Source organism: Pangasianodon hypophthalmus, chromosome 4, assembly GCF_027358585.1.
Source record: "Pangasianodon hypophthalmus isolate fPanHyp1 chromosome 4, fPanHyp1.pri, whole genome shotgun sequence".
NCBI lineage: Eukaryota > Metazoa > Chordata > Actinopteri > Siluriformes > Pangasiidae > Pangasianodon > Pangasianodon hypophthalmus.
Window position 1 is genome coordinate 23,386,622 of NC_069713.1, and position 112,924 is coordinate 23,499,545.

General features: G+C 38.6%; 6 protein-coding genes across 9 annotated transcripts; 5 read left to right on the forward strand and 1 right to left on the reverse strand.

Moving 5' to 3' along the window:
- The first annotated feature begins 5,073 nt into the window (after window positions 1–5,073).
- Window positions 5,074–12,618, forward strand: oprk1 (opioid receptor, kappa 1). The gene is made up of 4 exons (XM_034303351.2): window positions 5,074–5,357; window positions 5,587–5,827; window positions 8,087–8,439; window positions 9,891–12,618. The coding sequence occupies exons 2-4, from the start codon at window positions 5,592–5,594 to the stop codon at window positions 10,424–10,426; spliced, it is 1,125 nt and encodes a 374-aa protein (XP_034159242.1). The 5' UTR covers window positions 5,074–5,357; window positions 5,587–5,591; the 3' UTR covers window positions 10,427–12,618.
- Window positions 12,619–21,033: 8,415 nt separating this feature from the next.
- On the forward strand, window positions 21,034–23,844 carry chmp5a (charged multivesicular body protein 5a). Its single transcript, XM_026936922.3, has 8 exons — window positions 21,034–21,182; window positions 21,290–21,394; window positions 21,524–21,570; window positions 22,328–22,421; window positions 22,597–22,668; window positions 22,891–22,999; window positions 23,080–23,195; window positions 23,420–23,844. The coding sequence occupies exons 1-8, from the start codon at window positions 21,117–21,119 to the stop codon at window positions 23,468–23,470; spliced, it is 660 nt and encodes a 219-aa protein (XP_026792723.2). The 5' UTR covers window positions 21,034–21,116; the 3' UTR covers window positions 23,471–23,844.
- A 1,923-nt stretch (window positions 23,845–25,767) lies between these two features.
- Window positions 25,768–29,596, forward strand: bag1 (BCL2 associated athanogene 1). The gene is made up of 7 exons (XM_026936082.3): window positions 25,768–25,903; window positions 26,167–26,292; window positions 26,445–26,527; window positions 26,620–26,733; window positions 26,846–26,953; window positions 28,501–28,563; window positions 28,706–29,596. Exons 1-7 carry the CDS (start codon window positions 25,867–25,869, stop codon window positions 28,793–28,795), a joined length of 621 nt encoding a protein of 206 aa, XP_026791883.1. The 5' UTR covers window positions 25,768–25,866; the 3' UTR covers window positions 28,796–29,596.
- Window positions 29,597–31,462: 1,866 nt separating this feature from the next.
- myom1a (myomesin 1a (skelemin)) lies at window positions 31,463–60,680 on the forward strand. Of its 2 annotated transcripts, XM_026936914.3 has the most exons (40): window positions 31,463–31,627; window positions 32,393–32,622; window positions 36,226–36,276; window positions 36,405–36,455; window positions 36,585–36,713; window positions 37,101–37,278; window positions 38,190–38,347; window positions 38,997–39,089; window positions 39,268–39,356; window positions 40,457–40,489; window positions 40,648–40,809; window positions 41,706–41,867; window positions 43,081–43,222; window positions 44,229–44,428; window positions 44,525–44,581; window positions 44,759–44,883; window positions 46,204–46,387; window positions 46,984–47,158; window positions 47,263–47,384; window positions 48,955–49,151; window positions 50,199–50,325; window positions 50,831–51,006; window positions 52,055–52,169; window positions 52,278–52,434; window positions 52,942–53,048; window positions 53,340–53,384; window positions 53,515–53,651; window positions 53,739–53,883; window positions 54,847–54,906; window positions 54,993–55,060; window positions 55,169–55,294; window positions 55,725–55,793; window positions 56,053–56,140; window positions 56,255–56,293; window positions 56,825–56,930; window positions 57,923–58,086; window positions 58,255–58,291; window positions 58,590–58,612; window positions 58,920–58,975; window positions 59,563–60,680. In XM_026936914.3, the coding sequence occupies exons 2-40, from the start codon at window positions 32,489–32,491 to the stop codon at window positions 59,821–59,823; spliced, it is 4,548 nt and encodes a 1,515-aa protein (XP_026792715.3). In that variant the 5' UTR covers window positions 31,463–31,627; window positions 32,393–32,488; the 3' UTR covers window positions 59,824–60,680. The 2 variants fall into 2 exon arrangements, with proteins under 2 accessions (XP_026792715.3, XP_026792717.3); XM_026936916.3 differs by lacking the exon at window positions 55,725–55,793.
- Window positions 60,681–63,638: 2,958 nt separating this feature from the next.
- lpin2 (lipin 2) lies at window positions 63,639–93,060 on the forward strand. 3 transcript variants are annotated; one of them, XM_053233638.1, is made up of 20 exons: window positions 63,639–63,952; window positions 73,930–74,130; window positions 77,263–77,358; window positions 77,617–77,921; window positions 78,063–78,170; window positions 78,289–78,415; window positions 79,937–80,252; window positions 80,604–80,703; window positions 80,984–81,165; window positions 81,255–81,348; window positions 81,460–81,622; window positions 83,416–83,495; window positions 83,912–84,068; window positions 85,822–85,970; window positions 86,959–87,045; window positions 87,155–87,307; window positions 87,778–87,892; window positions 88,689–88,792; window positions 88,906–89,025; window positions 89,591–93,060. In XM_053233638.1, exons 2-20 carry the CDS (start codon window positions 73,939–73,941, stop codon window positions 89,736–89,738), a joined length of 2,796 nt encoding a protein of 931 aa, XP_053089613.1. In that variant the 5' UTR covers window positions 63,639–63,952; window positions 73,930–73,938; the 3' UTR covers window positions 89,739–93,060. The 3 variants fall into 3 exon arrangements, with proteins under 3 accessions (XP_053089613.1, XP_053089612.1, XP_026791907.3); XM_053233637.1 differs by lacking the exon at window positions 63,639–63,952 and adding an exon at window positions 66,151–67,560; XM_026936106.3 differs by lacking the exons at window positions 63,639–63,952; window positions 88,906–89,025 and adding an exon at window positions 66,219–67,560.
- emilin2a (elastin microfibril interfacer 2a) lies at window positions 92,831–106,128 on the reverse strand. Its single transcript, XM_026936105.3, has 9 exons — window positions 105,733–106,128; window positions 105,026–105,151; window positions 101,789–101,982; window positions 99,691–101,595; window positions 94,735–95,079; window positions 94,597–94,644; window positions 94,454–94,501; window positions 94,192–94,332; window positions 92,831–93,981 (listed from the first exon to the last, which is right to left on the reverse strand). The coding sequence occupies exons 1-9, from the start codon at window positions 105,831–105,833 to the stop codon at window positions 93,653–93,655; spliced, it is 3,237 nt and encodes a 1,078-aa protein (XP_026791906.3). The 5' UTR covers window positions 105,834–106,128; the 3' UTR covers window positions 92,831–93,652.
- Window positions 106,129–112,924: the final 6,796 nt, after the last annotated feature.

A 112,924-nucleotide genomic window follows, 5' to 3' on the forward strand; every position in this document is an offset into this window, starting at 1 on the left:
AACATATTGTGTTCAAGGACATGTTGAAAGAAATATATAATTTAAAGTGCTTATCAATAGAACAGAACATAATAAGTAAGGAATAAAACACGACAGGGTGTGCTGTTATAAGAAAATAAACAAATGATGGGATGCTCTATTGGTGTCACCACCCCAAAGTTGATTATTTTCAAATAACAGCAGTGTTTTATTCCACTTATTGCACAAAATTTTGCCAACAATTTACAGTTTTTAACTTTTTTAAAAAAGACGTACTTTTAACTGTTTATAGTTACATGTAAAGTCATGGATGGTCCATGAGACAAATTAGTTCCTGTTATCACTTAAGCAGCTATAAACAGTCATTCCTTCACCAGCCTCTCTTTCTTTTTTCTCTCTCTTGAAGTTAATAAGACAAAAAAAATGCAGTTTCCTAGAAACTGTAAAGCTTCAGTCCTCTGTCCAGAAGACTGTTACAAAGTGTTGACATGTGAGAATCCTTCCATAAATGTTAAAAAAATAAATAAATCCTTAAAGAAAGCTTCAACATATCAATGATTATGCATCTTTGTTATTCTTGGTTTATTCTGCTCATCCGATCCCACTTGCAATTGTTATAAAAATGAAGCTTTGCTTTCATGTGGTTGCAAATCTCATTGCTTTCAAACATGACCTCATTTGGTAGTCTGATAAATTTTGGTATCTTCCTAATATCCTGTAATAAAATTGGACGTTATGAAACCAACGGTTTCTGAGTAGTAAACATCATTTAGAAAAATAAGGAGATACAGTACCTTTCATCAACCACTGGAACTGTCCTTTCCTTCACCATGATGAAAGTGTGCAGGCTAACAATTAAAAATAACAATCCCACTCGTAATTACTCCTTGAATAGTTATTCAGAGCTATTTTTAGGTCAGGAAATGGTATTTACCACATTTTCATTAGCACATCTAGACAGACTGGCACTTCCTAATTGGCACCTGGTAGAAGGAAGTGGCTGCTACACCACTGCTGAAGTGACATGTAGTGTCCTGCCTGACACAGGTGGCCTTTACCTACCACAACTCCTGTGGTAACCAGTGGCATTTTTGACACTAGCTAGCCAGAGGCATATCATAACATGATCATCAAAGCTGTCAAAAGTGGCAGAGGCATGTTAATGTTAAAATTTTGTACGTAGTTTATAATGTATGCAGTTTGGAGGGTTAATTGGTTGTACAGTTTGATGGACAGGTCTAAGCTGAGAATTAGTAGTACCTTTAACAGAAGTCTATGCAACAGTAACAGTAATATGTAGCCTTCAAACTGTAAGCTTTTTTTCTAGAATATAGTGGCACAGATAATTTGTACTAATTAATGAAACCTTAATCACAAACTAATATATGTCTTTTCTGATGTTCTGTTGAGTTTGAACTAATAATGTCTCAGCACAAGACAGCAGTGATTCATCACCATTTGTACGAGTAGGCCTGCTGTTTCTTCATGTGACTTCAGAATCCTATTTAGCATTGTATTTGGAATTACATTGTGACTATGCAGTCATATATATTAAAATAAATATATCTTAAATAAGACTTCTGTATTAGATAGATCAGTTAGAAATGATATAATTTTGTATTTGTATTTGACCTTTTTTCATAGACCTACAATAAATAAGGCTACTTTTGACATTCATTTGACCTCAACTTGTTTTCCAGCGTATTGAACCACACAGAATATTCACCAACAAAAAATATAACCAGCTAAAATTCAAACAGAATTTTAAAATTTTAAATGAATTCGGACAGAATTAATGTTGCTTTGCCTCTTGCATGTTATATCATGAACAGCCCACAAAACCCACAAAGGATACTTCAGATTGTGCACTTAGACAAGATCTATTGAATACAGAAAGTGCTAATATGAAAGTTGACTATATAGAGGTCACTTTGTCATCATACTGTAGGTAGACTTTCATTATAGTAATTGGACATAGGATCACTTTTAACAAGATAAAATATTACAGGATATTGAGGAGAACCTGAAAACACAGGATTTATAAAGTGTTTTCAATTTAGCACCCATCTAAGTAAAAGCAAATCAACAGTCTCATATTTGCAAGTTAATAATTATTTGCATAACTCAGTTCATTTGATATGTTATCAAGGTTATATTTGGGATAAGGCTACATTTGTACAGAGTGTAAGAACAAATAGCCAGTGGATGAATTTACTCTATGATGCTTGCATCTAGCTAGATTATGGTCGTTGGGTTTAGCTTATAGGGCTTACTGGGTAGTTAATTTAATGACATCATAAAAAATAACTGCCACTGATTTAGCGGGTAGCAGCTGGGTGTGGCTGCTTTTTGGACCCACTGGCAGCAGCCATAAGCTGTGGTCTAGTGGCAGCTGCTTCAAAATGTGCCAAGTTTAATGCAGGCCAAGTGACAGATGACACCTGTCAAAAGATCCACCATTTTCACCCAAGAATCAACCCTATCTCCTACTAAGGGGCAGACACGCTTAGTATTAAAAACATATTAAAATAGAACACAATAAGAGTCACTTATTAAACACCCCTGAGAGGCAAGTGCTGATGGATGTCATTTCTGGAGTGAAGTAGCTGCCACTTCCTGTGCAATTAGTAACTCAGTGCTTACAGTGTGTATCAGGAAAGACAAGAAGTGCTCTGCAGTTTCCCTTTCATGGAATTCTGTAAGGTCAGTTGACTGATTCACAAAGTCAGGTCATATGACCATGGGCAGAAATCCTGGTCTGAAATCTTGGTCTGAATTCACCCCAGAGTTGTCTGGCCACCAAGACACGCAAGGCAATTATTGACAGAGCAGGCAGTTCTTCCACTGTTTTTAGAGATGCCCATTTCAAATTAATATCTTGCATAGGATTGTAAGAAGAGGCCTTAAGGGAAATCAGCACGAAGGGGAAATCCCACACTGGGCTCTTAGAGAATCACAACACAGCTAAGGGCATACAAGACCCATGTACTGGGCTTCTGGCATTCAAAAGAGTTTCCTGGACTGCTGGGCTAGGAGTCCTCAGTTGGTGATTCATTCCAATGGGTCAAACCCAGCCAGGTGACCTGGCTGAGTATGCCCAAAATCTCTGTCCACTAGGAACAGCAGATCTGCTCAAAGTGGAATCTTAAAGGGTGTTCCGACAGTGATTGAAAGCTGTAGTGGAATCCAAGGTCTTACCAGCCATCTTGGGGCCACCAGAAACCAGAAAATAGGTGGTGAAGCCAGTCATGGGCCACTGCATCCTCTACAAATGGCCTGTCTGGCTCTGCCAGGGAGAAGGTCCACCTGTGCCTGGCCAGTTTTTCACTCCTGGGCTACCCCTCTGTGAGGATAACCATGAATGAGAGATCATTGACCTTGTGATTGTTGATGGCTGATAACTCAACACTGTCTGAATGAACGAGCATATGCTAACATCTTAGAATGAGTAAGAAGAATCTGAGGACCAGACAGACCACCTTGAATTCCAGCTGGTTAATGTGTTCTGATCTTACACTCAGGGGCCATATGTCCTCATGCTCCTGTGGCACCGCAGTACTCCCCAGCCTATAAGGAAATTAATGGAAAGCTTTGATTTAGAAGTTGAGTCAAATACTTAGAGAGAGAAACTGACCTGCAGGGGGAAAGAAAGTGCAGCTTACCAAGTGGAGAGGAAAAACTACAGTGCATGTTCATAGAGAATGTAGCAAACAGTGATGTGAGGGACAAGGCAATGCTACTGATGTTAGATAGACTCAAAGCTAATGGGCATCATAGAGTTCTATGGTATTTTATACATAGAAATGTATAAAAATTACACTCAGTGAAGCAGAAGAAATGAGAGTAGCCTATCCTCTGCCTTGGAAGGAGAGTAAGCCAGTAGCTCCAACTGTAAACTCAAAAAGCACACAAAGCTGCGAAGCAGATAGCTCCATATGGTGTACATATGGTCTGAGGTGTAAGAGGTGAGAAAAAGAAAAGGAAAGATGGAATTCTCCATTTTTAAGAGGGGTGAAATACTGACTCATTCAATTACAGTACCCTCTTTATCCTGGTCAGTGTTATGGTGGATCAGGAGCCTATCCTGGGAATACTGGGCATGAGGCAGAAATATACCCTTGATGGGATGCCAACGTATGGACTCTTTTACAAACTCATTCACACCTGAGGCAATTAAGCATATTCAATCCACCTGCCAGCATTTTTTTGGGAAGTGGAAGGACACTAAAGAACATAGAAGAAACCTATATGTGGGCATGAGGAGAACATTCACAGAAACTCCACACTGGGCAAAAGTCTTATGCACACGCAAAGAAATGCCATAGAGCAAAGATGCTTTCAAAAGTAATGAAATTAAATGTTTCTACATTTAAAAAACACTATAAAGTGCAGTAAACAGTAATAAATGAAACAAAGTCAATATTTGGTGTGACGATCCTTCGCTTTAAAAAAAAATAATAGTCTCAGGTACAATGTGTGCAGCTTTATAAGGAAATGAGCTGTAAGTGTTACTGAGCATCTTGCAGAACCAGCCACAGTTCTTCTGGAGACTTTGTCACGCTTGCTTCTTACTTTTGCAGCAAAACCCAGCAGCCTTCATTATGTATTTTGTCTGAAAAGTGTCTCTTATGTAATCTGCTGCTTTATTTAGTGACATACAAATATGTTTCTATAACATTTAATTTTGTGCTGGAAAACTAATGTTTGGAAATCTAAAATGTTTTTTTTAATGTGTTGTACTGACTCAATATATAAAGTTTATATATACACACACTCACCACCTGCACATTCATGCAGTTATCTAATAGGCTACTCATGCAGTTATCTAATAGCTAATTAAAGTAAAAAACAATTGTCCTTAAGATGCAGCTATGTATTTACTTTTTAGAGGTACACTACATTCATATTACCATGTGAACACACTACATGTACAAAAGATGTGACTCCCTAGTGACAACTAAAGGTACAGGCAGAGTACTCTTTGTTCTGAAGAGTATAACAGGTTCACATAAATGTGGCTGGATATCAGACAGGAAATAGTGAGAAGACTGTTTTCAACATTTCATGTGTTCCTTTTTTTTTTTTTTTTTTTTTTTTTTTTTGACAGCAGAGGGATGAAATCGAACAAACCCACGCTGCAAACACTTCCTGTCGATTCAGTCCAAACTTCATTGAGAGTCGGTGTGTGTCTCTGCGGGCGGTTCAGGCAGTTCAGTGCGCTCTGATGTCATCAGGCGGCCACAGCTGGAGCGCCTCTATAGCGCCAGTGCGCGTGAAAAACGCATCCTGTGCGGGAACAAACACGCATCCTACTGCTTTTACCGCGTCGGAGAGTTTCTCTAAGGCTTTTTTTATTTAAACGAACTAACGACAGCACGGTAAGCTTATGGTTTCTTATGTATGGTTGCACTGTTGCTCTGATCAGAGCCCAGAGCATAAATATAATCTTAATCACCTGTACAGACAGGCTGCTGATTTTCATAATCAATCTTTTGATTTTCTACATTTTCATGCTTAAGGTGACTGGTGTGTAGACTATAAAAATATTAGGGAAAAACTGACCTAATGTGACAGATTTTTTTTTTTTTTTTGCCATTGTGTGTGTAGAGGAGATGGATGTCAGCGTGATGCAGATTTTTAAAGAGGATCAGTGCACATCTGGTGTTGAGGAGTGTTTGGTGAACTTGGACTCGCTTTCGGAAGCGCCTCTGAACTCCTCAGGGAATGAGAGCTGGCCGAGTGAGGTCGAGACCCTGTCCCCCATCGTGCCTGTCATCACAGCTGTCTACTCCGTGGTGTTCGTCGTCGGCCTGGTGGGAAACTGCCTGGTGATGTATGTCATTATAAGGTAAGTAAGAAAAAAAAAGTCCTGACCTGATGTCAGTCAGCCTGTAGCCACTGTTCCTACAGAAGGTGACTGTGGATGGCAGAGTGGTTTTGCTTGTATGGACTGTAACTGGAATGTAGAAGTTGTATAGACTATAGGGTTGATAGACTCTTCATGAATTTTTCATTCTTGGAAATATTTGGTGGGGAAAAAGTCTGACTGAAGATCAATATTTGCAGATAGGTAGTCTGGCACCCCCAAGTGGATATCGAAACTCATTGAGAAAACAAATCCTCCCTAAGAGTGTTTGGCTGATGTTGTTACAGTGCACTCTGAGAAATAATGGTACCAATCTGTCTTTTACCTTTGGGCTTGCACCATCAAGGATGCATGTTTTGTACATTTAGTATGTGTGTATGTATGTATGTATGTATGTATGTATGTATATATATATATATATATATATATATATATATATATACACACACACACACACATATATATATATATATATTTTTACCTGGGAAAGTGTATGTAGTGTATCTTGAATTAGCTGTTACAATAGTGATCCTTAAGGTATAATTCATTTATTCATTCAGTAACCGGTTCTTCAGTAATCACTTTGGAGGATCCAGAGCCTATCCGGGGAACAGTGGGTGTGAAGTGAGAATACATCCCGAATGAGAGGCTTGTCCATTGTAGAGCATGCACAAACCGTCACAACAAGGGCAGTTTAGCATAGCCAATCCACATACCTGCATGTTTTTTAGAAATGGGAGGAAAACCACGTGAATGCCAAGAGAACATACACGGAAACGCCACACAGACACAGAGAGCTGTGACAATTAAAACCACTAGAATGTTGGTTTCCTATCCATTTTAGAAGGAAGAAGTGAAAACAGTTAACTTGTGGAAGTGAAAAATGAATCATGTGGAAGGAAATCACATATGAAGATAAATGAAAATGGTCAAATCACAAAAATCAATTTTTAAATCAAATCAAAATTAACATGTGAAAAATCACTTGTGAAAATAAACGAATCATTTGTAAAATCATGTGGAAAAAATCACGTGAAAATAAATAACATGATAAATTATTGATGTAATATAATGTGAAAATAATTTAATTGTGTAAAATCACTTGTGAAAAATGAATCATGTTTAAAAATAAATCATGCTCAAATAAGTGAATCAAAAAAATCACATGAAAATAAATGAATAATTTGCAACATCTCGTGGAAAAAATCACATGAAAATAAAGGAATCATTTGTAAATTCAAATAAAATGAATCATGAAAATGTAATGTGATAATATTAATCATGTAATGTCATGCAAAAAATGAATTGTGTGTAAAATACATTAATCATGTCAAAAAATTGAAAATAAATGAATTGTATAAGATAACATGAAAATAATGAACTGTGTAAAAAATTTGAAATAAGTGAATCATGTGTTAAAATAAATCACATGCAAATGAATAAAAAAATCACATACAAATGAATAAACATTAAAAAATCACATCTGGAAATAAAGCAATCATGTAAAATCACATGTGATAAATAAACCATGTAGGGGGGAAAATCACATGAAAAAATCACGTGAAAAAATTGTGTAAAATCACATGAAAATGAATTAATCATGTGAAAAAATGTAAAATCACATGTGAAAATAAAAAAACACATTAAATCCAGGGAAAATATGTGAAACATAACATGTGAAGTGTCGAAAAATTATGTGTGAATCATATGATTATTGACGTGAAGTTCACGTGACTGTTCTGTAAAGTTAAACTTCCAGGCATGAGGTAGCTTACTGTACTGTAACTTGTGAATGTCTGAACTCTGGTTTCTTATTTGTTTAACTGAGCGAGACTGACGCACTCAATGACCAGAACTGGACTGTTCGTTAGAGACGTCTGAAAATTAGCACAGCAGCCCTAAGGAAATTACCAATTTATGAGATATTTCTGTTTTTTGTGGCAGATGACAAATTTACTGTCATACAAAAGTATGTTTTCCACACTGTTGACAAGATGTTGCTTTTATTTAACAGGCAAATATTCCTTTAGAGATGCCTAATTAGTTATGATTTTATAAAGAATTTAGAGCTTGTGTGATTACCCCGCTCCAAACAAATCTGAACAAACTGAGTAATTGAATCAAATGGATTAAAAAAGGAGAATCGCCAAACAATGCTGGTCTCTACACTGGGTCCTACTTTTGTACTTTACTTAAAACTCTGCATTTTGTTCTATTGGCTCTTTTTCAATTTTCTGGTAGATACACTAAGATGAAAACAGCCACCAATATCTACATCTTCAACCTGGCAGTTGCTGACGCCCTTGTGACCACCACCATGCCCTTTCAGAGCACAGACTACCTGCTCAACTCATGGCCCTTTGGAGAGGTGGTCTGCAAGGTCTTCATCTCCATTGACTACTACAACATGTTCACCAGCATCTTCACTCTCACCATGATGAGCGTTGACCGCTACGTGGCCGTGTGTCACCCAGTCAAGGCCCTGGATTTCCGCACACCCGTCAAGGCCAAGATCATTAACATCCTCATCTGGGTTTTGTCCTCGGCTGTTGGCATCCCGGCTATGGTCCTTGGAAGTACGCAGACCAACAATGGTACTCAATACATCTCACATACTAGCAATGAGAATCCTAAAGAGTAACTTCATCCTCGTATTCACTGCTAAGCCACACATTGCCAATTGATCCATGTCAGCTCCTTTAGTTTGATGATAATAAAATTGTTGCGTTTACTTTAAGATAACTAATATAACTTATCTTCATATAAATTATTAGCAATATAAACAATATTTACATACATACACGTACACAGCCTCTGGCTGGTTTGGGATTGGCAGGTGTATGTCCAAATAATCAACAGATGGAATGTAACAGGGATTAAAGTCACTTTTTAAATTTATATTTACAAAGACCAGTAATTTTTACTACTTTTACGTCTCTGTGTTACCATGTGCTGAACTGGCATGCATCTATATTTTTTTGCCTCATTTACTACCATATTAATAATTGAGAATCATTGAATTCCCAGACACTAGCTAGTTCTACCCTATCACATAACAGCTATCAGCCAATGAGTGTAATCGAACAATCTGCAAACCTACGTCACAGGGCTGGATGCATTGAATAGGAACATCAACAGCCAATTCTGTATACTTGATTCAACAAATGCATGTGATTGTCTAGTGTCACTCTGATTGATATCCTTGAGAAGGAAATGACATCCTTCAGACCCAAAAAGCTTGGACTCCCATCAGTGTATATGTATGGATTCAAACTCTTGACCTGCCTGAACCTTGGGCTATGTTCACATTCAAGCTTCTTTGCACAATTCTGTTTTTTTTTTGTTTTGTTTTTTGCTTAGATCTAATGTTGTAACCGTCAGTGCATTTGTAACCTCAACTGACCCATGTTTAATGAGATCGCACCTGTCCCGTGAAACTCCCTGCATGTGAACACTGATTTCTAGGGCAACTGTTTTGAACGCTACTTGGTTTTATTAGGTTCCTTGCAGTTTTGCTCCTCAAATATCAAGTAGCTCACCAATTTCTCCATCCTTCCACTGAATACAGTCACTGCTGTTGCTGTCGTCCGTTGTTGTTTTGCCACACTGCCAACACTGGATGAAGAGACATGTGAATTCCGATTTGACCGTTCTCATTCATGTCACATGGCCACATATCATATATGTACCGGCTTTAGGACCACATATGAAAGTGGCTCAAGTCTTATTTGAAAAAAATCAGAATTTTATGTCCACATGGTCCTGAAAAAAATCAGATTTGTGTCACATTAATATGAAGTAGACGGGGGAGGGGGAGCTGGGGAGCTAAGTAGTCTTAGACTGGGGAGCTTCTAAAGTGGGTCCTTTTGACCTGAACATAATATAAGGGTTAAGAGTAATAAAGAAATTATATTTTTTATAATTTAGTTAGATTGTTCTATCTTCCAAAGATGATTGTGGTGTTTTTTTTTGGTTTTTTTTGCAGTAATGGTTTACACAGAATTCTCCCAGATGAGATGACTTTTTGTTCCCTCATTTTTCTTAGGCACTACAGAGTGTGCTCTGCAGTTCCCTGATCCCTATGTCTACTGGGACACACTGATGAAGATCTGTGTATTTGTCTTTGCTTTCGTGGCACCTCTACTCATCATTAGTGTGTGTTACACACTGATGGTGTTGCGATTGAAGAGTGTTCGTCTGCTATCAGGCTCACGTGAGAAGGACCGTAATCTGCGGCGTATCACGCGTCTCGTTCTAGTGGTGGTGGCTGTGTTCGTCGTGTGCTGGACGCCCATTCATATCTTCATCCTGGTGAAGGCTCTGGCGCCTGACGTGCCTGAGACCACAGCCGTCATGGGCGCCTACTTCTTCTGCGTGGCACTCGGCTACACTAACAGCAGCCTCAACCCCATTCTCTATGCCTTTCTGGATGAGAACTTCAAGCGCTGCTTCCGCGATTTCTGCTGCCTGACTCGAAGCAAGGCAGACAATGTGGGAGTGACACGGGTCAGGAGCACCCTCCGCGAGCACACATGCCAGGCAGAGGGCAGAGGTGAGGAAGGCCATGGCAGATCAGTATGACTAGCTGTGGAGCTCTCCTCCTTCCAAGGCCTGGAAATCTCCAGTGACCTGGGATTGACACAGATCACCACCACCTTCTGAGGAGAAGACAGATGAAGATGGGCCTTTTAGGTGCGAGAGCTGTATCCTTAGGGAGTTCATATAAGGAATTGTTCCATAATATAGTGTATAAAATCAGCGTTTCATTCTACTTATGGTTAGCCATGTTCATTTTCCTAGATTCACTTCAGTAGTCTTATTAATAAATACTAAAAGCTTATCTCAACAGTTTAACTAAACATAGTCTTATTACCCAGAACGTCTGAAGGGTTCAGAAGAGCTTTAGATTCTGATGGAGTTTCTGGTAAGGTGCTGGTGCTGTTAAGGGATAAAACAGACACCAGTTCCAGTGATTAGCCAAATCAGCTGATTTGCCTGCAATGTAACTTTTTGAAACTTCTACACCATGTACATATTCTGAAGAGGCTTTAATTCTCCCTGTTCATGAACTCGGCTGAAACAGAGGCCAAAGACACCGTCTGATAAATTACGAATGACAGTTGTAGGTGATGCTCCATATCTGAGCATTATGCAGTTGAATTCTCCATTTACGTGAATTATGAAAGAAAATGGAGCTTGATGCAAAGGGAGTTGGATGCAATGGGTTTTACTTCATATGTGGGAATGAAAAAAGAACTATGTGGACATATGAATGGGGATAACTTTTTTGAAGACTGTGAATTAATCATTTTATACAAACATGGCATAATTTCCCCAGTGAAACATCAGTGTCTGATTTTATTTTTGGAATTGTCTTCAGCAACATTTATCTTTGTCTGCAGGAAAATAACTGTTATATATATACTAGACATTAAGAACTGCTGGTTTTCACTGCATTTTGTAAATGATCATGTGTAAAAAAAAAAGAAAGTACTTGCTTCTTAGGGATTTATGCTAAAAAATCAGAATCAAATTTGATATTTAGTCATAGCTAAAAATATTTGATATCAAAAGAGGTATCAAGAAAATAATTCATATACCTCTTGCTGCAAATCTTAGATGTAATTTTTTGGACAGAGGGCTATACAAAAACTAAAAAACTTGAATCTGTTGTTAAGTTGTTTGTGTTAGATTCCATTTGGTGTCTTACTCGAAAGAGTAAGAAAATATTCACATAGATCTTGGTGACATTTGAACAGAATATCATTGTCAGTAAAGTTGTGATTTCATCTAAACATATTAAATAATCATGTGATAAATTATGCTATGGTACTTTTCGATATTGTCTAAAGCAGCACACTGTAATTCATTAGGGAAAGGAGGTCTTTTCAAATATTTCCATGTTTATGTGTTTGGTCATCTTTGGTCATGCAGTATTGTATATTAATGTAAGTGTTGACTATGTAAATGGGCTTGCCTATAAATAATGATTAGTGACAACATCTGTGGCTCTGCAAAACAACATGATCTTAAGGTACTCATAAAGTATGTTCTCATTACAGCATAGTGCATTTTATTTTCCAAAACACTTTCGGGAGAGAGGAGTTTGGATTATATTTAAAAAAAAAATAATTGTCTTGTCACCTTTTTTTTGGAGCAGTACCTTTTCCATTGTACTTATTGTAATGTGGTTGTACAGTATGAGATATTGCATTATTACTTACTTGCTGTTTTGTTTGTTTATTGCTTTTGATTGATGCACTTTCTTCACTTTCTAAAAAGTAAATACAGTAACCAACTATTTGATGATAGGGAGCAATGTCTGGGGCCAGCACGGTGGTGCAGGGGCCACCTCACAGCTCTAGGGTCCCCAGTTTGATCCTGAACTTGAGTTTTGCCTGCTGTCCCCATGTCTGTGTAGTTTTCTTTCAGATTCCCTGGTTACCTCCCACCTGCCAAAAACATTATGGTAGATGATTTGGTCACGCCAAATTGCACCTAGGTGTGATTGTGTGAATGTATGTGTGTGTGTGTGTGTGTGTGTGTGTGTGTGTGTGTGTGTGCATGCATAGTGCCCTGTGATGGATTGACATCACACAGGGTGTTCCCAGCATTCCCAGGTTTGGCTCACCTTAACCCTGACCAGGATAAAGTGGTTCCTGAAGATGAATGAATGAGTCTTGTTTGTGCCAGTAGCTACAGTGTTATGTGGCTTGTATGTAACTTGTGAAAACTATTACTAAATTAAACAGTGTAATAAAATAATAAAATAATTTCTGTTTTGAATCTGTTTTAATATATAGGAAATACCACAATTACACCTGGTAACTAGTTAGTATTTGGACAATGACAGAGTTTTTGTGATTTTGCCTTTATACACCACTACAATGGAGTTGAAATAAAACAATCTTTATTTTAAGAGGTTCCACAAAAATATAGCATTTACCATTTAGGAATTACAGCCATTTTAAACAAAGTACCTCCATTTTCAGGGGCTCAAAGGTATTTGGACAAAGTGACATAATTGTAAATACAACCATAATTTTAATACTTGGATGAAAATCCTTTGCGGTCAATGACTGCCTGAAGTCTGGAGCCCATGTTCTCAAACCTCAAATTCTGAGTTTCCTCCCTGGAGATGCTTTGCCAGACCTTCACTGCAGCCACCTTCAGTTGCTGCTTGTTTGTGGGTCTTTCTGCCTTCAGTCTTGTCTTCAGTAAGTGAAAAGCATGCTCTGTTGGGTTGAGATCAGACGACTGACTTGGCCATTGAAGAATATTCCATTTCTTTGCCTTCAAAAAGTCTTGAGTTGCTTTCGCAGTATGTTTAGGGTCATTATCCACCTGCACTGTGAAGCAGCGTCCTATCAGTTTTGTAGCATTTGGCTGAATGTGAGCAGAGAGTATAGCCCTATACACCACAGAATTCATCTTGCCACTTCTGTCAGCAGTCACATCATCAATAAACACCAGTGAACCCGTTCCATTGGCAGCCGTACATGCCCATGCCATAACACTGCCTCCACCATGTTTGATATATGATGTGGTATACTTTGGATCATGAGCTGTTCCTTTCTTTCGCCATACTTTTCTCTTCCCATCATTCTGGTATAATCTTGGATTCATCAGTCCAAAGAATCTTATTCCAGAACATGGGGAGCTTTTTTAGATGTTTTCTGGCAAAGTCTAATCTGGCTTTCCTGTTCTTGAATGTTACCAGTGGTTTGCACCTTGTTGCAAACCCTCTGTATTTACATTCATGAAGGCGTCTCTTGATTGTAGATTTTGACAATGAAAAACCTACCTTCTCCAGAGTATTCTTGACTTCTGTTGATGTTGTGAAGGGGTTTTTCTTCACCATGGAAAGGATTCTGCGATCATCCACTTTAGTTCTCTTCCATGGTCTTCTAGGCCTTTCGATGTTGTTGAGCTCACCAGTGCTTTCTTTCTTTTTAAGAATGTACCCAACTGTTGATTTGGCCACACCTAAGGTTTTTGCTATCTCTCTTATAGATTTATGTTGTTTTTTCAGCCTAATGATGGCCTCCTTCACTTGCATTGAGATCTCCTTGGACTTCATATTGATAGTTCCAGTCGAACAGGTGCCAAATGCCAACTCAATACCTGATATCAACTCCAGACCTTTTATCTGCTTCATTTGTCTTGAAGTAATGAGGGAATGGACCGCACCTGGTCAATTAACTTCTTGTCAGTCAATTGTCCAAATACCTTTGAGCCCCTGAAAATGGAGGTACTTTGCTTAAAATGGCTGTAATTCCTAAATGGTAAATGCCATATTTTTGTGGAACCTCTTAAAATAAAGCTGAAAGTCTACACTTCGATCACATCTTGATTGTTTTATTTCAATTTTTTTTAATTTCATTGTGGTGGTGTATAGTGGTTAGCACTAGATTAGAGCCAAGAATCTTGGAACAGTATCGATTAATTTATGTTATTATTTTTTAAATAATTAAATGTTTTTAATATAGATTTATCTGTCATGCTCCAAATTTAATTTAGAAATTTAACTTCTTACAATTGGGTGGCCTTGTTTATCAGTTATGGAATCTAAATAATAGCGAAATATCTTCTGATTCTCTTACTGCAAGGATATATGATATAGTTAAGCTGGCAATATGCACATACATACACAGCAGATAGCAACTGCCAATATAAAAAAAAAAGAAATTTTGAAAAAAAAGGAATATAAAAAAAAGAAACTGAAAGTAGTTCAAGTTCAAGCGGAGTTTATTGTCATTTCAGTTAAGTTGTGTGTTCAGTTTCTTTATGACACATAAAGAAATTGCATTAAATTATTATTTTCACTACTATGCCATGCTATTTCCTTTAAATTATAGTATCAGCACAGCGTACAGTTCATGTGAACCAAAGGTGCAGGTGCTCCAGGTGCAATCTCAATAATGATGCTTTGAAGTAGAAGGCTTGCTTTACATGGTAACATGAGTAGAGGCAAATGTACCTTCCAATGTGTGTTAATTGAAGTGTGATTGAAGTAATCAGCAGTGGAGCTTCATTCCCTGCATTCCTAGAGCTCATCTGTAATGATGTGAAGTGCACTATAGTGCAGAGCATGAATAGCTTTGGCAGCTTTGTGGACAGTATACATACAGTGGGACCCAAAAGTTCCTGTGCGTCAGTTCTCAAACCTTATGCAGGTTTGTCAAATTGCACTTTTCAAACATGATTGTTTTTTACTAATGTAGGTCAAAATGCGATATGCGTAAATGTGATAACAATAAACTCTGGCTTGCGAACATACACATATTATGAATTTGTCACATGCATCTTTAGCCAGTTCTCATATATATCCTCATATCCTCACATGGGTTTTCATACAACTGCCATGCTGATGACACTCAACTCATCCTCTCCTTTCCTCTCAGACACTCATGTTTCAGGTCAGATCTTAGCATATCTGGCAGACATTTTTGTGATGGATGGCAGCTCACCAACTGAAAACTAATCCCAGCAAGACTGACTTGCTGTACATCCCCCTAGATGCATCCCCATATCAAGAGCTTGTGCTCTCCCTTGACAACATTCAGACAACAATAATAATCTAATAATGTTGGGGTAGTTCTGGACAACCATCTATCTTTCTTGCCTCACATTGCTATCCTGACATCTTCATGCAGGTTTCTACTTTACAACACCAGGAGGATCAGGCTTTCCTGATCCACAGAGGCCACTCAGGTTCTTGCCTACAAAGCCAAAAATGGACCAGCACCCACCTATCTTAAAGCACTTACCACACCTTGGACTGCATTGTGCTCCCTCCGGGCATCTAACATTGCTCTACTGGACCCACCATCCTGCAAGATACAAGGAAGATATGCTTCAAAATTCTGTCCTGACACCCAGGTGGTGGAATGAGCTTCTCCTGGCTGAGTCACTGGTGGTCTTCCAACTAAAACTAAAGACCTAACTCATCTCCAAGCAGTTGAATTAACATTTCTGTTTTAAAAAAAAAAATCCCTTGTCTTGTGTGTTTTCTTTCAAGTTTGTTCTAATCTCCTCCAATAGCTTGATGGTATTCTTAGACCCTGACCTAATGAACTAGCATGAGGATATGTTTTCATAGAACCTACAAAGCACTTCTGTAAGTCACTCTGGATAAGAGCATCTGTTAAATACTGTAAATGTAAATGTAATTCCTAAAACCATTAGTGCATCAGATTCTGGTAAGAACAATAATTAAAAGCTTGTCATCAACCTGAAGTATTTCCTGTGACTGACATATATGGTTCTATTCAGAATACCAATCTCCTATAATTCTTTCATACATCTTCAGTGACTTCTTTATCTTGATCAGGGTCACTGTGGATCTAGAGCCTAACCAGGGAACACTGGGTATGAAGTGGGGCGCACTCCTAATGGCATGCCAGTCCATCAAAGGGCACCATTCACACACTCCTTCACACCTAGGGGCCATTTAGAATAGCCAGTCCACTTACTGGTATGTTTTGGGGGGTGGGAGGAAACTGGAGAATCAAGAGGACATGGGGAGAACATGCACAGAAACTCCACACAGAAAGTTACCTGAGCTCAGAATCGAACCAGGGACCCTACAGCTGTCGATCCTACATGCTACCAATCTCCTGTAATAGACAGAAAAATCAATATGTTTAAGTCCCCAGCATTGTCATGGTAACTAACTATACATCTCAAGCATTAATTTAGCTCAGCACAACAAACTACAGGCATGAATCATTGAGTTTTCCCACAACCACACTCTCTCCAGCAGAAGTGCTCTTCTTTCTGTCTTCACAGCCATATGTGTATGACTTGTATTTATATCCAATCCTTCAAAATCAGAAGACTTTTAGTCCTTAGATTGGATGTCAGAAAATGAATCCATATCTGCTAAAAAGCAACAGGAAAAAAAATTGCATTTAAAATTGCACAAACCTTGCTACTGAGTACTTTCAGCCATTCTGCCAGGGAAATGATGATGCAGGAGACAAGAGCAGCTCAAATTGAGCTTTAGTCATCCTTCTTTTGTGTGTCTGTGTGCACAGTAATATTTTAAACCAGTGTTCAGTCTTGAGGTTTCAGCCCTAATGCTGGCGTTGCCATGGCATGCTATGATGGCTGGAAGCAGCAGTTCACGGTCACTTGGAACAGTTATAAAACATTGATTCATCAACATGGCCTTGAAAAATAAATTTGCTTATTGTTTTAAATCTCTTCACTTTGAAAATGCATTATTCCTCACATGACTCATAAAACAGCATTCAGATTTCTGTTATTAGTTACCTGCTGTACTCTTTTTACAGGGTGAATTTTGTGGTTGTTGTTTTTTTTGTTTATGTATTCTGCTGTCAAGCAGCAGTATAAGGCACGATATTGCATCTAGCATAGATCTTTAAAAGAAATTAAAGCATACTGTCTGCTCTGGTAGCCTGCAGCTTTTACATTTTAAATATGGACTTTAAAATAAATAGGGCAAGTGTGTGATTATTTCAGTATAATGTTAGTATGATACTATGGCTAGACATAAGCATCAATATCTTGTTACCAATGCTAGCCCAGTAGCAAAACAGAGGCAAAACATATGTAAGCACTTATCACACCCACTATTATCTCCCACCATCTTTCAGGGTACAAGGAAGGCATGCAACCAGGTTTTTCTCTGTTCTGGCACCTAGGTGGTGAAATGACCTTCTCCTAAATGTCCAAACAGCAGAGTCACTGGCTGTCTTTAAACGACGACTAAAGACCTACCTCTTCATGGAGTTCTTAAATTGGCACATTGTTTTAAAAAATCTTGTTTTTACACTATATTACCTCCCCAACAGAATTTTTAGACTGATAGTACTCTTAGTCTGTGACTTAGTGAACCAGTATCAGGATGCATTTATTAATAGAGACTTTAAAGCACTTCTGTAACTCGCTCAGGATAAGGGCATCTGTCAAATGCCATAAATGTAAATGTAAAAATGTAACCATGGGTGTTCTTCAGGCTGGTATTCTTTTGTAACTAGTGGAATATTCCTTTATGCTTGTTTCCTTGCGGAAAACAAATGACAGTTAGTACGTTGTGACCGTGACCTTGACTTTACAAGGGTAGAGTATAGGAGGTCCTCTTTATGTCAGGTTCATCTTATGGCCATTCTTGACAACCTGAGTGACTCAGGTGACCTGGCCATCCTTCACTTATTTGTAGAACCATGGTTACATATGTATCCTTCTTCTCTATTTCCTTACATTCGAGTCTGCCATAACGTTTCTTTCTGAACTAGTGCTGACTACAGCCTGGCCTCTCACCATGAGCTATATCGGACAGTGAGTTCTTAAAGACAGAATGTGTGCACCTGCCCACTTCCAGAGCTTGCTGGCCCACCTCATCTTCACTTGCAATTTTGTGGCTCATTGCTGGTTGGTACAAAACACTAATGTTGGTCTGCACTAGTATGTATGACTCTCTTAGGAGTTTCTGAAAATTTGCAGAACTAGATGCACAGCTTTCCTTGTGATGGTGTTGATATGCCAATGTCAAGAATCTGAAGGGTTCTTTCAAATAAGAGAGTATGCACACACCCTGGCACTTCAGATGATATAATGCAGCCTACACACAATTTGTGAACATGCTGGGGGCTACAAAGGGAACGACCTTTAACTGGTATGGAATTTCAATGTGGAAATATGTGTTTGTGCTCTATGGTCCCAAGCCAATTGTGTTTGTTCACCATTTGCATTGTGTGCATAGCATACAAAATGGCAGTTGTTTAAAAAAGACGTGAATGAAAAATGTGTGAATGTGGGTGTGCATTTTGATATGCAATGAATTCTCCTACTTTGCACCCAGTGTTCCTTGGATAATGCCTCCTGGATCAGTGCTCCAAAACCTGTCTAAGCACTAGAGGTAGATGATGCAGAAGGTTTTAACCAGGCTCAAGCAGCAACATTTGCGCAGGCAAACGTTTTCTTGTTAGTGTGAACAAGCCCAGTGATTTGTGACATTCCACTGCTTCGGCTCCTTTTGCTGTGGGAGTGCTTCTAGTAGAATTTCTGTACCCAATGTCTATCCAGTTATGGAGATTATTTAATTAAGAGCCTATATCAACTGTGCCACTGTGCCCTACTCACCAGCATTGTACACCTTGTTAACCAGCTCAGTGGCTCCTTTATGTTTGAGCTATACGCAGTTCTGGTTTACGCACAAAGCTTCATTAGTCTGTAACACTACTGTGGCCACCTGCGTCTCTACCAGAGCCACTGATCTCAACCTTAGTGCTTCCGCATCTAATTTGCTGTTACAGCTCTCTTCTTCTACTCTGCAATGCAGCTGACCCTTCTCTTTCTCAGCATCCAAGTTCTCTGTCTAAAGACAGAGGTTCTGATGTTTCTTAACTTCCTGTCTCTAATGGCTAAAAACCGCATCAAGAACATGGGAATCTTTTTTGACAGTCTTTGTAAATTATATTAGTAATGTCTCTAAAGCACCATACTATCATATCTGTAATATCTCAAAGGTCCAGAACACTCATTACACCACCCAAAATGAGAAACGTATACATGGCTTTGTGACAAATACTGTATACTGGGCTATTATAATGCCCTCATATTTAGCCTAAGAGCTAAATATGTTTATTTAGTTTCACTGACTTTCACTGAGTTCAGATCCAGAATCCAGACTTGCACCAGAATAAGGGACTACATCAATCCTGTCCTTAAATCCCTTAACTGGTCAGACTTCCTGTGTCTTACCCATCCTATCTCAGTGAAATGTTTACCTCAGTTTGTTTTTGTTAGATTACTTGATCAGAGGTCACACATGAAATCTCCTGGTTATCCCAAATCAATCAATCAATCAATCAATCAATCTACCAGAATGGGAGCAGAATAAGCTTTTAGTTTTTTAGTTCTCTATCTGAAAATCCTCAGCAGCCTTTAAAAATCTGAAAATGTATTCAGTTGCATTAGATTATACTTTTTGCCATTTCTCTCTATGCATTTAATTTTTGATCACATTCCTTTTGTTCAAATAATAGTTCACTTTCAACTATTTAACTATTTTAACTAGAGTGTTATTACTATGGCGTTTGACATAGTGACATATTATTATTATTATTATTATTATTATTATTAAACTGTTGGCCAGTGTTTTTGTAAAATAATGCAAAAATACAGAGTGATATAATGGTCTATCTGTACTATTCATTCATCATCATACTGTGAGTTTATTGTGCATTTTAGTTGCTGTTGTAACACCAAATTTCCCCTTGGGGATCAATAAAGTACTATCTATCTATCTATCTATCTATCTATCTTCAGTAACTGCTTTTTCCTGGTCAGGGGTGTGGTGGATTTGAAGCCTATCCTGGGAACACTGGGCATGCGGTGGGAATACAACCTGGATGAGATGCAGGGAACCATGCACACACATGCACACACACACACACACACACACACACACACACACAAAGACTCACATGTAATAATTAAAAATGAAATCCACTGAGTACATTCCCTGTGCTTTTGTTCTATCACAGACTATGTGGCCCACTGGAAGTGATGAACCAGCTTGTGATAGGCATTGAGATTGGCATTGTGATGGACATTGAGCTGGGCATTGTAATGGGCATTGAGATGGGCATTGAGGTCGACATTGAGATGGGCAATGTGATGAGTATTGAGATGGGCATTGAGATTGGCATTGTGATGAGCATTGAGATGGGCATTGTGATTGGCATTGTGATGAGCATTGTGATGAGCATTGAGATGGGCATTGAGATTGGCATTGTGATGAGCATTGAGATGGGCATTGAGATTGGCATTGTGATTGGCATTGTGATGAACATTGTAATGGGCATTGAGATGGGCATTGTGATGAGCATTGAGATGGGCATTGAGATTGGCATTGTGATGAGCATTGTAATGGGCATTGTGATGAGCATTGAGATGGGCATTGAGATTGGCATTGTGATGAGCATTGTAATGGGCATTGTGATGAGCATTGAGATGGGCATTGAGATTGGCATTGTGATGAGCATTGTAATGGGCATTAAGATGAGCACTGAGATGGGCATTGTGATGAACATTGTAATGGGTATTGTGATGGGCACTGAGAATGACATCATTAATTCGATTCTTCTGAACTATTTGATTAGGCTGTTCTTGATTCTGTTTGCCCTGATACTTCTGACTCACTCAGAAGAGTCATTCAAAGGAATCGGTTCCCTCGCGAGTCTCCCGGGCAGCTTTCAGCTTTGGCCTGCAGCAGGATCAGGGTGTCGCTAACAGAAAAATGAACCGGCTTTTCGGTAGAAGCAGGAACCAGGCGCCTCCCGGCCTTTCGGATTGTATCGGAAATGTGAGCCGTTTCTTAAATTGCTGTGTGTCTTGTCGTCTAGTGCGGTGTTGTCATGCATCGGGAAAGCCCGGGCACTGACGCTTCACTCATGATGGCCGCCGTTTCAGATCGATGCACGAGCCGAGGTGATGGAGAAGAAGATAGCGAGGATCGACGCCGAGCTCATCAAGTACAAGGACCAGATGAAAAAGATGAGGGACGGCCCGGCTAAGGTACATAAACACCAGCTGTGCTCAGTTCCCATGCAGGATGAACAGTGTTAATGCATGCATCCACTGCACTAAAGCATGCCTTTGGCCTGTACGTCTGGAATAAAGGCATTAATGAACTCTGTTTTGCAGAATGCAGTGAAACAGAAGGCAATCAGAGTGCTCAAGCAGAAGAGGCTGTGAGTGTTGTGTCATAATGAAGCATACTGGGTTAATACTGTTTACTGACACAGTAACTACATGTAAGGTTTCAGGGAGCCTAGCTGACCAATATGGAAAATAATATATAATATATTTGAAATTTTATAGAAAACATACGCCTAGATTTGACCTAGATTTGAGAATATATTGCATGATAAGTAATTAGGTTATGATAGTGAATATTATGCCATGCATGTCAACATACGGTCTATTGACATAATCATAACCAAATCAATAATCAGCATACTGACATAATCATAACTAAATATGTATTTTATATTGCAGTATATTCTAAATATAGGTCAAAATGTATGTTTTCTAAAAAAAAAAAAAAAAAAAAAAAACAGGCCAATTTAAATATTTGCATATGTTCTAAAAATATACTTTTAAATGTATTGCTTTTCTACATGGTGTAGTCTTCAAAGAAACATGACATAAATTGCTGTATTAAAAATGTATTAGCCACTAATTTACTAAGGAGGACAGCTGCTGTCTTGTATGGCTGAAGTCCAATACAGTGTGCTGATTTCCTCATTTTAACACACCAAATGACAGTGATTGCTTGATTACATTGATTAGCTGCTAAACTTCACAGTGAGCTATTGAGCTGGCGTGTTAGAGCAGGAAAAATCATCTGTGATGGACTGTGGCTGAGTAAGACACACAGCTGGACACCTGTATAGAGACTGTGGTGTATCTGAGATGAATATCCTTCTGTGTTTTGTTATGTTGAAGATATGAAAGCCAAAGAGATCAGCTTGCCCAGCAGTCCTTTAACATGGAACAGGCCAACTACACCATTCAGTCATTAAAGGACACCAAAACAACAGTAAGTCTGTTTCCTTCAATACCATTGACTCTCCTTCAATCACCGCCAAGCCCCCTCCCCTTCTCCGAGATCTTGTTGGAGTCGAGTATGATTGAATTTCTCTAATTTATCTGTTTAAAGCTGTTGTGATATAAAAAGAGCATGCATGATGAGCTTTGTAATTGTTCTTTTTTAGGTTGAAGCTATGAAGATTGGAGCAAAAGAAATGAAAAAAGCCTATAAGCAAGTGAAGATGGATCAGATTGAAGTATAACAGTCTACACTATTAAGCATCTATAAAAATAAATTATAGCTTTTCCATAATGCTGCATATATTTATCTTGCAGAAACAGTTGTTCTAGAAGAGGAAACTGTAGATTGTATAATTTCAGCAAAGATTATAGCATAATTATGACTGTGTGTGCATTCTAAGTCTAAGTCTACAGTAAATGAATTAAGCTCATCATTATACTTAACGCTTGGCTATTAGGACTTACAGGACCAGCTTGAGGACATGATGGAGGAAGCCAGTGAAGTGCAGGAGGCCCTGAGTCGCAGCTACGGTACACCAGACATTGACGAGGATGAACTAGAAGCAGGTAGGTGGTGTATATGGATATCTGCGAATCTGAAGGTGATGATCTTGAGTACAGCTCACTGCATTTGCTTTTCACTTCAGAGCTGGATGCCCTTGGAGATGAGTTACTGCTGGACGATGACAGCTCTTATCTGGACGAAGCCTCGTCTGCACCCTCCATCCCAGAGGGCATGCCCAGTGACAGCAAAACAAATAAGGTTACACTCATATCAATCAAGTCTGGATTTATTTCTTCACTCCCTTTGTATCCTTTCAGTTTACAACTTTACACATTCATGTAGTTACAGAATCACTGAAGAGTTCCTGTCATAACTATCTGTTTTGAAATACTTCTAATCAGAAATGGTCAAAAACAGCTTTAATACACTGTATACTCTACATATTCAGGTTTACGTGCTTAATGGGTTTGTCTGTTTCTCAGGATGGTGTTCTGGTTGACGAGTTTGGGTTGCCGCAGATTCCAGCTACATAGACCGGGATGAACACTGCAGGATCTGTTTCATGACTGAAGATTATTTCAGTATTTTTGTACATGTGGCATTCAAGGGTAGTGTACCAAGGAAAGCTTACCTAATGAGTTAATGAAGCTTTTACTAAGCAAGCATGTGGCCTTGTAATTCTTTAGTTCCATTAATATATTATTTAAGAGTGTATATTTTTCACACATTGACAAATATAGAAAATAGTTTTGCCATTATATTATAATTATTATTATTATTATTACAATTATTATTTAATCATCATCATCATTATCATCTTCAGTAGCGGCAACAGCAGCAGCCGCATCCATATATATATTGTGACATTAGATCATTAATGAATAAAGCACAAAAATGTACAAATGAACATACAAGATTACTTGATTGCTTATTCATGATAGCAATGTTCAGTCATGGGTATTGGACAAATTTCTGGTGGACACTTTTTTTTTAATCTCTTACATATGCATACTTTCTAGTCCAAGACTCATGAGGGTCCCTTATCTAGGGGTCTTTGGTAGTCAGTTCCACTATATTGCTCAGCTGTCACAAACTTCAGATGTTGATTTCTTTACTGGTTTAGAGAAATATCCCTGTACTCAAATACATGTTATTATATACACTCACCACTCACTCCACTTTATTAGGAACTTCACCTGTACAGCTGTACATTCATGCAGTTATCTAATAAGCCAATCATGTGGCAGCAGCGCAATGCAAAAATCATGCAGATACAGGTCAAGAGGTTCAGTTTTCACATCACACATCAGAACAGGGATAAAGTGTGATCTCTGTGACTTTAACTGTGGCATGGTTGTTGGTGCCAGATGGGCTGGATTAAGTATTTCACAAACTGCTGATCTCCTGAGATTTTTCACGCACAGCAGTCTCTAGAGTTTATGCAGAATGGTGCGGAAACAAAAAAAATCGAGTGAGTGACAGTTCTGTGGGTGGAAACACCTTGTTGATAAGAGAGGTCAGAGGAAAATGGCCAGATTGGTTCCAGCTACCAGGAAGGATATGGGATATAACTCAAATAATCACTCTTTACAACTAGTCAGCAGAAAAACATCTCAGCATGCACAAAACATTGAACCTTGAGGTGGATGGGCTACAACAGGAGAAGACCGCATCAGGTCCTACTCCTGTCAGCCAAGAACAGGAATGTGAGGCTGTCATGGGCACAGACTCACTGAAACTGAACAGTTCAAGGCTGGATAAAGACCAGATTTTTTCCCCTAATCTTTAACTGTCCAGTTTTAGTGTGTCTGTGCCCATGACAGCCTCAGATTCCTGTTCTTGGCTGACAGGAGTAGGACCTGATGTCGTCTTCTGCTATTGAAGCCTATCCACCTCAAGGTTCAATGTTTTGTGCATGCTGAGATGCTTTTCTGCTCACCACAGTTGTAAAGAGTGCTTATTTGAGTTACTATAGACTTCCTGTCAGCTCAAACATATCTGGTCATTCTCCTCTGTTCTCTCTCATTAACAAGGTGTTTCAGTCTGCAGAAAATATCTGCACACAGGATTTTTTAAAAATGTTTTTCGAGGAGATCACCAGTTTCTAAAAGACACAAACCAGCCCTCCTGGTACCAACAACCATGCAATGATCAAAGTCACAGAGATCACACTTTTTCTTCATTCTGATGTCTGATTAACTGAAGCTCTTGACCTGTATCTGCCTGATTTATTTTGCATTGCACTGCTGCCGCATGATTGGCTGATTAGATAACTGCATGAATGTCCAGGTGTACAGGTATTCCTAATAAAGTAGACAATGAGTGTATATTATGTATAGTTTTGAAGGGCGGCATAGTGATGCTGCGGGTAGTGTTGCCACCTCAAGGCTCAAGGGTTCCTGGTTCGATCCTGAGTTGATTGTTCTCCACATGATTGCGTGGGTTTCCTCCAGGTTTCTCCAGTTTCGCTCCACCTCCCAGTAACATGCTGGTAGGTGGATTGGCTACTCTAAATTGTCCCTAGGTGTGAATGTGTGTGCATGGTGCCCTGTGGTGGACTGGCATCCCATCCAGGGTGTATTCATCATGCCCACTGTTGCTGGGATAGGCTCTGGATCCACCGTTACCCTGCCCAGGATAAAGCGGTTACTGAAGATGAGTGAAAAAGTATAGATTCAGAATGAATATGGGCAGCATGGTGGACTGGCATCTCATCCAGGGTGTGTTCATCATGCCCAGTGATAAGCTGGGACCCTGACCAGGAGAAAGCAATAAACATGTATAGATTTGAGGACGTAAAACATACACACATTTCAGTGAAGGAGTTTTCAGAGTTGTCCACTTGGTGGCAGTGTGAGACAAACTATGACAAGTCGTGCGTCCTACGTCACATCCGGCGTCCTTGCCGGTTCACTGCTAGTGTGTGGAGATGGCGGACAGCACAATTACAGTGACAGTTGCTCATGGTAAACACTGCTAACTAACGGGTTATAGATTTCACTTATTTAAATCTCTCCACTGACTTAATGGTTAACTAGTGAAAACCGGAAGTTAGCTAATTACCATGTAATCTCTCTCTTAACTGGAGTAGCCTGCTAGTTAATGACGAGTATCTGTTCTGTGTTTATATTTTTGCTAGCAAGCTAGCTGAGTGTTTTCATCATAGACACTATGTGTATGCTAGTTGCATGATAAAGATATAACCATGACGTCCGTGTTTGTTTCTCAGGAAGCTCCAAACACAACATCACAATAACAGGACAGGATGGAAATGAGCCTACACTTAAAGATCTGTCAGAAGCTCTGGCACAAGCCACTGGGGTACCACAAGCTTCCCAGAAAATAATATTTAAAGGTAATAACAATAATAATCAATCATAAAAATAACAATCCTTGCTTCTGCATTGTAGGATCTTACTATCAGAGGATAAGTTTAACAAACTTTTTACAGAAAGACTTCTTAAAGACTAAATGTGAGGTCTTGAATCATGCTGTCTTTCGCTGTAGGGAAATCCTTGAAGGAAATGGAGGAAAGTCTGTCCAGCCTTGGAGTAAAGCAAGGATGTAAACTTATGATGATCGGGAAAAGGGTAAAAATATAACCTGAAGTAGAAAGAGGTGTTTTTTGAGAGATTTATTGATGTAAATGGAGATGTGTATGTTTTACACTTTCACTTGCTAGAATAGTCCAGAGGAGGAGGCTGAACTGAAAAAGCTGAAAGACATTGAGAAGTCTGTGGAGCAAACAGCCAAGAAGTTGGAGAAGGTTAATGGCGAACTGACAGGACTGAAAAATGCACGTATTCATTCTCTCAGGGTTTTTTGTGTTGATGTGTGTGTGGATTCTTTGTGTTATATTCTGTGTGTATTCATTTTGCTGTGCTGCTCTTTTTTTTTTTTTTTTTTAGGGCTTCTTAGCAAAAGATCTACAAGCTGAAGCTCTTAATAAACTGGACCACAGAGTAAAAGTGGCTGCTGAGCAGTTTATGAAGATCCTTGAGGAGATTGATGCCATGGTTGGTAATTATTTTTATTTAGCTTACTTATTTTTCATCTAGTATACTTAAAGGGATGGTTTGTCACACTGAATTGCAGTTCTGATATATTTGAAAAGAGAACTGTTGCAAATTGATTTTGTCATGATGAAGGTAGAAATTTTTCTCACCTGAAAATTTGTTCTGCTCCCAGCCAAACTAGAGCTGCTCAGAAATCCCCCCTTTTGCTTAAAATGCAACTCACAGCACATACTTTTTAACAGAAGGTGCATGGTTTGGCATATCACCCTAAACACGCTGCAGTGGTCCACCAAATATCTGGGTTACAAATGGTATTAAAGCAAATTATTTTTAATCAGTTTTATAATTATTTGCTACTAATGATATAACTACAGGTTTGTTTCTAATTTGGAGTCATCCTGGTTATCATAGTAAAAAAAAAAATAAACAGAGAAATCTAATTTTACAAGCTGAGGAATCAAAAATAGGTGCAATAAGGTGATACAGGGACACACTGAATGGCCTGGGTTTCAGCAAAAAGATAGTTTTAAGTCCTATGATGGTTCTCAGAATGGGGACCACACAAAACTGTCGGTGGTATGTAGTTAAAAATTAGTAGATGTTATTAAACATTAAAATTAAATTTGTGCCAACCGGTCACAATTCAGTCATCCTGCGCCCACTTAATGACATTGCTGTAATGTTTTTAGAAGTTGCTGGCCAACACTAACTATAGAGAAGTTGGGGGAACAGAGACATTTAATATCCATAATGTGGGAGAAAAAAATTGAGAACTGCTGTAATCGTTCAATTAAGTGACAGATTTTTTAAAAAGGCTTTAAAAATAATCGTTTGAGCCACAAACAAAACAGATCATTAGAAGAAAGGAAGAGAAGGAAGCGCCCATGTGTGTGTGTGTGTGTGTGCAGCATTAGTACACTCACTGTAAATTTGTAGTGATTTACAGCTTTTCTCAAACTTTGAGGCCAATTTTATTTTTTTAAATGTTGTATTTTTGCGTTCTTGTAAATGTTTATCCATATATAGTTCTTTATGTTTAAAGCTCTCCCTAAGCATATAATGCATTTGTAACTAGGGAGTACATGCTCTTTTACTCATACTCATGCTTACCTACACTTACCATACTGTGTGATGCAATAGATCAAGAGAAGCTACTACAACATTTTTCTACAGTATAAGTAACCTGATAAAACATCCTAAACATAAAACTCAGCCTGAGGAGTTCATTTCTAGCAGCACACAACAGCAACCAATATAACTAGAGCTAAATATAATGTTCCCATAAAGATCCCTTGTTTGCTTAATAGTAAGAAGCTTAGTTATTTCTGTATCAGTATCAGTACTGACACTTACCAGAAAGCAGTACTAATACTTATACTCTGGGGGGGAAAGTATTGATGCATCCCTAGGAATATCCAAAACAAAATACACTGTTTACATCCAATACTTCCAGGCACATAACATGAACACAACCTGCTCCTTCAGATAGTTAATGTGTACTCATTACAGCTAACAGTTCTAATACTAGTTTCTGATTTTATTTGCAGACTGTGCCTGAGAATTTTAGCGACTGTAGGGTGAAGAAAAAAGGACTTGTAAAAGCTGTACAGGTACAGGTGTATTTTTTTTATTTTTATTTTTTTTTTAAATTTTTTTTTTAAACATACATTTTAAAGTGATTATACTGTAGATCAGTATATCAAATCTAATTTGTAATTATTGGGTTTTTTTTTTCCCCCTCTCCCCTTACAGGGCTTCCTTGCTCAGTGCGACAAGATTGAAGCCGGCATATCAGATCATCTGGCAAAGATTCAGAACAAAAATTTAGCCCTGACTGAATAGCGGGAAGTTAACATCAGCGATTGCATTAATATTTGCTCTGTGAGCGACTGAGGAAAAATCACACTGAGCTTCAGTACTGGAGCAGGTTCAACAGTGTTTATTTATGTATTCGTCCTTTAAAGGGCAGCTTAAAACCTGTCGCAGTGATCTGGAGGTTAAAAGGTAAAATAGTGGAAATGCTTGCAGCAGCCTCATGCTGAAATTCCAATTGGTCTAATGTTTGACATTGTTTCTTTAAGATCTGTGGGTAAGAACATGTACACTGCGTAGGTAGTGTATCTCAAAGTACTTTAAAATTTTTAATGACAAGGTGTATAAAATATTTTGTGTGCATAGGAATTAGGAATTTAATTTGGTCAAAAGCATGGTGCAATATACGGTGCTTTAAGTCTCTTAACTCCTCAGCAGTGTTTTGATTGACTCTGTGCTGGAAACCAATTTTAAAAAAAAAAAATTTTTTTTCAGTATCAAATCAAATATGGAGTTATGTTTAGTGACCTAAAATTCTCTGTACCCCAGAAAACATGGAGCACAACAATTACAGTTGCTATTGTAATGGATCCTGAGCAAGGGATAATTGTTGTTGTGGTTTTATTATGATAAAAATCTTTACGCTTTAAGCCATTTTTATGTGGTGTGTGTACACAGCTTGTACTGTGTTGTATTTGCTGTTGTAAATTGAGAAATTCAATCAGGTAATGTACTACAAATTGTAACAGATAGTAGTCATGCCAAATCACATCATCATGTGTTTGTGTGAATTATTTTGCTGTGGGCAATAAAATTTTGTGTGTTATTTTATGATGCTTTCAAAATTAATTAACCACTACTCACATTTTCAGTAGAGGATTTCTAAAACATATTTAAATCCCCAAAATAATGCATTTGTTCTTTAAGTGGTTTGACAACTTTTGGTATATTGTAGTAATAATCTCTACCCTTAGAGGAAAAACCTCCCAAACTTGAATAAATACAGGATTCATATGTAAATTTTACAGTCTGTGTGGAGTTGAGTGTGTTCTCTTGGTGTCAGTGTGGTTTTCCTCTGGGTTCTCCAGTTTCTTCACACCTCCAAAAAACATGCAGGTAGGTGGATTGGCTACACTAAATTGCCTCTAGGTGTGAAATGTGTGTGTGCATGGTGCCCTGCGATGGACTGGTGTCCATGTTCAAGGTGTATTCCTTGCTTGTACCCCGTGTTCTCGGGAATGGCTCAGTATCCACCGTGACCACGACCTGGATAAACGGGTTCCAGAAAATGAATTAATAAATTAATTTTTCACATCTTTCACATATTACTTACATAATCACATGCCAAAAAATGTGAAATGTATGATTTTTCAGAAACATTTCATATCTATTACTGAAAATGGTGATAAATACATTTATTGACTGTATGGAAGGAATGTATTAATGAAAAGGATCTTAACTGAGCATTGATCATTATTTGAATGTCGGATAAAACAGACAGGCTGTGTCCATTTGAGGAAAAGATTGTTATGTCTTGTGTGATGTTCAGGTTTTAGCCTAATAAACTTGGTAATAAAGGGTTCTAGACCCTAGAAGCAAAGTTTACTTGTCTAACAAAGGCGTAGACCTTCTTTAGTCCTAATCTTACCCTGCTGAAGAAAACAACAGAACCAATCACAGAAATTCTAACGGCTTCCACTACAAATACCATTACAAACCATCAGCTATTAACCATTAAAACCATTACCATTACTGGTCCTTAATGGTATCCACTAGACATAATATGCCTCCAACTGAAGGCAACAAATTACCAGTAGAGACCCACAGGGACCAGTAGAGTTTCCATTAAAACCAATACAATCTCCATTATAACCATTAAAACCATTACAAATTCTATGAGGGTTTCTGTTGTGTTTTTCAGCAGGGTGCTTAGTCAGCTGTTTGACTTCTGTGATGAATGATAATGAATGGACAGACTGGAAACAGAGATCATCACTGATACACAAGTTTCTAACTGTTTCTAGATGAATAATCATTTAAAAAATGTTTCTTGTGTTAAGGAGGAGTGATATAAAAAAGTGGACACGTTATTTCATTTCAAATAAAGACAAAATACTCGACTAGGCCTACTCTTTTCATTAGAGTATCTTATCCATATTTTATTTCATTGTTAATTTAACAATAGCCTACAATAAGAGCTGTATTTCTGTTGAAATAAAACATAAAAAGAAAAGTGCTAGCAAAAGGGCTGATGTTTGTAGGCCATCCTTGTAGCCTACACTCCGTTTGGTACCTAGATATTGGATGGGTTTTCTAGGCTTGTACAAATAAAGTAAAGTAAAGTAATGTGTAAGGTGATTAAAGAAGACTATGAGAGAAGGAATTATTTATAATGAATTATTTTTAGTGACTGTTTAATCGTCTCCTCAGACATGTTGAATTTGACGCGTGGCACCTTTCTTGTTGTTAGCATGTTAGCTGAGCTGACTTTATGAGCTGACTTTTCCTCGCAAACACACTGAGCTGGAATAAAGGGCTTGTGTTTACAGTTTGGCCTGCTTTATGGTTAATCACATGGGGTTTAAACTGTCTACAAGGCCCCATACAGTGGACTCAATCTGGCAACCCTGTATGCGGCTGTTCCCTGCGGGCTAAATTTAACGCTCCGCTCGCCATACAAGGTCGCGCTGCTCTCCTCCGCGCGCTCACTCCAGCATTATTTTTGGCCTCTGCGCTCCCGCACTCCGCTCCGCCGCCCCGCACCGCACCGCACCGCACCGCTGCTGTGCCCGGATTCTGCCCACTTTAGGAGTAGAGTCGCTTCTGTCTCACTTTTTTTCCCCCTGCAAAATTTGGAGTTTGGTAAGAAACTGCATATTATTTCCTTGGAATGACTGACTTAGTGTGTTTTGAGTAGCTTAAATGACAGAAATCTTTAGCTGGGATTAACGTTGTGTAAATTGTATATACTTTTTTTTTCTCCTGATTTTTATGATTTTAAAAAGTTGGTATTTGGTACAAAAGCCTCGCTTTCATATTCATCTGTAATCCAGTTTGCGTTGCACTAAATTAAGAAATTGTTATAATATTGTAAGTACCACTATAATAAGTGAAATAATTACTATATGTTATATATATATATATATATATATATATATATATATATATATGTGTGTGTGTGTGTGTGTGTGTACATATATATATATATATATATATATATATATATGTATGTATGTATGTATGTATGTATGTGTGTGTGTGTGTGTGTGTGTGTGTGTATGTGTGTGTATGTATATACCACTATAATAAGTGTTGTGGCAGTTTATGATACTGTCCTAAAGCTCCCTCATGTATAAATGAAATATGATGAACCTTTCTTTAACAGCGATTAAGTCTACTTCTTTTCAAAACTTCAAGCTGATTAGTTTACCATTGTTAATCTTTGTGAATTAGTTTAGCAGTAGCAAGGAACCTTTCTGTGCATATTTGATTAAAATATTAATAATGTTAAATTAAGTACAATATAATGCATCAGTCTGAAGTGCAAAACTGGAACTAGCCTAACATTTGAACAGCTTTTGAATTGAAAATGTTTATTGACCCAAATGCGATGGAATTGACCCTTAGTTAAACTGTGAGTGCACCTAAAGCAGCAAATCGAGAGGGAACAGGCCTACGGGACTTTCAGAAATCGAGTGCAAGTCAATCCAAGATCCACTCAGGATGTCAGGATCCATACAAGTGCAACAGGAGCAGCAGCAGCGGAATCTGGAGACTCGTTATGAAAGCAGCTACCACCAAAGCTCCCTGTCGTCCTTTAGACACCACTCTTATGCAGCTCATATGAGCAGCATGGGGTAAGAGGAGCCAGCGATGACATGTCACTGTGCTCTTCCCTGATGTGTGCTGACTGGTAGACTAGCACCTGGAAAGCTACCTCACACTGCTGCTGCTTTTTAATCTCATCCTAGAGGCTCACATGCTCACGTAATAAATAACACCTCATCTTCCTAACTTATCCTCACACGTTGCTCAGATGAGATCAGTCTTCTAAACAGTATATAAAGACAAGAGACAAAGTTGTTTCTTGTGTGATGCTTGGCTTTTAGCCTAATAAACATGGCAAGAAACAGCGTTAGACCCTAGAAGCAAAGATTTCTTGGCTAACTACGTAACCAAGAATGGCTACTGAATGGCTAGACTGGGGGAAAATGTTAAGTGCAAAGATTGGACCACTTAGTTTTGTGAATAATTACATCATTTTATTTCAGGTATACGTATATTGATTAGCATTATGACTCCTAATGCAAGTTTAAGCCCAGTTTGAGACTGCATTGGTTAAGTTCAAATCACTTCAACTCAATTTTATTTCTATATAGCTTTTAGTACTTACCATTGTCTCAAAGCAGCTTTCCGAAAATCCAGATGTAGATTTATATTTAGTCTCCTAATGAATAGAGGTGACAGTGGCAAGGAAAAATGTCCCGAGACGACGGGAGGAAGAAACCTTGAGAGGGACCAGACTCAAAAGTGAACCCATTCTCATTTGGGTGGCACTGGATAGTGGGATTATAAATCATTACCCTTATTCAACTGTATGCTATAAAGTTAACCGGTACTAAGTGTGTTGAAAGGATGTTTAGTATGAGCTGCGTGTTTTTTATGATTACAGCAGAAGTTCTTAGGTATAATAGTACACTATCTAGGTGAGATTATCCACTGAAGAAATGGTGTGAGTTGGATATAAACTGTACTTGGAAAGTGTAATCATTAGGGTATCCAGGTCGGACCATCCACAGCAAAAGTTTCGGTATCCATACAGTCATACTTATAGTTTTCTAAAAGTTGTAGGGTTGTGTTGGTGTAGAGCTTTTGCACTGATAAAGAATTTTGAAAAATATTACATTCCTTGCTATACTTTGGTTTTGTAGACAAATATATTACGGTCCATGTGGATCTCGACACTGTGATACACTGATATCTTTATTTTGTGTTGTGAGTTTGTGAGTTTCTGAGAGTACATTCAGCATTAACACATTTCTGAGCTTACTGCTTAATGTTTATCAGGAAACCAGTGCTCTTATAGTTGTATTATAGTGTAGTGTACAGAATTTATAAGCATTATGTACATCATTGGCTGAATATGCAATAATGGTGTTATTAGCAAAATGTTGAGACTATACCACTGTCAAATCAGGCTATTTTAGCAGTATTATAATTGGATTTAATTTGGTTTTTTTTTCTCACTTGTTAGTAGCTTTGGTTAAAATTGTCTGCCAGATGGCTTTCTTTAATAAATAATCTGATTTTGTTCTACATGCTGATCATGGTTCTTCATGACCCAGCTAGAGGAGGAAATTGAACCTCTCTGCTGTTAAAAAGCCAAGGTTATTAATGTGTCTCAGGGCTATTTGTGGCTCATGAGACAGGGAAATGTAGAGGCTCAAGATCCCTGTTACTGTAATGCAACTGTACAGCCACTTTCCCAGTTGAATTCTGGAAATGTGCAATAATGAGGAGAACATTTAGAAGCTTTATTCTGCAAAGTGATATCACCTTGCTTTATTAAAGTGTTTTGCACTTACTATGAATCAGATGCTATTTGACTGAATGTGGAAGAGAGAAATAGTGCAAAGGGTAAGGGTACTGTACTTTCTTGGAACACATAGCATTTTCTTTTTATATCAAACATGGCTGTTTTTTTTATAGATGCACATTTACTTCTGCACGTATGCACGTATACTTTAGTTTATTTTGTCTTCATTACAAGATTGCGTAAATCTTCTCCATATAAATCCCGTCACCTGCTGTGATAAAACCTGCAATTGCAGGGTTTAGTAGCAGATGCAGCGATGCTGAGAATAAATACAATATGAATTGCTGTGATCCTTCTCAGTAATAAGGTTAATGCTGAAAGCCGTTGTAGTCCAGAGATAAATTATGATACTGCAAGGGATGAAGAATGAATCTCCCCAGATAGCAGAGCTTTGTGCACTGCAGGCCCTGTTTATCAAGCATGTCAACAACAGGAAGCCCATAATACCCCTGGCAGGTGGAAATACGTGACAGGACTATTTACATGCCTCCAGGTTTATCTCCTGCTGCCGTCCAATACAGACAGTTATTTGTTCTTAAAACAACAACCCTTTATGTCTAGAACATGTCTGAAGTGCTTAAAGAAGACAACTGAACAATCTTTTGAAATGTTAATGTTTTTTTTAAATGAGTAGCAACATTATATTTAATAGAAAATGTGTAGATTGTTTAGAGTTGTCTGTATCAGCAAAGAAAAAAATCGATTTTTATCCCCAAATATGGAATTGTTAGAATAGTTGGAGATATTTAGCAAAAGCTGATTCTGTGTTGAATTAGACTAAAAGCCTTGGATTAAAGCTTGTGGGAAAAAGGACAATGGGCCTCATTTAACAAACTGGATACAAGCAAATTTATTTGTAAATTTATGTGTAATTCCCCCGAGTTTGTGAAATTTACTTGAGGAGACTCACTAATGTGAACCTTCAAATCATATAAATGATTTGAATCAGTTATTGCTCTTTTATATAAGGATTGCATTGTCAAGTTTAAATAGTTTATTTATTTCAATTGCATGCACAAATTGAATGAAAATTCTTTGGAATATATTAATGACTTGAAAGAAAGCAATCCAAAACAAATCCATAATGTAAGACAAATAAGTCTTGCTTATGGTAGCTGAAGAGCTGCAGTGGCTGAGCTGCATTACTGGAAGATTTAGCACATAATACATGTTTAGTCATCATTTTGTTGTTTTCAGCTCACTGTGAGCTTTGCCTTTAATGGAGTTTTGTGGACATCACTAAATGTAAATCAGCTGTCCTGTGAACACAGTAATTTGTGGTTGGTTGGCATTTATCAGCATACACACGTAAGTGCAGCATTACCGATAATAATCTGGTGGGAACTTTTAGCTCAGTTTGGCCTATGAAAATATTTATATACATCTTTACTAAAAGATAAGTCATGCCCAATAATAGCAACAGCAATTTTTGCATACTGCAATGTAATTGTTAGTCTTAATAACAGCAGGATACAGCTACAGTGTTATACAGAATATACTGTTATATAATGTTAAATCAGTTGAACAGATGAAGATTCTGTCCCTGCACATCACATAGTTCAATATTTTTAACTGCTTTTTTAGTTTTGCTTTTTTTTTCAACACGTTAACAGTTTTGCTTTTGTATAACTACAGGTCAGTGTCTAATCACAGTTTAATCTTTCACTAACGCACTAAACAAAATCATCATGTAACATAATAACATTTCCATTCCATCAAAACTGCAGGAACTGTGACATTATTGAGTTTTTTTATTGAAACGAGCAGCAGTTTTAGCTTTAACAGTAAAAACTGCTGCTGTTTTAATCCCACTGCTTGACCCCGCTGTGGGTTTGTGGCATGACTGCTGTTGGTTCTTCTTTAGGGTGCAGGCTTCAGGTGAAAAGCAGGAGAAGAAACTGAGCTCCATCTCCAGGTTAGCAACTGAGACTTTATGGATTTCTTAATGAAACAAGGGCAAGAATAATACTTGGATAGTAAATAGTACTGCCCTTGTTTTTTTCTCCACTGCTTGTGGTGTGATTGCTGTTGGCTTTTCTTTAGGCTGCATACTTCAAGGAAGAAGCAGGAGAAGAAACTGAGTTCCACCTCCAGGTTAGCAACTGAGACATTATGCTGTTCTTTATCAAAGCAAGGACAGGAATATTACCTTTGATTGTAAATAACACTGTTTTTTTTTTTCTGCACTGCTTGTGGTGTGCCTGCTGTTGGATTTTTATTTAGGGTGAAGTCTTCAAGTAAGAAGCAAGAGGAAAAAAAGACTTCCTACGCCAGGGAACACAAGTGCGCCTGCCTGGCACTGGACAAAGAGGAGAGTGTCGTTGGATACGTGGTGCCTGTTTGTAGAAGCAGGTGGCTGGCTTTAATATACTTTCCTACGTTTTCCAAACACAGAATACTGGATGAAACGTATACTAAAAAATGTATTTTACCAGAAGGGTTGATATTTTTAAATCTACCAGGTCACCACTTGGTTCACAGTGTCTTTTATAAAGGGTAATTCAGTAGTTAACAGTAGTTTTGTGATCTCTTATACTTTCACAAATATAAAGAAATGTAAACAGAGCTATATCTGTTAAAATGATGATGTGTATAAAATACACTTTCTCTGTAAAGATTCTATATGAGTGTAAATACATGACTCTTTTACTTCCACTTGCATTATCTGTTCCTACTGTTAAAATGAAATTATTTGAGGTTGCATTGGCCACCTATAAGCCAATCCATCTCTTTGATCAGTTATTTAGCCACACAGGATCTGATGGAGAGCCAGGAGGAGGTGAAGGAGGAGGGTCTGGGCTACGTGGTCATGAGGAACCTCTTCTCAAGAGACACTGAGTACCAGCTGAAACTGGTGAAGAAGAGCCGCAGCACGACTGTGAGGGAGTCTGCAGAAAAACTGGCCCTTAGCAAGAAGGTCATACTTCTATACCTCTTCTGTACCTGAGTAGTTTTACCTGACAGTCTGTTCACATCCTGTATTGAAAATTTACAGTCATCTGGAGAACTGTTGCATTGTGCTTTTACCTTATGAAAGACTTTTATCCTATATGTGTGTGGTAGTTTGGGAAAACCCATTGAATATTGCTGTGAGCGAATTCAGCCAAATAAGAGAAAAAAATTTGGCTAAAGTTGGGTTTTTCTGCTAATAATGTGCTTTGGCATCTCAACCAAAATTATGTGGAAAAGTTTATTTTATAACCTTGCTTATGCAATCTGCCTGCAAAGATCATGTTATATAAGCTGTCAGTTTAACAAACACAGCGGCAAAAGCAGTCAGTCTGCCTAAAGATGTCTATAACGTTGATAGCTAAGTGTCATTTCTTCACACAATGAATGTCAGGCTTCGGTTAGGTTGTTGGACAGCTATGTGCCATAGCAAAATGCACATTAGCCTAATTAATTCAGCTAGAAATCAGATACCAGTTGTCAAAATGTCCACGGTGCTCCTGCGCCACAGTCAGAATAAAATTGTAAATGCAATTTTCTCTTTTTTCACTTTTGGAGATAACCAGATCTTAAAATGTTAGAACATTTCAGTACAGGCCCGTATTTTTCAGAAGTATGTATAGTATAAAATGTCAAAATATCACCATATGAGGGGTTTCACCAGGCTACCATGTGAATACACACATATTAACTGTAACTAGCTGGTTTTAATTCAGTTAGTAGAGTCATCCATTACGCAAATCATTCCAACTGCTGTAATTTCTAGAAAAAAAAAACTGCTCATAACTCTACTCTAGTATTGTGTTTGCAATTTACTTGTAATGGTACATTTTAAATTTAGTGGAGATGCTCATACTGTTTAAATGGCTCTCATTACAGATTGAAGAAAAGCATGAGTTCCAGAGGAAGCTGAACGCGGACAGTCTGACTCATCCTCCCGAGTTCATTGTGAAGCCGCGTGGTCAGACCGTGTGGGAGGGCAAGAGTGTGACACTACACTGCACTGTGGCTGGCTGGCCCAAGCCCCGCGTGGCCTGGTGAGGCCTTATGTTCTCTGTTTACCATTTACCATGCTTGTTTCTTTCTGCTTGTGGTGTAACTATTGATTTAACTATTGATATAAACAACATTTATGGCCATAAACATGAAATGAGATAGGGATATGACTCTAATAGATTTTTTTTTAAATGTTTCATTGAGAAATTGAGCCAGGAACTTCAAGATACAATCTTAAGATGATATCTTAGCAAGGGAAGAATTTTGGGTAAAGGAAACATTATCAAATATTTCTTATAGTGAGATTATTATCTAACCAAAATAAGACCATTAAGCCAATTTGTAGACATATTTACTAATTTCAAGCTTAAATAAGCTTGTCATATTCTGTTGGCAGATAATTTTGTTCTTTCTCCAAATAAAAACTTGAAAAAAAGCAAAAGTATCTGCCAACAGAATAAGACCATTTAACCTTGAAATTATTAACAATATTTGTTTTTAAAAAATCCACTGAAGAGAAATGCTTGTTGAATTTGCCAATATTCAAGATATTTTTACTTGCAAAGATATATTTTTTGACCTGAGGATTAACATGCACAAAACTGATTAGAACTGAACAACTCAATGAAAGTGAATAACTAATTTTTAAACATGTTTCTTTGCTGTCTGGTTTACCTCCTCTGTGATCAGGTACAAAAATAATGTGCTGATCGATGCAAAGGCTCACTCTGAGAAGTACACTACAGAAAGCAATTACAACATGCACTCTCTGGAGATTAAAAAGTAAGATTTTTGACATGGAATTGGTGCTAAAACTTTCGTTCTGTTGCTTGTCTCTTGTGTATAAACCTTATGACTTTTCAGTTACTTTTGACTTTGGTGTGGAATGAATACGTGTGTTTTGATGGATCATATGGACGTGTTTATTCTGAATAATATTGGTCTTATTGTTGCATTACAGCTGTGATTTCAGTGACACGGCTGAATATCGCATCTCGGCTCTCAATGTGAAAGGCGAGAGCTCTGCCTTTGCCTCGGTCATCATTAAAAGTAGGTGACACATCTTCTAGAAGATTAGTTTTTTTTTTTGTTATGTTATATGGTTTTATTGCAGTTGTCCCCAAAACAAAGATGAGATGAGCACTTCTGGAAAATCAAATGCTCTGTATTATTATCATGAATGACCTACATATTGGCAATAAAGCATGTTGACATGAATTTGTTTTGGTAAACAATGCTTGTATCATTTATATATCATATTTTGTAGGTTGTGGTATGTGAATTGTTTATGTCATAAGTTTTGAAAAACTAATCTAGTTTTGTCAAATCACATTCCTCAAAATTTGCATTACTCTTCAGAGAACTAAGATTACATAAAGGATCACAATAATTAACAGTCTATATTAGGAAAAGAATGAAGTAGTTACTTAAGATTAATGAATGAATGAGCTACTAATAGTGCCACAATGCTTAAAAACTGAATATAATATTGAGATATATTTTATTCATCAATTTCACATTGAAGTTTTCTCAAACAACGGTTTATATTTAGACCTGATTGTACACTTGTATTTTGAGAGAGCTGTGAATGTACTTTATGGTGGATCATGACCATAGACTAATGCATTATTTCCCATAGTGTAACCAAGTTTTTTTCTCCAACGTGCTAAATGGAGTTAGTGTGAAGCAGGCAGGCATTTGAGTGAAGTATATTCTGAGTGGAACAGCCAGCTGACACATTCTGAGACTATTTTAGGCCTTTAGGGCCCTGCTTTCAGAGGTCACTAGAGTCTCTTTACAGAATAATTCAGTGAAATGCGTTGTCATCTTAAGGCTGAAATACAGTGTTTGAAAAACTTTGGAAGTGCTGTGCATTTTTATTAGATCTGATCATTCTCTTCTGTAGAATTTTTAGCAACCCAGTTGTGACTGTTATGGTAAAAATTAAAGACAAACGCCTTGGCTATATTCTTTATATTAAAGCTGATTGTGGTCTCAATGCTATGAGGGATGTAGAGCTGAGTGGAAATAAAGAGGCCTTAAAACAGGAAATGATTAATGTCTAGCATATTCCAGTGAATGTGAGTGGATTCAGTTGATTAGATTTGTTCATTGCAGAACTGATGTCTCATTGCATTTGTCTTTTAAAGGATTTAAAGATGAAGAAGTGACTGAAAGACCCCGTAAGTTTCTAGATTTTCTTTTCAAATCTACAATTTATACATTTATGCAAACTGTGAATGTTTCATTACAGTACATGGTATAGTTCTTAAACTAAAAAAAATACACCAAACATCTTCCACTTTAAAGGTCTAATTCTTAGCTGTCTTCCTCTGCTAAGATGGATTCAGTCCTGAACATGGCGTCACCTTCAGGACCACCATTATTGATAAGTTTGGAGTGGCCTTCGGCCGTGAAGGAGAGACCATGAGTTTGGGCTGCACTGTCATCGTCTATCCCACTGTGAAACGCTATCAGCCTGAGGTGCTCTGGTACAGGAATGGTGGGTAGGCGCTTGGCTTAAGAAAATATTAATCATATGTGTGTTGAATATTTGTAGTTAAAAAGTTACTATATATGTGGAATGTTTATATATCACATTCCTGTGTCTTCTGTTCTGACGTATGCAAAACGTTCTTTGTTATTCTGTGACAGTGAAAACAGTGGATTTGTAAGATAGTAATATTGGGCCTCCTGTATCAATCTTTTATTAAAGTTATGTATAAATGTTTTTCATAAGACAAACCAATCTAAAAATTCCTGCCAGATTTGATCAATTTTAATCAGCTGTAACTTGCCATGCATGTTCACGGCACATTGAGTAACCCTCACAAAACTGCATTAAAGGTCACAGAGATGAAAATGACAAAGTGATGGTGAAAGTGTGCCTCCTGAGCATGGTGTGTACTAATCCTTCCAGTAATGCAGCTCAGCCACTGCAGCAGACAGCTAACACAGACACAGACCAAGTCTTCCTCCTTTAATGAGTGGCATTTCTTTTGTCTTAATTTATGATTTTCTTTTAGATTGCTCAGTCATTAATATGCAATGACAGTGTTTCACAAAATTTCCACTAAATTTATGTGTGTAATTGAAATAAATAAGTGATTTAAACATGTCAGTGTAATCCGTGTATAAATTTGCAGTAACTCATGCCAATTATATGATTTGAACCTTGAACAAGGTTCACATTAGTGAGTCTCTTTATAAATACATTTACACAAATGTAGGAACTCTTGTACGATATGAACATTTTTCTGATCTAACATGATTGTCCTGAATACCACATTTCTTGTATAAATGTTCCTATGAACAATTTACTAAAAATACATATCCAGCTTGATAAATGGCTGTTCCATAATTATCATTCAAATCATTTTAATGTATGTGTTTGACTAGGTGTGGTTCTGGAACCATCCAAATGGGTGCAGATGCACTGGAGCGGCCAGAGAGCCACACTCACTCTCATCCACCTCAACAAAGAGGATGAGGGACTTTACACTCTGCGCGTCAACACCAAGTCAGGCTTCGACTCTCACTCCGCCTTTGTGTTTGTCCGAGGTGAAGTTTACCGCAACTCAGCATTAACCACAACACTTTATAGGGCTCCAGTTATACCATTAAAGGTGTTTTATCCACATGCAGGTGTAACGTTGAATACAGTGAATGGTTTCAGCCTACAGTAACATAGTCTTATTTGAATATTTTATTTCGATAATTAAAATACAAGAATCAGTGTTACTAACACATAGCACACATAGGATCATGCTAACTGAGTCAGTATCAAGCAATATCACATGACATGACACAACAATAGTTAACACTTTGTATTGGGGCACCGATGTGTTATTGTAAAAATGAAATGTATTGCATCATAACTATTTCAAAACATGAAGCAAATGCAGTGTTAATTGGGTATCTAGATGTATGTGTGGTGGCCTGGTGAAATATTAACATTTTCTACTATATAAAGTTTTGAAAACTAAAGTTTTATAAAGTTTTCCTGAACTGAAATATCTCAATCACAAGTTAAGTTATAGCTTTTAAAATTTGACTACCTTCAAAAGTGAACAGGAAGAAAATAGCATTTAAAGATTTCATTCTAACTTAACCGCAAACGTGTGGCTCCTCGTCTACCTAAAGTGATCTTTGCAGATATCCTAGTCACTTATAGAAAGTTTTTAAAAAAAAGATTTCTACGTTGTTTTAGGGAAACGTGTATGTTTCCTTATAGTAGAGTTGTCAAAATATTTTCAAAGGATTTTGTTCCCCAGACTCCCACACACTTTCAATTTTAACCAAACAAATAAAAACATTTTGAATAATAATTATCAACTGAAATGTTGTGTTCGATTTTGATAAATTAGGAGCAAATTAAGTGGGTGTTAGTTCTTTGGGAAGTTTCTTGTCTCTTTTTAATTGCACTGTGCCTTTAAGCAGCAGACTGCTCCCTGTATTAGGTTTCTCTTAGGCAGTGCTGCTTCTATATCAGGCTGAAGTCACCAAAAGGATGCCAGTAAAAGAGTGTGCGTGCCAATTTTAATCCATCAAACATTTTCATTGTTTAGATCTAAGAGCTGTCTCGTGCTTCAGTGATAATGAATTTTATATTAGGTGGTTTTGTAGTTTGATGAAATTGGTGAAACGAAGAAATGCTGGTTAGTGACTCTTACACTGGCTGTTACAGGGGCTTTTCATATCACATACAGTGCCATAATTAGACACCAACGAACTAGCTAGTGAATGTGTGTGTGTGTGTGTGTTTGTGTGTCAGATGCTGACGTGGAGGTTGAAGGCGTCCCTGTTGCCCCTCTGGATGTGAGGTGTCATGATGCTAATAAGGATTACGTGGTGGTGACCTGGAAACAGCCTGCGGTTGAGGGCAGCAGCTCCATCCTGGGCTACTTTATAGACAGGTCAGTGTATGTGCGAGTCCATCTACGTGAAATGAGTCAGACTCAGAGGCTGCTGAAGTACACCCTTGCCCAGAGGTTATAGTGGGAGGAGGTGGGGGAACACGACTTCTTTTGTACTTTGAATATATATTTTTCAAATGGAAATGGGCATATAGTGTACCTTTAAAAATGATTTAAGTTACATGAATGGATGGCTTTTAGAGTGAAACTTTAAATGTACATTATATGTACCTTTCCTAAGTAAACTATCCATAAGGGTAAATAATATGTACCCTTCAGGGTAACACCCCATCGACAAGGACAAATATAGAGTACTACTGAGAATGTAAGGAGTTCTCAGAGTTTATATATATATGTGTATATGTATATATATGTGTGTTTACAGTTGGGTGTTAGACCTTATTATTTTCATTATTACTTGTTGGTTTTGATTTCAAAATAATATAAAAAAGATCTTATGGTTCTTTCCTGGCAGATACATTGCACATTTTCCTTTAAACTATCAAAATAAATGAACACATTGTAATTTGCCCAACAGGACATTTTACAGTTTTGAAGTGGAAACATTTACATCATTATTATCACCAGTATGCAGTATTTTGACATTAAAAGGATTGACATCCCATCAAATTATAGTACAGAAACTCTGGTTTATTTGCTTTTCACGTAAACCAAAGACATAGGAGCTCGGGTCCCCTGCAGTCCTCCCCAATTAAACCTCTGCTCCTGTCTCTTTCCACTGTTACAAAACACTCTTTAATTAACTCGCATTACTGAGGAGGAGGAGGTGTGTTCCAGGGACTCATTTTTAGTTGAACAGTTTTTCTTGATCAATAATTCATCATATAAAGTATAACGGATTATATAATTTTTAAAATGAAGGGAGTTGAATGTCGACGCTGTGAAATTTGGAGGCAGGGTTTCAGTATCAAATGCCAATTTTTCATAATATGTTTTTAATGTCATATGTTGTAAATGTACAAAACGATTCATGTGCTGTTTGCAGGTGTGAGGTTGGCACTCAGCACTGGATCCAGTGTAATGACACACCAGTAAAATATGCCCGTTTTCCAGTCACCGGGCTCATAGAGGGGCGCACTTACATTTTCCGGGTTAGTGCTCTGAACATTGCCGGGGTGAGTCACCCTTCTCGTGTCTCTGACCCTGTAGTTGCCATGGACCCATCTGACCGGGCCCGTCTTAGAGGTGAGAGATGTTTCTGTACGGTATTGTTTCTTTTTGTTCTGCGCTGTATAAATTGATATACGGCATTGTCTTCCTTTCTTATTACTCTTATATTAGCTGGTATTTCCGCTCCATGGACTGGTATGATTAAATTCACTGAGGAAGATTCCACAGGTAAGCTCTAATCTAATTACTTGTAATACGTGTATACTATATACATTTTCTTTCTTGCGTTTGTTGGAGTCGGAGAGATCTACAGTACACATAAAAACAATTTCAGCACGAATAGATGTTATTAAGGACATTACTCCTCCCCCCCCCCCTCTCTCTCTTCCTCTCTCTCTCTCTCAGTTGGTGTAATCCCTGGGTCTCCTACTGATCTGGCTGTGACTGAGGCCACTAAGAGCTACGTGGTGCTCAGCTGGAAGCCTCCTGTGCAAAGAGGACATGAAGGAGTTATGTATTATGTGGAGAAGGTGAGTAAATGTATGAAAGGACATAACCTGCACTCTCACTTCCTGATCATAATGACCGATATAAATTCCCTGCATTAACACTGTATAATATGAATCAGTTAATTAGTTAATCAGAGTAATTGTGCCATTTTTTTTAAACCTGTATAAGGTTGACATAAAAAAAAGTGTTACCCAACTGAAGTAAAATCCCTAAGTGCCTCGAAACGGAAAGAGCATCTCAGACAAAATGCATTTTCAATATTCATGGCATTATTGTTCAAATATTATACAGTTTTATGTAACATATAATGGTAACATGAATCATCACCATTCTATAAAACAAGAGTTCTCAGACTTTTTGCAACCACTTTATCTGTGAAGAAAAATCCACAGATCCTCGTGACACTCATTTATTTTATGAACATAATCTAACCATTTAAATATTAGGCTTATTATTTAAGCGCGTACAATATTATTTTGCCTATGTATTGGACCCATATAGAACTTTTTAAATGTATGATCTTTATACTCATAGAACAATTTAAAAAAAAAAAAACATATTCATTAGAGGGTGACACGGTGGCTTAGGGTTAGCAGGTTTACCTCGCACCTCCAGGGTTGAGGGTTTGATTCCCGCCTCGCCCTGTGTGTGCAGAGTTTGCATGTTTTCCCCATGCATCAGAGATTTCCTCCAGGTACTTCCCCCAGTCCACAGACATGCATTGTTGGCTGATTGGCATCTCTACATTGTGTGTAGTGTGTGAATGGGTGTGCGATTGTGCCCTGTGATGGGTTGGCACCTTGTCCAGTGTTCCCTACCTTGTGTCTTGAGTCCACTGGGATAGGCTCCCCCCCGCAACCCTGTGTAGGATAAGCAGTACAGAAAATGGATGAATTTTCACTAGATTTGAATTGGCATTATTTATAGGCCTAATTGTTATTGAGTTATTGAGGTGGTTTATGATATCCTCCACTGTAACAAAATACAGAAATCAAAGACCCACTGTCTATGCTTCACAGACCCCAGTTTAAGAATCATGACCATAAACAACATAAAACTGTATTTTTTTTCCTCCAAACAAAGCCAAGTAGCTAACATGGGAATGATGTTGGTTTCAAATATCTTTCAAATCCATTTTCCTCAGTATCTTTTACTTACGCTCTGTGATATCCCTTGAAATTCACCCCGACAGGAAACACACTCCCAGAAACCTAATAACTACTTTGTGACTATTTGAAAATTCTATCCTTCTTCTCCTGTGAGCTTTAACTTTATAGGTGCAGCACAACCTTGACCCAGTTGTAAAGCTGTGGCTGGATGTACTGTTTGTTCGTTCGCAGTGTATGGTTGGCACAGACACCTGGCAGAGAGTGAACACTGGGATGCCAGTGAAGTCTCCTCGCTTTGCCCTTTTTGACTTGGCCGAGGGCAAATCCTACACCTTCCGTGTGCGCTGCTGCAACTCCGCAGGTGTTAGCGAGTCGTCTGAGGAAACCGGAGCCACGACTGTCGGGGACAGACTGGGTAAGAGATTCAACCTTAATGTCACGAACCAAATGTTACAACCCTGGGTGCTGATATCCACAGTTTATTATTTATTTATGGTGTTGTTTTATATGTTTGCGACAACTGTGTTTGTACTGATCCAAAAGTCTGAGTTCACTAACATGAATGGGTTTATTTAATCAGTTATCAAAAGCTAATACAAAATTTTACTCAGTTGATGCTTTTTATGTATACATTATTTTAAAATCTTTAATCCTTAAATAGAATTTGAATATATCTAAATATCTTGTTCGTACCCCATTTGCTTTATTTGTATAAATTGATTGGCAGCAAATACTTCATTCAAGTTATAACATGTATATGCTGCTTATACTTATTATACTTATTGTTATTGTCTCTCGTCTAGTAGTGTCTTAATTAGTACGATCTGATTTTTTTTTAATTGAAACAAACTAATTTCTTGATTATATAGTTGTGTTTGAGGTGTTTGTTTTTGTTGAATAAAAACAGTTATTGGTAGTGGACTAAGATGGTGGACTTTTAATGGACTTTTGGACCCAAATGTTGTTTGGCTCGTCTCCAGCTGTCCTCACTCTCCAGTCCAACTCTTTCAGACCTGCCCTCAGCACCAGGGCCTGTCGTGCCCATCAGGAACACAGCCTCCTCTGTTGTGGTGACCTGGGGGGCTTCTAAAGAGGCCAGAGAGCTTGTGCGCTACTACGTGGAAGTCAGCGTCGTGGGCAGCAATGTGTGGGTGCCATGCAACAACAAGCCGGTCAAAGACAACAGGTAGATCTGCTCTTTTAAGTATCTTCTCGCATATTTAATAAAATTGAATCCAGGAAACTAGTGTGAATCTTTGAGTTGATCTGGGTTGGAACTTTGATTTGTAGGTTCGTGTGTCACGGTCTGAACACGGGAGACACCTGTGTGTTCAGAGTGAAGGCTGTGAATGCTGCTGGCTACAGCACTTATTCCAGCGAGTCCGAATCCTGCCTTGTAAAAGCAGCCATTGGTGAGTCCCATCTTAGTCTAAGTAGAACAGCAAAGGAGGGGAAAACAAGACTTTAAAAGTTAACGTAGGTGTCCACTTGCACATTTTTCCACCATATGCTCTCTTTCTGCTTTCTATGATGTCAACTTGGATTCGGTTATGGTGAATCAAACCCAATATGATTGATTAAACACAGCCTGGCAGCTGCACTCATTTGTATAAAGTTCGGCTTTGAGAATATAGCAGAGCTCTCCATTCAAATAAATAGATTGAGGTATGTGAAGTTGCAAGTGGACATGTACTATAAGAACAAAAGCAATGGATCACCTAAATTAATGGACTTTTGTCCTTACATTTTTCACAACTGCAGTTTTGGTTTTGACTATTTGCACACAGCAGTACTTTCCCTGTACATAATGCAACACAGCCTGTCTTTGAGCTTTCATTTCCAGTTTTCACCATCCCTGCACTTTTCATCTCCTCATTCATCACAAGAACCTGCAGAACCCCTGTCAATACAGAATAACTAGTTAAACCCACAGTGGCCTGTTGAAGACATATTTCGACACAGCCAGATGATGCTGTTCTCACTCTGAAGTGGACTTGCTGCATGGAGACAGTGCTGCATGTGCAATGCTCTCTAATAACATCTGACCATATTGTTCACCACTAAAAGCTAACCTCGTTGAGCGCTATGATCAAAGCAGCCATGTAGTTTCCTTGTGTGTTTTACTATTAACCTGCCTTGAATTCAGAGTGTGGAGTGTGCTCGATTCTTGGAGAGCGTGACACTGTGTCACTCTGCAGTGCAGTATGTCCATGCTGTGTGTCTCTTGCTGTGTTTTATAAATGACTTTAGGGCATGCGGTGTGTAGAACATGAGGAAGAGGGTCCAGATCCATCCCAGAGTCATGGCGGGGGAGAGCACAGTGAGTAGAAGCATGAAATATGTGAATGCTTGACAGGAGAGCTGATTTGTACTGAATGTATGATCAGAAAGTGTTCTCTCCTATTAACTTTTAATCCAACATATTAAAATGCACAACAGGTGGCGTGTGGCTTTTTAACAACGATTCTTAATAAAATATTATCTGCACAGAATGTTCAAATTTCATAAGATGGCTTTAGGTGTAACAAGGTATTATCAGTACACTTTAGGAAATCACTGTTATACTTGGACTTTCATACTAGTTACCTGTCCAAAGCAGTGCTAGACAGTTCAGGTCATGTATCCCAGCTGAACAAATTAAGCATGGGCAATAGATATATGCGTAGTGGCATCAACTTTGTTAACTGTGTAATAATGTACTGATTTTACCTTTGTAAATGTATTGTTTAGGAGCGACAGCATCATTTTGGTTTTGCCTATTTAATATACAAAATGTATTTCAAGCACACATTTTCACATATTGACAACAGGATGAATAATATTGTGAATTTAGCCAGCATACTGACAAGACAGCAATACATCTGGGATATCTTCCCAAAAGAGATGCTTCAAGACAGCGTACACGTGGGATATTTATCTAAAAGGGATGCTTAATTCTGGTCATTTAGTGTAGAGGATTAACCTGAGCTGTTCCCTGTGCAGAGGTGTCTTCTCCTCCCTCTGCTCTCACTGTGGTGGAGCATGTTCGTGACTACATGGTGTTGAGCTGGCAGGCTCCTGCCAAAACTGGAGGAGCTGATATCAGGGGCTACTACCTGGACTACAGGAGCGTTAAGGGCAACGTCGTAAGCAAGTGGCACGAGATCAACACCAAGGCTGTCACTGGAACTACCTATAAGGTAAATTGAACAGCAACCCAGGAGATTTCACTAGGGATTAATACATATGAATGACGACACCCTTATTTAATCTAAAATAAATTAAGTACATATTCAAATCATTCATTCAGTCACAGTTTTTCAAGTTCATTAATCAAAAAAGAAGATTCAATCAGCACACACTTCCTTTTTGTGCAGGTGTGGATTTCCCAGCAGCCTTTCTAAGATATTAAGAGTTATTGAATGTTTAAAAGAAAATAAGTGAATTGCAGTGTTCAGTACCACAAAGTGGCCGTTAATAAACATTCACATTACATTTCTAATATGTACTTCTGAGAAGAAAAGTCCTACTTAGCCTCAGTGTGATTATTAGTGTAAATATAGGGTTGAGTTTTCCAGGTTTACGTTCACTTGGGCTCTTTCAGCCTCATAGCTGTAGAACAGTGTAAGTACATTACTCCTGCAAAACTCATTCTATGATGGAGCCAGATTATTTTGTGTGTGTGTGTGTGTGTGTGTGTCTGTGCCTTTGTTGGCCTGCAGGGGGTCCCAAAGGTTTGCCTATGGAATAGAGCTGTAATGCATTAACTATATTGCCAGACGAATTATATCAATATTAAATAATATTGACATTTTAAATAAATACAATACTTTGTATTTTAAATACAATGCATTTTTTAAAAATAAGTCTATTTAGGAGATCATTACACATGCTTTCCTTAGCCATTTTTGGTTAGATTTAAAACTGTTTAAACATTAATCATAATGAAGTAAATTAGTAGTATAATAATAATAAGTATAATAATGCTTGTAATAATGTTGCAAAAAATGTTATGAGTAGATCCACTGAATTATTTTTACCGTGTAAATGTTCTCCTCCCTAACAAATTTAATCATCACTCTAGACAATCAACTAATATAGATAAATAATAAATACAGTTGGAGCCTATGATTCAATACAGTATGATTTCGAGCTGTTTAAAATGATGTGATAGAATATGATTCAGTAATGCTTTGAGGAGTGGGAGGCTCTCTTTTAAATGACGTTCCTTCTCTCCCTGTGTTCAGGTGGAGAACCTGAAGGAGAATGTATTGTACCAGTTCCAGGTTCGTGCAGTTAACCAGGCTGGTATTAGCGAGTCCTGCATCACCAGTGTTGCCTTTGAGTGTAAGGAGTGGACTGTTGCATTGCCAGGTAAATTAGTCAGCTGAAGCAGACTCATACAGCTCTACTGTGCAGTGATGCTTGATGAATCATTTAATCAACACCTAGTTGTATAGGTCATTTCCTCACTCCTATAAGGCTGGGTGTTAATCAAATGATTCACTAACTGCCTTCAGTGAGCTCATGATGATTTATAGCTAGTAGGGGTCAATTAGCATCAATGGCATGATTTTTTCTTGATTGCAGTGCATATAGTTATAAAAACATTTCTATGCAATAATTGGAATTAGTCACTGTATGAGTGCGGGCTGTGATAATTGAACCGAATTGCACTGTGTAATGTCTTCACTGGCCTTCAGGTGTCTCCCTTTACAAACATATAATAAAAAGGGCTATTAGATGATATGACAAGATCCTAACTATTCTTTATTCATTGTTATCCATTGTTCCCTTCCTTTTAATTATCAATCTAGACATTTTTACATGCTTTAAACCATCCTTATTATGTTTCTGTGTTTTTTTCTGGGTAACACAGGCCCTCCTCATGGGCTTCACATGCTGGAGGTAAGAAAGGATTCACTGGTACTGCTTTGGGAGCCACCCACGTTCAGCGGCCGCAGCCCCATCACCGGCTACTATGTGGACATCAAGGAGGGCAGTGGCAGATGGAGAGGAGTTCAGGATAGGTCCACAAAGAATACATTCTTGCAGGTTAGTTTGCATCATGTAAAGAAACTGACAGGCAAGATGAAAATTCCATATGTGTGCTGGCCTGGGAAAGCCGTTCACATGGTCATATTTTGACACTGTCTACTGTATGTAGGTCTGAAAACTACAGGATTTTCCTGAACTGAACTATGTTTCTCTTTAGCATGTATCTCAATCAGATGTATTCATTCCAATTCCACTGAAAGCTGTCTAGCTACCACTACATTTATACCCTAATGTACTTATGGGAAAACAAAACTACTACTAAATCTTAAATGTGAAATGAGTCCTCACTTTGATTATCAGCATCATCCACATCAGTCTCTGTCTCATCACCTGAGGTAAAGGTCACTCAAGGCATTTCATATTCACAAGCCTCGACAGTGTCTCTTCGCTCGACTGATCTCTGTTTGGTAGGGAAATATTCACTGATTAATTCAGTGAGTGTTGTTCTGTTGCCTAAATTTCTAAATTAATGTCTTTTTATTGAGCCATTTAAACATTTTAGAACTTTGTGCTAGTGCTCTTCTCTGTTTTGACCATGTGATGGCGCAACAACATCACGGACAATCGGAGAGTCGGTATCTGAATACAAACTGATTATGCTCATGTCCGTTCTGCTATGGTATGTGGCGTTCCAGAAACTTAAAAATATTCTTTGTGTGAGGAAATCACACTGAACGAGCACAGTTGTGGAACTCTTTAAGTAGACTGACTGTTTTTACTGCTGCCTTCGTTAGACTGGCTCATGATCTGTGCAGGTAGGCAGACACGGTTAGAAATTAGCCTGAATAAAATCATCCCTGTCATTTTGGTAAAATATATTTATGCTTTCTTATGTCTGAGTTTTCCTGACCAACACACATGTAACTAATGAGTGTTGTTTGAATCTGTACTGCTTTGAATCTGTACAGTTTCTTCAGACCACCTCAGCTCCAGTATATCACTGTCATTTCCCATAAGGAATATTACATAAGTGGGATTCTGTTGCATGGACATGAATGCTGTTATGAAGTGTGTCACTGATACTATAAACCTTTCTGTGACCCAGATATCTGGCTTAAAGGAAGGTGCCTCCTACATACTGCGTGTCACTGCTAAGAATATTGCAGGTGTTGGTGAACCCTCCAAAGCTACAGACCCCATCGTCGCTCAGACTCGCCCAGGTAAATAAAGCAGGCACAGACACAATTGAATAAACCAATCTATCTTTTCCATCACATTTCCCTGGATTGATTTTTAAATGCCGTTTTCATGGCGTGGTCTTTCCTCAGGCACTAATGAGATTGTGGTCGATGTGGATGACGATGGCGTGATCTCGCTGATCTTTGAGTGCTCTGAGATGACCGAAAGTTCTCAGTTTGTGTGGTCAAAGAACTACGAGGCTCTCACTGATACCTCCCGTCTCACTATCGAAACAGTCAAGGGAAAGTGAGTTTCTGCCTTACCTACTAAAACTACTTATCTTTTTCACACCTTGTGTTGTTTATCCGGATGCTTTTTGTCAGTAAGATGTATAGTCGCTTTGTTCTCTGGAGAAAGGTTTGGTCACATGGCAGTGGTAGACATTTAGCAGTTAGTTTCAGCCGTTGGACAATGCTGCGTGGGTGCTAGTGTGAGGATGAATAGTGGCAGGCTGTCTAGAAGCCAGAGGAGACGTGTGTCACCTTTGCTTTGCCAGATGTGCTGCGAAAAGCCGAGACAGGATGAAAGTGGGAGGCAAAGTGGTTAAAAAAAAAGAAGAAAAGGTGGAGAAATGGAGATAAACGAAAAAACTAATTGGTGTCACTTAACCTTTGAAGAAAAGAGAAATGCTAATTAGTGTTACTGGAATTTAAAAAGATTTCAGGCTCTTTGGAAAGCATCTTGTACAATTAAAACATTACACACACTGTGTCTGTGTCTTTCTCATACTCACACCAGTTGATGTGTCCTCAGATCCAGAGCCATCTTTAATGATCCTTCACTGGAGGACCTGGGCATCTACTCCTGTGTTGTCACCAACACTGATGGAGTTTCTGCCAGCTACACACTGACAGAGGAGGGTGAGTCACTTTCCCCAACTCTCTGGCTAATGATGGTGATATTCTATCTTCTGTCTTTGGACAGAAAGACTCGTAATCTTTTCCAGAAGCTGGTGCGTCATGTCTTCTTTTTAAATCTTAACAAGTCAAGGACATGCATGCACATATCAGAGGCTTGTATGTAACTGCTTGATAATGTAATGCAGTTTAATTTAAAAGAAGATTAATTCCAAGAATTCTTTATCCAGTTTTGTCAGAACTACAGTATGCAGTATATATGCTAATGGAAGCCATTTGTAAAATATTTTATAGGTCTGAGGCGCTTGTTGGAAATCAGCCATGACCACAAGTTCCCCAGTAAGTACAGAACAACAACAGCAGCAATAAAGTTGAGGTTTATCTCAATGCTCTTCCGCTGTGATTATTCGACTATTATGCTTTTCTGTGTTATATTACAGCAATACTTATCACAGTATTTTCTTCTCAGTAATTCCTTTCAAGACTGAAATGGCTGTTGAGCTACAGGAGAAAGGACGTGTACGTTTCTGGGCGCAGCTTGCTAAGTTTACCTCCAATTGCCAAGTGGAGTATGTTTTCAATGATAACATCATTACCCAAGGAAAGGTATAATAACTAGGCACTCTTTTGCACATGAATTCTACTTGTTTTTTTCTCTGTTACACACACTGATAAATGTTCCTAAATCCTCAGAAATACACCATGAATTTTGACAAGAACACTGGCATTATTGAGTTGTTCATGGACTCTTTGGAAATCACTGATGAAGGAACCTTCACGTTTAACCTTGTTGATGGCAAAGCTACCGGTCGTACCAGTTTGGTGCTTATTGGAAAAGGTAAAATAAAACTGTCCCTGTAATTTTACATTGTGTTACAACCTCTTCCATCACTATGTGTTCATGCTGCTGTATTCGGGTATGTCCTGTAGAGGGCAGGAGAAGATCATAAGAAATCGAGCAGCCCTCACAGGAGCATTATTAGGGCTTTGTGCAGGATATCCATTAGCATACACAGCATTCCCTTAACTGCTGATTGAACTTTATCAGGCTTTACTGATTGATCATGTTACTCCATTATTAAACACTATTATTGGGTGCTACTGTATCAGGTTTAGCTCCGAGTCCATTATCGGCTAAAGAGACAAACATTAATGACTGTTCTTATATAGTCCACATTATACAACAATGCAGCAGCTTTTTGTGATCTCTGCCATGTTCCTTAGTAATATTTGAAGGAATTATAGATCAGAAGTAGTGCATTTGATCCCAAGTTCAACTCCAGGTTCTTCCTGCAATAAGGTCTGAATAATAATTGTGTGACAGCCTGTGAAAAGCCCTCACAAGGTGAAATTGTGATATTTTCCAATATATAGTTTCTGAGTTCTGAAGACTATAGTCTTTCCTGAAGTTATCTCAACCACCAGACAAGATATAGCATTTTAAAATTACCCCCAAAAGTGAAAAAGGGAGAAAATTGTATTTCACTCTTCAGATCGTGAGTTCGAAATCTCGACTATGCCACAACAATCCACAGCCGGGAGTCCAAGACAGCAAAACTGGCCTTGCTCTCTGAATGGGAGAGATTGGATTCTCTGCCTTTCCTGTCAATCACAGCACCACTAGCCAGTCGTGAGCGTGTGTCAGCTCACGTATGTGGAAGAGGGCAGATAGCACTCTCCTCAGAGAGTGTTATGCTGCCCTGTGACACAGCTCAGGTCAATTCATGTATTGAATTCTACCTCACTTGTAGAATGGACATGCCAAATGATTAAATTCAGATATTTTGTTTTTACAAAACAGAGTTTGCTGAGCTTCAGAAGAAGTCTGAATTTGAGAGAGCAGAGTGGGTCAGGAGGCAAGGTATGCCACGTAGCATTTGAATGCTGAATAAATTAATGTACATTTTTAAACATCAACTTTTTCACCCTTTCGATCCTCACATCCAGGTCCTCACTTTGTGGAATACCTCAGTTTCGAGGTCACCCAAGAATGTAATGTGTACCTAAAATGCAAGGTAAGGTTGTGCAAGATATAGAATTTTTCTCACTCCCCCAGGTCAGTCGGATTAATATTTCATCTCTGCCTCTTCCACTCAACCCCCCTCTTACTCTCATCTTTTCAGGTAGGAAATATCAAAGCTGACACCGAGATAACCTGGTTTAAGGATGGAATTGAGATTGCGGAGGATGACGAAGATGCTCAGAAAATTGGCATTGCAGATGGCGTGCTATCCTTCAACATTGGCAAGGTCAGGCATCTGCAGGGCATTGTGGGAAAAGTGTAGGGCGAGCTTTGCTGAGCAGCTACGCCAGAGGCATCAGCTTGCTAAAGCCTACTCACTTTACAGCACAAATTCATAAATAATGGGAGGTTGTTGTTTTTTAATTTAATGAACCATTTTATATTCAACTCTATACAACATATTTATTAAAATTTAGGGCCATATCCTATAAATATATGGCCTTATGAAATTCCTGAAATTAGTTTCTGATGGTGTCACATAACAATTTCTCATACAATAGAGAGAATTGTCAATTAGGCTACGTTCATTTCTTGTAAACAGTAAATGATGCTAGAAACGATTAGCATTAATGCATGCAGCTCCATGGAGGTGAGCCTCCCACGCCACCCTTGCAGGCTGCTATTGGCAATAACTGCAATATCTGTCTAATTTCCAGCTTGTTAAAAAGAACGAAAAAGAAGTGAAAAAGAAACCTGCTGCTGAAGGAAGCCCAACGAAGCCCAAAGTCTGCAGCTTTTTCCTTTATAAGTTATCGCCGAGTTTCATGTGTTGTTATGTGGTTTTATCTTTGTCGCTGTCGTTTTCTATTTCTATGGTGTCCCTGTTTGCCTGCAGCATCCATCGCAGGAGAAAAGCTTGCCTTTTCGGATTTCTGTGCCTGTTTATTTTTGTTTTCTTATTTGAAATGATTTCATATCTGCTCTGTGATGCAGCTCTAGCAAGGGTCTTTCTTTCTCTCACTTCTTTTATAATTCTGTAAACAGCTTTCAAAGAAAGATGCAGGTGTTTATGAGGTGACACTGTGGGATGAGAGAGGAAAGGATAAGACTTTGCTGGATCTGACAGAAGCAGGTAAGAGCCTTTTTTTATAGCCACCTTTATTCTGATAATGTATGAAACGGAGTTTCTGAAATACTGTATCAAGTCTAATATTCTAAAATATGATGATCTGCCTCCTCCCTAAAGGTTATAAGGCCGTTTTGAAAGAAATGTTCAGAGTTATAGGTGAGTTGTTTTTTTTCTATTTTTAAATCCTTCCACGCCATTATGGCAATGGTTCTTTAATGTCACCTTTACATCATGGAACAAATGAAAGAAAAAACGTGATTAAAAGAGTATATTATGGGGTACGGCATGATACAACAGAGAAAGTAATGTAGCACGTATAAAAATGCTGAGCAGGCCTAGCTGATGTCGATGTTGGATCAAGATGGCAAAAGGAAAAGATCTAAGTGACTTTGAAGCAGGGTTCGTTATTGGGGCTCAATAATAGGGCTCAAAGACTGCTGAACTGTCTGGATTTCAGTAAGAACAGAGGCTAAATTGATGTCTGCATTTAGGTCTGTGGGAAAGGCATCGGTAAATAGGGTTCGAAATTGTAGTTGAAAGTGCATGTTAAATGACTGTGATGCTCAGGCCATATGTAAGGACAAACACAAGCAACTATTCTTCAGGTGACTGAGCACTTCACGTTGGGTTTTCCTTCAATTTGTCACCCATCTGTATGTGATACTGATACTCTTCTTTTCATCACAGCCCACTCGTCTACCGAATTGAAAGTTCAGAGCACCGAGCATGGAATCATCCTCTACACGTTTGTCGTGCATCACACAGAGGAGCTCCCTGTTGGCTGGTTTCACAAGTAGGTTTTTTCATTCTCGCTCTTCCCCTCTCTGTACTTTTTTTCCTGTGTCTTTTGTATATGTTGAACATTGAAATGTTGCAGTCAGTCTTAGATTGCAGACAGACTGCATTTAAATAATCCCAAAACATCTGCTTGCAGACATTGCTTGCGTTTTTCCCTGATGTTCCAAAATAGAGATAAGAGACATAAGAGAATTCACATCACTGCAGTTTGTCTCAAGATCACAGATGTGTTAAAATGGAAATTCATTCATCTTTAGTAACCACATGATTTTTTTTTAAGTGATCAAGGTCGTAATGTATCTGCATCCTTATCCTGGGAAAACTGAAAATGAGGCAGGAATATGCCCTAAATGGGATGCCAGTCTATCCCAGAGCACAGTGCACACACATTCACACACTCATTCACACCTAGGGAGGGAATTTAGTATCACCAGTCGGAGGAAACCCATGTGAACGGGGAGAACATGCACAGAAACTCCAAACAGCTCAGGATCAAATCACATGCTGCACCACCATACCACCCATAAAATGGAAATATTAAATAAATGCCCAGAATATGAAATGTGATCTCTCATATGAAATATTTTATAAAGTAGTACCGGAGTCACGAACAACCAACAAAAGTGAATTTTGCCTTTGGCCAGCTTTTATCTCCACTGCATTAGATCCACAAATGTGCAGTCAGGAGTGTCTTTTGAGAGCACAGCTCTCTGAATGAACAAAAGGCCAGAGAGAGTCTAGCTCTCAGAGAGTGAAGTCGCTAATGCATTTTGTGTCGTGCATGACAATCCACTAAATGAAATGTGAAGCACACATGGTAGTTTCTGCAATGCAGTTTATATCCCTAACTGTACTAATGCTGGTATCTGCAAATGTTCTCAGGGTTTTTTTTTCTGTATATCAGCATGTAGTTTGGAGCTGTAGCAGTTTTTCGTTGTATGAGTTTGAACAGTGTCCTCTGACTTATACTCATTTGTGGCCATTCAGAGATGGCAAGATTTCATACTCAGACAGAGTGCAGTGTGGAGTCACAGGAGAGCAGCTGTGGCTGAAAATCAACGAGCCCACAGACAAGGACAAGGGCAAGTATGCCATCGACATCTTCGACGGTGAAGGCAGCGTCAGGAGAGTTCTTGACCTCACCGGCCAAGGTAAATGCCTCAGGTGTTTCAAGCATTCTTTAACTACATTGCTTTTGTCTCAGTGTGATTGAACTGTCAATTTTAGACTGGAGTTTATTATTAGTCTACTTTTTTTTAACCTTTCTCATTCAACACTTTCTATTCTATTCTATTCTATTCTATTCTATTCTATTAAAGCATGGGAAGAGGCCTATGCAGAGTTCCAGAGGCTGAAGTAAGTACTTAATTATGATATAATAAATTATCTGTATCCTACTTTTGTATTTTATTAAAGATATCATTCACAAATAATGTATACTTTTACAAACTGTTGTATGCAAACAAACGACAAGAAAAAAAAAACTCCTACTAAAGTCCTAAAATAGAAAATAACATCTGAGTACATCCTTATGACGTTATTGGCTCTGGCTTTTTCTGACACTGCTGTGTGGAAGTAGACCATATCACCTTAACAGGCTGTGATGCTATTTAAAACCTTCACTAACAGTGTGCTTATCCATTTCCTTCCTCAGGGCTGCCGCTATTGCAGAGAGAAGTAAGTGATTGTCTCTGCTGTCATTGTTGTGCTCTTTCCTGAAGACAGCTTGTTCTGAAAGCATGCGGATGCTATTTCAAGCTATCTTCCTTACCAACTTGCGTAGGATGCATATAGAGTAGTGATGCAGTAAGGGATGCATCTCCTGTCTAAATGTCTTGGGAATGTTTAGACCCTACAGTCTGTGCTGTAACCTCACTTCTTGTTTTTGAAAATATAAAGACATGTAGGGTCAGGAGTAAGAAATTCCTTCGGAGTACACATTGATTTACCAAGAGGCTTACTGACTGCTTCATTTTTCTCATAGACCGAGCACGTGTGATTGGAGGCCTGCCAGATGTGGTCACTATCCAGGAGGGCAAGGTAATACATAACCAACTACCCAGGATGCCAAAAAACCCCATTATCAAATTAGATCTCATTATCACATTGTACCTCATCCTTAATTGGTGCACCAGTTTCTCATTTCAGACTAATACAGAAGCAAAGTAGTTTTCTGAATGATAATGGCATTCATACCACAGCGGTGTTGAAATCTGATTAGTCAGTAGGTGTTGATTAGTTTTCTAGAAAAGCAGCTCTGACAATAGTGCAAGCTATAATTCAAATCACAGGTTTATATTAAAGCACTCGGTCTAATACATTGTTGTTTCTATAGTAACAGCTTACTTGCTGGATGCACCACATAACATAAGACTAATCATAAGTGGAATAAATGTGTTGCTGTTTAACAAAAGAGCATATAATCATTTATAAGGTGTATTGGCAAACTGCTGTGATATAAGAGAAATGAAACACTTTAAAATACACTTTTATTGGAAAATAATCAATGTCAGCGTGGTAATGTGATCACACCAACCTGCTACTGATTATTTTTCCAATATATAATTTTGATATGTGCTATTGGCATTCTGGATTCTCATATTCTTTTCCCTGTTGTTCCTGTTCAGTCTTTGAACCTTACCGGCAATGTGTGGGGCGACCCTGTGCCTGAAGTCAGCTGGCTGAAGAATGACAAAGAGCTGCTACCTGATGATCACATCATGCTCAAGTTTGAGCACGGCAAGTTTGCCAGCATCACCATCGCGGCAGTCAGTTCGACTGACTCAGGCAAGTACGCCCTGCTGGTGAAGAACAAGTACGGCACAGAGGCTGGCGAGTTCACCGTCAGCGTCTACATACCAGAGGACGATGCTGAGAAGAAAGAGTAGAAGAGAAATACGGGAGCTGCAGGAGAACACAGGGGCCGTGATATGACCAGTGTGCATCCTACAGCATTTTACTCCAAAGCGTGTGCAACCTCCGTACGTCATAAACACACAGACACATTAAAGCTCCTGGCCAATTAGTAGTAATAATTAACACCTCATTAACAATTAACATTAATAATGAACAACTGTTTGTGAAAGGCAAACATATCAATCATGCTCAGTGTGGTAATCTAGATTAGCACCAGATCTAAAACACTTACATGGCACATTCAGTACTCAGCTTTAATCAGCCGCTTACCCTGGATTCCTGAGAAAACCGTTTGAAAAGGTGAACATAGTTGGAAATGAAATGCTTTAAACGTTGCCATATTCATACATAAATCTAGCACGTGCCTTTACTGTTTTAATATTTTATTTCTGTTTGTATTATTTGTGTCCATATTATTTCCTGTTTTAACTGAAATGTTACCTACAGGTCATCCATTTATGATTGAAGATACAGTAATCTTGAGAAACAGCTCAGCTAGGAGAATTAACTCTTTTTGCTTAAATGTATTCATCATAATAGTACTAAAAGGGAAACTCTTGGAAATTATTAAATAAGAAAGCCAGCACATTGTCGTAGTGTAATATCTTGTAGCTCTGTAGCTGGATTTTACGTTACACTAGTACTATATGGATGTGCTTCAATTCTATGGCAGTCTGTGTGAAGCAAAAGGCTTTCAAGGTTATAGTCTGTCTGTTTATATCTGTCTGACATATTGATGGTCTAATGTCACCATGCATATGTCTTAATGATAGAAACCAAAAGACTGTTATGTGACGACCACAAATAAAGCCTTGCAATGCAAAAAAAAGTCTTTTGTTCAGAAAACCTGTTTGCTTATTGCTCATTAACACTTACGACTTGCAATCTTACTATACAGAATGCACATTTCACCAAAAAACGTCATCTTTCATGTTAGCAAACATAAGCTGAGAAAGTTATGTGTAGTTGAATTCCACTGTATTGGCAGTGGATGTGAGTTTATTAAAAAGAAATACATCTAACATGTAAATCATCCTTATTCCTGTGAGTTCATTTTACTTGACTCAGGATGCATTAACAGTTATCTCAAATTTAAAATGACAAAATACTACAGTCAATATGTAGTATAAACCAACTAAAAGCTTAATATCAATCAATTAACTAAATCAAAACCCTGTCTAAATGTAATATAGAAATTCTGTAATAATAGAATAACACACTTTGTAACAGAATAACCCTCTGTTGTAAGAGAATAACACTATTGTGACAGAATAACGCTCTATATTAACTCTATAGTTACGACAAAAAAACCCTTTTGTGACTAAACAACAAACTCTGCTGTAACAAAAATAACACGTTGTAACAAAATAATACTCTGTTGTAACAGAATAACACTTATTTGACATAACACAATGTTGTAACAACACACTCTGTTGTAACAGAATAACATTGTTGTAATAGATTAACACTCTGTTGTAACAGATTAACACTCTGTTGTAACAGAATAACAGTGTTCTACCAGAATGACACTGTCGTAACAAAATAAGACACTAACACACTCTGTTTTAACAGAACAACACTCTTGTAACAGAATAACACACTCTGTTGTAACAGAATAATAGTCTGTTGTGACAGAATAACACTCTGTTCTAACAGAATAACTCTGTTGTAACAAAATAACACACTCTGTAACACAATAACACTCTGATGTAACAGAACACACTATTGTAACAGAATAACACATTCTGTTTTAACAGAACAACAACTGTTTGTAACAGAAAATTTTACAACACTTTTGTAACAGAATAGCGCTGTTGCAACAGAACACACTCTGTTGTAACGAAATACTTGAAAGAGTACAAAACACACTGACTCGCTTACTGCTACTGTAGTAACAACTTAGTTGCATAAAAGTAAAAGTAGTGATGAAGACCATTACTCAAGTAAGAATAAATATCCCACCGAGAGAGATTATACCTTCCATTCACAAGTTCACAATGTATACACACGCATTGATTATTTCTTGATAGAAAAAAAGTAAAAATAAATATATCCAATGAAAAATTACCTGAGTAATTACTTTACAAATCACTTTTTTTCCACGTCTACAATTGACACAACTAATCTTACAATGTTCTATATCTGAAGAACACAAGTTTCAACAACTAACCATGTGAGCTATGCTAACATAAGCTGTTGATTATCAACAGTATATATAGTAAAGTAACATCAGCTGCTAAGCTAACTTAGGAGTTTCAGTATCTTCCTAGCTAATGTTTCCAGCTATGTAATTAGCTATCTAGCAAAGATGCCTCTTAGGCTCTAACAGCGCTTAGATATACTTAACACAACAGGTAATTAATACTGAACATCAAAGTGACATCTTAAGTTTAATACAGAGCATTCATACTGTAAAATATCAAAATATCTGGCTAGCTAGTCTAGCTCACTCAGCTAGCTAATGGTTTTACATGTTCCCACAGGTTGGATATTGAGCTGTGAAATGGCAGTATCTCCACAGGTTTTCGCTTGCATCATTTGCAGATCATTACAAGGAAGCAGGAATTGACTTTCAGGATACTTTTAACTGCAACAGCTAAAATAATAATAATAATAGTAATAATAATAACAAATTATAAATAGATATAGCACATCACATGTATGCTGCTTAAAATTCCAGCACCCCTCAATGTTAAACACCATCCCACATGCCTGGACCATTATCACGCTGTATCCTTTGAAGCATTTAAACCTGAAGATACCTGATAAATTGGAGCAGGGATGCTCATCTGTCTCCACTGTCTCAGACATTGCTGCTGCTGACTAAACACTTGGTGCCTGAAGTGACTTTTGGCAGGAAAATCGAAATTGATTTATTTAAACTTTACACATGCTGGCTTTTTTAAATGGCTTACAGTCTTTTGGGATAAAGGTATCTTTTAAAAACTCTGTAACGGTGATCAAAACTAAATGTAGCATTTATTATTTTTTTAAATTCAAGTAAAAATTAAAAATACAACGAAAAAAGTACTGTTACAAAGAACTATGCACTCAGGTACTGTAATGAGAATACACATAGTGTGTTACTTTAACGCCCCGGCTGTAACAGAATAACACTCTGTTGTAATATTGTCTTCCACTTCTGTTGTAACTCCACATGTCATTTCCTGCCTTCTTCAAAACATACAGACTATTTAATACTACCAAATCATAAATACAGTTCATTTCATACTATTTTTCTAGAGTTTGCCTTATGTTTTGGTTTGTCATCTTGTTGCACTTTTGCCTCGCTCCACTGGGGTTGGGGATTCGATTCCCGTCTCCGCCCTGTGTGTGAAGATGTTCTCCCCGTGCTTTGGGGGTTTCCTCTGGGTACTCCGGTTTCCTCCCCCAGTCCAATGACATTGTAGGCTGCGGTGTAGGCTGATTGGCATCTCTAAATTGTCCAGAGTGTGTGAACGGGTGTGGGAATGTGTGCGATTGTGCCCTGTGATGGGTTGGCAGCCCCTCCAGGGTGTCCCCATGCCTTGTGCCCTGAGTCCCCTGGGATAGGCTCCAGGCTCCCCTTGACCCTGTGTAGGATAAGTGCTACAGAAAATGGATGGATGGCTGGATCTTGTTGTAGGAAACATTCACATGTCATTTTTGACATCTTAAATTGTTGTTGTTTTTTTTCTCTCAAAGGTACAATGTCCTTTTTTGCATCCACAACACATGGGTGTGTAAACTTTTGCACTCAGCTATATACCATAAACACAGTGTACATGGCAGCCACGCGCATGAGAATGTGACGCCGCGGTGAATCATGGGAAGGGTCTTTTACAGCGGCCGCGGTCGCGCGTCACACGGCGTCTCACCGCTGCTGCTTCAGCCGACAGGACGCTGATTACAGCACATAAACAGTGTTATGATTTAGCCAGAACAACAACAACTAGAACAACAACAGCACGTCTTCCCGTGTGTTTCTGAGGGAAGAACAGCTTTGCTTTGCTTCTGAGCTCCAGAAATGAAAGGGTAACATTACCATCGGCGAGGAAGCTAATCAGAAAGCGGAACCTCAACATAAACAGCAGCTCATCTCATCTCATCGCTTAAAATAAGGTGATTAACTATCTTAAGAGTGTGCAGTACTCTGTAACATTAGATTTGACTGAGTTTCGCTGGTTGACGATAAAACCTGGGTGTTTTTAGGTGTAGCTAGCCGGCTAACAGCCAGGTCATATGATATGATGAGTGACTGTCGCCTGTGTAGTAGCCTGCTAACACTCAGCTAACGTCAGTGCTGGTAGATTCAAAAGGGCTAGCTAGCTAACTTATAATAATGTCATGTATTTGGTTAGCCAGCTTATTATTTTTTTTAATTAATATTGTACTACCAGGTACCTGGTGGTTTTAGTTAAAATACTAAGGGTTAGTTAGTTTAGTTTTGAGAACATTAAAGCACAAAAAAAAGCTTCCTAGCCGGTGTAACTTGAGCTTAACGGATGCCGGTTTGTTTGGCAGGTAACACAGCAACGCTTTGTGGGCTGACAAGCTGGTTTTCATGGGTTTTCAGTGAAAACCCCTAAAGTAATGACGCTAAACCTCACAGAATCACTTTTCATTCTGTTTCTGGTGTCTACTGACTGACATAAAGTTATTGTACATGAACAAAACTGTTCTGCTACAGTGTGTTGAAGTTCTTTGACTTGCTCTGCCAACTCATCATTCACTGAGCTGGAGAGAATGGCAGCGCGTGCGCACAGAGCTCACTGTGGACGCAGTGAAAGTTTCCCCCCTTTGTGAAGAACTTCTCCTCATTCAGAGCTGTTTATACTCTTAAAAACCTTTATCTTCTCGAAAACTAGCTTGCTTAACATAATTGAAATAGCACTTCTAAGTTTCACCACTGTATGAACATGAACAGCTATTCTTGATATTCCAAGTGAAATGTCAGTAGAAGTTTCTCTCCAAACACTCTCCAAAAATAGCATCAAAATACTTAATATTATTGAAATAATACCCATAAGTTTCACCACTCTGTGTACACAACTATGTTCATGTTTCTGTTCTAGATAATACAAGTAAAATGTCAGCTTTCAACCAGTAGAAGTGGCCCCCCCCCCCTTTTTTTTATTCATGAGAACATTATTTATACTCTTAAACACTTTTCCCTATCAAAAATACCAATAAACTACTTAATATTATTGAAATAATACCCCTAAGTTTCACCACTACGAATATGAACAGCTATAGTCGTGTTTTTTTTCTAGATAATACAAGTAAAATGTCAGATTTCAACTATTAAAAGTTCCCCCTCTTTTTTGTAAAGAATTTTTTTGTCCTTGAGAACATTATTTATACGCTTCAACTCTTTTCCCTCTCCAAAACTAGCATCAGAATACTTAATATTATTGAAATAACTCCCCTAGATTTCACCACTGTAAGAACACATACAGCTATGTTCATGTTTTTTTGTTCTAGGTAATACATAATAAAGAAACCGCACTACTTTGTTGCCTTTGTAAACTGGAAACAATTAGTGTGCTAAAGGAGAAATATAGTTTTCAGTGAGCCACAAAATCTTGGCCTGGTTTTGACAGAGATCACATCTTTAATCACATCTTTAACTCGTGACCTCAGTGTTATAAGTTTCAGTCTGGCATTTGGTCGAAACTGAGTAAACCACATAATCTTTAACAATTGGGGATGTTTTGTTTCCCTGTGGTGTTATTTTTATTATGTTTTTGGTGAAATATTTGAACAAATTATAAGTTCTGTCTCCAAACCCGCAGATAAACATGGTTTTATAAGATTATATCTGCCATCATCCAGGAGGAATATAAGTTGAACACATCGTAGGCGGCCTTGAACAATCAATATCCAAGTTCTATTTACACTCTGAAAAGAACTGACTTGAAACTTTAGTATGGCAAGCCAGGGGCGAAAGTAACTTTTACCTTTAAATGGTATACGTATGCTTCATTACATACAGTACAGGTCTAAGGTACTCGCTGGTTTTACAATATATAAATGTTCTGCTACATTAGAAAGCATTCAGCACAGTGCGAAGTTAATATTGTGGCTAACATCAGACAACATTAGCAATAAATATTACTGACATTACCTAGCTGCATGCAGTTTTCTTGATATTTTGAAGTTATCGGTACAACCAGTATAAAACTCAGCTAGGAGACATGTGAGATGTCTTTGTATGATGATCTAATGTATTTTAATATTGTTCAATGTTCTGAAATGTCAGTGTAAAACGTCTTAATTAGAAACAATTTTAGCTTTTAAAAAAATGAAATATTTTGTATTTTAGAGAATACATTTAGAAAAAATCAAAATATAATGTGGTCTGAATATCTTCAAACTGTCTTTCTCTGCTGAGTTAATTACCATTTATCAGTTATTTAATGATATTGACAGATTTTCAACTTTTTAAGGCATGATTTAAATAACACTGTTCAGTTTCACCACTGTATGAACATTAAACATCTGTGTTCATACAGCGGTAAAGCATTTTGGTAAAGCATTTTTCCTCACTGAGAACTGTACACTTTTAACAACGTCTTTTTTCCTTCATTACCATGTTTATTTAAGGAGATTGAGAGATTGCTTAATAATAAACAGACAGATATAACCGTATACAAGCACGCAGTGTTTGGTCTTACAGATTAATCAGGTTCTGTGTGTGTTGACCATGTTTGACTCAATTTCCATAATGTCAGTCTGAAGTAACAGAGTGTAGGCCGTGCTGAGCTGTAAATGTAGATTTTACTACATTAGAGTTTATGCTGGCTGGAATGGCAAAATTTGATGCCCAATATGGCAAATAGAATATTATAATTCAGTTACAGTTGAATAACAGTTCAACTGTGACATTTGAATAACAGTGCTATAATATTTCCATTAGCCTAATCTAAAACTGTTCAGTTGGAGCTTGCGCATTTCATTTGCTTATCTCAATAGTATTTCAAGGACTTAAAAAAATTACGCCTGGACATTGTTAGCCTATGACCTGGAGAACTGATTATGATCAGATCTGAGAGAGAGAGAACTGAGTGACTAACACAGTCTTAGGCACAGCTGTTTGCGTAGCCCTGTTTCCCTTTAGTGAAGAAATGAACTGTCGTGTCATAAATCAGGTTGAGTCAGGATAAGGGTAAAATTCCACTCTGTCCTCACTGCTATTTGGCTGCTTTCGCAGAAGCCCAGGTTCCTCATGGTAAAATCATTAACTGGACTGTGCTGTTTTTGAGTCATGAAGACTTTAGTGGTGGAGTTCATTCCTACACTACACCCGAATGCACAACCCTTATCAGTACCGTACCAAGAATCATGCCGTCTTATCTGTCTATGAAGTGCTGACTTTGTGTCCCTGTCCTCATGGGTCACACAGTGGGCGTGCTCTTACCTCATTGGATGTGTTGCCTCACTTCATTAGAAAAACGTTCAACAAAATATCATTACGAAAATATATCAAATAATGCCAACCAGTATGTGTTTGTACTTGCAAGGCCAAGTGCACACAGTCTGTGAGGTATTAGTATGACAGGGAAACAGAAGCTCTTGGAAGAGTTTAAAAGGTCAAAAATGCACGCAAGGTGTTAGCTGTAATGAAGCGATTGCATTCTTGGGTAGAATTAGACCCCCCCTGCAGTGGGACTGAGGAAGACAACAGGGAGCAGGACGACTCTTCAACCCTAAAGGCATCCTGGTCTTTTGTAAGTAAAGCCATGTAGGGGGCTGTCAGAGGGTCTGGGCCTGGCATATGACCTCCGTTCTACTTATTTATCACCTAATATGCATACATTTATGCACCTCTTCACTGACAGATAAATATTTTCCAGCATAGTATATTTGGCCTAGCCTTTTTTTTTTTTTTTTTTTTTTTAAAGGTAGGATGGGCATTTTCTTACCGTGTGTCACTGTTTGTTAGTAGCTGGACAGAATATACCTTTAAATTATGATGTCTTCAGTTGACGACTTCTTCTTCTTCTAATGTACATTTAAACTATATTTAAATATGATGGTTTTAACAGAGAAAATATCTCAGACAAATGAAAGCTTACATTGCTCAATAAGTTATTTACTTTTACTTTCATTACCTATTTACTGCTCTGGGAAGTTTGTCAAATCACCGTGATAAGGACTTTTATCCTTATCATGGGTTTATAGTACAGTGCAACTATAAATATTGGCATGTACTCTGATTAGACTAACTAAGTATAACAGTTTTATGAATAATTATTAATAAATATCCTGACACCACATATTTAGATATAAGGCTGCCTGATATGGAAGAGAATAACATATTGTGATTTTATTGCTATTCACTGTGATTATGACATGCCTTTTAATAAAATGAACTTATGAAACTCTGATTAGCTGCGGTTAAAGATTGGCCTGCCTTAATATAACCCATTTCTTTTTATGGAGCATGACAGTGCTACAATTTATCAAAGCATCTACAGAAACCTCTGAAATGGTCAGAATGTTCACAGTAGAGTGCTCATTCACATATTGCAGGCTTCCAGATCATCACTATTGCAATATATAACTTTAATACTGAAGCCCTATTTTATATATAGTAAGGTTTACTACCAGGGGTGTAATGATACACTCCAGTCATGGTTTGATTCAATTCGATACTCATATATTATACTCGTGTATATGAATATTTTGAACAAAATTGAATGAAGGAAAATTATGTCTGAAAAGATTCCTTTTTTGGAATCTGAATCATAAAGTTGCAAAACCATGTGCATTTTTGTCTGTTTAAAACTAAATAAATCAAAATGTCTACAAACAGAGGTTTAATATTTTAAACAAAATGTATTACAGGTTCACCATATTTTAAGAATAAATAACTGTATAAATTCTCCCAAAAATTTGATTGATTGATGTCTCTGTACTGGGGGAAATGATGGATTGAAACATAATGAGCTCTGTAGCAGCACCGAGGCGTCATTTTAACCAGAAATATAGCTCCAAAGTCGGCTAAAATGCCATTACACCACCTCTTTCTTGGGCACTGTAGATTGCACCTGTGCAGGGCTGGTGTTGTTTGAAAGCCACTGAAGAGCTCTTTTTAACCCTTATAACATAGTCATTTCCGTGGTGCATATCCTCACATTTTTGCATTGTGATGCATTCCTATTTATTACCCTTATGTAAAATATAACCGGCTTCCTAGAAGGACTTTAAGTTGCTGAAAAAGTGTCTTCAGTGACTGACAGCATGCTATACGTTGAATATAAACTTTTTTTGACATTCGACCTTTCGACTTTCTTTTTCAGCAGGTGTTTACTTCTCCTGTTTTCTGCAAGTGATAATGTGTTTATAAACTTGGTCTCCATGGCAGCATCAGTGTGCTTTTAAAGATTTTTCTTTCTGAAATCAGTAGCTGTCGAGGGATTTCTGTTTACACACAATTCCCATCCACTCTGTAATCCCGTGTGTGAAATGTGATACCAGCGTTTGGTGTCAGCCTGTGTGCACTGTCAGACTGTAGATTTGACCTTTTCTTGGCACTATAATCATTGTTTTCTCTAATAGTTGTAAAGGATTTGAGACAATGCAGACATATGTCTCGAAGCCCATGCTACATCTGATTACACCTTCTGTGAATATATAAATCTACAAAACTTTAGAATTGCCTACTTTGTTTGTTGATATAGCTAATAAGTTGCCATAGTGTACACTTTTTTCCCCTTCCGAATTTTGGTCTTGGCCAATTCCCACTCACAACAGCTACCAACCAGGAAAGATTAAGGCTATCACATGCTTCCTCTGAGACACATGAAGCCAGCTGACCACATCTTTACGAACTGCTGCTCATGCTGCATCATGTAACACTGCATGGATGCATGATCTCACAGACGCCTATGATTGGCTAGTGTCACTGTGATTGATAGGGTGGTGAGAGTAATGCCACCCCACCTAGAGAGCACAGCCAATTTTGCTCCCTTGGGCATCTGGGCACAGCATCGTTGGGCTTCAAACTTGATCTCCAACTTTGATCTCCAAACCCTTTTCTGTTGTGCCACTCGTGAGCGCCCCGCATACACATCTTGTGTAAAAGGCAATACAGTATTGCTCAACACTGTATACTGTATGTAGTTGGCTTGTCTTGTACACCACAATCCTGGCATTACTCAGTAGTGAAGTTTGTTTTTGCATGTGTTTACTTTTGCATTTTAGTAATTCATATCCAAAAAGAGTTCTTACATTACAATTGGCAACAATATGAGTTACTCAGCATCTTAGAGCTACTCAGAGAAGTTCACCTCCTCTGGTTGAAAGAAATGCTTTTGCAAGCTACTTATGGAAGAAGGTTTCGTAATGTGGGCTGTGTTGCTCTGTTCCTCTACACCAATAGAGATGGATTTCGACATACTGTTTAGTACAGTAGTATGCAGTTTGGGAGGTATTCTCTACTGTAGATGGCTGAATATTACAGAAGTGTTATGAGAATAAAATTTTATTGTGCACATGAGCATGAGTTACTGAGTAATAGGTGAAAGAGCAAAACCCCAATGAGAAAAAGCTCAGTGAGAGCTTGCCTTGTACTGCGACTGCCTGAGCAAGAAACTCAGAATGGTGCTCATTCTGTGGAATCATAAACAGCGCATATCCTGCAGAATGTACTAGTCTTCTCACCTTAGCTAGTTAAACTAGGGAAGGGAAAAGAGTCGTGCCAGTGACCCTGACCCCTTCTGCTCTCCGGACCTGCCTGATCCATCCTGATGCCCTGCTTCTGTTAGAGTTCTCATCACTTGGAAACAACTCGTTGCTGTTGAGGATGGCCCCACACGGACAGCCTATAGATGCATGAGATTACTGTGGATAGTACCACTCAGAAACCATGAAGATGGCTTGGACTGCAGCTGATATGAACAGTTTTGCTACGATGGCTGAGGATTACAATTGCTACGATAGCTGTAAGACTGCAATTGCCATGAACAGGTTTGCACTCAAGTCTCCATCAGTGAACAGTGGATAACTCCAACAAAACAGACTTCATATGAAAACTATAATGAATTTCCTGGATACACAGTTGCACTTTTCGACCATATAGTATACAGTTATAAAAGGGAATTATTTATAGTTGCACTATCAGGTGTCACCCAGATGAGGATGGGTTCCCTTTTGAGTCTGGTTCCTCTCAAGGTTTCTTCTCTATGTTGTCTCAGGGAGTTTTTCCTTGCCACCATCGCCTCTGGCTTGCTCATTAGGGGTACATTCATAAGTTTAAAAATTATATCCTGAATTTACATATTTCTGTAAAGCTGCTTTGTGACAATGTCCATTGTTAAAAGTACTATAAAAAAAATCAGATGGAATTGAATTGAAGTTGCTCAGCTGTAATCGCAGCACACTGTATGCACTGGACTTTGTAAAGGCTTTCCTCATGGCTAAAATATAGTATAGAGAACAAAACCATAACACCTGGTTGCTTCTAAATGTTTACTCTGTATTTTCTGATCTGTGTTCAGTGTGTTTTGTCTACTCTGTGTATTTTGTTTTCTAGTCTGTCTGGCACGAACTGGATAGTGTTAGCACACTACCTCAAACTGTCAACGCAGTATAAAAAAAAAACCCATGTATCAGCAAAGCAGAGGGAATGAATCACTCTCACCCAATATAACAAATATTTGAAATAGGCTACATGAATACCCGATATAGGTCAGGGCGACTCACAAGAACTCAGGAAAATCACACAGTTTTTTCTCCCCTTATTCAATAATCATGTTTTTCTTTCCTCTTTTTCACACAAAATTATATTCATTGTACCTGTAGTGGATGGAAACCTCACTAAGTTGATAGATAGATATTAGATATCTGATAGATACTGATTTTTCTTTCCTGAATAGGTCTACAAATAGGTATGGAGCATTTTCTTCTCACAGATCTTAAATAAATCATCAACTCTGGAAATAGAATCATGAGAGTAGCCAGCCTGAGTAGTAATTCATGATTTATCTCTAAATGTTTAACTCGTGTGCGATAGTGCATATGCTTTTGTAAATTTGCCTCCAAAGGCTGAAGTGGAAATATTGTGTTGTGGTTGATATAATAATATTCATGTTTACACTGAAACACAGCTGTTACGTAAAAAAAAAGTACACCATTCCTAGGTAATACTTCTTCACAAAGTGATGTGGTCTAAATAAAGAATGACCTGGATTTACTCATTTAGACTGCGCAATGGTGGTTTTCCTGAAAAAGACAAAGCCTGGTGCTAGACTAAAAAAGATTTGATGTATTTTGTCCTTTGTTAGTCATTGCAGGCAATTATCCTCATTGGACTATCTTTTCACATCTGTTCTAGATTAGAAGAAATACTGAAATAACAAAAGTCCAGTATTTAATCCTATCCACAATTGAGTCAATTCATGTTTAAAAAATGAACCCATAGTACATTATCTTAAGTTAATACAGAGATGTTTTACTAGTCATTAACTGTTTAAAAGTATGACCATGCTCTTAAACTAAACAGTTCTAAGAACTTAATCAGCTGTGTCTTTTTCCTGATACTGTGAAGGGTGAGGTGGAAAAATGTTCATAGAATAATTACTGGACATTGTAACTAATTAGGTTATCTGTTTAGTGCTGTAAATATCTGTATCTTTTTATTCAGATTTAAAACTGAAGCGGTTGTGGCTTAATCCAAATTCTTTTTAAACCAATTGGGAAAACACTGGGGGGAAAAAACCCTCAGCGGTAGAAAGGTTTTCATATCAGCATATACTGTGAATTCTGGCTCTGACAGTTTCTCAACCTCAGCTAAGCCACTCCAGTTCATAATTGGGCTAGAGATGTGCGCAGGATTTGTATTTTTATTTTTTCATTGTTATTTATTTATTTTTTTTAATTCTGCTCAGGGTTATTATTTTTGTTTGTACCTGTCTGCTATATTTTCTAATGAATTTAGTTCTATTGCTCCAAATACAAGGGTAAGTCAATTGAAAACGTTAAAAGTGGAACATAAATTAGAGAAACAGACTGTACTCATAATCTATCCAAATTCAAGTTAAGCTATGAGCACTTGCACTGAAATAAATGAAAGGAAAGTGGAAAAAAATGTAGGGGAAAAAAATACACTTTCGTGACTCCTATTTGCAATAAACAGTTTGACTCACCCTCATATAAACAAACTAGCATCCTTTTAAACCACCGCGATCCTGACTAGGAGGTTATTAGGAAGAATCACTGCAACTTTAACACGATCTTTGTCTGTCTTCATGTCTGGTTCGTGCCCGTTGTCAGGATCCCATTCCTTATATACATCTCTAGTCTTAACCAAATGGTCTGGGAAATTTTCTGGCAAGCTTTCTTTAAAAAAAAACAAAACCAAAAAAAAAAACCAATAGTGCACCTCCTATTCATATCTGTATTTGTATCTCTTTAGAACACGTTATGTGTTCATTCTGAATAATGTATTCGTATTTGGTTACATCCCTAGTTCATACAGTAAGTTTATTGCCTCTTTTGTCTCTCAGGCATGTTTTTTGTTCTCAGGCATGTTTTTTTGTTCATCATACTCACTGCTCAGCTCAGCATTGTCTTTAAATATCACAGGAGTTGTGGTTCTGTTTCTGCTTAGCCTTGAGGTACAAGCATGCAGTTTTCTCACTGTCGCTTGTTGTGAGACATGAATTAAACTTTAGTGCCAAGAGAAACAGCCTGAGGGATGAATAATCTGCAGCTTACCCACTGTGAATCTGTATTGGTCATGTACAAAGAGAGAGACACTAACAGAGCCAAACTCCTGCTTGAATATGATATGAAGAGACTCTAAAGGCCATATTTCAGTGATGGTATTGTGATATCTGTCCTCAGGGTTGTGATTTTGTTATGTGAAACATGTGAATGCTGCGCCTAATTAGCCTTTTATGGGAATTGCTCATTATAAGGGAAAGCTTATGGCAGTGATTCTGTTATCTGAAACTGATGTGCTGTACACTTCAATGAGGAAATTGTTTATCGTAATGGAACTAATGATGCCATTAACATAGGGGCTAACACTCTGATAGAAAGCGCTGATCTGTGCTGACCTCCTCCTTTTTTCTTGTTGTGTCTCTGAGCAGGTAGACACCATGAACTATGTGGGGCAGCTGGCAGGGCAGGTGCTGGTGACGGTGAAGGAGCTGTATAAGGGCATTAACCAGGCCACGCTGTCGGGCTGCATTGACGTGGTGGTGGTGCGGCAGAAAGATGGGACCTACCAGTGCTCTCCTTTTCACGTGCGCTTTGGGAAACTTGGAGTGCTGCGCTCCAAAGAGAAAGTGGTGAGTGACAACAGGGGCACAGGTTATAATGGGAGTGTAAGATGGATGTGAAACTCATGCTGTAAAGTAGGACTGGTGGGCGATATCTCTTTTATATTCTGTTCTATATTCTTTTTGTAAGTCTCTTTACAGCCGGGTTGTCATGGTAACCATTTCTGCTTAACCCCACCCTGCTGTCAAATTTCAAAAGTCGCACACGAAGAACATTATTTATAGCTTTCTACCCATTTTCTTTCCCAAAATAAGCAATCATCTGTCATGGGTTATGTGATTACATCTTTTTACTGCACAGTGTAAGGAAATATGTAGGTTAAAATGGAGGGCTCAGGTTCCTATCAGTTGTAGCGAGCCAGTCTGTAGCCTTTTCTTTCCTCGTTGTCCTGAGTTGCACCCTGGTCTAACCACCAAAACAGGTTCAGTGAGTGTAATTTTGTGTCTGTCTTTGTGTGTGTCCTTGTACTGTTTTTGTACCTGTAATGGCCCAAAATCCAGTGTAACTTCTTATATAATGGCCTTGGCGAAGAGACCCAAAAGGCAATAACCTGCTTTACATTATGGGTAAAGTTATAATAGGCTTGCTCTACAGACCCTTCATGTAGTGATACATAACTGCATTCTGAGCAGGTCATTAGGCTGCCATAGATTGATATAAACAATTAAAATGGGCACCTATTAGAAAAATGTAAAAGCCAATAAATGACCAGTAATAAAAGCATGAATAAATATTGTACATTTTATAAGCATGAATTTAATGTTGTAAAATAAAACATCACAATGATTATTATAAAATGAATAATTAATAAATAATAATCAATAATAATAGTCAATAATAAATTATTGACACAGCTATAATGTAATAACTCAAGTAAACATGTCAAATAAATCCGTTTTCGTAAAGAGTGAAAAATATAGGCTCATAAAGCATTTAACTTAAATTCCCATTTTCTTTTAATTTTTGTGTGTAATTTGTGTGCAAAATCTTTTTGTTTTTCTAATTAGTGTTTCAGTTTAGACTGATGCTGGGGTAATAATGTTAGGTTATCATTGACAATCAAGGTCAATTCTCAATGTCTGCCTTTACAATCACTATCCACTTTATTAGGAATTAATGTAATTATCCACTCAGCCAATCATGTGGCAGCAGCACAGTGCTGAAGATTGAAAAATAAAAAAATAAAATTACAATCTTCATTTTTCCAGTTTGGGTGAGCCTGTACCCAGTGTAGCCTGAGATTTCTAATCTTAACCGACAGGAATGGAACCCGATGTGGTCTTCTGCTGTTGTAGCTTGTCTGCTACAATGTTTAATGTGTTCTTCATTTTGAGATGCTTTTCTGCTCACCACAGTTGTAAAGAGTGGCTTTCTGAGTTACCATAGCCTTCCTGTCAGCTTAAACCAGTCTGGCCATTCTGACTTCTTTCATCAGCAAGGTGTTTCAGCCCACGGAGCTTACTGAATGTTTTCCGTGCGCCTTTCTGTGTAAACTTTAGAGACACACCAAATGTGTCTCTGTTGTTTGTGACAATTGCAGGAGATCAGCAGTTTCTGAAATACTCAAACCAGCCCGTCGAGCATCAACAACCATGCCATGGTCAGAGTTACTGAGATCACATTTTCCCCATTTTGTATGTTTGATGTGAACATTAACTGAAGCTCTTGACTTGTCTCCATGATTTTATGCAGTGCGCTGCTCCCACATGATTGGCTGCCTGGATAACTGCATAAATGTGCAGATGTACAGGTATTCCTAATGAAAGTGGTCAATGAGTGCATGTATGTTTAAATAACTAAACATGCACAAACAAATAAATGTGTTGGAATACCTTCTGATACATTTTAATGTAAGCTTTATTCATATAAACGTCAGCATAAGTTCTATCCTGTTTCCTTTTTCCATAATAAGATCAATGTAGTTGAACAACAGGAAATGTAGGCGGTTCTTGCATCTATCTGACATGCAAAAAAGCAAAAAAAAAAAAGAAGGAAACAAAAATGGTGGGGGATGAAGAAGCTCTGTCAACCCACAAGAAGTGTGGAGATGCTGAGAGGGAGGTTGCTATGGCAACAGGTTTCTCAGAATAAGTAGTGCCTGCCAAAGGAGGAGTGGGAATAGTACCATCAAGGTTACTTATATAATGGGAAGACAAACAAAATGTGACTTTTTTTAAAAAAAAAAAAATCTTTTTCAGTGCTTATTGAGAGTCTTAAATGGCTCTAAATGTTGGCCCCTTTTTTCCATATTTTTACCTGACCTTCCCTTATCTCAGTCACATAGAAAGTGTTGGGTTTAAAAGAAACAGTCCCTGATCCTTCTTCCAGCACAAGTCTGATCCTGCTTTTGTCTAGTTTTAAATATTTTATATTGGGTTGGCATGAGGGGCAGCTCTGGTTCATGCTCACCCCAGACCATCGTTAGTGGCATCGTTAACATTCTGGCCCTTATTTCTGTGCAGAATGCCCAGATTGCCTAGCAACCTTGTAACTGAAGACAACAGTCTTTTCCCCTAAGTGGGGGTAGAAAGGCAGAGATTGAGTAAAGCAGAGACTGGGTGGATTCTGTGTAAGAGGCCAAAATAAATCAGTATTCACCAGAGGTTTTAGATCAGTGCTAACGTTTCCAGCAGCCTGGCTGTTGGTTGAAAGCTGATCATTCTGCGTATATGACACTGTGATTGTGCAGTGTCAGGTGTGTGATATGATCTCGGTGTCCATGACCAAATGCCAGCACACTGGTCCCATTTGGTATTTGTGTGGAGTCGTGGCTGAACAGATCATTAAAAATGCATTGGATTAGCAGGAAACCAAGGGTTTCATTTACGAGAGGCTTCACTCTGATGCATAGCAAACTGATATGCTGTAGTAAAAAGTGTAAGAAAGAATAGGTTATTCAGTAAGCACTGATCATTTGTATACATCTGTATCTGTTAGAGACACCAGATACTGAATACCATTTCAGAAACCTGTAAGATCATTCTCTGACATTCTGTAATTATGTGGTATGATATCACAAAAGTTGGAGTAAGGAAAGTATCAAAAGGTCACAAACGTGGCTGGGAAAGTGAGCATCAGATAGTTCTATTGGGTTTTGTGAAGATATTGTGTAATGAGATTTTGATCTTGAATTTCCTCAGATTGACATAGAAATAAATGGAGAGCCGGTGGATCTACACATGAAGCTAGGAGACAATGGGGAAGCTTTTTTTGTCCAGGAAATGGAGGTGCAGGATGTGAGTATTTTCACAAAGGGACTGTTCACATAAACAAAGAATCTTTTTTGGGAGCTCCAAAAAAGAATTCATTGCTCGTCTAAATTTGCATCCATAAAACTGATTTTTAATGTGCTTTCTCAAAAATGTATTTATGTATTTATTTATTTATTTTGGCTTTATTAAAAGAAATTTCACTTCTATTTCAGAGGTACAATCAGGGAGTAATAATGTGATTGTGTTTCTCTTGAGCCTAAAGTACACTTCTCTCCAATTCAGGAGACAGTCCCAGCTCACCTGGCCACCTCTCCAATCCCCACTGAGAGTCACATTTTCTGGGTTGGGAGCGATAGAGGTACGACTCAGGGTCTGGGCAATGATCCGCTGGACCTTGAGGAGCCTCCTGAGCCTCCGGTGCCCAATACAGGGACAGCCAAGAAGAAGAAGAGGCGGAGAAGGAAGCATAAAGTGGACCCTCGGCGTGAAGAGATGACTCCTCCTGCCTCTGTTGGTGCCTCTGCCAACACAGAAGACATCTTTGAAATGGATCTTAGCACTGATGAAGAGGCCACTCCCAGCACACGGTGACTAATCACTTCACTAACAGTTTTTAATTAACTTTTCTGTGCAGTTAACAGAAATAAGAAAGCACAAAACTTCAGCTGAGTGTTTTTGTAGTGAATTTTATGTAAATTATTATTTTTTTTCTATCTGTCACATTTTAGATCATCATCAATTAGCACATTAAAAGAGGTTGAACCAAGAGTACCAGCAGTTCGTCATTCTCCGGAGAGCTACCCTTATTCTGATGGAGACTGGTCACCTACTGACAGGTAACTATTCATTTAATCCTAACAAACGAGAATGCATACTTGTGATTAAAGACATACTCTGTGATGCATAGTATGTCAGGAATTCACTTATCTCAGTTTTGCATTTACTCATGTGTAGTCACGCCATGTCTGAGGCCTTCTCCCCCAAGAGTGACTCTGAGCTGGTGATTCGGCCCTCAGAGAGCTTGCTGAAAATGGAGTCTCATATGCAGTGGACATGGGGAGAGTTCCCAGAACCCACCAGGGTATGTGTGATAACATTTCAGCCAATCCTGCACAAATGTGTGACCATCTTTTTAAACAAAATGGTTCCACACTTTGACTGAAAGAAGGATGTTGAAGTTTTTCCTGTGGCCTCATCTGGCAAAGAGCTCACTGTTTAATCTGAAATTACAGTGCCATTATGTGATTTAAGTGTTTTGTATTTTAATCCTTTGATTAAACAGCATGATTAAATTGGAAAGACGAGTCGACTTGTTTCATACTATGATTTATACCACAGTGCTGCTTAATTCTTGATTCTCATTGGTCTTGATTCATTTTTCATAACAGCACAGCACTGACAGTAGTGCCAGCTGAAAGGCAACGGGTTTATGTTAATGTGTGCTCGTTGTAATATGCGATTGTTTCTATAGTAACAGCTCAATTCACAGAGGCTAGTATGGTGGGCATGCCACAATCTAAGAATAATAATAAACGAATTATAAAAGTGTCATTTACAAAGAATATCATCTAATCATTGATTTAGTGAAGATTTTAGTAAGGAGACATTTACTTAACATTTATAGAAGTGTTGTCTTTTAAACCACAGTAACACTTCAGTCAGGTGCAAAGGGTGCAAGGATAAATGTGGAGACAGAATCTTCACAGTAATTGAATTTAATTTGCAGAAGTTCTTCAGATGGGGAGATACAGGAGTTTAGTCGGAGTTCTGTTTCGGCCTTGTCACACAGCTTGTCTCCCTTCCTGACTAAATGTGTGAAAGCCTACCCATTATGTAACAGGTTTTTAGTCATTTATGCAATAACATATTCAGAGCGGCTTAGTTGATTGTATGATGAAACGTTCTTCAATAACAACGTGTACCGCTTATCTGTCTCCTTACGTATATTCTATCCACCTGTCTTAGGGCGTGACACATCAGGTCAGAATACCCTGTCACAGAGTGTACTCACAAGTAATAAGAATCAGCATAAAGAGAATAAAATAGATTTTAAACGTAAGAGAAACTAAAGGAATGTCACATGAATTCCACAGAAGGAATCTTCAGTGTCAGCGCTTAGTCAGAGGTGCAGACGTAACCTTAAAAGTCCCCCATTCTTTCACTTTCTTTTCTTTCACTTTCTTTTCTTTCACTTTCTTTTCTTTCACTATCTGTCTCTTTCTTTCATTTCATCTTTTTTTTTTTTTACTTTCTCTCTGTGACTTCTTTCTCTCTTCTGTGACTTCTTTCTTACATTTTCCCCTTACTTTTTCTCTTGCATTTCAAATTCCCTTCTTTCATGAATATTAACCTATTAAACTCCCAGTACCCGTCACTGGGTTCAGACTTGCATTGCTTACCAATAAAAATCTGCAATTATATGCAGATAACTGTATAGTTTTCCTGTTAATTTTACTGTACTTGCTGAATATTTACTGAATGATATGCTTTAGGTTAAGGGGTTAAGCTTACTTCAGTACAGCATAATTTCAATTGTATACAATTTTTACGAGTTATATTTGGAACTTATCTGTTTTGCTCTTCTTCTAAATATTTCCACTAGATGGCCAAAAAAGACAAGACAGAACTGCCCAAGACTGTGACCATAACCCCATCAGAGAACACTCACTTCAGGGTGATCCTGAGCTCTGAGGCCATGGAGCCTGAGGCTGATGTGAAAGACATACTGGAACCTGCACCCATATGCACTATTGTAAAGCCTGAGCCTCGTACTCCAGCTACCCCTATCACCCCGCTAATATCTTCTGACTGTGTGACCACCTCCACGCCCTCAGAGTCCCATACTGCAGCCCCGAACCCTCAAGGTGGAGCCATGATCGATGTCTGCCCAAAGACAGACTCTCCTTCCAAGAAGAAAGGTGAACTGATTATAATCTTATTGATGGGTTTTAGTGGCTACTGTAATCAATGTCTCTTTTATCCTTTGTAAAGCAGTTACAATAGACAGTAATATTTTCAAAGGAAGCCAAGAAGTGGGGAAAAAGAGAATGCAGTTAATGGTTAATTTGAAGCATTTACACTTCCTAATAGGATCTAAACTGAATCTGAATCAAGCAGTGTGTGACAGTGAATTTATGGTTTGACTTCTCTGGGGTTGATGTTCCTGATGTTCCTGATGTTGGTAAAAATGATGTACATGCATTGAATGGAGACTGCTGAACTGTGAATGTTGCTATTTAAGAACATTGCTTTTGCTATTTGCTGTTCAGGAGTACCAAAGAGAAGTCAGCACCAGGGGCCTGAGGACATCTACCTAGATGATTTGAATGTGCTTGAGCCTGATGTGGCTGCACGCTACTTTCCCAAGAGGTACTCAGACGCTAATAACTTACAGCCCGTGGTTTGTTAAAATGCCATGTCATGACTTTCTTCGCTGTGATATCTGAGTTAGCGATTTAAAGCTCTGTTGTGTAGCTTTTTTAGGGAAATCCTGGATCAGCCTTTTAAACTTTTTAGAGCTAGCTGACCTGTGAACATAGCTGACTGTGCTTACCATGGATCTATTTTAAAACTTGTTTGAGGTGAAAACTTACAGGTGTGTGTGTGTGTGTGTGTGTGTGTGTGTGTGTGTGTGTGTGTGTGTGTACAGTGACTCAGACTCCAAGCACTGGATGGATTCAGGGATGCGTTCAGGTTCTCAGTCCCCTCAGTCAGTGGGCAGTGCTGCAGCTGACAGTGGAACAGAATGTCTGTCTGACTCGGCCTCTGACCTGCCCGACGTCACACTCTCTCTGTGTGGGGGGCTTAGTGAGAATGCAGAGATATCCAAAGGTACAGACGACTTGGGTGCAATTTTGCTGGTATTCTCCATGTAACAATATGTTAATATGTTAACATTCGTTTTATATCCCTCTTTTTAGAGAAGTTTATGGAACATATCATCACTTATAATGAATTTGCTGAGAATCCAGCCATTATAGACAATCCTAATTTAGTGGTGAAAATAGGGAACAGGTAGGAGCATTTTTTAAATAATTATAAAAATTATGCTTGAAAGTAAAATATATCCTCATAATTGTACTTACTTGTGCATACTAAATATTTAAAATGCATTTTTCTTCTCAGATACTACAACTGGACATTAGCTGCACCGTTAATTTTAAGCCTACAGGCATTCCAGAAGAATTTACCCAAAGCTACAGAGGAGGCCTGGGTTAAAGAGAGGATGCCAAAGAAGTCTGGCCGCTGGTGGTTCTGGCGGAAAAGAGCAGACAGCACTATCAAACAGGTAATGCTGTTAAAATTCTACAGTCAGCTACAAAATAACTGGCAAATTAGTAGTAGAAGTGGGTAAAAAGAAGGTTATAAAAATCTTTTTAAAAAAAGATTTACAAAAAGATATTTTTATCTTTGGAGTTAATTAGCTTAATCTCACATAACCTAACTTGTAATTGAAGTAAATGTATTCTAAGAAAAAGAAAACATATCAAAAATTTACTTTTTAACCCACAAATAATGATCACTCTGTATTTAGTATGTTGTGCAACTACCGCTTGCCAACTGAGCACTGACTCTTCTCCTGTAATGAGACTGGAGAATGAGAAATACAGAGCATGGAATCTGAGACACAGCATTTCTCCAGATCCTTCAGGTCCCCATTCTCTGTTGTAGATCTTCCCCTTCAGCTCACCTCACAGGTTTTCAATAAGGTTTAAGCAAGGGGACTGGAATGACCATGTCAAAAGCTTGATTCTGTGGTCATTGCATCCATTTTGTGTGGCTTTTGTTGTATGAAATTTTTGCCTCTCTGTCCATCCTTGTCACTGGGTGTGTGTACTTGTGTCCTCTTCCACACACGTTTATTACAGATATGGTTGTTTTAAACATATTTATTAAACTTAATGTTTAATAAATTACACTTACTATTAAATGTAAATTGTTATTAAACTTATTTATTACTCTAAATAGGTCTGTTTTTGCCTAAATTTCCCTAATTTATGAAAGCCATCACACTTTTGTCTTATTTCATTTGTGTGTTCTTTAATCTTCCGTTTGGTGATGAATGACTAAGGCAATTTGGCCTTTCTGCGACCTCATATTTGTCCCCCAGTGAAACAGGAAGTCATGGCTGACTCCTTATGAATTCCTAAACACTCAGGCGAACGTATATATGTGGGAACATACTTCAGTTACATATTGTTCATAAAATCTTTTAGGAGATTTTAATAATAAAAATATCTATTTTGATAATGTTACTTAGATAATTGTTAATTGTTACTTAGATAATTAGATGAATGATAATTTTATTTGGAATAAATTTATTTCAACTGCAGGTTAGACTCTCTCATGCATCTCTCATGTTTTCAGTTTGAGATTAAGTGAATTAACCACATTAACCAAGACATTTTTCATAACCTTTTTTTTTTTTTTTTTTTTAAACCCATCTTTGCCCAGGGTGTCAATATTTATGGAGCTGACTATATTACATTATATTTTATTATTATACTGGATTCTGTATTATGTAGCTATAATCCACACAACATTCAGGGAACAATTGCTTTTCTTCCTGTCACAGACCTATCTTCATTTTATTAAATGCGCTTTAATCTCCTAGTGTGCAGGTGGCTTACCTTTTTTGCTTTACTGGGCCACTTGTTTCTGTAATTCTTGGCACAAAGCAATGAGTAATGTGTTTGTTAGCATCTGAAACTCCTTTATTTGCTCTGAAACATTTTTAGTTGCTCACACATCAAACATCAGTGTTTGTAGACTCAGTGTCTACCTCCGTCCTGCAGTTCGGTAATTAGGACTCCACGGAGTGTGGAGTTTTACAGGCTCAGTGATGATGGATATGAACAGCACAGGCAGCTCATTTCTCTCAAGGTTTTTCATCAGTAACAAATTGAAGGGCTGTTGATTTGCAAAATTCAAGGCACTAAGGCGTGTGTTCTCATTCACTTAGGTCTTAATTTTAATACTTATTTTTATGCAAGAAATGAATTTGTGTTTTGTGGGTCATTTGACTGTGTAGTAAGCAGCTCCCTAGTCTGATACGTCTTACTTTGCTGTTTTTGCTTTCAGTCTGAGAATGCAGGAAAACTGGAGATGAAGGAACAGCGACTGAAAGAGGGAGAAGCCTCCCTGGAAAATGATCCCTGCAAGTAAGACACCGCATTACTTCCTGTTACATAACTTGCTGTCTGTGTGGGTTAAAGGGCAGAATTTCTGTATGGTCTGTTAGACACACCCAGACAGAAATGAAAGTGTAAAGAAAGGTGAAGTTCAAATCCCACCATCGCCAAGCTACCACTGCTGCTTTAACCTGTAACTGCTCAGTTATTTAAAAAAAAATGAGATAAATGTAAATCGCTCTGGATAAGGGCATCTGTCAAATGCCATAAATATTAATGTTAAATTGACTATAATTTTCCCCAAGTTGCTAACTGGAAGTTTCCCAGACTTGCCTTGCAGTGAGCCAGCCTAGTTTATCTCTCTTTGGTATAAGGGAAGAGTAAATGTGGGACTAGTAAGTGCTAGTAAATGTAATTCCCTGACCAAATGATTACTGTTTGTTCAGAGTGGAGTCCAGAGAATCGTCCAGTGATGAAGAGGGGAAGGAGGTGAGTGCAGCTGCTGCCTCTCTGGAGCGCTCGGCTCAGACTGAACCCCAGCCTCAACCTCAGCCTAGCACACACTCCTACAGGAAGTCGCTGCGCCTCTCTTCCGACCAGATTGTGAGTACCTTTACTTCTCTCCTAATGTGAATGAAGCTCTATTTCTGCGAGGTTTACCCAGGAACTGTGTGATAAGCCTAATTTGATAAGACTGGTCAATTAATACTAGATAATATTCCCACAAACTTTCAACATGTACCACATCCTGGCCTCTTTGTGTCTTATTCCTGTTTATTTTTGAATAAATTTGCACATTTCACAAACGCGCTATGCTATGTATGTTATTTATTCATTCATTCATTCCTTCATATATTTATTCATTCTATTCTTTCATTCATTTTGTTTATTGTTTTGTTCATTGTTTGTACATTGTCCATTTTTTATTTTTTTCCCCCAAATTGTAGCCAATTATATTATTTAAAGCATGTAAAGTGGTCAAGACTGACTTACCATGAATTAAAAGATTGTTCCCCTAGAAGCTGTAAGTTGGTCTAAAGTAACTTTTTTATTAATTGTTTTTCTTTGCCTAGTCCTGGTGAATTATCACTACCCATAATCCTAAGGTTAAACCCACCAATTAGTGAAGTGGCTGTAACCATGGAAACAATAATTCTAGGAATTCTAACACTTAACTGGTCTCACCTTGAAGGTTGCAATCTAATTGGCTAGCCACACGTCTGTGTATGTGCACATACATGCACTGGCTTCTGACATACTGACAGATTTTTGAACAATATAGAATTTTTTGAATAATAGATTGTGACATGTTTAAAACAAAATTCTCCCTCACTAAATGTTGCCGAAAACTGCTTACTCTCACAGGTACTGGCTATTTGACTGACACTGCAACTGCCTTTTTGGCAAGCATGTTTACTTGCCATAATCATCTTCAAACTTTTGCAAAAAAAAAAATCGAAAGAAAGAAAGAAAAAAAGAAAAAAGCAGGATGTCTAGCTTGTGACCGCTAATCAAAGGTGTCAGTGGTTGTTACTGGAAAGTCAATTAGAACAAATTTTACTAAATTTAACCAGCTAAGGACGGTGATAAATTCAGTGTGATACTTATAAAACCTGTAGACTTTGTAGATTTGTTTTTCGTTAATCACTTAAATTATAGTACCTCCCTAGGTAAAACTAAGCTTAAATAGAGTTATAGTTAGGAGCAGGAAAATCCATTTGCTCTTATCCCTTAGCTTCTGTGTAAGTGGTGTTAAAAAGCTCCAGCCTTTTAGGCTTTGCTGATCAATATTTTCAATGGTTCTTCAGTATCCAGAAAGGAACAAGATCTTCATCTAATGCCCTATTAAAGGCTTTTCTGTGAAAATGAGTTGTTACAATCTATCCCATAAGCTTTTGCTGCTGTTATTTAGACTAATATGCAGCACCGTGAATCATTTTGAAAGGATTGTGTAATGGCCTTTATTTTGATTAGAGCTCCCTCTCCTGGCTTCAAATCATCTCAACCAATTAGCTTTTAAAGATGCTTGCAGTAGTAGTTTTAGTACATACTTCAAATGAGTAATGGATAACTAATACTAAGCGGTAGGTTGCAGTATGATAATGTTTGTTCCCATACATTTCAACAAAAAGAATAAATAACACAGTCCTCATCTGGTATAACACATTCATATTGTGGTATATCTGGTGAATATGCATGTGCTATGTGCAGCCAAAATGAAATACAGGTGTATCTGTGATTTTAGCTATTTAACTATGCATTACATATAGGAAATTACAAGCATAAAATTTAGTAGTAAGTTGCAATGTAAGAGATACATGTGTGATGTGATGTAATGAATAACTTTGTCTCACAGGCCAAACTAAAGCTGAAGGACGGGCCCAATGATGTCACCTTCAGCATAACCACCCAGTACCAGGGCACATGCCGCTGTGATGGCACTATCTACCTGTGGGACTGGGATGACAAGGTCATCATTTCCGACATCGATGGCACCATTACAAAGTAGGTACTTCAGTAATGCACACCTCTCCCCTTTTTTGTGCCAAAGCTGCTCTGTGTTTTATAATGGAGAGCATGATAAAGTGTAGTGGTGTTGCTTTTAGTGGGCCAGTTGCAGCTATGAATAAATCTGTGCTCGTGAAACTTTCTCAAGACCATTCACTTTTCAGTTAGTCAACACATTCAGCTAGAAGAATAGAAAAATAAAAAGCCATACTGTGTGTAAATGTTAATAGTAACAGCTCACTTACAGTGCACAGGCACGAGTTTGGCACTAGGTCAATTCATGGAGGAAAAGCCGATCATTTAGAAACTGTAAGTTGAAAGAGATTGAATGTGCGAATGAATAGCAATTCACTCTAGTACAGCTTCTAACTTCACAAAAGTCACCCTGTTTGCACAGTCTGATGGATACTGTCTTATTGAATAGTGCTGATTTTGATGGTGCTCACAGCACTAATATTAGCTCAAGGCCAGTCTGGGGTTTTAAAGTTTTAATTGCAGCAAAGACGGATATAATGTGCGTCCATATAAAAAAAAAAAAAAAAAAAAAAAAGACAGTTCTCTGCCTCTGTTCTCGCGGAACGGTGGGTGGGCAACGTAAAAAAAAGAGAAAGAAACATGAGTGGCGCTTATTATTTCTGTGGCGTCAGTGTGGCAAGAGCAAGGCCACGGATTCGGACCAGGCGGAGGACATCATCATAATGAGCCAATTTAAATCCAGCTCTTCTGCAATGCCACCTGGGCTGTGCACCAGATAATATGTTAAAATCAGGGAGAGGTTCCTCGTTAGCAGATTACATGGTTTAAGCCTCATCCAAATAGTGAAAGATGTCTTTGCTTTTTTAAACTTTTGTTAATTCTTCAAAGAAAGCGACATTTGTGTGGCTATATTTAGACATAAAGCTCTGGCTCCTTGCTGACTCTATGTGTGTGTGTGTGTGTGTGTGTGTGTGTGTGTGTGTGTGTGTGTGTGTGTTTGTACCTACAGATCAGACGTGTTTGGGCAGATTCTGCCTCAGCTGGGGAAGGACTGGACTCACCAAGGCATTGCCAAACTTTACCACTCTGTAGCTGAGTGAGTTCATCACAGATGCATTTGTCTTATTATGCTGTCATTTTAACTTAACAATTTTACATTGATTTGTACCATCATGTTTTAAATCCTGTTTGTGTGTGCTGTGCAGGAATGGCTATAAGTTTCTCTATTGTTCAGCAAGAGCTATTGGCATGGCCGATATGACTCGGGGCTATCTGCAGTGGGTGAATGATGGCGGCACTATTCTGCCCCGTGGACCCCTCATGCTTTCTCCAAGCAGCCTCTTCTCCGCATTTCACAGGTACCACACCTACTCAAACAACGAAAAATGTGGCTCCTGGGTGGTGTGACAGAAAAACATTTGCACCATCATCATAAGGTTGTGAGTTTGAATCCTGGTGATGCCACAGCTATCTTTGGTTTCAGTCATAGCAAGACTAGCCAATTGTGGGCATCTGTGAGCTCGTGTATGTAGAACAGGTAGTTAGAGCTTTCCTCAAAGCATGTTTGGTTGGATTGGCAAATGACCAAATTGGGGGACAGTGGGATAAAAAAATGTGTTGGAATAAACCTTCAGTCAGGTATACCTTTCTTCCTACTAAGCCCATATTAACATGGTAAGTTATTAGTACTTTTTTTATATAGTATTGTCACGATGTGGCATGATGCTTGGCCCCACATTTACATGCAGACATATTTTTTAATTGTAAGTAGTGTGCAATTCTTAAAGTGTATAGCCTACTGAGATTTTGTGTTCTTTTCCTTTTACAGAGAAGTGATTGAGAAAAAGCCAGAGATTTTCAAGATTGAATGTCTTACTGACATCAAGAACCTGTTCCATTCCAACAAACATCCCTTTTATGCTGCATTTGGAAACAGGACCAATGTGAGTTGGATTGTAATAAGCTCTGTTTACCTTTTTATCACCTGCCTATAGCTGCTGGTGGTATGATGTGTGGATTCAGGGTTGAGGTGTTCTGTCTGCCATGCAACTTGCCTCAGCTGGATGGCAGGATGATTGAAAAAACAATATGGCAGTATATCATAATTAACTTCATTGACAGTTCAAATATTGCTTATGGCAAAGGCTCTGTTTGAGGCTGTCAAGCAAAATGGATATATTTATAACTTTGGTAGAGTTATTGGGAGACATTACTGTACAATTGCACATGTACAGTACTTGTAATTGCCTGCAGAGGGCATAAACACATATATGGCAGCACTTCCAACATGCATATAACAAAGCTACACGCAATATCTCTATATGCCTTAAACTTCCAGGCCAGTTGCAAGTTTCCTTTTTCCTTTTTGAGACATTCCTCACTGAAATTAAAAACATAACTTCAGTTAAGAATACTATGCTTTAGAATGATTAACAGTATAATAAGATGAGAGTTTATTAGGGTTAACAAACAGTTCAAGATCTTACGAAGACAGCACAGAGATTTAAAGTGAAAAAATACACTTGTCATCATGAGCATTAAAATCCCTGTACTGGTGACACTGTGCCTGGGTGGAGGCTGTTATAAATTATTGGCTCCCTTTACAGACATGATTACATATATTTTTCTGTCTGAAGTTTGTCTTGTTTATGTACTTGGTGGAAAGATGTTCTGAAATTTTCCATAGTCTGTAATGTTCCATAGCCTGTCATGTAAGTCTGGCTTGCTTTCTCTTTGTAGGATGTTTTTGCGTATAAGGAGGTTGGAGTGCCTGTTTGCAGGATCTTCACCGTCAACCCTAAAGGAGAGCTAATTCAGGAGCAAACCAAAGGAAACAAGACCTCGTAAGCATGTCCACTTCTTATATCTGCAGTGCTATAATCTTATTAACCCAGTTAAGGCTGTTTACAGCATTCAGCACTCAGTCTTCTTGATTTTATCACCCTTTAACTCTTAGAAACAAGAGGAAAAGGCTTATTAAAATTAAAATAACTATCATTCTACTCACTCTGGTGGCTTGTGATGAAGTGTCAACAAGGAATCTGGTTCAGAAAAGAAAAATGTTCAGCATTGCCTTGTAAGAAAACATACATTACACTAAATGTTTTAATCTCAGAAGTTTTCAGTACAGTGATTTGGACCTTACTGTCTTGCTGAATCGCAAAAGTCTTGCTACACCCTATATAAGTAATATTTTATTTCTCTGGTTCTTTAGTCAAAGTGTTGTTCAGTGTGAGCGATGCTTCATCTTCATGCTGTTCAGCTTCAGTTGCTGAGAGTGCATCATTTTTCAGACCACATGTTAATAAACTCTAAATCATTTTTTTGCTGACAACTCTGACAAAAACAAACATGCACTGCATTTCATATGCACTGGATATGCAAGGTCAAGTTTTTTTATAATATTTTTCTAGTAGTTTCATTGTAGATACTGAATAATTCATTGTACTTACTGACTTATTGTGCTTTAAGGCAGATTACTGAACAATGAGCTGAGACGTAAACGTTTGCTTTATTTGCTGAAGGCTAAATGATCATAATTCATAATTTCATAATTTTCCTAGCAGCACGAGGTTGCTATGTTTTGGAAGGCTAGATGTATTTATGTGTGTGTGTGTGTGTATGTTTTCATTTCTGTGCAGGTACAGCAGGCTGAGTGAGCTGGTGGAGCATGTGTTTCCATTGCTGAGTAAAGAACAGAGCTCGGCGTTCAGCTTCCCCGAGTTCAGCTCGTTTTGTTTCTGGAGGCAGCCCATCCCTGAGATCAACCCAGACGACTTGCTCTCATAGGCTCGACATGCTCTCCGTCTCCGTCCATTTGCCGTTCTATGGGCTGAAGTAATATTCCTCTAAGATAATTAGGTGTAATCCTTGCAAATCCAAAATTTCTCACTAACTGCACTCTAACCAGCTGAGGCATGTTCTGGTTGTAAAGGATTGTATAAAATCCATCTGCACATCCAAAACTGAACCATGCCTCGCTCTCCCCTTTAATCTAATGTCCACGCTGAACTGTGGGGGAGGTGATGGTGCAGTTTTCCCTCATTGTCTCACACATCAGGGATATTTGAAGCCTGCCTGGGTGCTGAGGCCTCTAAAAGATACTCTTATTTCAAAGTTTCCAGTTTATTGTGTGTGTGTGTGTGTTAATTACTTAAAATAGGGGTATCATAGCCTTAGTGCTGGTCTGTCTGATACTGGTGGACAATTTAACAAGGATTTTTGCCCCTCCACTACAAGCATAGGTATTTATCCCTGCTGTGGTGGTCCAGCGTAGGCTGGTGTTTACAGTCCTGTGGCCTAAGCACTTAGTAGTTACTGTGTGGGTACAGTGACACAGTGTGTTCAGTAGGAAACAGAAAATGAGTCATGTGGGAGAACATGTAGGATCACAGAACTAATTAACAGAGATATTTATTTACAAACGCTAATTTATTTTTGTTCTCTAATAATTAACTATTAAGTTAATTATAATTACTAACATGCACTGCCTCTAATATGTGGTGAAAGAATTCCTGTCTGACTATGTGTCTGTAATGAGGTTTGATCAGAGGCTCTCTTGAATGCTGATGCTGCTATCAAAGTCAGCCATGCTGGTGAACTCTGTTTCATCCTTTCGCAGCGTCTTCAGTCTGATGGTGCATTTAGGCTTTTAGTCCTGCTGGAAAAGCCCTGAGGTCTGAGCAAGGCTTCCATCTGTTTTCCAGGTGTTTTCCACTCGTTAATAATTTCATTGTCTGGCTGCTTTATAATGCCTTACTGATCGCACTTTCAGCAGCAGCCAAGAGAGCACCATGGATCAGCTTGCAGTTAATGAAGGGATGGCCTTATTGTTGGAAGCTTTTCAGCAGCCTTTTGCGTGGAAGGCTTAAAAGCCTTTTCTTTCGTGAGGCTAAAATAAGACTTGAGTGTTTTTGAACTGCAATGCAGGTAAATCACCCTACTTAATTTGTGTAATCAAAGAAATAGACCTGAAATGCTAATGGGTTTTGATTTCCCAAGATGACTAGTTCTAGTGTGTACTGAATTGTAGCTTTAACCTCATTTGATTTTTTTTACTAGTATGATGAAGTAGTGGTATTAGAGTTTTAGTTCTGTGTTTTGAGATATTTTCAAGCCTTCAGGTCTATAGGTAAATGATGTTTTTGTGCTGAGGAAGACAGCTATCAGTCTGGTCTAGCAGTTATACCACTGTAATGGGCCAATTTCAGTGTTTTTGAAGAACCAGGTCGCAGCTGTTTTGGAAGAGGAGTGTCCCTTATTATTTTTGTGGACATCTTCCGACTGCTGATTCTCTGTGGCCATGGGAAAGAGCACATCCTTGTCATGAATAGTTAATTAACAAAAGCTGGTCTTTGCCTCTGTGTAACAGAAACAGTGTATTGTATGTATGTATTTGTTTCTAGGTTCTCCTTTTAAATTTAGGCATAGAGCACCATGTGTTAGGTAGGCATGCACACCAACTCGGAGCACAATAGCAAGTAATTTATTTAAAATAGGGTATTTGTATGAGGTAACCATTGTTTGGGGGGAAAAAAGGGACTTCCCTGGTTGTTTGATTTGTTTATGCACAAATGTATTATCACATTTGTTTTTTGTCTTTATGAAGTGTAGAAGTGAAATCTGTCTGTTAATGATTAACAAAGTGATCCCATTCTTTCTATGAAAGTAATACTTCTTGTGTGGGATGGACACACTCATCTATGGTTATAAAAATGTTAAAAAATATATATATATATATAAATATTAAGTTGGAACCGATCAGTTATTGTTCATTACTCTTGCTTTCATGCCCTTAATTTTATATGCTTTTATTTGTTGACGTATGCTCTTTGTGGTAAATCTGTCTCTTAGATTGTATTGTTTTCAGTGTAAAAATTGAACATTACTGCATCTGACCACTCTAGATACCTTTAAGTGTATACTTACTGTATGGATCTGTTGTTTTGGAAAATGACATGAAAATCTATTAAAATGCATTTATTACAATTGTTTGACTGTTTCACTAACCATCTCACTTTCCCTTACATTTCCTTCAGGAGGATGTTTAGATTTCAGTCAGAGGATTGGAAGACAAGGGTAGACAGTGGAGAGGAAAAAGAGGTACAGGCAAGTGAGTGGTAGAATGAAATGAATGCTGGAGATTGTGTGGTTTAATCAGATTTGGGAGATTATCACCTCAGGTCAAACATTTTCTTCATTTACGTAGCAGCAAAAAAAAAAGAATATTTTCATGTTTTTTCTTATTGCCTTGTCCAGCAGTGTAATAAATAAGATGGAATGTCCAACCCAAAGGCTGTGGAGTTTGTATAAATGGAAATAACTGTCTTCTCTTGGAATGGGAGTGGGGGATTTTTTTTGTTGTTGTTGTTTTATCAGGCATCACATCAACAAGTTAGTTTAGAATTCCTGAAATCACTTGAATCACTAAATTTACAAATCCAGCTGTTCTATTCAGTGTTGGACAAAACAGTGGAGCTTGTTACGGCACTGTTTACAATACAAATATTAACAAATCCTTAATTCTTTGTGGGGCTGACTGTTGAGCTTTATTTGTGCTAAATCATTTTACCCCAAACCCTCCCCTCAGTACCTGAAAGAGCTTCATGCTGTTGCTTTGTCCTCAAATTCTTGATTTTGACTTTATGTTGGTTTATCATTCCATTACACAATGTTAATAAAAGCCTTTACAACAGCGCTGTTGAATGCTCAATTCTAGTCATTGATTAATTTTCTATAACAGTACGGCTCAGGCAGTAGTTCTGGCTTCAAGTATGTATTAAGGCGCTTATATTCTGTGTTATCATTTCTATAGTAATGACATACACAGGGACTTCTGCCACATAAATGGATTAAAAAAAAACACGTAATTGTTGATCTGGTGAGGTTTTCAGTGAAGAGACGTTTATTATCATTTCTGGAACGAGTCTCCAGAGGTAGAGCCGTAACTTTACGTTTTATGAGATGGGAACATCTTTGTGGTTTCTTGGCAACATGGCAAGCTGCATTGTTTGTCTTTAGGAGAAAAAAAAAACGCTGGTGTGGGAACGACTGTTGTAAGGGAAGTGATAACAGGAGCTAACATTTTTGGCAGACACTGCACAACATCAAAGGTAACTAGAAATGGTTGAATGCATGACCTATTCATTAATAAATAAAAATGGCAGTCTTTGGTTAATTCCCGTGGTATAAGAGGAATAAAACACTTTGGGACATGCTGTCTTCAGAGGGGTAATGGCATCACAACACCCAGTCATTTATTATTGTCCTATAACAGCATGCCCTGTTTTATTCCTTACATATAGCAAAATAAAGGCATTTATAATACTGCTCACTGATTTGTAATAAAATGATTCTATACAATCTGGTCTGTTGATTAATGATTCTATACAATCTGGTCTGTCACTCATGATAAACCGCCTTTTTATATTAAAAGGTGCAGTGTAAGTAAATACATTATAAAATGAAAATATGTGGAGTATGACTAAATATCTCAATGCACCGCTTTCCATGGTACAACAATGCAATGTGTGGCACTTTTTTTTTCTGTAGTTTCTTTCAAGCCAAAGCCAAGCAGTGATTTCCTTGCAGTGTCGTCTGGCTCACCACAGGCTGCCATGTAAATGTGGAGAGCTGCACAGCCAGGCAGTCCTCTGCTGTGTGTGTATGTGTGTGTTTTTTTTTTTTTTTTTTTTTGCTGGATGTTATCTGTGAACCTGAGTGGAATAGAGGAAGATACCGCTGAACGTGGAGAGCATCTCTTTGGCCTCAGAGAGGGCAAGTGTGCCCGCTGTGCGCACTAGTGCAACTCGATCTCCTGCGCGCAGCGAGAGGATGAGGCTGAATGAGACAGAACTACCACACTGACAAGGCCTTGATGTGTGCTGCCCGTTGTGTCCTCCATAACCTGCTGAATCTAGTTTCTGCACGCTGCGCTCAGACACAGAGAGTACAGCCTCGATCCGCTCGTGCTGTGGAGCTGTCAGCACGGCTGAGACTAGATAACGACCGTTCACAGGCACCGTGAAGATTCCTGCAGAGTAAGCAAGGAGAGATTACTTTGCTGCCAACTAGGACATGTACTGGCTGGTTTGTCCTGAGTGAGTGCTTCCTTATGTCATCTTTACTAAATGGTTAAAACACTGGTTTTAAATTGTAGCTATTGACCTTTACCTATAGCACCTTTATTGTAGTGGAGTCACTGAAAAAGCATATCTGTGACTTTTTTTTTTTTTTTTTTTACCTGTTTGGGGATTGTAGTGCCCTCCATCATTAACTAGCACTTTATTAAAACGGATGATGCCAAAGTCTCCCAAAAACGCCTGATGTGTGAGACCAGCTGAAAAGGAGAAAGGCTCTACAAACATGTTTTTCTCAGACGACACTGTAAAAGAGGCACAGAAAGGGTGGTGCTTAGATTCATATTTGCTCCATTTTAAACGTGGCCTGTTAGTGTGGTGGAAAATAATAACAGACATGCATATAGTAATCCATTTCTAATTTACCTGGTGTTGCAACAAGCCTTTGTGCAGGGTTCCATAACACTTGGGAAGCTAATGAAAAATATACAAAACAAAGAAAGTCATACAGATTAAGGACAAAGTAAAGCCAAATATATAACTCACCTACAGAAACAAAAGCTTTTTACCTGCGATTGGGTGGGGTTTATACGCTACCGGATTTATGGGAGGATGGCCTGTGGTGAAGGGGCAAGACAAGGAAGTAAGCATTTTTTTAGGTTTAACATAAAATATAGCAGAAATTGATAACCTGTGTGATCTCTGACCTGGTGCACCTGCGAATCCATGAATGGGTTTCCCTAACTCGTGGGATCCACGCTCCCGTCGAGAGGGGACTCTTTGTGCGTATCCGGGTGGTCCGGCCACTCCAGTCAAGACAACTGGTTGATTAGGCTGTTGGTGTGGGCTTGAAGGGTGCAGGGGGGCATAAGGCTGGCGTGGGTTTGAGGGCTCGGCCTGCGGCTGGCGTACAAAAGGACGGGAAGTAACAGGCACTGTCCTCTGGGGTATCCACACAGGAATGTGGATCTCGGGAATGTATGTCCTCCTCGGTGGGATTACATTCCTAGAATCAGGCAGAGTACTGGGTTTCTCCTGCTTCACTGGCACTCCTGAGAAGGAGGGGGTTGAGAGATATGACTCATCTTGTGGGGGGGAAAAAGCTGGCAGATAAAACACTCAGGCAGAGAATATATGAAATTCAAATGGATAAATCAGTCATCACAAATAAAAAATATGAAGGGAGTGGACTAGATGACTAATCTCATAAGGATATGCATTAGGGATGTAACAGAATATGAACGCATTATTCTGATTGAACAGATAATGTACCAAAGAGATACAAATACAGAAAATAATAGGAGGTGCACAGTTCTTTCTTTCTTTTTTTAAAAGAACATTCACAGGACATCTAGAGAGTGTGCTTCAGGACTGGGATCCCATAGGACACAACAAAAAATTCATGTGAATGGAAGGTTTTTACTTTGATGAGGGCATGAGCAAGCAATCTTTTAGGGCCAGAATTTACACACCATGTTGACTTCTTTTCCAGGGTGTTCGGGGATGTATTGGTAGGGTTCATATTTAAAAAAAAAAAAAAAGAAAGAAAGAAAAACAACTTCCGGTTTAGGTCACACCCAATTTGTGTATAAATCAGAATACAGACATTTGGAGCTCTAAAAAGGTACAGATAGTGACATTGCTTTATAATTCTCTAGCTGCTGTCTAGATTTTGTGCTGTACAGTACAGTGTGGGGACACTGAAAATGAAACACTACTATAATGTCCATAAATGATTTGTCTGACTATTTAGCCAAAAGAAAAAAAAAATTCTATTAGTGGCTAAATTTTTACTACCGTCAGCAGCCTCACACTGTGATGTTTCCTCAACCTAGCATGTGTTGTTCATCACACAAGGGTTTCGTCAACACTGTAATTGCATCTTTTTCTTCCTGCTTACAACCGGCATGAGTAAAACAAAGCAACAGCTAAAATCCCATGAGCGCTCTTCAAGCAGGCTACACCCGACCGAGTTCCTGCGTCACCACCGTTCGAAACTCCAGGTATCTCAGAAACACACACGTAAAGCCAATTTCCCATGAGATAATTGCTATCTAACTGTTTCCCATGGGCTCTGCTTGGGACGCAGAGGAAATCACAGGCTACTTTGTGCAATGGCTCAGCATGCTACACACAGATGTGGCATCTTAAACAACAGTGACTCACTAAGATACGATAAAGCCAACATTAGTCCTGTTTCTGGAAATCTATCTTCCTGGCTGACTCAGGTTCCCTAATCCAACACATCCTGATAAACATGATCAGTTGTATTGGATTATAAACTGAATTCTCTAGAAAGATCTCTGGGAAATGGGTTGGGGATCGCTGTTGTAAAAGTATGCTTTAGACAATAGTGTTGACTCAGATGTGGTGCTTGTTTATGGAGGAGGAACTCAGGGCTTGCAACTGCTTGGTCGAGGGAGGCTATGTTTACAAATGACCAAGATGGGAAGCCCGGATTGAAATGGGATAATTGAAATAATCAGAAAATGCTGGGTCCCATTTCAGCCATTAGTTTGGAAGGCAAAATGGAAGGAAGGAAGGCAGTTTTTTATATACATACACACACACACACACACACACACCAAGGTGTTATTAAAGTCCACAGTTCTTCAGCTTGCCCTAATGACCAGACCTCAGTGAAGTAATCTCACTTCTTGGCCTGATCCAATCTGAAAACATGCAGCACCCACATCCAACACCCCGGACTTGGAACTTTGACCCAGCTCTTATTGTCCACTTATTGATTTCACCACAGAAGAATCAGCTATAGTAATACTAAAAATAATCACACATCCTAAAGCTGGTCAGTTTACCTCTGTAGAATGCACACACACTGGGAGAGGGGGAGAGAAACTCTGGCATTCTATACTAGGAAGATATCAGTCAACAGGAAGAGAAGGACAGGAAAGAGGATGAGAGTAGATAAACTGAAATATACAGCATGGCAGACTATTTTGGGCTATATTTTCAAGGTCCTCTATTCCAGAATTCAATAACTAGCAAGTGTTTGTCTCCGGTATGAGCTGTGAGCCTATAAGTCTGTCACACTGGCCGATGGTCAGAATCTTCTAATGGGTTGAGAGTTATTAATTCATTCTATAAACAGTTAATTGTAGAAATCAGTGAAGAGCGTTGGATTTTAGAAAACAAACCACATATTTCCCAGCAGATTGCGTTGTCACTGACAGAGCAACTATGAATTAGTTCCAGAATTGCACAATGGCATACCCCTGCCCCAGACTGCTTGCCAGAAGGAATGAGTAATGCTTAACACTTTGCAACAGCAAGCCCAGTTGTCTTGTTGGCTATGGTACTTCATTCTTTCCACGTTTTTGGGCCCTTTAAGAACTACAAAATGATTTGCGTGTTCTCTTTCCACTCTTTTAGAAAAAAGCTATTAAAAATATTTTGTCTGCAAACCCAAATGATCAAAACCAGTGTGGGCTACTAACTTTCCGTCTTATTAGTGCACATCGGATTTTTTAAATTATACTACAAAAAGGTATGAATGTTAAATTTCTGGGATACAGGTGTTGTAGAATTCATCAACATGTTCTTCAAATATAACATGAGAATTGGCACATTGCTGGTGACTCAAAAAAGATCATTGTACTGTATGGAGTACAGTCCTATACAGGCTTTGAGTTTATATAAGAGAAATGTATTTTATTTACGCATGTAGCTGAATTGATATACATTACTCAGAATCAACTGATAATATCTTCTAAATGGATACAAATACAGACACGAATAGGAGGCGCACTATTCAGGTTTTTTTTTTTTTTTTTTGCCAAAAAAGGTTCACAGGGCATGTGGTTGAGATTAGAGGTATGCATCAGTACTGGATTCCCATGGAGATCAACAAACAAGTTGTAACACATAAGGGTGCTGCACAATACGTTTACAGCCTCCTCATTAACTGCCTCATCAAGGTTGTAGTGGTTTAAATTAGCCTACTAGTTTGTTTATAATTTAGGAAATAGAACTTAATAAATTCATTAGAAAATATCATGAGCAGGTACAAACAAAAATAACTGTGTGGGTTAGATTAAAAAAAAAACAAAAAACTACCTACAAAGATCATGGTGACATGCTACCACTGGGCTTTTTCCAGTGATTTCCAATGTTTCCTGGGGCACAGTGATAGAGTTGATGTTTAAACAACAACAACAACAACAGCTTCTGGTTTAGACCATGCCTACTTCAGGTTTAAATCTGAAGACAGATACAAATACCTATAGTATAATTGTATTGCACCCCTAATATTATCATGTGTCTGTGAATAAACTGGACTTATGCCTGAACATAACCTTCATGCATGCCTAGGAATTAAGAGTACTTGATATCCACCCTGGAATGATGACATCAGACTTTACAGGGAGGCTCCCAGGAATCAGCATACAGGCATTACATCACGGACGGCTCATAGCCCAACATCTGCACTAGGGTGGGGTAGTGAGTCTGGTTTACAGCACCGCACATCCAGAGGCCCAGTCCCAGGCTCTGCTGGTTAATGAAGACCAGACCCACACAAGCATACACATACTGAACTCCCTACTCATTTCCTCATTCTGTGCAGGGAAAAGTAGGGCATGACCAGCAAAGGACAGTTGGAGGACCACACAACTCATGAGCTCACAAAGCTCAGGAGAGGAGGAGGACCATCACTCATCCTATAGAGATTAGCTTTGCAATATGTGCCAGTGAGCTTAAATACTAACATAGGAAAAATTTAGTTTAGCTGAGTTAAACCTACACCATGACTTATGGGTTTAATGAGGATGTCCATTTCCATAGCAGTGTAGATCCCACATTGTAAGAGTTTTCTCTTTAAACATTATATAAAAGTAAATCTTTTAGACAAGTAACCAAAACATAACATGGTAAGCATAACAATATCACATAGCGATTACCCGTCCATTGTTTATGAGAAAAGCATGATTGGCTCCTTGCCAATGCTCTTAACTCTCATTTAGCTATATGTAGGGAGGCCCCTTGCCTTTCTGCAGCCCCAGGGAATTGTAGACTTATGAGCATAACTGTATCTCATAGCACATGCACTGTGGACACTATGACACTCTTTACCTCGAGAATTAACTTCAGGATAGGTTTCTAAGAAACCCCCCAAATATTAGAATAACAGGTCTGGTTTGGTTGACAAACCATGTGGATGGATATGAGTCATAAAGATAAGTCCCTACAACTGAAAAGGGAACAGTAATTTTTTTGTGTGGCAGCAATCCAATTTCCGTTTAGGTGCTTTTCCAAGTCATACAAATCATGCAGTGTTTTTCAATCCATATCTCCATTTTTGTCTCACCTACTTCTAGTGATGTCGAGACATGGTGAAGTAGAATTTAATAGAGATATTTACATTAGTACAATATATTATGCAGAACATTATGCCTGGCAGGAAGGAAGGAATAGTACCCAGAAGTAAATCCTGATATATTTAATATAAAGCCCATGTCTGAGGTGTATTGTCTTTCCAAAAAAAAAAAGAAAGTGATGAGTCCATGAGTAGGTTGGCATTGGATGGAATTTGGCGATATTAAATACGGTATCACAAAAGTTATGCTGTTTGCAACACACAGAATTAATGTTTTTTGCTTATGGGTTTTGCATCATTTATAGTAAACTTGTGGTTTTGCATCACTTACCTTGCTGTTTTGTGGTATGGTTCTTAATGTTCGCAAGATGAGTCTGAACATTGTGCAGATTGATCTGGAGGTTGCTGATCCCCCTGGAGTGTATCTGCAGTGTGGAGTTCATTTGAGCCAAGTTTCTCTCCAGACCCTCTTTCATAGCCTGAACTTGATTTCTCTCATCATTTACCTTCCCACACAACTCTTCTAGTGTAGTGATCCTGCTGCCTACTGCAGAGATACCTTCAGCTGCACCTGCTGCCTTCTCCTTACAAAGGTTCAACTCTGCAGTCACTTGGGATCTCAGCCTATCTAATCTGTTGCTGAGCTCCTCCACCTGACTGTGGCTTGGTTTGCTTACCTCATGGGACAGAGGTGGTACCATTGATGATGTCTGAATCTGTTCTACCTGTGCTTTTTGACAACAACTAGAGTTCAGGGTCTGAAGATCTTGGCTAAACTTGCTCATGACATCTCCCAGCCCAGTCACAGCGCCACTCAGGCCATTCATATTATCCGTTAGAGGCTTCAGCTTGTTCTGCACATCCCGCATGCTATCACTGTTCAGTTGATTCTCAAGCTTCAGACGATCAACTACACCCTCTAATTGTACAAGCTTCTCAGCATTGCTTTCAACATTAGTGCTCAGGACATCCAGTTGATTTCTACAGTGCCTCACATCCTTTGTAATACTCTCCAGACCGCCTAGGTGTTGAGGATCAATGGTTGGACTTGAGTTGCAGTCAGTGGAGCATATGTGCTCAATAGCATTCAATTTGTCCTCCAGCCCCTGAATCATATACTTGTTTGCATTAACCTGAGTTTGCAGAGCATCAACAGACTCGCTGAACATCCCTGGGAAGGAGGTGTTACTCATTTCGATCAGCATGGTTGTAAACTGGTCCTCCATAGAATTCAGTCTCTTGTCCAAGAGCGCCTGGATCTTTGCTGTCTCTTCGGCTAGAGCCTTGGTTAACTTCTCATCCACATAGAAGCAGTAGATTTCTGCATTCCTCTCGGTCACATTCATCCTGGCTTCAAGCTCATCCAAGCGAGGGCCAAATACATCTTCCAGCTGTAGCATGGACAGATGTCCCAGTTCGTTGTCCACACGGGCATTTAAGACTTGATGTGCGTCTACCAGACGCTGAAGCATGTTTCGTAAATCACTGTCATCCTCTTTAAATGGAGCTGTTTGTCTATGAGTGCGCACCAGCCCATCAGACATAGCCATATCCAGATGTAGCTCGCGTATCTCCTTCTTGAGCTCAGCCTCCCGGCTGTCCAGTAGTTTTGTCAGGTTGTCATAACTTATCTTCCATCCCTCTTTACAGGTCTTCTGAAAAGACAGTATCTTATCATCACATGCATTCTTCAGCTTTGCTATCTCATCCTTCATGTCCACAACGAGCTCCTTCTTTAATTTCTCAAACTTAGTATCAATGTAGGACTGAAGGATATCAATGTCTGAGGAGGCACCAGCAGTAACTGTTGGTCCCTGAGAAGCATCCATTAGTATTCGGATCTGGCCACTGTGTCCAGTCACAGCTTCCCGCAGCTCCTCAATCGCCTCATCCTTGCTTTTCAGAGCATCTGTCACATCATTAAGCCTGGCCAGCACTTTTTCCATGCCCCTCTCCTCCAGTCCCCTTGTGGCCTGGTGTCCATCCAGATGCATCAAGCTTTCCTCTGTACCGCCTGTTTTTGCGCTGTCTTGCACATGCATGTTGCTGAGGAGAGTGACGAGCATTTTGCTAGTGTCCTCCTGTAAATCAGTACGTAGGTTCGCAGTCATGCTAGTCATGGCTGCCTGGAGGTCCAACACTGTCTGAGAAAGGCGCTGCACTTCTGCCTCCAGTTGACGAGTTTTCTCAACCTCATGGTAGGTGTTGTACTGCTCTGTCTCCCGTCTCTCTGGCCCTATCGCAGGAGAAAAGATAGCAAATGGATCCTTCTAATAAGAATATACTGTATGTATGTATAATAAACTGCATGTCAGATATTGGATAATAAACACCCTTGGTGTTCAAAGCTGAATTAGATTATTAAGCATAATTAATTTATTGTCAAATTTATAACCAACAGAGAACACAAAAGTTCTTGACGTTCTTACTTTGTGAGTTTTGCGTGTATCCAGTATAGGGCTGAGAATGTGGCTTTGGTTGAGGTTTAAGTAACATCTGTCGATTTGGGGAGCCTTTTAGTTCTTTGCAGTCTGGACCCTGATACCCTGGACAGCACCTCCATTCCAGTTCAGTAACGGTCTTATAGGAAATCCTGTAACTGGGTTGAAAATGGGTCTGATACCTGGAAAACAAAATTTAATGCACACAAATTGAAACCTACCTAAATAGATAATGAAAATCCCTCAACAGACTGTGCTGTCATACAAAAATAATGCATGCATTTTAGTGGATTATAGTTAGATTTAATGTTGTGTAACATCCAAGAGACAAGTTAGTTCCTGTTCCCACTTATGTCATTGCATATACATAGTTCCTGGCACAAATATATGAAATTAGAGAGCTCTTCCAGGCATTTAAAACTTAATTAATTCATGTGAGTAGCAATTAAGCTATGTAGCCATGTTACCCTTGTTAAAGTAAAAACCACCCCATGGCAACTTCAACAAGTCTAAAAACAAAGCATTTCCCTAAAAACAACTGAATGAACATGCTTAGAAGAAAAAAAAAGATTTCCTCTAGCTCTGTAAAAAGGTTCTTTGCTTTGTACCTCCGAGTCAACTGTTAAAGATTCTATGTAGAGAACTCTACAACTCCCTTTCCAAAAAAGTTCCAAGTAAACCCTCCTTAGACTGCTAGATCCATTAACAATCCTTTTATTTGTTTACTAATTATTTGAAATCTACTGATACTTTTGAAAATCTGCATAAATGCATTTGGTTCTCCACATACACAACTGCCGAGTAACACAATAAGCCCCAGTGATACAGTCGATTCCCATCAGTAATAAAAAAATGAAAGAAGAAATGGCATCATTTCCTGTGATGAGGATGGGGCTGGGTCAGTTTTCACATCTGTGAGTGCAATTATGGATGAAAATAATGCATGGTCCCACAGAAATCTCCCCAATAACAATCCATATTCTCTTCATGGTGACTCTTCATTGTAACGCATTTTTAAGAACCTGTGGAAGAAGCCTCATTATGAAATCTGATATGGAACATAAGGTCAGACCTGCATGAACCGTTGTGTTATTTTCCTCCCTTCGTAAGGGATAACAAACTAATGTATCTTTACAATTCTTACATAACATCCACTGTCAGTCAAAATAACACCATGCATTTTAGCATTTTTGTTTAAATGAACTCATTTTAAACACTCTAAAATGTGAAAATTTAACCAACCAATAGGTATAAGTGAATTGTGAAATGTCAATGATTAAATATTTGGTGAATTGAGAAATGTTTAAAAAAGACATTTCTCAAAAACTAAAAAAAAAAGTATTCAAAAACAAGACAATTTTATCTACATAACATGGCTCACAGTGTCATGATGGCTGCAATGTTTAGATCATGTGACCAGTTATAGATCATGTTTAGATCACGTGAACAGTAACAGATCATGTTTAGATCATGTGACCATTCACCATAGAACAAGGGTCTTCAATCTTGTCCACAAAAGGCCACTGTGGCTGCAGGCTTTCATTCCAGCCAAATAGGAGGCACACTTGATAGTTGATTGGAGCCCAAGATGAACTGATTAAACAAGTGGAAACAGGAGTGACTCCTGCCTGGTTGGAATGAAAGCCTGCAGCCACACCGGCCCTTTGTGGACAAGATTGAAGACCTCTGCCATAGAAGAATGAGATTTGTGCACTCAATGGCTGCTGCTTCTGCATTAGGCCATATCCCAAATGACATCATAATATCTGCCGTCATCTTTTAAGCCTGCACTCTGGTGACATCAACAGAGTACAAACTAATGGTAAGACCTCAAGTATGCACTGGTTTAAAAAAAAAAAACAACATTTGGGACAGTCTTGGTGCTCTCTGTTCTATGTTTCAAGGCAATAGCTGAACAGTGAGTTGTGTAATTGGAAGTTATATAAGAAAGAAAATCATTAAGGACCTTAATTAGTACACTTATAGGCCATAAAAACAAACAAAAGCAGCAAACAGTAATCACTTGTATACCATTTTTCTGTTTTTAGTTTCATGGATCAAACAGATGTTGTCATTAAGCATGGTTGCTTGCAGTTTTACACTCTGATAATAAAACTGAAATACATCTGCCTTCTTGTAAAAAAAAAAAAAAAAAAAGTAGTAAGTGTAAGAGTGAACTCGAGTCAGCAGAGATATACTTTATGATATACAGTAGTTTGGTAATGCAGTACAAGAATAAAGGTAACATCTCCATAATTTGAGTAAGTACACAGCATTTATTCAAGTACATTAGTTCGTATAAGAACTGAGCTGAAATATTCTTTTCTGTCTAGGATTTCTCTTAGAAACAGAGATAAACACAGCTACTGATGTAACTTGGGTGTGTCACAAATACCACTATACTGGCTATGTTAGCCATCAGTTATTGCATTGAAGCACACAGGTTATGTCTACACAGCACTGAACACAACACAGTATAAATTCTCTGCTACACTCAAACACACTGCCAGTATTGAACTCTTATATCTGCTTTTTCACAATGTAAAAAGTACAGCTGCTTAGTGGGCCTTTAAATTACGATTCTGTGAATTGTAAAAGCGAGGCCTTCAGGCTGGTACGATATGAAGATCAGTGTGAACTAACCAAGAACACCTCAAATGTTATCTCAGACAGCGCTACATGATCGTTGTAGGACATTAAACATGTAGCTAGTGACAGTAATTCAGATTTAGGGCCACATCCCTACATAGATGTGTGCTTTTCCTTTTTATAACACAGCAGAATTAGCCCAGGAAGGCCATGTTCTCTGATGGTAATCAGCTAATGAGTTGAGTGAGTGAAATGAAATGAGTGCTGTGCTGTGCTTTTAAGGCTGGAGACTGACATCCGTTCTCTGGTGACTTTGAGCTGTTTTCCAGGGGAGGACAGTAGTGCAATTAAGCTGCAAAGAATGTCTAATATTCCTACACTCCACCAAAAATCCAGGAACACACACACACACACACACATAGCCCTATTACTAAATGGCACTCTGAATCACCATAGAATAAACACTACAGGCACGGATGTACAGCACCCTTTTTGGGTGGCCATGCAGTCTGGCTTTATCTCCTAAGCCCCACCCTCTCCCTGTAGTATTAGCGTCACTCGTAGCTGCTCAGGAGGATCAGGCCAGGCCCCTCCCCACGCCCCGCCCCACGCCCCGCCCCTCGCGGTGGTACTCACATCACTGGTGGCTCGCAGTCAGGCTGGTGTGGAGGGCAGGGCGCAGCTTCAGCTTCAACCACTGCGGGAATGTCCGCGCGCACTGCACAGCTCACGTTCTTCTGCACGATAAACGCGCACCAGTTTCTGCCAGATCGAAAAAACAATGCCATAAAACCTGGATGTATTTCATCCAAAGCGTTAACACTCTCCATTCTCCCACTGCGATACTATTCTATAGTCGGAAATCAGAGAACCGAGAGCGAGCCAAATTACGCAATGATTGTAGCCAATTAAAGTGTGACGTTATAGCGTGCTAACACATCTGGAACATCTGGTCTCATAGCAATGAATTCAACCAAGACTGTAACGTTTTATTGCATTTCTTGTTGCTATGAGAAAAATATGAAAAGGGCCACTTTGATGGCAAAAAATGATTATGTGATTATTTTTTGTGCTATATCACTTATCATTCTGTAAACATCTGAGTTATCAAAAATGTTAATACTGTAAAACTCATTTAACTTGTGATTTAAACTGATGCATTAAACAAACGCGTTTTTTCACACAAATGATTGTAAAATCTCAGCACGCTAAATCGATAATCTCTTAAGAGCTCCAAATTCAGCATAATGGCAGGAAACAAACAAGCCATTTCTCCTTTTTAAAGCATCATATGAATGATAAACTTTCACCAGTTCAGGGCAGTGCCTGGAGTTGATACTCACTTGTTTCTGAGCCTGTGCGCGTTGTACTGCAGACTCAGAGACACGCTTCCCAAAAGCAGCACAGCGAAGCCCAAACTGCTCAGATGAGCCTTAACCCTCATTGCAAATCCTGACAATTAAAGACAAATACCACAAGCAATTAAACATAAAACTAGAGTCTGGCTGAATTCAGCCTTCCCAAAAGAAAGAAGGAGAGTCCGAGCGACTTCACAAGTTTGAGGAAAAAGTTAGACTGAACTCTACAGGGGTCCGAAAAGCAAGGTTGCCAGATTGAGCCATGTGTCTGTAGTGTTTCCAGCCAAATATCTCTTTAAAATCCTTCTCTATTTATTGTACACCACTGCAAGCTGCAGCTTTACCAAACAATAATGTTAAACCACGTCCAAAACTATAAAACACAACCATAATCAACAGACTACATCTCACACCTCAACTATCCAAAAGCCATGTTTTAGGCCCACACTGATTCCATGGATCCCAATCTGGCAACACTGTACACAAGAATTAGTGGGGGCGGGACAAGTGGCCTAAAAACACAATAGAGTACTAAATGCCCCACAGCGCCTTTAACCCAACACCACAAACCAGTTATAAGCTATGTGTGTTTAGATTTCTGTGCCATGTTCACAGTTATATCCGTTATTTGTGGCTGGGTTGCTGTCACTGTTGTTCATCTAATAGGTCTAAATTAAACACATCACCAGCTGAGAAATTAGACTAAACACCCTCATCACTTTCTGATATGATCTTTTTAGAAAGCTGTAATAAACATTCCTATTCCTACAGGTCAGTTAAAGGCACTCAGGTGCTGGGAGGAGTGTGTAGCGGCCCCAGGCCTCCCTCTCTCTCTCTCTCTCTCTCTCTCTCACACGCACACACACACACACACACACACACACATACACGCACACGCACGTTTGTCTTACTAGCATTGTGAGGACCATCTGTTGATTTAACATAATTATTAATGCAGCTAATTAATGTCATGCCTACATCTAATCCTAACCAACCACAGTAAACAAGAAATCTTTTGTCTCTTATAGTTTTTTAAAAATTTATTATTATTATTATTATTATTATTATTATTATTATTATTATTATTATTTGCAGCTGCAGTTTTTGTGAAAAAAAAAAAAAGATGAGAAAAATGGCCCCACAAGGTCAAATCTGTCACATATTCCTATCCTTGTGGGACCTCTCACCCCTCACCACCCCACACACATGCACACACACACACACACACACACACACACTTGCATTTTACATGAAGCAGGTTTTATGGCTTTTATGACTGTGTTAAATGCACAGACAACATTGAACTACACTGTAAATGGTTCTTCTATGGTTCTTTAAGGGTTCATTGGATAATTAAGTGTTCTGGATAATTATCTAATTATCAGGTTCTGCTTGGATCCCTTTCTGATGGGGAAACACTGTTGGACAGTTCTACATACAATCCTTAATGGTTGTACATTATCTAAGTGCATGAAGGAAACAGTGGGTTATGACTTGGGAGACACAGGTCTAATGTTTTAAACCTATGACGTGATGGTGGCAGTTTATTCAAATCATTATTGTTCACAGAAGTACATTAAGACTAAAAAATGACCTGTGAGCCAACATTATACTGAATAAAATGTAATCAAAAAACTATTGTTATAGTGTTTTGGATGGAATGTAGATTGGATGCAACCTTAAACATTATTAAGAAAATATTATTAGCTAAATATTATCTATGTGGTGAGAATAAAAGGCTGAAATGTTGAGAAATGTTGCTAAGGCTGTGGAAATAGACCTTACAGACAACATGCAAGGATATTCTAAGATCAATATTTAACGAGAACATTAGGATACAAAGTTGAAATCTTTAAATCTAAAATGCCGTAAATGCAGTATAAGACGCGCAGTCGGGTTGTAACTAGCTCCACTGGATTCACTCAGTACAGCTACTGAGTAACTGTGAAGCGTCTGATCTAAACACTGGCTCATACTTGACGCGTCAAAGAGAGTACCTGCGGCCAACGTGACGTCACAGCCACAGCCACAGCCACGCCCCTGCACGAGGGCCCTGCGCGGCTGTCAATCACCGCGTCGTGCGCGTGAACAATTTTTCTGTATGCTGCAGTGCATGAAATTACTCTGAGGAAATGGAGACATTTAAACAGAGGCTGATTGCAGAAATACGATCTGATATGAGAGACTGCAAAGACAATCAGATGAACATCTGTATGGCTCACTGGCATGACAAGAAAGTTATCCCTTTTTAACTGATGGACAATCCGCCCTCTGTTTGCTCTGTATACGCATCAACACTGCCTACACCTCAATTCCACTTCTTTAAGCAACAGGTCACCACTATATATATTTAAATAATAACTTTCAATTTATTGATCACATCTTTGCATACAGTGCCTCAAAAATTGGTGAATAAAATGCATTTTAATCGCAAGGATAGCAGTAATTTCAGCGACGCACGATGCAGAATGCATCAATCAATCTTAATGCAAACCCGCGCGCGCTTATTTCTGGACTGTTAATAGCGCTTTTCCGCCAGCAGAGGGCAGTGATGTGACACGAATCGCAGCGCGCGGAGCCGCTAATTGCCTCCGTTAACGAGCCGCGGCGTTCCCTGACTCCACTGCAGCATACACAGCTACTGATGCTTCTGTTTCCACTGTGCAAAACCGGTAAGTGAGACAGATGTGCTGCTCTACAGCTACGCATTCGTTTGGCAGTCTTACTCATAATTACGTTATAATTTTCGGATGTGTAATGTGTAATTCCACAAAATGTGATTAATTGAAATATATAGAAAAAAAAATGCTATCTGAGGTTTTCATTTTCATGAGGTTTATAGAAACACATGCTGTCAACAAAGGCAGCCCATAATATTTTCTTTTATTTCATAATAATTTCTTCAGTGTAGGAATTCCTATTACTAAGGAATTCCTAGAGATTTATTTTTCTGAAATGGCCCTATACTTTAGTTTTTTCCCCACACTATGTTTGTATTCATTTATATGGACATATTGATGTGAGCAAACTGCTATTTATACCCTCTAAGAAAGCAACAGATCAAAAAAGTAAGGAACTTAATCTCTGACCTAATGAAGAAATAAGGTTTATTGCCTAAACACTAGTCTACATTTGGCTGATGATCATGGCCCTGTGAGACACAGCCTCTGTAGGCCTTGTTTTCACTGGGACACAGTTGAGACTAATGAAGAGTAAAGTGACAGGTGTGTTTGTTGGTTTAGAGCATAGGTTCCCAACCCTGGTCCTGGTGTACCCACTGTCCTGCACACTGTAAAGTTTTCCCCTGCTTCAGTCCCAACACATCTGACACAACTAATTAGCTAATAAACACTCCTTCCTGTTTTGAAGTGGGTGCAAGGGAAAACAGTATCATGTGCCAGGCAGGGGGTTCTCCAGGTCCAGGGCTGGGACTGTGGGGTTTTTGCTTCAAAGCAAGTAGTTTATTCCATTCATAATTTAACGTTTGGTTGTACCTGTGACGCATTTTAAATCGAGCTGAAATACATAGGAAACCTAGATCTATGCTATATGGCTGAAAGTATGTGGACACCTGACCATCGCATTCATATGTGCTTTTTGAACATCGCATTCCAGATTTAGTCCCCTTTTCTTGTTATAATAACGTCCACTCTTCTGGGAAGGCTTTCCACTAAATTTTGTAACGTGGCTGTTGGGATTTGTGCTCATTCAGCCACAAGAGCATTAGTGAGATCAGGCACTGATGTTGGGCGAGGGGTGTCTGGGGTGCAATCGACGTTCCCGTTCATCCTAGAGGTGTTCAGTGGGGTTGAGGTCAGGGCTCTGTTCAGGCCACTCGAGTTCTTCCACTCCAACCTTGACAAACCATGTCTTCATGGAGCTCGCTTTGTGCACAGGAGCACTGTCATGCTGGAACAGGTTTGGGTCTCTTAGTTTCATTAAAGACATTCTGTACAATAGTGTACATCCAATGTTGTGGCAACAGTTTGGAGAAGGCCCACATATGGGTGTGATGGTCAGGTGTCCACAAGCATTTGGCTATAAAGTCAAAATAGCATGCAACAAATCTGAATAACTAGGCTCTAACAGAGTAACAGCATATGTACAAATAGTGCTTCATTATATATTACTGTGGTATACTATTTTTTTCATACTATTATCTACTGTAGTATGCAGTTTATATTATATAAGACATACTAGGCCTATAGTAGCCTACTTACAGTAGAAAATAGTAGGCTATGAAAGCAGTATGCTTTTTAATAGCATGTTCAGTATGTGATTATAACTGCGTATGGAATGGAAGTCATAGGAAACTGGTTGAGACAGTGAGGAACTGGAGGGCAGGTGCGTGTGTGTGAGCTCGCAGCTCCCCAGGCGCGCGCTCTGGCCGTGGCACATCGCCGGCGCGCTGACGCGCTTCTGAGTCACCGGCATGTCAGCGTGTGTGCTGCTGCTCGCTCCCTGCCGACAGCGTGTCGCCTCTTGGCCGCGACTCGGCGCCACAGATCGGCCCGCAGACCGAAAGAGCTCACGTGCTTCTGCGGCACCACCGGCGCAAACGTGTTTCATTGTTCTGTTGTTTGTGTGAAATTCTCCTCCTCCTCCACCTCCTCCTCCACCACCTCCTCCTCCTAGCAGCGCCTCGCCCCCACTTCACCGGACGCTTTGTGCTTTTCACAGAGAACTGACGGACAGTGCTACTCTCTCCCAGTGGCCACACTGTATCCCACTGTGGGGCTTTAGGGCGTCATGCAGATACTAAGAGCTGGTATTAAGTTCAAAAATAAATAAGCCAGTGTTGTCTGAATAAAACCCACAGTGCTTTAAAAACATGACAATGTTGTTTTCATGCCTGCTTTTTTTCTTTCCTTTTTTTTTTTTTGTTAAATACAGTCTACACTTACTTCCCAAAGCCTTTACATGAAACTTACTTCATTTTCAAATTGAAAATGGTCTCACACTATCTGTGTGGAGTTCTCCTCAAGGGCTCTGGGTTCTCCAGTTTCCTCCCATCCAGCCTACCAAAAACATGCCAGGAGGTGGACTGGCAACTTTAAACTGCTCCTAGATATGAATAAGTGTGTGAATGTGTGTGCATGGTGCCCTGTGATGGACTGGAAACCCATTTAAAGTGTGTCCCTGCCTCACGCCCAGTGTTCCTGGGATAGGCCAGGAACCAGGTTACTGGATTATGTGAATTATGAAGGAGTATTTTAATATCATGCTATTAGCATGAAAACTTGGATTGTGGCAATACTAGCATGAGCCACTTTTGTTCTTGTACCACAGAGATTGATCAGGAGGAAGGACATTGAAAAAGTTGCACATGTCTAGTTATCTAAAGGATATCATTGCTTTAGTGGTATACTAGAATGTCGGAAATGATTACTGTAGTCCTTAGAAGGTATTTTTTTGTATTTGCATTGTGTTTTACTTTAAAAACTTGAATTTAGTGCAATAAAGTTATTTTAACACTGTGAACCATGCATAAAATGTTTTCTGAGAAAAATGCAATTATCCTTTAATTGGACTAAAATGCAACATTTTTAAAGCAGGCTTCACATCAAAATGAACTGGACCTAATTAGTGGTACACTTTATATAAAAGGAAATTCATAGTGTGTAATTGTCAGTTAAATATAATAATGAATTGCTTTTTTCTAACAACACTAAGCCTGGCTTACCACTCAGATAAATAACACATTCACCTACACAAGAAAGCAGAGAGTAGATACTGTCTTGTTCTGATATTGTTGTTTTGAACGAGCTGAGAAAGACACACATACACACACACACACACACACACACACACACACACACACAAGCTAACAGTCATTTGGGGTACTGCAGTTTAATGACTCTAAAATGTTAATATGGTCATAAGCCTTACTCCAGAATATTTGATTAGGGTCATGACAGACGCATCACCTAAAATGTTAATGAGCTGAAATTGTGCACAGGAGGGACGGTCCCTGTCACACACACTGGACAAATAGTATGGATCAGCTGAATCTATAAGATCCCTCGACTATAACAAGACCAGCAAAGGGCACAGACTTCTACTCGGGTTATGCCACAGTGCCGGACAAAAGCAATAATGACTTGTACTGAGCAGATTAGCAACTAGATGAAGCATAATGAATCATTTGGTTTGTGTGCTGTTTTTGTTTTTCTGTCTTTTGCCCCACCCATGTGTCATAGATGTTACACAACTACAGTTCATTAATATCTCAGTGTCACATTCGGTCTGTGTGCTGAAGAGATGTGATGAAACTCTAAATTATGTTCTGAGAGCCTTATTGAATCAGTGTTTGTTAAATAAAAATCTGAATTATGAATTGTATGTTTTTTAAATATTATTTGAGATGCTATATTATTTTATACTGTTGTCAGCAAAATACTTTATTTACCATATTTCTTATGGCTTCAAGGTGGGCACACTGCAGAAGGTATCAGCAGAATGTTATTCCTGTTATTTTCATTGTAGTTCCTGAAAGATTCATAGCAGTTTCTGAGTAATATGCTTTAATATGAATAAATGAATAATGAGCTGTGGAAAGGTCAGAGGTTGCATTTTAAATTTCACAGACAATGCTATTATGCTGCTACAAGACACTTTTTTACTACTGTTCTTGCTGCTACACTTTTTCTCCATATGTTGTCTACACAAACTGCATGATAGTAGACTGTCAGCAGTTTGTAGACAATTGTTTGCTCTGGTTTCTTCCATTCGAGACTGCTCTGTTGTTCTGTCCAATTAGTAACTGTCCTGTGTATTCATTTTCCTGTGTATTTATTGTATATTCCTTGTATATTCATTATATATTTTGAATTTGTCTCATACTGTCTTATATTTGCACTGAGTCTTGAAAAAAAAAACAACTAGATTTCTGTTACATGCAATAAAATGATATGCAATAAAACCCACTTGACTGAACTGGACTAAATTCCCGTATATATGATGCTTTTGGAGAGGGCTGATGGTTGTTTGTATATTTTGGACAGTACTTATCAAGGTAAGCTGATTATTTTCCATTTTAAAATCTTTTGATGTCTGTCAAGTTGTAATATTTCTGCACCACAGAAATTTACTGATAGCATGATTCTTAATTTCATGTTCCACAGTGACCTGGCTGTCTTCACTCATGGTGTGTTTTCTGCCTTCCTCGCTTTACTTA

Bases quoted from the DNA above. Each gene is read 5' to 3' on its own strand.
- oprk1 (XM_034303351.2), top strand. From the start codon at position 5,592: ATGGATGTCAGCGTGATGCAGATTTTTAAAGAGGATCAGTGCACATCT. The intron at 5,828-8,086 runs GTAAGTAAGAAA...ATTTTCTGGTAG, and splicing joins GTGATGTATGTCATTATAAG to ATACACTAAGATGAAAACAG. The intron at 8,440-9,890 runs GTACTCAATACA...CATTTTTCTTAG, and splicing joins AAGTACGCAGACCAACAATG to GCACTACAGAGTGTGCTCTG.
- lpin2 (XM_053233637.1), top strand. From the start codon at position 67,453: ATGAAGCGATTGCATTCTTGGGTAGAATTAGACCCCCCCTGCAGTGGG. The intron at 84,069-85,821 runs GTGAGTACCTTT...TTTGTCTCACAG, and splicing joins GCCTCTCTTCCGACCAGATT to GCCAAACTAAAGCTGAAGGA. The intron at 87,893-88,688 runs GTGAGTTGGATT...TTCTCTTTGTAG, and splicing joins CATTTGGAAACAGGACCAAT to GATGTTTTTGCGTATAAGGA.
- emilin2a (XM_026936105.3), bottom strand. From the start codon at position 105,833: ATGAGGGTTAAGGCTCATCTGAGCAGTTTGGGCTTCGCTGTGCTGCTT. The intron at 94,502-94,596 runs GTAAAAAGCTTT...ATTTTTCATTAG, and splicing joins TAAACCCCACCCAATCGCAG to CTTCCCAAGTGTTATGGAAC. The intron at 93,982-94,191 runs GTAAAAAAAAAA...CTTACTCTGCAG, and splicing joins GCACTACAATCCCCAAACAG to GAATCTTCACGGTGCCTGTG.
- myom1a (XM_026936914.3), top strand. From the start codon at position 32,489: ATGTCAGGATCCATACAAGTGCAACAGGAGCAGCAGCAGCGGAATCTG. The intron at 36,277-36,404 runs GTTAGCAACTGA...GCTTTTCTTTAG, and splicing joins AAACTGAGCTCCATCTCCAG to GCTGCATACTTCAAGGAAGA. The intron at 43,223-44,228 runs GTCAGTGTATGT...TGCTGTTTGCAG, and splicing joins CTGGGCTACTTTATAGACAG to GTGTGAGGTTGGCACTCAGC.
- chmp5a (XM_026936922.3), top strand. From the start codon at position 21,117: ATGAACCGGCTTTTCGGTAGAAGCAGGAACCAGGCGCCTCCCGGCCTT. The intron at 22,422-22,596 runs GTAAGTCTGTTT...GTTCTTTTTTAG, and splicing joins TAAAGGACACCAAAACAACA to GTTGAAGCTATGAAGATTGG. The intron at 23,196-23,419 runs GTTACACTCATA...TCTGTTTCTCAG, and splicing joins GTGACAGCAAAACAAATAAG to GATGGTGTTCTGGTTGACGA.
- bag1 (XM_026936082.3), top strand. From the start codon at position 25,867: ATGGCGGACAGCACAATTACAGTGACAGTTGCTCATG. The intron at 25,904-26,166 runs GTAAACACTGCT...TTTGTTTCTCAG, and splicing joins TACAGTGACAGTTGCTCATG to GAAGCTCCAAACACAACATC. The intron at 26,293-26,444 runs GTAATAACAATA...CTTTCGCTGTAG, and splicing joins CCAGAAAATAATATTTAAAG to GGAAATCCTTGAAGGAAATG.